This window comes from Chionomys nivalis, chromosome 8 (assembly GCF_950005125.1).
Source record: "Chionomys nivalis chromosome 8, mChiNiv1.1, whole genome shotgun sequence".
Classification (NCBI taxonomy): domain Eukaryota; kingdom Metazoa; phylum Chordata; class Mammalia; order Rodentia; family Cricetidae; genus Chionomys; species Chionomys nivalis.
The window spans coordinates 20,776,722-20,920,900 of NC_080093.1; the positions used below are offsets into that span (position 1 = coordinate 20,776,722).

At 37.8% G+C, this 144,179-nt stretch overlaps 4 protein-coding genes across 12 annotated transcripts; all 4 read right to left on the reverse strand.

Moving 5' to 3' along the window:
• Positions 1 to 4,122: 4,122 nt before the first annotated feature.
• On the reverse strand, positions 4,123 to 36,477 carry LOC130879190 (cytochrome P450 2C27-like). Of its 3 annotated transcripts, XM_057777431.1 has the most exons (9): positions 36,310 to 36,477; positions 34,619 to 34,781; positions 33,996 to 34,145; positions 29,237 to 29,397; positions 25,648 to 25,824; positions 13,473 to 13,614; positions 8,704 to 8,891; positions 5,655 to 5,796; positions 4,123 to 4,504 (listed from the first exon to the last, which is right to left on the reverse strand). In XM_057777431.1, the coding sequence occupies exons 1-9, from the start codon at positions 36,475 to 36,477 to the stop codon at positions 4,323 to 4,325; spliced, it is 1,473 nt and encodes a 490-aa protein (XP_057633414.1). In that variant the 3' UTR covers positions 4,123 to 4,322. The 3 variants fall into 3 exon arrangements, with proteins under 3 accessions (XP_057633414.1, XP_057633416.1, XP_057633417.1); XM_057777433.1 differs by lacking the exon at positions 25,648 to 25,824; XM_057777434.1 differs by lacking the exon at positions 25,648 to 25,824 and having other exon boundaries at positions 13,473 to 13,609; positions 29,232 to 29,397.
• Positions 36,478 to 48,387: 11,910 nt separating this feature from the next.
• Positions 48,388 to 77,843, reverse strand: LOC130879177 (cytochrome P450 2C25-like). 3 transcript variants are annotated; one of them, XM_057777389.1, is made up of 9 exons: positions 77,676 to 77,843; positions 76,457 to 76,619; positions 73,882 to 74,031; positions 65,671 to 65,831; positions 61,458 to 61,634; positions 59,763 to 59,904; positions 52,821 to 53,008; positions 49,770 to 49,911; positions 48,388 to 48,826 (listed from the first exon to the last, which is right to left on the reverse strand). In XM_057777389.1, the coding sequence occupies exons 1-9, from the start codon at positions 77,841 to 77,843 to the stop codon at positions 48,645 to 48,647; spliced, it is 1,473 nt and encodes a 490-aa protein (XP_057633372.1). In that variant the 3' UTR covers positions 48,388 to 48,644. The 3 variants fall into 3 exon arrangements, with proteins under 3 accessions (XP_057633372.1, XP_057633373.1, XP_057633374.1); XM_057777390.1 differs by having other exon boundaries at positions 65,671 to 65,800; positions 73,878 to 74,031; XM_057777391.1 differs by lacking the exon at positions 73,882 to 74,031.
• Positions 77,844 to 88,320: 10,477 nt separating this feature from the next.
• LOC130879195 (cytochrome P450 2C25) lies at positions 88,321 to 112,367 on the reverse strand. Its single transcript, XM_057777442.1, has 9 exons — positions 112,200 to 112,367; positions 109,537 to 109,699; positions 108,922 to 109,071; positions 103,735 to 103,895; positions 100,033 to 100,209; positions 98,077 to 98,218; positions 93,059 to 93,246; positions 89,682 to 89,823; positions 88,321 to 88,736 (listed from the first exon to the last, which is right to left on the reverse strand). Exons 1-9 carry the CDS (start codon positions 112,365 to 112,367, stop codon positions 88,555 to 88,557), a joined length of 1,473 nt encoding a protein of 490 aa, XP_057633425.1. The 3' UTR covers positions 88,321 to 88,554.
• Positions 112,368 to 126,479: 14,112 nt separating this feature from the next.
• Positions 126,480 to 143,731, reverse strand: LOC130879204 (cytochrome P450 2C26-like). 5 transcript variants are annotated; one of them, XM_057777466.1, is made up of 9 exons: positions 143,564 to 143,731; positions 137,197 to 137,347; positions 136,818 to 136,985; positions 135,161 to 135,321; positions 133,950 to 134,126; positions 132,264 to 132,405; positions 130,351 to 130,538; positions 128,419 to 128,560; positions 126,480 to 126,661 (listed from the first exon to the last, which is right to left on the reverse strand). In XM_057777466.1, the coding sequence occupies exons 1-9, from the start codon at positions 143,729 to 143,731 to the stop codon at positions 126,480 to 126,482; spliced, it is 1,479 nt and encodes a 492-aa protein (XP_057633449.1). The 5 variants fall into 5 exon arrangements, with proteins under 5 accessions (XP_057633449.1, XP_057633451.1, XP_057633450.1 ...); XM_057777468.1 differs by having other exon boundaries at positions 135,161 to 135,292; positions 136,819 to 136,967; positions 137,185 to 137,347; XM_057777467.1 differs by having other exon boundaries at positions 136,818 to 136,967; positions 137,185 to 137,347.
• Positions 143,732 to 144,179: the final 448 nt, after the last annotated feature.

Genomic DNA, 144,179 nt, shown 5'->3' on the forward strand with positions numbered 1-144,179 from the left:
CCACCCTAAAATGACAGTGTGTAAAGGTTTGCAAAGTTGTGAGGTTTGCAAGGCAGATTTGATGGAATTGTGGCAGTTCTAAGCAGTCAGTCAGCCTTCACGTTTACCTCCTCTTTCAAGGAAGTAACATCCACAAGCAAAATCCTCTAGAACAATACGTTTTTGACATGGTGGGATCTGACAACTAAAATAAAGAAAATGGTTGTATTGCCAGTATCTTAAGTATCTACCTTGTTTTAACACTTATAAAAAATTTGAATTCAACATTTTAAAAATGAAAAGAAGAGGTAAGAGTAGAAGGAATACAGAGATTTGTTCAAATATTTCATAGGTATGTTCTGAAATCAGTGTGTTTTCGAGTTTGTAATTAATATTTTTATCATTTTATGAATCTGTGCTACTCTAGTTGACTGTTCTTGTGACTTATTCAGACAACTTTTCAAAGAGTGAAGAATAAGGTTCTCCAGTGTTCATATTCCTACAGACACAATATTCAATTAGGTGTTCTTAGACCAAGTTCAAGAACTAAGAAAGCCAAGTGAGAATCTATAATGCCCAACCTAGGTAAAATAGAAAGAAAAGTTATACTGAAGAATTTAGGAACCAAGGCATATCTCTGTCGCATCTACTTCCCTAGTTTATTCAGGAGCAGTGGATACATTTGGAAGGGAAAAGTCATTGCCTTGGACTCTAAACCTGTACTGAACCAGTTGTGATAACACTTCATTGCCCCATTCCCTTTGTGTATCTGCATATTGACCTTCTGGAACAACATGAACTGTCACCACCACCCTCCTCAACTCCCTGTGACCTGAAGAGAGAGTAAATCTATACCGGGTGGGTGGAACTAACAGAGATATCTTGCACTGGTTTCAGTGTTTGCTCCTATTCAGTGAGATATGACAGGCAGAGACTGATGTCCCTGTGCTCAAATCAGAGCTTACAGATGGAGCCTCTAGACCTCCCTTAGAATCACGGGGGAACCTGTGCAGTCATGGGACAGACACACCTTACACCACTGGCTGTACTTTGTTGTTTTACTCTTTGCAACTTTTTTATCCCCCCCCATGCCTATTATAAACACAAAATATAGCATTCTTAAAACCCAATTCAGGAATATATGTGTGAGCATCCTCCACAGAGATACCAGACTTACATGGCAGAGAAGTCATATGTCCGTTGGAATATAACATAGCAACCCTGTTCCTGAAGCACTTCACTTTTTTAGCTGGGAAACGTAGACACCCTTAGCAGTACCTGGCTAATTGCCACAAGGTCAGCCAAGAGACTTACTGGGAAAAGAACAGAATGAAGGATAAACACTCTAGGCTATACATACCATGCATTGTTTCCTCCATCTGTGAGAGACAGTTTTGTTACATACTTACTCTAGATTGGCAGCTGTGCTCTTTTAAGATTTGGAATGCATTGCTCTAAGCTCTTCTGGTTTTCAACATTCCTATTGAGAAAACCTCCATTATTTTGATGGATTTTCCTTCATATATGATATGTGTTTTTCTCTGATACCTTTCAATGCTGTTTCTATGTTCTATATACTTAGTTTTCCAACCATGACATGCTGTGAGAAATGTCTTTTCTGATCTTTTCTTTTTGGTGTTGTGTGTGCTTCTTGTATTGTTGGGGAAGTTTTCTATGTTTTTATTGGAGATCTAATGTATGCCACGGATCTATGAATATTCTCCCTAATCTATTCCTATAACTCAAAAATCCAATCTCACATTCTCTACATATTCATTTTATGTTTTTTTATTTTTTCATATTCTTTTCTTATTTTGTCTTATTCTTTTTCTGTATCTTTCTGTCCTGGCATTCTGTTTTCTGATTTATTAATGATCTTGTCAGGTTTTCCCTTGAATTTTCTACTTGCTTATTGTGCTTTCCAGTTCCATATTCATTTCATCTCTATTCCTCAGTAATTCCATCTCCTGATTGAATTATATTTGAATTATATTTTCAACTCCTGTTGATCATTTTCACCAGGTTTCTGTTTAGTTTTTTGTGGAAACCACTCAGGTGTAGATTATATTTTTAACTCCTTCTCTTTAAGTTCATGAGCTTCTTCTTTATGTCTTTTTGTAAACTTTAAATTCTTGATATATATTATGCATGTAAACTTACTACCAGAAGAGGGCGTCAGATCCCATTATAAATGGTTAAAACTACGAAGTAGGCACTGAGAATTGAACGCGGGACCTCTAGACGACCAAGTATTCAATGCTCTTAACCACTGAGTCATTTACTCATTCCATCCTTGATTTTTTAAAATGAATGAGATTTCTTTTAAATCCTTTGTCCTGAGGTTCATCTTAGGTAATTCTCATAGGACAAAGTTTGCCTCAGACTGAGACTGATATTGAGAGCCGTCTCCTTCCATTTTATAATCTCTTTAGTTCTGTGATTAAGTGAGCATACCACCACCACCTGGTTTCCATGGAAATCTAGTATGGCCACTGAAATTAAATGTGTGTGTCAATGTGGTTACTAGAATTGAAGGTGTGTATCATTGCTGCCTAGTCTGTAAGTGTAGCCAGTATGGCTGTTTTATTTTTCCTGAACATCAGACAATCTTTATTTACTAAAATAAAAATGAAATGACACTACACTCAGGTCTCTTAAGAAGAAGAAGCAGAAGTTGATAGACAGACATAGAAAGGAGAGACAAAATGCATACATATATGAGAGGGGGGATGATAGAGAGACTAAAGATAATAGAGGAATGAGAATTAATTTATTAAAACAATTGTTACACACGGTCTTATAACTGATATTTCCTATGTAATCTGACTGCAACACAAATACTCAGAAAAACAGGTGGCAAGTTTGAATGCAGGTTTAAAGGCCTGAGAATAGTGGAGTAAAGGGTGCAGCACATCTTTACTAGGAAAATACATAAATGTATATAATATTAGGACTTTGACCCACTTTAACCAAAGGTCACATTTTGTACCACAACAATCTGTATTATAGATCAAATAGCATTGTGAATGTGTGTGCTTGTGTACTAATGTATGTGCAGACATAAATCTGCAGTAGAACCCAAGGTAGGAATTAGCAATTCCAGACAAAGTGACTTCCCTAAGATTAAGTTAGGGAAGGGATAATCAGTAATGTCACTTCCCATTAGATTACTTGGAATGAAGTGGGAAGGGAATAAGGCATCTGGAAGTTATAGAAATGGGACTCATCCTGGGACCATTATTCTTTTGGGATGAGAAGGGATGTACATGGAGCTTATGGATAGCAATAGGTAAACAAAATGCATGCTCAGTTCTAACCTAAGAACATCAACACAAAAGCATATTTAAAAGTTTTCCTTTTATTAACACTAAAGCAAAGCAAGGCATGACCTGACCGCGCAATTGCATTCCTCCCTGTGACTTGTCCTCTAAGAGGAGCTTCTCCTGGACACTGGTTATTTGTTTCAAATACAAATACTTCTAGTGAGTCTAAGTGATGCTCAGCTAAAAAGCCTTGATACCACCTTCCTCTTCACATTCTGTATTTCATGTATGTCTGTGAATGTGTGCATGTGTGTGCAAAATCAGGTGCCTATATGAAAGGGAATGTATGTGCATGTACATACGCATATGTGGAAGTCTGAAGTGAACCTTGGGCGTTGTTTCTTGGGAGTTGACAAGCTTGTTTTCAGATATAACACTGGGAAACAAAGCTCATTAATTAGGCTGGGTTGAATGTCTAGTAAGCTCCCAGGATCTCTTGTTCTGTTTCCCTAGTGTTGGTACAACAAGCACAGGCCACTATGCCTTGCCATTATGTCTATGCCAGAGACTGGATTTCAGTCTTCAGTGTTGAGTGGCAAGCACTTCAGTTAATAAAATATCTCTCTAGCACTCACTCTTACATTCTCTATGCTTCATGATATGTGGACCAACGTGATGTTTTGGGAACTCTATTTTATTTCACTTCTTACATAAATTGTAAGCAAGTGTAAAAACAGGTGCACAAATCAAACTTATTTATTACTGAAAACATACAGAAGAAAATGACCATGAATTCTCTCATTACATTACTTGGCAGTGAAATTCTATTTTAATTAAAGACCAGATACACATTAGCAAAAGAAATAATAACACAGTTGCAGAGAATAGAATATAGCAATATATTTCTACTGTGATTCCACAAGTTGCCAAAAGATTAACAGGTGTTTCCTGGGAAGTGACAGAATGGAATACATGAGAGAATGGAAGGACATCTTGTCTTTGATGAGGAAGGAGGTGAATGAAGGTCTAGAGGAGAATTATAGAAAACAATACAGCTTGGGCTAGGCAATCTGTTCTTCTTTAGACAGGAATGAAGCAGAGCTGGTATTGGGGTGGCACAGAGGCAAATCCATTGACCACTGGGGTCGTATCAATATCCTTAGTCTTGACTAGAGACTTCAGCTTAAAGTTCTGTAAAATGGTGGTGAGAAAGAGGAACAGCTCCATTCGTGCCAGGCCCTCTCCTGCACAAATCCGTTTTCCTAGGGGACAAAAAAAATCAAAATTTTATAATCTTATTTGTAAAATTTGAGAATCACTGCATTTGTAATTAAGACTTTGAATGAAGGGTAAGTTACTAGGTGGATGGATAGATGTGTGGCCACCTAAAAGGACAATTAATTCGGTAAATAGAAAAATCTGGAACATATTTGTTTCTCAATTAACCTATACTATTAAGAAATACATTGTTCAAAATTACTTTTTAACTAGATGTGGTTGTTCATATCTGTATTCGGACTCTCTAGAAGACTGAGGAAGAAGAATTCTGTGTTAATTATCAAAAATAACAAAACCAAGGATGGAAGCTGCATATCCAAAAGTAGAATACACACCACAGATGTGGACACAATATCCATTACTCTCATCCTAAATAAGAAGGAACAGGATTACCATTGATCTGTGTAGAATGTCCTGCAATATCTATAATATCTCCAGCATCTCATGATGGTCTTGATGTTTCTGTCATGCTGAACTGAGTGAAAACTCTCTGATCTAATCATAAACTTCAACTAATGGTAAGTAATTTTTTCTTATGATTCTTCCCTACTCATGAATGTCGAGAGAACAAAAAAATTGAAAATCAATTATTAGAATGTTGTAACATTTTTGCACTAATATATAAGTTTGGAGAGTTAAATGTACTGATATTCCCAATAACCCAGAGATCTGGGAGTCTTTCTCATTGTCCTACTTTAACTGAAATTTAAGAAGAATTATTCATTCATGTGTTTACCAAGTGCACTTGGGGCACTTCATTAGCTTTCAGTATTTTGGGAGACTTGTAATTACATAGTTTAGAATGGAGGTGAGTGATACAGCAAAGAAGACCTGATTGACATCTCCATTTTCACAGTGAGTGAATAAAGTGTAAATGACCTTTGCTTTCTTTGGTATTTCTGTGACGTAGCTAAAGGAAAAATACAAACACCCTATACTCTAACTTTCTGCATTTTTAACAGTGGATGAACAATTAAAGCCTCAATTTGATAACTTGACAGAGAAAAAGTCTCTTTATCATGACATGAATAAACACTGAAATTCATACTCCTGATCACTGGCCATTAGGGAGCCACTATGTAAGTCTCCACAGATCCTCATGTCCCTGGATCCATGGAAATGAATTTCTATTACCTGTTGAAAATGGCATGAAGTAGTCACTTTTCTTAAAGTTTCCATTCTTATCTAGAAAGTGGCCAGGGTCAAATATCTCTGGGTTGGGAAATTCCTTGCTGTCATTCAGCACTGATGCGAGTGATGTTATTATCGTTGTTCCCTACAACAAAACACAGAAACAAACAAAGTTAAAAAGAAATCATAGAGCTAAGACAAATCAGGAAAACATCCAGATTTACCTTCTGCTCCATAGTTGCGATTAAGTACAAAGAACAGCAGGGACAGTTCAACAGGCAGAGCAGTTAAGGATCAGGGAGAAGTGTGAGGTAAGGCACAGTGTTGTAGCTGATGTGACTTCAATGACATTTCACATGAGTACTTGGACTAAAACTTCTGAGCCTCTTCTCCCTTTCCTTTAGATTGAACTCATGCTTCTCTGAACACTGACTGTTCCAGTTCATCACATATATCTACATACCCCTCATGTGAATCAGGTTCCAAGTGGAAAAATTCATTGAGTGTTTTGAACAGAATAGGGGAACATTCATAAAGTAAAATAAGGAAGATGGAAAGACAAAGGCCACTATTTTTTTCTCACTTAAAGAATCTATCTTTGTATTTATAAGAAAGAAAATGTAGGGCTCTGTGCCAGAGAAGATGTGTTCAGTCTTGTATATAATCTATCTATATCAATGAACAAACACAAACATAGAAATGCACATATGTATATGTGACAGAAATACAGGCTGAGGACACTTTGGGAGAAAAAAGGAAGAAATGGAAATGGGAGGAGAGGGAAGCAATAAAATAAAACAAGTATGATGAAAGTAAGATGATCTGGTGACAGCTAAATCAATAAAACTTCTGAAGTCACATGGAAATTGCTGGGAACTGGTACAGGCCAGTTCTCTTTAACTAGTACACAAGCTAATCTCATATCATTTCAAAGTTTCTAGGAATGTGGTCTACAAATCTTTTTCAAGGCTGCCACATGTATTAGAAAGGAACTCTAAATATGTTTAAAAATTTGAAACTAAAAATATTATTTCCGATATGTGTAAATTATGTGAAAATTAAGTTCTAGTGTCAATAGGCATTGAACATAGTATATTTATAATCATTTATTACATGTTGCCCGTGACTGCTTCTCTGTTGCAATGAGAGTTTCTAAAGGGGCAGCACAATCTTCTTGACCTAGAAAGGCTGAAATCTGCCTGAACAATTATGGCAAAGATCATCAATTCCTTCTTATCCTATTTGTTTTGATGAGATCACTGGCTCTATTTTAACCTAAGAAATCACTTATCCTATTTTACAGAATGTAGAATCAGCTATGAAACAACTTGGTTGTTTCATAAAGTACAAGAATAAAATATTCTCCTAGACTAGATTCCAAAGAAACCTGTCATGTCATGAACCTGCAGGAGAGGAATGGCAAAGTATTAGTTTAGCTGATGTAACACTCTCATCAAACTAGGCTTTAAACCCTAGGAAGGTATGAGGAGATATGCTGTTATTATCTTGACCTTTGTTATATTTATTTAGTTGGCTCTACGTATAAAAACATAACCAAGTTCTGTAAATTAACCACAGACCTCAACATTCTTACCTTGAGACTGTCCCTTAGCCAAACAGATACACTAACCCATATACTAAGACTGTTATCATACAGAAAACCTACTGCCATCTGGAAAAATAAGTTCTATCTTCTACACATGATGTTAGTAACTACAAAGTTAATATCATTTGTCCCACACCTCTACCTCATCCAAAAATAGAAGAATCCCAGGAGAGAGCAATGTTATCCTTTCTGAATGAAATTATTACTATAAAAATTCTGTAGTTTGTGGTGTCTTCAAAACAGCACTAAGTGGCCACAGAAATGAAATAAGTCATAATGACATCAGGGAACAATTTAAACTCACTTTAAGGTGAAAGTTTAGTTTTAATATAAAAATTCTAACAAATTTGAGGAAGAAAAACTATGAAGAGAATTTTCTTAAACTAGAAGCTATAAGCAATGTGCAGTGGAGGAATCCATTATAAATATGTGTTTATACCATCTACAGTCGATGATCAAGAGTAAAAAATACATAGAACCATAAAATAGACATAAAGAACAATTTTGAAAATAATGTACCAACTTTTGTGAATAATATTCATCTCAAAGTGAATATCTGTGCTCCTGGACCATGTTCATTCTTAATTGGCTCCACAATAAAATATCTCATACACCATTAACTAAATCAGATCAATATTTTCATCTGATCTACACAACTATCAGTGTATCCTAGGACCTCAAAATTGATAGGGAGATATTAAAGTCACTATTCTTCATCCTAATCATAAATGAGATAAATGATGGCCATTAAAAACAGGTCTCTTCATCACTATCCTACAATTCATTACACTGAAGACAAACTAAGAACACAGGAATATGAAAAGTATATAGAAAAGTATTAGCCCACATAACACCTTCAATTTCACATACGTTTACAGATATGTTGTTAGAAATAATAAAATTAATATGTTTAGATAAAATTAAGACCAATGATTACATAAATTGATTCTATTAAGCTAATGGAAAGAACAGTAGAGGCAGCACTGGAGAAATAATAACAGAAAGATATTCACCATTTAGGAGACCTCTGAAAAGACATTTACAGACTACATCAATGAAAAGAAACAGGACAGAGACATAAACATCATAAATAAATGATTGAAAGATATAACCTTATTGATGATTGAAGAATCCAGCATATCAATTCTTTCCAATTTGGAGGTTTTTTTCTCATAATGATGCAAATTCAGAAAAGACTTTTGGAAAATTGTCAAACTATGGACTTTCAAACAGATATACCTAAACTTTGCCGAACAGTATTTGGAAGAGAGAGCAAATGTGGGAGTGCCATTACCAGTTCTATCTGTACCTGCAGTAGAGCTGCCCCTCTCATCCTGAAGCAGTATAAGCCATCAGCAGCACCAGATAACTCAGAGGACTGTAACAACACTGTGAACCCGCGAGCATCAAGAGCACGGAGGCGAAGCAGAGAAGAGACAAGCTCACCTTGGGGATGATGTAGTTCCTGAATTTAATGTCACAGGTCACTGCATGGGGCACATTGGTGGGGATGAGGTTGATGAATCTCTGGACCTCATGAATCATGGCATCTGTATAGGGCATGTGGCTTCTGTCCCGCATGCAGGGGCTGCGGTTTCTGCCAACCACACGGTGAATCTCTTCCTGGACTTTAGCTATTTGATCACAGTGACAAAAGGAAAAACAGGAGAAAAGTAACATTTTTGACACAATGTCAGGCCATAGACAGCACTATGTGGGTATTCCAAAATAAGTGTAAATGTGCATTTTTCATTCATGGATAAAATTATTTAAACATATATTTATACAGAAATGCTCTGTTGTGGATTTATATCATTATCCTCTGCAGATATTATGATAGATCAGGATATATTTATTATTTAGTAGCCAAACAAAAATAAACTATAATTAATTAAAATATCAAATAAAACAATATAATTATTTGGGGTCTTTTATGTCTGAATCTGTCCTATTGTGTATCTGAAATCCATTTTTGTCCAGGAGTGCTTCTTAGAATGTTAAGCACCATTATTGGGACTAATGTTGCTTAGCCTTTTGTCTCTGCCCAGTCCAACATGTCAGAGATCCATTCATTGCCTCTGAGAGCCATTCTTTCAACCCCAGATCTAGGGTCAGGTTTCTGTAGATCTGCGATGCCATTAAGCAAGTTGTAGCACTCTGTTCACAAGCCCCATTTAAATGCTCCATAGCCGGACCTCCTGAAAGAGTCAGAGTTTCTGCTGGCAGCATGACGCAGAAAGCCGCCATTTCAAAACTGCCTGTTTATTTTTCTTTTATAACCACTGAATCAGGAAGACTCTCTTAAAGAAGCTGTGGCATGCTGCCAGCAAGCAGAGCCAATTCGAAAAAAAAAAATGCAGGTAAACTTTGATTTTAGTGTCTAGAATTCCTTTGCATGCCCTCTCAGTTTTTATGTGGATTTAACTAGCACATATTGGAGTTTCAATTTGTTGTAGGAGGCTGCTAATTTGTTCCCTGAAATAACCGCACAGCTGCTCAACCCCAAATAATCACACAGAAACTGTATTATTAAATCACTGCTTGGCCTATTAGCTCTAACTTCTTATTGGTTAGCACTTATATATTAATTTAACCCATTTCTATTCATCTATGTATTACCACATGGCTGTGGCTTACTAGCAATTTTCTGTCCATTGTGGTGGGGCTACATGGCATGTCCTTGACTCTACCTTCTTCCTTCCAGTATTCAGTTCAGTCTTCCTGGCCTAGCTCTATTCTACCCTATCAAATGGACAAAACAGCTTCTTTATTCATTAACCAGTAAAAGTACCACATATACAGAAGGACTTCCCACACCACACAAAGACAATTATATGCATTCACTTAAACTTAGACATTGCCATTAAATCAATGATAACCAAGCTACAACCTGTAGAACCTCTAAAGTTAGGTATAAAGTAAGGGAAGATGAAGGACAGATAGAGCTTGTTAGGAAGGGGGATAGAATAGATGTTTATGGATGTACTGGATGTGGTGCTTGAATCAAGGTCTTAAGTGGGGAAGAGAGAGAGGCATGGAAGTTGGAATACAGGTAGAGACATTTAAACTTCATTTGGATGTATGGAATCTTAATACAGCAGAAATGTCATCTAATGTAATAGCCAAATAATATAATGGCGAGGCAGAGCCCCAACTAAACAACACTTTTCCCCAACTGAAACTTCTAATACCAGCTTTAGGTTACTTCTAATTGAGTTTTGATCAAAGGAGTTCCCAGAAAAATCTCCAAACAATCCAGGCTATTGTCAAAACAATAGGTTGCTTTACAAAATTGATAGCAAGGTCTCATTGTACAAAACTGTGAACATTTAGAAGTCAAGTCAATGTCCTCAAAGGGCCTTCACCCATATGTTCCAGGATCTTTGGTAGAGAAATATGTTCTGCTTACTGTCAAAAGAGAAATGTAACCACCAACCCAGCCACACATTCTTTATCAACAATGGTGTCTTGCCTCCTAGATATGCTAGGGCAATAGTGTCACAAAACTTGTGGTAAAAACCAACCAAGAACTTATCTGACTTAAGACTCACTCCATGATATCAAGTTCATTCTTGACACTGCTTGGGTGGCCATAATGGGAGAATGGATAGCCCTGAGACCTAGGGTAAAACCAAACACTTCTGTTTTAAAACAAAAATTATAACAATAAAATGACTCCTGATGACATTCTGCTATACTCATTGATCAGCGTTTTGCTCAGTCATCTCTAGAGAATATTCATCTTGCAGCAGAGAGCAACAAGTTCAGAGACCCTCAACCAGGCATTATGCACAGAATGAAAGACTGCAGAATACTTATTCCTAAATGGAATGTCTCCATCAAATTCCTCCCCTCAGTGCTCAGAGTACACTGTGGAATAGGAGGCAGAAAGAGCGCAAGAACCAGAAGGGATGGAGAGTATTAAAAATAAAAGGCTCTCTAAAATCAAAATAATCAAAGGACATATGCACTCATGGAGACCAAGGCAGCATGAATAGAGCCTGTACAGGTATTCAATAGGCCTTTGCATTACATTATGGCTTCTAGTTTACTGTTATTGTGGGATTCTTTGTGTGCAAAAGAAATGACATCTGTTTCCTATTTCTTCTCTTGAGTTCTTTCCCTTTCTTTTGTCTAATTCTAATGTGTTATTTTTTGTTGTATCATATCTATTACATTATATTACTTTATATGTTATTCTTTAGAAGACTGCTCATTTTCTAATGAGAAGCAGAAAAGAAAGGTATCTGGGTGTGAGAGAAGGTGGGAATTTCAGGAAGGAGTAGAGGAAGAAGAAACCATAATCATGATATATTATGTGAAAAAAATCCATTTTCACTAAAAGGGGAAAACAGCAGATTGAATCATAATACTTTGTGATACCAATAATTGTTAGATTAATTAAAATTACATAAATATTATTCATTAGCATAGAAATATGATTATTTTCAATTTTAGCAGCATTCTTATAGCTGATAATATTTTATTTGTAATTTTCCTTTTTTGAGTTATAATTTTATTGGAAATTTTAGTAGATACTTTGAAATGCTGGGAATATATTCTCAATTAACAGAGCATTACTCTACAGTTGTTTCTCTTTCATTCCCTTTTTGTGTTCATACCTACAGCACCCATATGGTAAATATTGAATTGGGAACTTCCCAGGGGTGGTACCCAACAACTTCTATGATACTCTTACCCTCTGACAAGTGCTATTCAGATTCCTGGATCTTATGACTTCCTGTTACTTTACTTCAGATAATAGGATAAAATATGATCTCTCAAATTTCCTGAAGAAATGGAAAATTGAGCAAAACTTATGGTTAACCTAGAGGTTTCTTCTGTCTTTTATTTTATAAACACAAAAGAAGCCAGATGATTTTGAGAATTTTGGTCTAGTCTCAATGAGAAAAGTTTATGTGTGACTCAAGTATTTCCCTGAAGGGTTCCGTGCTTCTGTTCAGTCCTGAAAACACCATGAGTCTATGTCTTGGATTGGTGTTCAATCCATTGTGGTAAATACATGAAAAATATTTTCTATTATATTGGAGAAATAAGGAGTCCTGATTTATTCCTTTTGTCTGGATGAGTGACCCCACTGCTCACATTCATGGAACAAGGCATAAAAGGGGCTCTAAGATCTAGAATTCTGGGACTCAAATGTTGCCAGCCTCTGCTTTCATCCCTATGCATTGCTCATTCCTTGTCAATCATCAAGGTATTAGGGAAAGAGCTTCTAACATTTAGTTTCTTTTAAGAATTTTATTTTCCTGGAAGGGTGTGATATGATGAATGGGAATAGGAAGGGAACCTCAGCAAGTCCAGCATCCTATATTTAACTTTGTTCTCTTCTTAAGCTGCTGTTGCTTTGGAACCAGAATCTTTACATGTCTATAGATAGAGATTCACAGCTTTTGTGTCTTACTTCATGCATGTTCAACTAACATTTATGTTTCAAGATCATCTTTCCTGTTCTATATTTTTCTAATCCCTCATAATAATGTTTTATTAATTTAGTGAAGCATTCTTAGCTGCTTGTTATTATCTCTTCCTATCCTAAAAAATATGATTCACGTTTGTGCTTTTATCTTGTATTGGGCACAGAAGGGAGGGTGTGTTTTGTATGTGCTGGACCAGTCGATCTGTTTTAAACTACAGTGCGAAAGAAAAGTGTACTATTGGTACAGTTGAAAAGATCATTATTCAACAAAAGTTTAAGGAAATGGACTTCTGAACTGATGAAATTTCTTAATCTACATTTTCTACATTGATCAAAAAACTTACTAGAGAATCTAAATATTTTGAAATCTTCTCAGAATGCACATTATCCCAACCAGACTCAGTAAAGTCTAGGCTTCAGTGAAGTGAATTTTATTTTCTCCATCCCAAAGTTTGATTCATAAGAATGAAAGAAGAAAACTAAAAGATTTTAGCTGACCTAAAAACATGACTTAAGAATAAAAGGACATGTATCCAAAGGACAATGTATGCTGGCCACGCCTATTTCAGATTACCCTCCGGAAATCTCAGACACTTACTAGAATTTGATTATTTGTTTTACAGTCTGTTTCTCTCAGTCATGCTGTTTATTACAGTCAGTGAATGGCATAGAAGATGAAGGACTGAGACTTCTATAAGAAAAACAATGCACAGGACACTAGCAGAGTCTTTCCAGCATCTTATAGGAACACTGTGGTCACCACCTGTGTCCTCACCTGTGACATCAGGGTGCTTCAGCAGGAGCAGTAAAGCATATCTCAGTGTTGTGCTTGTTGTCTCTGTCCCAGCAGCAAACAGGTCAAACACAGTCACTGCCAGATTTTCAAGTGTAAATTCCGATTGTTGATTGTGGCTTTCCTAAGAATAATTTGATGCAATAATCTGATAAATTTTTTATCAGAACATCTGATTACAATGATTCTACAGTTTCAAGCAAATTTATATATTTATTACTGAAAGTGTAAAATTTAAATAAAACTCCATAACATTCATTCCTAATGGTTATTCTAACTGTATAGAAGTACTGAGTCGTATAGATTTTGGGTCTAGTTAATTTGGCATGATGTTTTATTTATGAGCAAGTTTTTTAATAATAAGACTTCAACAAAATCTTTATTTTATTGCCAACAAAGATGCTTGAATGTAGAATAGAGAAGAAATTAACAAATAATTTCAAAGTCTGTGGCACAGATTTTCATAAATTTCGATTTCACCCTAAATTCCTGACTAGCCTAACTCTTGCAATGATTTGATTATCTGCACTTAAACATATACAGTTTTGTAATCTCATGTTTTAAAAACATAAAGGAAACATTTTATTCATTATGTATTCTGTCCTCTCAAAACTGTAAGAGGAAGAATGTGACATTGGTCTAATTTGAGGATATACAGGTAGATACATAAAATTGAAGGCCTGTGTTCTCAATTTGATAAAGAACAGTGGAAGACATTTGACTCTATCTCTGAGTATTCTTTATTAAACTAAATGGGTCTGTAATAAAATTCTTTGTCCTTGAATTAAATAAACCTATTCAATCTTAATGCATTAATTAATAAATTTTTCTCTTATTTTGAAAAGTAACATATCCTTGCATGTGTATCCCACAATTCTTATCCATCCATCCATCCATCCGTTGATGACTTCTAGATTGATTACCTCAGCTATTTTGAGAAACACAGCAGGAAACAAACACAAATGTACAGGTGCCTTTTCTTATGCTGATATTCTTTGGATATAAGCCCAGATTGGGCCTAAGACCCACCATGTTACATAAGACCCATATCTGTCACTGTTATGTGTCTATGAATTGGTGGTCAAATCTATTACTCTAATAGACTAATGTGCATAGTGTTAAAATGATTCCTAGACCCCCACCCCCAAACCTGCCTTGTCTGCAAGGTCCTTAGCTGTGGAACAGTTTCCTGCCATTTCACTAAGGCTACCAACCCAGAGCAGTGAGTCCCTGACCAGAGGGCAGGCCTCAAGGTCCCCGCCAGGGAAAGCGGGCCCCTGCTGCTGGGGCTGCAGTCTCTGCTGTGATCTGCTGGACCTGCTCTGCCTGCGCCCTACTTCCATTAGTCCCTGGCTCATTGGGGCATCCAGGAGTTCCTGTGTAGGTGCCGAGAAGTTTCATCGGGACGGGTGAGTGTGTGCTATCCTGGGGCGGACTGTCCAGGTAGAGAGCACAAACACCCCTCCCCCAGCTCCTGCTGCAGGGCTTGCTTTCCTACACACCCGCCCCCACCCCCACCCCCAAACCTGCCTTGTCTGCAAGGTCCTTAGCTGTGGAACAGTTTCCTGCCATTTCACTAAGGCTACCAACCCAGAGCAGTGAGTCCCTGACAAGAGGGCAGGCTTCAAGGTCCCCGCCAGGGAAAGCGGGCCCCTGCTGCTGGGGCTGCAGTCTCTGCTGTGATCTGCTGGACCTGCTCTGCCTGCGCCCTACTTCCCTTAGTCCCTGGCTCATTGGGGCATCCAGGAGTTCCTGTGTAGGTGCCAAGAAGTTTCATCGGGACGGGTGAGTGTGTACTATCCTGGGGCGGACGGTCCCGGTAGAGAGCACAAACGCCCCTACACTAAGGCTACCCAACCAGAGCAGCGGGCAGGCCTCAGCAACCCCCGAAAGGGAGCGCAGGCACCTCCAGCTTGTACTGCAGTGTCGCCTGTGTTCTACTGGACCCCGCCCGACCCCTTGCATTTGGCCTTCTTTACGCGGGTCATTGGAATACCACGCATCCATGTTTTGGTGTTGAGGAGTTCACCTGGAAGGGAACGGTTCCTGCCCCTACACTGAGGAGATACACCTAGAGAGTTAGTCACAGCAAAGACTGGTCCAAGACATCAGGCCTCTCCTGGCTCCATTTGAAGGAAAAGATGGGCAGGCGCCAATGCAAGAATTCCCCCAACAACTTGAAAGGCAACGTGACATCACCAGGATCCAGGAATCCCGAAATGAGAAGTCTAAACCCTAATACAGAAGAATTAGAAGAATTCGACTCAAAAGTGAATTTTATGAAAATAATAGAGGACCTTAAACAGGAGGTGAAAAACTGCCACAACCAATTAGAGATTACAAACAAAAAGGTAGAGGAAATGAATAAATATCTCAAAGATACCCAAGAAAACCAAGAGAAACAAGAAAAAGTAATCAAACAGGTAAGGGAAACGGTTCAAGACTTGAAGAACAAAGTGGAAGTAATAAAGAAAACACAAACCGAGGGAAGGATGGAGATGGAAAATTTGAATAAACGAACAGGAACTACAGAGACAAGTACCACCAACAGATTACAAGAGATAGAAGAAAGAATCTCAGACACTGAAGATACCATAGAGAAAATAAACACTCTCATCAAAGAAAACAGCATAACCAACAAATTCTCATCACAAAACATTCAGGAAATCTGGGACACAATAAAAAGACCAAACCTAAGAATAATGGGGATAGAAGAAGGAGAAGAAGTACAGCTCAATGGTCCAGAAAATATATTTAATAAAATTATAGAAGAAAACTTTCCCAACCTTAAGAAAGATATTCCTTTGAAGGTCCAAGAAGCATACAGAACACCAAATCGACTGGATCAAAAAAAAACATCTCCTCGTCATATAATAATCAAAACACAAAACATACAGAATAAAGAAAGAATATTAAGAGCTGCAAAGGAAAAAGGTCAAGTTACCTATAAAGGTAAACCTATCAGACTTACACCTGATTTCTCTATGGAAACCATGAAAGCCAGAAGGTCCTGGATAGATATACTGCAGAAACTACGAGACCATGGATGCAAGCCCAGACTACTATACCCAGCCAAGCTTTCGTTCACTATAAATGGAGAAAACAAAGTTTTCCAGGATAAAAACAAATTTAAACAATACGTAGCCACAAATCCAGCCCTTCAGAAAGTAATTGAAGGGAAATCACAAACCAAGGAGTCCAACAATGCCCACAATAACTCAGACATCTAAAGACCCTTCACCAGCACAACTTGAAGAAGGGAAACACACAAACTCTACTACCAAAGGAAAGAAAGAAAGAAAGGAAAAATGACCGGAGTTATCAACCACTGGTCATTAATATCACTTAATATCAATGGACTCAACTCACCTATAAAGAGGCACAGGCTAAGAGATTGGATACGAAAACAGGATCCAACATTCTGCTGCTTACAAGAAACACACCTCAACCACAAAGACAGACATCTACTCAGAGTAAAGGGCTGGGAAAAGGTTTATCAAGCAAACGGACCTAAGAAACAAGCAGGTGTGGCCATACTAATTTCTAAGAAAGTTGACTTCAAACTAAAATCAATCAAAAGAGATGGAGATGGACATTTTTTACTCATAACAGGAACAATTCACCAGGATGAAATCTCAATCCTGAATATATATGCCCCTAATATAAAAGCACCCACTTATGTAAAAGAAACGTTACTAAAACTCAAGGCAGTCATCAAACCACACACACTAATAGTAGGAGATTTCAACACTCCTCTCTCACCAATGGACAGGTCAATCAAACAGAAACCTAACAGAGAAATAAGAGGATTAAGGGAGGTAATGAATCAAATGGACTTAACAGACATCTATAGAACATTCCACCCAGATAGGAAAGAATATACCTTCTTCTCTGCAGCTCATGGAACCTTCTCGAAAATAGACCACATACTCGGTAACAAAGCAAACTTACACAGTTACAAAAAAATATCGGTAACCACCTGTGTCTTATCAGATCACCATGGATTAAAGTTAGAATTCAACAACAATGCTATCCCTAGAAAGCCTATGAACTCATGGAAACTGGACAGTCAACTACTGAACCTCACCTGGATCAAGGAAGAAATAAAGAAAGAAATTAAAGTCTTTCTTGAATTCAATGAAAACGAAGACTCAACATACTCAAACCTATGGGACACTATGAAAGCAGTGCTAAGAGGAAAATTCATAGCATTAAGTGCCCACTTAAAGAAAACGGAGAAAGCACACATTGGAGACTTAATAGCCCACCTGAAAGCTTTAGAAAAAAAAGAAGCAGACTCACCTAGGAGAAGTAGAAGACTGGAAATAATCAAATTGAGGGCTGAAATCAACAAAATAGAGACACAGAAAACAATCCAAAGAATCAATGAAACAAAAAGCTGGTTCATGGAGAAAATCAATAAGATTGATAAACCCCTATCCAAACTAATCAAACGGCGGAGAGAGAATACGCAAATTAACAAAATCAGAAACGAAAAGGGAGACATAACCACAGACTCAGAGGAAATTCAGAGAATCATTAGATCTTACTACAAAAATCTGTATGCCACAAAATTGGAAAATGTTATAGAAATGGACACTTTTTTAGATAAGTACCATATACCAAAGTTAAACCAGGACCAGGTGAACAATCTAAATAGACCTGTTAGTCGCGAAGAATTAGAAGTTGTTATAAAAAACCTCCCCACCAAAAAAAGCCCAGGTCCAGATGGCTTCAATGCAGAATTCTACCAGAACTTCCAAGAAGACCTAATACCTATACTCCTTAATGTATTTCACAATATTGAAACAGAGAAGTCATTGCCAAATTCCTTTTATGAAGCTGAAGTTACTCTGATACCAAAACCACACAAAGACACAACCAAGAAAGAGAACTACAGGCCAATCTCACTCATGAACATCGACGCAAAAATCCTCAATAAAATACTGGCAAACCGAATCCAAGAACACATCAGAAAAATTATCCATTATGATCAAGTAGGCTTCATCCCAGAGATGCAGGGCTGGTTCAACATACGAAAATCTATCAATGTAATCCATCATATAAATAAACTGAAAGAAAAAAACCATATGATCATTTCATTAGATGCTGAAAAAGCATTTGACAAAATTCAACATCCCTTTATGATAAAGGTCTTAGAGAGATTAGGAATACAAGGGTCGTTCCTAACTATAATAAAAGCTATTTATAGCAAGCCGTCAGCTAACATCAAATTAAATGGAGAGAAACTCAAAGCTATTCCACTAAAATCAGGAACACGACAAGGTTGTCCACTCTCTCCATACCTCTTTAATATAGTGCTTGAAATTCTAGCAATAGCAATAAGACAACATAAGGGGATCAAAGGGATTCAAATCGGAAAGGAAGAAGTTAAACTTTCATTATTTGCAGACGATATGATAGTGTACATAAGCGACCCCAAAAACTCCAGCAAAGAACTCCTTCAGCTGATAAACACCTTTAGTAGCGTTGCAGGATACAAGATCAATTCCAAAAAATCAGTTGCCCTCCTATACACAAAGGATAAGGAAGCAGAGATGGAAATCAGAGAAGCATCACCCTTCACGATAGCCACAAATAGCATAAAATATCTTGGGGTAACCCTAACCAAGGAAGTAAAGGATCTATTTGACAAGAACTTTAAGTCAATGAAGAAAGAAATTGAGGAGGATACCAGAAAATGGAAGGATCTCCCTTGCTCTTGGATAGGGAGGATCAACATAGTAAAAATGGCAATTCTACCAAGGGCAATTTATAGATTCAATGCAATCCCCATCAAAATCCCATCAAAATTCTTCACAGATCTTGAGAGGACAATAATCAACTTTATATGGAGAAACAAAAAACCCAGGATAGCCAAAACAATCTTATATAATAAAGGATCGTGTGGAGGCATTACCATCCCTGACCTCAAACTCTATTACAGAGCCTCAGTATTGAAAACAGTTTGGTATTGGCATAAAAACAGAGAAGTCGACCAATGGAACCGAGTAGAAGACCCTGATTTTAACCCACAAACTTATGAACACCTAATTTTTGATAAAGGAGCTAAAAGTATTCAATGGAAAAAAGAGAGCATCTTCAACAAATGGTGCTGGCAGAACTGGTTGTCAACGTGTAGAAGAATGAAAATAGATCCATATCTATCACCATGCACAAAACTCAAGTCCAAATGGATTAAAGACCTCAATATTAGTCTGAACACACTGAACCTGATAGAAGAAAAAGTTGGAAGTACTCTACAACATATGGGTACAGGAGATCACTTCCTACGTTTATCCCCAGCAGCACAGACATTAAGGGCAACATTGAATAAATGGGACCTCCCGAAACTGAGTAGCTTCTGTAAAGCAAAGGACACTGTCACTAAGACAAAAAGGCAACCCACTGACTGGGAGAAGATCTTCACCAACCCTGCAACAGACAAAGGTCTGATCACCAAAATATATAAAGAACTCAAGAAACTAAACTTTAAAATGCTAATGAACCCAATAAAAAAAATGGGGCACTGATCTGAACAGAGAATTCTCAACAGAAGAAATTCAAATGGCCAAAAGACACCTAAGGTCATGCTCAACCTCCTTAGCGATAAGGGAAATGCAAATTAAAACAACTTTGAGATACCATCTTACACCTGTCAGAATGGCTAAAATCAAGAACACCAATGATAGCCTTTGCTGGAGAGGTTGTGGAGAAAGAGGCACACTCATTCATTGCTGGTGGGAATGCAAACTTGTGCAACCACTTTGGAAATCAGTGTGGCGATTTCTCAGGAAATTTGGGATCAACCTACCCCAAGATCCAGTAATACCACTATTGGGAATATACCCAAGAGATGCCACATCAAATGACAAAAGTATCTGTTCAACTATGTTCATAGCAGCATTGTTTGTAATAGCCAAAACCTGGAAACAACCTAGATGCCCTTCAATGGAGGAATGGATGAAGAAAGTGTGGAATATATACATATTAGAGTACTACTCAGCAGTAAAAAACAATGACTTCTCGAATTTTGCATGCAAATGGATGGAAATAGAAAACACTATCCTGAGTGAGGTATCCCAGACTCAAAAAGAGGAACATGGGATGTACTCACTCATAATCGGTTTCTAGCCATAAAATAAAAGACATTAAGCATATAATGTGTGATCCTATAGAAGCTAAATAAGAAAGTGAACCCAAAGAAAATCATATAGTCATCCGCATGGAGAGGGGGAAGTAGACAAGATTCCAGGGCAAAAACTGGGAACTTGCGGGTGAGGTGGCATGGGGCAAAGGGGAAATGGGATGAGAAATATGAGAAGGGGAGGATGGGAGGAGCTCGGAGGATTGGGATGGTTGGGATATAGGAAGGATGGATACGGGAGCAGCGAAGTATATATCCTATCTAAGGGAGCCATCTTAGGGTTGGCAAGAGACTTGACTCTTGAGGGGTTCGCAGGTGTCCAGGAATATGTCCCCAGCTGGTACCTTGGGCAACTAAGGAGAGGGAACCTGAAATGACCCTATCCTATACTGATGAATATCTTACATATCACCTTAGAACCTTCATCTGGCGATGGATCGAGGTAGAGACAGAGTCTCAATTTGGAGCAACGGTCTGAGCTCTTAAGGTCCAAATGAGGAGCAGAAGGAGGGAGAACATGAGCAAAAAATCAGGACCACGAGGGATGCACCCACCCACTGTGACAGTGGAACTGATTTATTGGGAGCCCACCAAGGCCAGCTGGTCTGGGACTGAATAAGCATGGGTTGATTCCGGACTCTCTGAGCATGGCGGTCAATGAAGACTGATGAGAAGCCAAGGACAATGGCACTAGGTTTCGATCCTAATACATGAACTGGCTTTGTGGGAGCTTAGCCTGTTTGGACGCTCACCTTTCTGGACGTAGATAGAAGGACCTTGGTCTTCCCGCAGGGCAGGGAATTTGGACTGCTCTTCAGTATTGAGAGGGAGGGGGAATGGAGTGGGGGGAGGAGAAGAGGAGTGGGGATAGGGGGAGGGAAGTGGGGGGAGGGCAATATTTGGGAGGAGGGGAGGGAAATGGGAAATGGGGAGGAGGTGGAAATTTTAATTAAAAAAGAATAAAAATAAATAAATAAGTAAAAAAAATAAAAAAAAAATAAAATGATTCCTAATGACTTATTACTATATTCATAGAACATAAATATCTTACTTTTGATCAGAGAAACTTCTCCTTTCAGGAGATGGCAATTAATACAGAGACACCCAATGACTCAATGTACACAGAATAAAGCATTGTGTCCTGATCAACTCTAAATCATATTATGTTGACTGAGGTTTCTGTCCTGTTCCATTTCCGCAGTCATTAAGTCCCAAAGAAATCACACAGAGGTCTACTTAAGTCTCTTGCCAACCCTAAGATGGCTCCCTTAGTTAGGATATATACTTCACTGCTCCCGTATCCACCCTTGACTCTAGAGGGGTTCGCAGGTGTCCAGGGAGATGTCCCCAGCTGGTAACTTGGGCAACTGAGGAGAGGGAACCTGAAATGACCCTATCCTATACTGATGAATATCTTACATATCACCTTAGAACCTTCATCTGGCGATGGATCGAGGTAGAGACAGAGACTCAATTTGGAGCGACGGTCTGAGCTCTTAAGGTCCAAATGAGGAGCAGAAGGAGGGAGAACATGAGCAAGGAAATCAGGACCACGAGGGATGCACCCACCCACTGTGACAGTGGAACTGATTTATTGGGAGCCCACCAAGGCCAGCTGGGCTGGGACTGAATAAGCATGGGTTGAAACTGGACTCTCTGAGCATGGCGGACAATGAAGGCTGATGAGAAGCCAAGGACAATGGCACTAGGTTTCGATCCTAATACATGAACTGGCTTTGTGGGAGCTTAGCCTGTTTAGACGCTCACCTTCCTGGACGTAGATAGAAGACCTTCATCTTCCCACAGGGCAGGGAATTTGGACTGCTCTTCAGTATCGAGAGGGAGGGGGAATGGAGTGGGGGGAGGAGAAGAGGAGTGGGGATAGGGGGAGGGGAGTGGGGGAAGGGGGCAATATTTGGGAGGAGGGGAGGGAAATGGGAAACGGGGAGCAGTTGGAAATTTTAATTAAAAAAGAATAAAAAAATTAAAAAAAAAGAGGTCTACTTAATCATAAACTGATTGGCCCATTAGCTCAGACTTCTTATTAACTCTTTTAACTTACATTAGCCCATTATTCTTATCTGTGTTGTCCATATGGGTCAGTGCCTTTTTCAGCGGCATAGTCACATCTTGCTTCTTCTGTGTCTAGACAGGACTGTAGAGGGAGCTTCCCTCTTCTCAGAATTTTCTTGTTCTCATTGATCTGCCTCTACTTCCTGTCTGGTTGTCCTGCCTATACTTCCTGCATGGCTATGGGCCAATCAGCATTTTTTTAAAATATAATTGACAGAATATAGACAATGTCCCGCACCAAGAACACACTCCTCCCAAGAAGGTTTAAGGATCTTTGAAGAAGAGGGGGCAGAAATGTAAATCATCTGTGATCAGTAACATCAAGGAATCCATGTTTGCTGAACACAAAATGACAGATGAACATGAGAACTCACAGTGACTGTGACAGCCTGCCCCAAAACTGTGTAGGTTCCATCAGATAAAAACACAACATAAAGTATGGGGAGAAAATATGAAACCCCAATTCTAGATGATTAGTTCCTGTGAAGGGGTAGTGAATTTCCTACAATAATGTGCCCCCCAGTAGCTTAGTTACATGTCAGGCCTGAGGCTAGGTGAACAACAGACATTGGACTCAAGGCTGAAATGGAGAAAAAAAGAAATTACAAAGTTTGGTAAGAAGAGTTAAGAGGATTGAGAGGAAGGTAATGAAAGTTGAGGATAATGTTCAAATTACATCTCATGAAATTCTCATAGAATTAATGAAATATTGCAAAAAAATAAAAACAAATATATCAAACATAGAATGATTATTTAATAATCCTATTGCAGAGCTACAGTAATGAGTGTAATGAAGTATTGACACACAAATCAATATCAATACCAATAGAGCTTTGATAGCAAGGAGTTAACCTAAACACCTACAGCCAATGTTTTAAGACTGAGTTCCAAGACTGCTCCATCTAAAGGAAGAGTCTTTATCAGATGATGACAGAACAGCAGAATACCTACATAAAAGAAAGGATGCTAGAAGTGTAAAGAAACCTGGACAAGGATAATCCTCATTCCTTATGATTTGTACTCATAGATTACAGATCAAAACATCAAAACCTATAAACAAGACTTCACCCATAACGAATGCTAATGCATTTAGGACATAACTAAGAATGTGCAAATGACAACCTACAGGATGGAAATATGTTTCCATGTCATTTATGTGGAAAGGTTTCTACCTACATAAATACATTACTGTATGGCTCCATGCAGCAAGCAGTCCAATGGGCAAAAATATTAGAATAAAAATTCTCTGAAGACAGGATAAAGCAAAACAGCACAATAAAAGATGTCCATTCTCAATGTTTGTTAAGGAGATACAAATAGAATCAGTCATGAGGTACCACTTCATACTAACTGAATTGTTGTTAATAATTAAATTTCAAAATTACAAATTCTGCCAGCTATTTGGAAAATAGGGGATCTCATAGATATGAAATACTATATTAATGTGAATTTTTAAGCAGTTTCTCAAAAAATAAAACCATAAAGATATTATTATTTGACTCAGAAACCCCAGATCTGGAGATATAGTCAGAGGATATGATGTCAACATATGTTCATAAATATAGCTTAGAGAAGCCTCAGACAGAAATAACACAAATATCCATCAATGAGGAATAAGTGCATTGTGCTATTAATGCATAAAATGAAGTTTGCTGCAAAGAAAGGAGGAAGTAGTGAAACAAGGTAAACTTAGATGAATGTCCAAGATTTCATTCAAGTGCAAGAAAACAGAAATTGGATGCCACATATACTGAGTCTGTTTAGATGATCCATTTGTTGTAGGCAAGTCTAGACATACAGAAACCACACTACCAACTGCTAAAGATGGTCTGAAGGGAAAGGAGTGATCAGTAGTGGTGTGGTGTGCTTTATCATGGTAAGGGATTGCTTTCCAATAAAAGGAGCCAGAAGTTGCAGTGCTTTATAACCACATATGGTGCCAACATAATGTAAGTGAAACATGGCTACAGTCATGAGATATCATTTTACACTCAGTGAACTAATTCTGTGATCTATATCTTACAAACTAGCCAGGCAGTGGTGATGCATGCTTATAATCTGAGCACTTGGGAAGCAGAGACAGGCTGATCTCAGTGAGCTTGAGGTTAGTCTGGCCTACAAATCAAGTTCCAGGACAGCAGGACTGTTACACAGAGAAACCCTGTCTCTAAAAGCCAGATAAAAGGCAAAAACTAGAAAAAAATAGTATGGCCCAAAAAAACCAGCAACATCGGGTCACTCAGATGCCAGGTTACTAAGTATTACTACACATAAGACCAGTGGAGTAGAATCAATGCCCACACCAAAGCCAATAATCTAGAGTCAAGTGTTTTTCCTGAGTTCCAAGAAAATTCTATGGAAAATTATCTTTTCAATAAACTACACAATGTCAATGCAGTTCATGCTGTCAGGATACCCAGTAGATACCAATTCTCAACCCCTTTCGGTGAAAATTAACTTGAACGTGTACTCAAAGCCTCATACTTCCATACACCTTCTCTTTCCACCACATACCTTCTATACATCACTCAGTCCTTCTGAAACTAACTCCTCTATCTATCCTTTTAAAGTAAAAATTTGGCCAGATCTATTTTAACTCACTAGACATGCAGGAATTCTAGCCACACAATATGCACATTTATGGTGACAGTATTCACACTGCCATGATAGTTGGCTATTTTCACTTGATTAGAATTTTTCCCATATTACCTGCCCTTTGTATCACTGTTCTTAGCTATAATTTTTAAAGAACAAAGCCAATGTGTTCTAGTTAACAAATTCCCTTTATATTATCAGTATCCATATGGTGCATCCCAACACATAATAAATACTAAAACTGTTTTTCAAATGATACTGATTTAAACCATCTCTGACAAACATTTCAGTATTCAACAAACCACAACACACTCAGACAATAAATTTATATTAATATTTTACCTGCTTTTGTTTAATCAGGTAATAATCAATGAAGTCCCGAGGGTTTGCAGCATTCAATGATTCCTGATGCTCTTTTATTTTTTCCAAAAGGTAACTTCTAACATAATCAGCATTTTTTGATATTTTGTGATGACTTCCTGGACAATAGTCAATTAGTGAAGGGAAATTATTGCAGACCTACAAAATTAGAGAATTTTTTGTTGAGATGAATTGTTTTACTTTTATTCATGTATGTGATGTGTATATGGCATGTATGCATGCATACATGTGTGTGCCATGTATATGTGGATACAATGGAGGCCAAAAGTATCAGATCACCTGAAACTAGTGGTTTTGGACCATCTAACATGAGTGCTGAAAATTAGACTTAGGTCCTTTAAAAGATCACTCTCAACCCATCTCTCCAGTACTTGCCAAAGAACTTTTTAAATAAGGAAACACATATATGCACAATATATAGCAAGACCAACTTGGATTTATAGATTCAGAAATGAATGAACAATGGTGTTCAGCAAAAGGAAGAGATATTTTATTTCATACATACAGCAATTCTTTGTGTTAATGGAAGACCTGAGGCAGGAGGGAATCCTGCCTGAATGATGAAAGATAATGTTAAAGTTTCAATATTTATGAATCATTTTTAATATAAAGATTATTTATGAAAACTGACTGAAGGTTTATACCATTTATTCTCTACAAGTCTGAAGTATGACATGATGTAAATCATTATTGTTTACATTTTCTAGATGATGGCAGTAATGAAATGAGTTAGGCAACTTGATATAGCAAAAGAGTGGCACATGTATATTTTTTTAAATATTTATTTATTATGTATACAATATTCTGTCTGTGTGTATGCCTACAGGCCAGAAGAGGGCAATAGATCCCATTACAGATGGTTGTGAGCCACCATATGGTTGCATATTTAACTTTTATAAAGTAGCCTATGACATGGAATAAATAATTAGAAGTGGGTGGGGCTCCAAGAGACTTTGTGAGCAAAAGTGCGACATAGCCTTTAGGGATTTCTCTATGATCACAGACATTCTTTTTTTAACTTGCTTTTTATTTACTTTTGTGTCCCTCACACCATGCATTATGATCCCATCCACCTACATATCCCCACACATCTACCCTCAGTTTTTAAACTCCCCCCAAAATAAAATAGAATAAAATTTAAGAGTAAAAAGAAAAAAGAAGTTTTATCATGGAAGCTGTATTGTGACAAAGTGAGTCAGGCAGTACACCCTTTTATCCATATATCATCGCTTGGCAAGTGTTCACTACAAAGAGTCATTGACTGCCTCGGGGTCCCTGCTTTCTCCTACACTATCAATACTGGGCCCCTTACTGGGCTTCTTAGATATCCTGCCGCTGCCCTGCACTGTGAAGATCTTGTGACCTTATCGCTGCAGGACCAGCTCCTCTACATGCTCCAACAGATCACAGATGGGATGGATGTTGAGGTGCATCAACTCATAACCCTAGATCTGAGCCTAGGTAGTTGCACTGTTGACCACTTCTCCAAATCTCCCCCTGTACTCATGACCATGATGAACTCCCTGGCATTGCTCTGGCTAGTTCAGCCTTTAAAACAAGGAGCTGCTTTCATACCCTCAGAGTTGGCTCTCCCACACTTACACCATCATGGCAAGATCTACTCTGTTTCCCAGGCTAGGGGCAGGGGTCACTCTTCCAAGTGCTGTAGCTAATAAAGGGCAGGGATAACTCTCATAAAATTATGACCTTAGGGTCATCCCTGCAACCTGCCACAGGCTACCAAGGAGGGGAGGAAATCCTTCCTCCAAACATAATGTCATAAGGCAGATGAGGGGAGAGGCCAAATCTCACATACATTATCTCGGTTGGTTCACCTGCAGCCCTGCACCCCAATCAATAGGGTCAATAGAGTCAGCTCTGTTGTACTGCCTGTGGAGGTGCAGGATCAGCTTTAGAAGGTGTTGAGGTTGGTAAGGAGGCATGTCAGGTTTCTTGCACACCACAGGTGGTAGTGGCAAGGGGAAGAGGACATCTTTCCCTAGCCCTTACCACCACATGGCAGATTAGTGGGTGTGGCCAGCTATTCCACTCTCACAACTTCAGGGCCAGCTCACCTGTGCCGCTCACAACAGGGTCCACTCTACTGTGCTGCCTGGCTAGAAACGGCCTGCTTTACTGAGTGCTGCAGCTGGTAAAGGAGAGAGTGAGCTCACTCATCTGCCTCAAGCAGTGAGGGGATAATGATAAAGGAGACATCTTTCCTCCAACCATACCACCCCGTGACAGATGAGTAGTGGGGCCAGCTCTCCCACACTCAAAACTTCGGGGATGACTCGCCTATACCCCTGTAAACAGTGTCGACTCTACTGTGCTGCCCAAACAAGGTATTGGCTCCACTCTCTTGAGTTCTGCAGCTGGTGGGGGCAAGGGCAACTGTCCCGATCTTATCACTTCCTGGACAGCTCTCCCATCTGCCAAAGTCAGTGGGCAGCATCTCTCCCCTACCCATGCTACTACAGGACAGATGAGGGGCAGTCAGGGTCAGATCCGCCAAGCTCACATTCCTCGGCCGGGCTCACCCACACCCCTATCAACAGGACCAGCTCTCCTGTTCTGCTAGGAGGAGGTGCAGGACCCCTTCTCCCTAGGGTTTCAGACAGTGAGTGACAGCATCAACACTGTACAGCCCTTTCTTCTTTGCCTTAGGTGGTTTCAGGAGCTGTGGACATCAACACAGATCAAGGCTGCAGCATGTTGGTGTATCCAGACATGAACCCTGGCAGCAGCCAAGTCCCAGACATCACCATTGCCCTGGTTAGCAACCAAGTCAGCCCACTCCTCACTGTTTCCCCTCTTCAGATGTGCCTCTCTCTCCACAGCACATGAATTGTTTTACTGTCTCTCCCATACCACACCATACATTTGCTCGCCATAGTAGAGCCTGACTTTCTGGTGCCTTGATTTACTGGCAGCCTGGAACACAGCCATTCTCGTGGAGAGTCCTGGAGATGCCAGTTCAGTCTAGGATAACTCTAATAAGATGTATGTGGGCCACACAGCATTAAACCACTTCTCATTCCAACCTGTCTATTTGTCAAATAGGGTAAATGTGTCCAGCAGACACATCAAACCACTGGAACTACTCAGTGTTTCCTGGCAGATTTCATTGTCATTAATATTCTTTCTCTTTTTATGGAATGTTCTTTCTAAACTAAAATATTCCTGCCTAGTAGTATGATGAGGATATATTTAATAGTAGAAAAGATAAGATTTATGCATAAAAGAATGTCCTGTGAACAACTGGCCACACTTCCAGATGTGAATGGAATACTTTATACAAATAGTTCTCTGGATATCAAGTGGAAAATCAAGGGATACGGAACTAGCAGCCTTGAGCCAATCTGGAAACTGCCATTCAGTTTTGCTACAGTATAGCAAAGGACTTAGACCGGCCTTCCTGATATTCTTTCCATAATATGTTGTTCAAAACTGTTGTCAGGCCACCTCACTTCATGATCCATATTGTATTTGATCTTTGAGTATAAAAGACTATAAATATCTTTTCAGGAGGAAAAGATCTTGACTTCACCTGCATCCAGGGGGAGCTCAGAATCTTAATATTCTCATTTACTTTTTCCATCAAGTTAAGAAAATCCTGATCTTTATAATCAAAACGATTCTGGAAAACAGTGGAGCAGATGACATTACACGGACCACAGCTCAAGATGAACGTGGGGTCACAGGGTGAACCTGAAGAAACAATGAGAAAAAAATACCATTAAAAGGGACAAAGAGATTGTTTTGGTTTTGTGAACAGGTAAGGAGTCATTAGAAGTTATAAACCATATCCTATCTACAATTTTTTTAACAGCTAAGCATTTATTATATGTAGAATCAATGTATCACTTTAATCTTAAATTTGAGGTGGCCTAGTCCTCAGTAGCTAAAGAAGAACAGGCCATATCTGATATAACAATGTTTACACTTTAAACTATCTGGTACTTGCAAGAAAACAAAAGATTTTATAAACCTAAAATTTCTAGTGTTGAGAACAGAACTGCTTCTTACTAGAATGTCTAGTTTCCATATATCACTCAGATGAAAGTAGAAGAGTGTACACCTGGAAGATCTGCAGCCACAGTGAGTAAACCAAAGTATTGATCCTAGGAAGGAGGAACCCCACTACAGGTGAGTTCTGGTATTAGAAAAAAAAACATGGGGAGACCTCTTCCTTGTTACTTGAGAATAATATGTAATCTTAAGAATGGCAACTTCCATGTGGATTTGTTTGCATTACTAAACAAAATGAAAACTTTCATATCACAGTTAGGTTCCAAGAGGGGAGACAAGAGGGCAGTGATAGTGACTTCCCTTTTCTCATTTCATCATTTAAAACAAAAACATCTTATCCAAAAAAAGTAAACACAGTATTTGAAAAGTAGATACAAAGTATAACAAGGTCAGTGCTAGACAGAGAGCTCTGCATTCAAAGTAATTTCTGCTGTTTTAGAGGACCAAAGCTCAGTTCTGAGGAGGCTCCTAGTGGCTCATAACTTTCTGTAACCCCAGTTTCAGGGGAATAGGATACAATTTTCTTACTTCTTTGGTACCAGGTACACAAGTGGTGCACACACATGTATATGCAGGCAAACATTTATACACATAATAAACCAAACTTTCTAATTAAAACAAAGAGTCCCAGAAAAAAATGGGAATGGGGTGGCCAGAAAGGTGATGGTAGGAAGACTCGTTCGAAGCACATGTTACACTCCTATGAAATATCTATATGAAGCCCACAATATATACAATATTAGTAACAATAATGTTTATTTTTTAAAAGAAGTAAACAGTGATTGTACTCAATCAAACTCTACACAACATATTTGAGAAACAGTGCAGTTTATAGATTTATAAACATCTCTCAAAATCACCATTATTAGATTACTACACTGATATAATGCTTAAAATTTGTGTAGCGTGCAGGTGCGTGTGCACACACACACACATATATATGATATTACAGGTCAAAAATCATAGTTAAATTTCTTTTTTAGACTTATTTTCATTTGTGCATGAATTCATGTGTGTGTGTGTGTGCACGCGCACTCGCGCGCGCATGTGTGTGTGTGTGTGTGTGTGTGATATCTGTGGAGGCTAGGAGAGCATGTCAGATCTCATGGAGCTGCCTGATACGGGCACTTGGAACCCATTGCTGCTTCTTTGAAGGAACATTCTCTCTCAAGTGATAAACCATCTCTCCAGCTCTCAGGACAGTTTCTTCTGATGTCTTTTCTATAGTAAAATGACTTTGGACATATGATAAATACACTTTACATTCAAGCTGATCCAAAATTTAAATCTGTGGACCTCACATAAGGATCACATAAAAAAAACAGGGTTCTGGATAAATTATTAAACATTTGAATAGCATGAAGCTCCTTAATATTACTGTGCATATGCCAGGGTATAAAAACATGATAATATTCTATGCTATCAGGAAACAATTTATTTAAGTCAAAGACAGTGAAGGATGAAAGAACTTTTCTTATGTGTATACATGCTGTTCACAGATTAAATTTGATTTTCAGTCTTTCCTTTCATTTTATTTGGAAAAAATAACTTAAAGTCCTTAGAAATCAAATCGTTAATCTTATTTTTTTCACATCAAGAACTTTTAAGTAAGTAGAATTTATAGCAGTAGCAAAACAAAGTGATTCATTTTCTACAAACACACAAAAGAAATTTGACCTTGGGCAGAAATGACTGACAGGATTAAAGACAGAGTCAACAGGTTAGCAAAAGTAGTTCGTGTTTAGTTAAAGACATAATTTGATTAATAAATAATTTTCTTGCTTTCTCTTTGTGCTGTCATATGAGTTTTGATAGAATGTAATTCAAAACAGAAAGTGCCATGTAAGAGGAAATGATGAAGTTATTTACATTTGTTGTTTTACATATGTTTAACCATCCCTGAAGCTTGGAAATAAATCCAAATAGATCACAGTGGATAATCGTTTTGATGCAATATGAATTTGGTTATAAATACTTTATTGGAAAAAAAGTTCTTCATATTCATCAGAGAGATTAGCCTATAATTCTTTCTTTCTTCCTTGTTCCTTTCCTTTTTTCTTTATTTCTTTGTTCCTTCATTTTTTCCTTTCTTTTCTGCTTTGCCTAATTTTGATATTATGAGAATATCAACAGTGTACAAAGATTTTTAGATGTGTTTCATCATTTTCTATTTTACAAAATAATTTGAGAAGTATAGGTGATGGCTTTTTAAACAGATTATTAACAGATGAATCTGTTAGTATTAATCAACTACAAGTAATATATATATGTACATACATATATATATAATTAATGTACATATATATATTAATCAACTACAAGTAATATATATACACAAGTTTAAGCCAGACCATATCACAGTATGAAGAGGGTAGGTGGGTACAAAGTCCCATCAACAGTTAAGAACCTACTGGCACTACTTAGCTCTCAAGAAAAAGTGAATCATTTTTTTTTAAAGTGTAACCTCTCATAAATCAAACATAATCCAGAAGAAAACCACAGGATATTTCTCAATCACCATCAGAGAAGGTTCTGCTTACAGTAAATGATGACAAATACAGTAGATGAGGCTACAAAAGATAAAGGTGCTAAGACTAGGCTAAATTCAGTTCAGCTCTAAATATATGTACTTTTCCATTTCCTCATAAGACTTAGGGATGACTGAAGAAGAAGCGACAGAAAGATCTTAAGAGCCAGAGGTGGTAGATATCTATTAGGAAATGGTGTCCTCTGGGCGCAGCAGGGTAGAGCACGATTGAACTCACAGAAAATTTCACAGGATGCCAAGACCTGCACAAACTATACCAGAAAAAATCCTTTCATGGTCACAGAATTTGGGCATGTTGTCCTACCAATAATGGAGGGGTTATTGACAATTACTACCTTCTGGAAGAGGTAGTATCCAAGGGTGTAGCCCCTGATAAATTGATCACGCTTTGGTGGAAGGTCACACATAGAATAATATTTGACAAGCACATTTTTTCTTTGAAGGAAAATTACAAAATAAGTGTTTGGAAGAAAAGATGGGTATGTGTGAGAAGAATTAGAGGGAGAAGGATGAATGTGATCAAAATTGAGACAACTGTGTAGGGCTAGTGAGGTGATAGACCTTAAAAAAGGCTATACTACCTAGTCTGCTTGACTGTCAAAATTCTTAATTGTATTCAGAATCATATCCCTATATGAACAGGTAAATGTAGTTACCACCCCTTATTAAAGAGATCTCTTTTTACAGCAAATGGAGATCATCACTGAAAGCCACAATAATGCAGACACCAACAAATTTTGGTGATCCCAGCATTAAGTGAAACAAATACATCATAACTGCCACATCTATGACTAAGGGAACGTCACAGAAGAAGAGGCAGAAAGATTGTAAGAACTAGAATCAGCCCCAAAATCATATATATGATAACCAACAACAAAGACTACTCAAGAGGTTGTTTATATATGTGTGCATAAATATATATATATATATATACATATATATTCAAACAAAAAGATGCTATCAACTTGACAGTAGAGAAGGCATTAGAAGAAGACAAGAGAGGGCATCTGAAAAATGATAGAATAAGAAAATAGGAGGAATTATATAATTCTATTTCATTTAAAACTTATTTGCAACACGTACAAAATTCTGAAAGCACTAATAAAGTTTTTCTTACAAAAAATTTTATATGTCAAGCACAAATCATGTTAGGTGATTATTAAATAAAGAGACAGCACCAAGTAGAATAGATAGAAAACTAGGGTGTGTCTCAGTAGAGATGGTGGATGATCATGATAAAAACACATTGTATAAAATTCTCAATGTAGTTAATAATTTTTAAACAAATGAGAATACAATTTTAAGATCATGCTACAGTAGACAAAATAATTGATGAAAATTCTATTACACTAGGCTAAGAAATGGAAACTATAAATTATATCACTGTTACCCAGGACTATAAAGATTGGCCTAGAAGAATCCCTATACTGCTCAGTTAATTTCCTCAAACCTCTGTAATCCAAGAAAATGAAAACAAATATCCTCTGATTGGGCTCTGTCACTATTATCAATAGCAATTATTCCGTGATGGAACGATCTACAAAGACTAAGTACACTTGTGCTCCTGGAATTGCACAATTATTCAGCTCAAAAGAAAATTAGCATGAAATATATATTCATTGTTTCTGATTTAAAATCAAAGAAAATTTTAGAATGGGTGTGATCAACATCACACACACATACACACACACACCTAGACTAAGATGCAAATGCTTAAATCTGCACTTACCATTGGTTTTCCTCAGTTCCTCCACAAGGCACTGTGCTTCCTCTTGAACACGGTCCTCAAGGTTCCTTTTGCCCATGCCCAAATTCCGCAGAGTTGTGAGAGTGAAGCGCCTTATCTCTTTCCATCTGTTTCCATTGCTCAAAACAATGCCTAAGAAATGGAGAAACAGGGTCTTTCCCTACTGCTTGCACTGGATTTCTGAAATCCATTCTCTTTAGAGGGATACCGTGCTCAGCCTACATATAGTGGAGAGGGCCTTGGTCCTGCCTCAAAGCAATGTGCTAGACTTTGTTGACTCCCCATGGGAAGCCTTACCCTCTCTGAGGAGTGGATGGGGGTGTGGTGGAGGGGAAGTTGAAGGGAGTGGGAGGAAGGGAGAAGTGGGAACTGTGATTGGTATGTACAATGAGAAAAGATAGTTTTTATAAAAAAAAAATAAAATTTCAGAAATAAAGAAATGGTAAAGCACTAGAAAAATATTCTAGGAATAAAAGAGAGATCTGATGGGTGGAAACCACAGAGAGGTCCAACCTGTACCTAAGGAAGAGGTCCCTCCCCTCCTTTAAGTCTTCTCTTTCACCAGAAACACTGAAGCCTTCATATGAACATGTATAGTTACTTACCAAGGCCTTTATTAATTCTTTCGCCAATTGGAAAGCTTCCTCTTCCAGCAAACTCCTCCCCATGATCAACCAGAGCCTCCTTCACTGCTTCATACCCATGTAACACCACAGTGGGCTGCATGCCCAAGTACAGGGTGAAAACAGGGCCATAGACTTTTGAGAACTGAAAATAGGAGAGAAAAATGTAAATACTAGCAAAAAAATCATTTTAATATTCATGGAGTCAACCCCTCATTCGCACTGATAATATCACTCACTCTATTTTAATAATTTTATTCAGGAAAAGCTTAATTTTAAATAGTTGTGAAGACTATATCATATCAGGGTGAATATAAGTTATTGATCACCTTCAGAAAACCATATAATGGTTCAAGACTCAGGTAGTTCTCATACAAGGATTACAATGAATTTTCACACCAAAACATTCAGCAGGACGCTGACCACCAGAACTCCATATAGGACACACACATGCCTGCTGACTGCCCCCTCTGTCTCAGCACCTGCCCACCCTAACCACCATCAAGCCTCCCATCTTTCCCACCATGTCCCAGTTCCCCAACTCAGGCAGAAACTTCCTGTTTGAACAGAGGCCATTCCACTCTGACCTACAGATGTCCAGCCCACAGGTGTGGAGACACTTTCCTCAACCACAGGCTACTGTAGTCAGAAGATCAGAGAAGAAACAGAAACCGAGTAACATACACACACACTACTAAACTCAACTACTACATTTATAGCTTTAATGCTGTACATCAGATATATGATGCCATATTTACAGGTTTAGGAAAAAGCAGAGGACATCATATAGTACCTAAAAGGACCAAGAATAGTCAAGGCCCTCCTAAGGAGTAAAAATGCTGTTTGAGATATAATGATAACTGATAGCAAATTATATTATAGAGTTATGTGATAGAAACCATCTGGTACTCACAAAAATAGGCAAGTGGTCCAATGGAATAAACAAAATGATGCAACAATAAAGCATCAATGTAAGGCCCACTTACTTTCAAAATGCAAATTTGTCAGTCACCACAGTTGATTTTATTGAGGAACCAGATTTGGCATACTGCTACCACAAACACAGAGAGTGGTCACCATGGGAGCTGCACCATAGGCATGCAATATTTCCTGGAAAAATAGTTCCTTCTCTGGCAGGATATAAACATCACCAAATATGTTAAAATCTTGGCTTCTCTGTTGCATTTCTTGTGTTATTCCTTGTCCGTTGGTATTTAGTTAAATTAGACATCAGTTACTTTGTTAGAGTCCAACATCAAATAGATAACCTTAATAAAATGTTTTTCTAAAATTCTATTATATCATTATTATTAATGACTTATTGAATAAATCGTTACTCACTATTGATCTTCAACCATAAATAATGGAAAAGGTTTGGGGTTTTTTTGTTTTGTTTTGTTGTGATGGGAAATAGTCACAAATTTTGCAATTTTGTGCAATTTTTTTGTTTTATAAAATGTGAAGAAGTAAATGTCCTTTCACCTGAAACCTCACTCATTACTGAATTCCCGACAATGGCAAGCTATGAGAGTCATAAGATACACAATACTTTGAAAGAGTTTTGACTTTGTGACTATTTATAACTATATTGCCTCTGATACTAGATTTTCATCTAAAGCAACTGTCAGTTTATCTTCTTTATAAGGTACTGGCAGAACAAAGAGAATACTTACATTGGTCAAACATTGGGTGATGTTCTTCACATCTATTTGGAAGAAATTACCAAAAACTGGGAGAGGAGTGGGGCCAGGAGGGAGCTTCGCTCTCTCAGAGCTCTGTCTCCAGAGTGAGAGGAGAAGCAGACAGCAGAGGCTGAGCACCAGGACCACAACTGCATCCATGGAGATCCTTCTGCCTGACACAGCTGTGCTCAGCCAGCATGGAGCTTTTGTAACACTACCTGCTGAATCAACATGTCCTTCTTTGGAACATCACTCACTGGTCAATCAGATAATCTTTAATCTCTTAAGTAGACTTTGTCCTTCTGATAGAAATAAAAATAAGATGTTCATTACCCTTTCCCCTCTTTACAGGGTATCCAGTTGAATTTCTGGTTTAACAAAACAGATTGGTGTCCAAATAGTGCTAATAAATATAAACAAACATTTATAACGAGCAACTATTTCTGAGAAGCAATAGATTAATTTTGAGATGTAAGAAAAACAACTCAACATTTACATTCTCAGATTAGTGACCAAGTAGGAATTTAAGATTATGGATAGTTTATATATGATATGAAATATATTTATTTGTCAACATAGTCCTACTGTGCAGCTTAGGTTGACCTCAAATTGACATTCATTTTGCTATATTCTTTCAAATATATCTGTGCACCTCCATGGTCATGTGAATTTAAAATATTTCTTTCCTATATTAAACAGTTGGACATATGTTGTTAAGCAATGTAAGTCTTATAGCTCCTTATTTCACTCTTTGGTCACTTATAAAACTAAGATAACAAAACATAGCTATTAGTCATACATCTCGAATCAGAAAATATATATTAAGTTTATCTGAAGAAAGTTGTTTGTTTCAGTGTTGTGTAGTTCAACCATGAAAGATCTTTTTTTCCCTAAAGCTAATGGGAAATAAAGAATTGCCAGTGTCTCACAGCTCAGAGTTGGAAGAATTTAGAAATCAAACTGATTATCTAGTGGACTTACTCACCTGGCTTTACAATAGTTTCCTTAGGAAAGGTATGAGAAGTCTCTTCATACCACCAATGTAGATGTAAAACTATGTAAAAAGAATAGTCTCTAGGCAGTAAAAATATTTAATATGACTTAAAATACCCCAAACAGCACCATCAAGTGGGTGCCAAGTACTCAAGTATTCAGCTGTGAGCCTAAGGGGCATTTCTAACTTAACCCATATTTCCTGTATTTTGCTCCCTTCTATACACAAATCACTCAGTTTAATTATATTCATCATAATTTCTTGACTGTGGACTATGGCACTATACTTATCATAATCACTAGCATTCACAGTAAACATGACTCTAGTTAATTATTGTGTCATCATTGTTTTTACATAGAAGTTAGAAAAGTTTGATCAAGTTTTGTAATCTTGCTCAAAGATTAAAAATAGATTGAAATATTAAAGATTAAAAATACAAAGGGAGATATTATAAACTTCAATAACCCAAATTCGTGGTTATGCTAATTACTTTCAATGAAGTAAACAGTAATTAGTTGCCCAAATCATATTGCTCTAAAATCTCAAAAAATAGATTTGAATAAAACAGTCTTAGAAGAGATCTTTTCATGCCCAGAGTGATACTTGTTCTGGCACATTTGGAAGTCAGCAGGATGCCTTGGACCAATTTTTTCTTATTGAATATAAGAATGAAAGAACACTTAAAGATAGATGGGACTCTATGCTTAACATATCTATATTTTGATTTACTTTTTAAGTAAAGAGATATTGGTGATGCATGAAATATAACCAATTAATGTAACTCAAGCAAAGATGAACTGACTCTTGGGAAAACATTTTATTGACCCTTCATTACATTTTGTTTGTTAGCTTGTTTATGTTTTCACGCACATCATGTAGCATGATTAATAAAAACCCAGTCACATAAATTGGGGTTCAACATGAAGGTGAGAAAAACAAAACAACCAGCGATGGATCTTACCTCTTCTTCAGTCTGAAATGGTGTTCCTGCCTTCAGGAAACTCAGAATTAGACTCTGTCTGAGAGCTGTCTCCTCCCGTCTTATACTTCTTTCTAGGGCTAAGATTAATTGTGTACAAAACTACTGCCAGATTTCTATATCAAACTAGTGTGACTATTGGGATTAATGATATGAGTCACCACTTCTAGGTCTGTAAGGCTGACAATTGGAGATGTTTTACTCTCTGATCTTCAGTCAAGCTTTATCTATCAAAATACAAATGAAATATCACTACAACATCACCTAATTTTTAAAAATATTTTGGAACTTTTATGGAAAATTTCCTAGTGCATATTTATCACACAACTGAATAGATTTTATAATGTCATTTTTCTTCAAGTATGTCATGACTGTGACATTATAAACACCCGTTCTTTACCATGTTGTTTCCTTCTCATTCTGACTTCCAGTCATCTTTGTCTTCTGAAACACTCTCTAGTTCTCACTCAAAGAAATAAAAAGAAATAGTTTATTATGGAGCAAAGTATGATGGACCATGGCTAAGAAACCTGGAATAATGTTTCCCAATATCCTGTTCCACATGGGAACAATTTCAAAGAAAACCATAAATAGAGACCTTTGTCAAATTTACCAATGGAAGCATTAGGTAAAGTATTTATAAAATATGGAGAAAACTCAGGTTCAGGCCTCAGATGCCTTCTAAAGTTCTTAGTATTTTGGTTGATGGAAGACAGCAATATATATATTCAAAGCCAGGAATATGTATATGTGTGTGTGTTTTCAAAGTTTACCTCATAATCACATAAAGATTTGGGAGGAATATTGCTGTAATGGAAGCGGAGATGGCCTCCAGTCATTTAGTTCTAGACTTGTAACATTCTAGCCTCTTAACCACACGAAGTTCTTATTTTTTCTTAAAACATAAAAGCATTTATTAAACAAACCTGGACTCAATATTATTATTTTATCAATTAAACAGCAGAAAATTTTTTGCTAGGGCAAATTATGGAGATATAAAAAAATCACAGTAATTATTTTAATTATGCAACTGGATTAGAAGATAAGAAAAGAAAAACTGGCTTTTTCATTCCACATGATAATTTCAAATGAGCCAGCTGGTGCTCAGCAGTAGAACAGGGCATCTGCATAGTGTGTATGGCTCCTGTGAACACAGGAAGTCCTATAGTGAGCTCCCCCACTCTGAGAAAAATTAAGGTCACCAGAGAGCTTTGAGCCTGACCTCTGAGGACCAGGAGGACCACAAAGTCTTCATCTCAGTTCCCCTAAGCCACATAGGTAACTACGTATATTACATGACCAACCCGAGCAACCTACCTGCCACCCTAAAATGACAGTGTGTAAAGATTTGCAAAGCTGTGAGGTTTGCAAGGCAGATTTGATGGAATTGTGGCAGTTCTAAGCAGTCAGTCAGCTTTCACGTTTCCCTCCTCTTTCAAGGAAGTAACATCCACAAGCAAAATCCTCTAGAACAATACGTTTTTGACATGGTGGGATCTGACAACTAAAATAAATAAAATGGTTGTATTGCCAGTATCTTAAGTATCTACCTTGTTTTAACACTTATAGAAATTTGAATTCAACATTTTAAAAATGAAAAGAAGAGGTAAGAGTAGAGGAATGCAGAGATTTGTTCAAATATTTCATAGGTATGTTCTGAAATCAGTGTGTTTTCGAGTTTGTAATTAATATTTTTATCATTTTATGAATCTGTGCTACTCTAGTTGACTGTTCTTGTGACTTATTCAGACAACTTTTCAAAGAGTGAATAATAAGGTTCTCCAGTTCTCATAATTCCTACAGATACAATATTCAATTAGGTGTTCTTAGACAAAGTTCAAGAACTAAGAAAGCCAAGTGAGAATCTATAATGCCCAACCTAGGTAAAATAGAAAGAAAAGTTATACTGAAGAATTTAGGAATCAAGGCATGTCTCTGTCGCTTCTACTTCCCTAGTTTATTCAGGAGCAGTGGATACATTTGGAAGGGAAAAGTCATTGCCTTGGACTCTAAACCTGTACTGAACCAGTTGTGATAACACTTCATTGCCCCATTCCCTTTGTGTATCTGCAGATTGACCTTCTGGAACAACATGAACTGTCACCACCACCCTCCTCAACTCCCTGTGACCTGAAGAGAGAGTAAATCTATACCGGGTGGGTGGAGCTAGCAGAGAAATCTTACACTGGTTTCAGTGATTGTTGCAATTCAGTGAGATATGACAGGCAGAGACTTCCCTGTGCTCAAATCAGAGCTTACAGATGGAGCCTCTAGACCTGCCTTAGAATCACGTGGGAACCTGTGCAGTCATAGGACAGACACATCTTACACCACTGGCTGTAGTTTGTTGTTTTACTCTTTGGGCTCTATGGGGAGGGGGGGGGAGGCGCCACCCAGCTCCTAAATAAATCAGATGGAGCCTTATACTTAGTTATAAATGTCCAGGATTAGCTTGGCATGTTTATTACCAGCTTTTCTTAACTTATATTATCCTGTTTACCTTTTGCCTCTTGGATTTCTCTGTTTTCTTACTTCTGTAAAATCTCACTTTCACTCTTACGCTAAGGATGGTTGTGGAGCTGGGTGGCTGCCTCCTCATGTCCTTCTCCATCTCTCACTCCATCCTTTCTCCAAGATTTCTCCTTCTATATAATCTCTCTGCCTGACAGTTCTGCCTTGCCTTTCTCCTGTCTCGCTATTGGCTATATATAGGTATAGTTTCCTGAGTGCTTCAGCCAGTGAGGGGCAGGACCAGTTCTCCCTAGTGGTACAGCCAATGAGGACCGGGTCTAACTCTGTACAGCTCTATCATCTAGCCTTCTGTGGTGTCTGGAGCGACAGACATCAACACAGATCACAGCTGAAACAGGGCCATAAACCAGGACATGGGTCCAGGCCCAGACAATTAGGGCTCTGGGTGGAAATCAATCTCAATAGTATGGTGATACATTTAAATGTCTGAGCAGCTATACACTTGTGTATGCACAGATACGTGTGTACATCAGAGTCACATAACAAAGAGATTGATCTTGGGAGATGAAATCGAAAAGGTAATGAGAAAATAGTTTCTTATTGAATACATTTTATGATACATATTAAGTGCTCAATTTCATGTGTTCTCAAGAAGAAATGGGGATCATGGCCTGTGGCATCGAATTGCTATTCATATTAATTCTGAGACAATATACAAGTAGATAGGAGAACAGCATTAAGATCATATGCTTGCCAGGCGATGGTGGCGCACCCCTTTAATCCCAGCACTCGGGAGGCAGAGGCAGGCGGATCTCTGTGAGTTTGAGACCAGCCTGGTCTACAGAGCTAGTTCCAGGACAGGCTCCAAAGCCAAAGAGAAACTCTGTCTCGAAAAACCAAAAAAAAAAAAAAAAAAAAGATAAGAGAGCAGAGATTCATTCTTTCACTTACGTATGTGCAAAAATTATTTTTTCATAGCAACACAAAAATGGGGACAAGATTTAAGACAGACCTTAATGTTACTCTCTTTCTGTTATTGGTTCTTATTATATCTCTACAGGTAGCAACCACTCTGGAACTTGAAACAATGTTTCAAATCTCCATATTCATTAATTCTAGGTACGATGAGTCAATGAGACTTTTCACCTTCTCCCCTTGCTGTTCTCTATCTTCAACAGTATGAGGATTTGCATGTTCCTTTAGAGTCTTTCTTTCATGCATTAACTGTTCATGTAAAACAGAGGTCTTAGACCTGATCCAACCCTCAAGAATGCTTGTTATTAGGAGCGTTCCAAAAGGAAATTACTGAATTGGGATATAGTAATAATTTATATTTTCTGGTGATGTCAGGATAATAAATCAGTTTTAGATAAATACTAACACTTGTGATGGCCAGTACAGGTGGCAAACGTTGTGGGTAGCAGTAGCATCTGTGCAGTGACATGTGAAACACTTCACAATTGAGGCTGTGTATTCCTTAGACCTTGAGGGAATGAAAAATGGGGAGGGGCACAAGAAGGCATTCATGAGGGGCAGGAGGTAGAAGATGCCCCAGAGGAAGCTATAGGTGATAGGGCATGAGAACAAGGTACTTTCTTTCTCTTCAGGGAGCAATGGAAGAATGCTGATCTGTAGGTGGCAATGAAGAACACAGGCCCTACAATCTGTGATATCTTAACTGTCCTGATCGAGACTTGTAGGCAGAGTGTTACCCTTAGCGGGTAAGCAGCCATTCTGTAGTCTCTCTGTGCATTATCCACATCATCTTTATCTTCTGCTTTTTCTTCATCATCCTCACCTTCAATCAGTCTCCTGGAAATCTGTTCCAGCTCCTTAATGCATTCCTCCGTGGAAAATTTGGCATCAATAACCCAGAAGGCACCATCTAAAACCATCTGTAGCTCCCTTCCTTGAGGGTCTAATTTTCTTTAGTGCTATCAGGAAGAGATTTGGCACAGTGCAACATTTTTACGCCCCCATGCCTATCATAAACACAAAATATAGCTGTCTTAACACCCAATTCAGGAATATATGTGTGAGCATCCTCCACAGAGATACCAGACTTACATGGCAGAGAAGTCATATGTCCGTTGGAATATAAGATAGCAACCCTGTTCCTAAAGCACTTCACTTTTTTAGCTGGGAAACATAGACACCTTTAGCAGTACCTGGCTAATTGCCAAAAGGGCAGCCAAGAGACTTACTGGGAAAAGAACAGAATGAAGGATAAACATTTCTAGGCTATTCATACCATGCATTGTTTCCTCCATCTGTGACAGACAGTTTTGTTACATACTTACTCTAGATTGGCAGCTGTGCTCTTTTAAGATTTGGAATGCATTGCTCTAAGCTCTTCTGGTTTTCAACATTCCTATTGAGAAAACCTCCATTATTTTGATGGATTTTCCTTCATATATGATATGTGTTTTTCTCTGATACCTTTCAGTGCTGTTTCTATGTTCTATATACTTAGTTTTCCAACCATGACATGCTGTGAGAAGTTTCTTTTCTGATCTTTTCTTTTTGGTGTTGTGTGTGCTTCTTGTATTATTGGGGAAGTTTTCTATGTTTTTATTGGAGATCTAATGTATGCCACGGATCTATGAATATTCTCCCTAATCTATTCCTATAACTCAAAAATCCAATCTCACATTCTCTATATATTCATTTTATGCTATTTTTATTTTTTTCCCATATTCTTTTCCTATTTTGTCTTAATCCTTTTCTGTATCTTTCTGTCCTGGCATTCTGTTTTCTGATTTATAAATGATCTTGTCAGGTTTTCCCTTGAATTTTCTACTTGGTTGTTGTGCTTTACAGTTCCATATTCATTTCATCTCTATTCCTCTTCAGTAATTCCATCTCCTGATTGAATTATATTTGAATTATATTTTTAACTCCTGTTGATTATTTTCACCAGGTTTCTGTTTGGTTTTTTGTGGAAGCCACTCAGGTGTAGATTATATTTTTAACTCCTTCTCTTTAAGTTCATGAGCTTCTTCTTTATGTCTTTTTTTAAACTTGAAATTTTCTTGATATATATTATGCATGTAAACTTACTACCAGAAGAGGGCATCAGATCCCATTATAAATGATTAAAACTACGATGTAGGCACTGAGAATTGAACACGGGACCTCTAGACGACCAAGTATTCAATGCTCTTAACCACTGAGTCATTTATTCATTCCATCCTTGATTTTTTAAAATGAATGAGATTTCTTTTAAATCTTTTGTCCTGGGGTTCATCTTATGTAATTCTCATAGGAAAGAGTTCTATAGGACTGGTGACTTTTCTAGGGATATGCTGCCGTTATCTTTCATATCATTTCTATTTTTGCAACAATAATCTGTGCATTTTGACTTCTTTAGTTCTGTCTGAAATCGACAGATAAGATTGGGATTGAATACGGAAAATGTGGAGTAGGTTGCGTCTAAAGACTGAATATGGCTTAAATGGAATGAATGCAGATGGTGGATACATGGAGATTGGCCAATACGAAGGAAACGTGTTCTGGTTCAAGTTTGGTGGTAAGGACAATATCTAAGGCTGTGGTGGGTGTATGGAAAGGATTATCAGGCTGAATTATTCTGTTAAGGTCTGCAGGGTATGGTTGAACATTGAGGTTGAAAGGTGGCTCAAGGTACCTGTAGGCTGAAGCAGCTGAGGTATGTGTCTTGGTCAGTGCATGGAAGTTTGAATTCAGACATAAGGAGTAGCTAAATCAAGGTACTGGTTTTCAGAAATGTACAAACATGTACAACTTCATATGGAAGTTGGGAATCTGAACTCAGATCTTCATTTCTGTGGCATAAGTGCTTTAACCTACTGAACTGTCTATCTAGTTCAGTAAAAATAAATCAAAGAATTCATAAGAGTTAGGAATATAGTGTTATATGAAAGTGTATAAGTTAACCAGAGACACATAATATGTATGATGAAATTTATGATTTGACGTGTATAAATACATAAATATACGTGTGATATAAAAGGAATAAATTGTAAACAATGTGAAACCCATGGGGAAAAATAGTTGAGACCCACAAAGTATTCAGTAGGATTCTCTTCAATTAAAGGAAATATGTTATGAGCTGAAGAGTCTCACTACACCTAAGTGAAGAATTTTACAGTAAATTTTTGTTACAAAAGAGTGAGAAAAGATATTTTAGGATATCAAGGGGAATACCATAATTCAAATGAAGGGCATAGAAACAGTATGTAATCTAATTCCCCAAAAGCAACATAGTATTTTATAACACATTTAAAAATTCCTAAAGAATACCAAATATATAAATTATTTATACTCTAGAAGTGTATGCCCAGTTAACTTCAAAGAAACAATAAAAGCAGTGTCAAGAAAATGATCTCTTTAAATGCTCAGGTGACACACAATTAAAAAAAACTCAGAGACAGTTATTGTAATTAACCTGAAGACCACAAAACAAAAGCAGTCAGCCACTGACTCTTACCTTGACTTCAGTCCAGAAATGGTGAACTTGAATATAGGAAACCTCAGACTGAGACTGATACTGAGAGCAGTCTCCATCCATTTTATAATCCTCTCTAGTTCTGTGATTAAGGGAGTACCACCACCACCTGGTTTCTATGGAAATCTAGTACGGCCACTGGGATTAAATGTGTATGTCAATGTGGTTACTAGAATTGAAGGTGTGTGTCATTGCTGCCTGGTCTGTAAGGGTGGCCAGTATGGCTGTTTTATTTTTTCTGAACATCAGACAAGCTTTATTTACTAAAATAAAAATGAAATGCCACTACACTCAGGTTTCTTTTTTTTTATTGGAAAAAAAAAATCTGCATCCTCCCAGCCTCCCATTTGCCTTCCCCTCTTCCCACTCCACTCCTCTCCACCTCCCTCTCCAGTCCCAAGAGCAGTCAGGGTTCCCTGCACTGTGGAAAGTCCAAGGTCCTCCCCCTCCATCCAGGTCTAGGAAGGTGACCATCCAAAAGGGGTGGGTCCCACAAAGTCAGTACATGCAATAGGATCAAAACCCAGTGCCATTGTCCTTGGCTTCTTATCAGCCCTCATTGTCCGCCATGTTCAGAGAGTCCTGTTTTATCCCATGCTTTTTCAGTCCCAGTCCAGATGGTTTTGGTAAGCTCCCAATAGATCAGCCCCATTGTCTCAGTGGGTAGGTGCACCCCTCGTGGTCCTGACTTCCTTGCTCATGTTCTCACTCCTTCTGTTCCTCATTTGGACCTTGGGAGCTCATTCAGGTGCTCCAATGTGGGTCTCTGTCTGTATCTCCGTTCATCGCAAGATGAAGGTTCTATGGTGATATGCAAGATATTCATCAGTATGACTATAGGATAGGGCCATTTCAGGTTCCCTATCCTCAGCTACCCAAAAAACTAAATGGGAACATCTCCCTGGGCACCTGGGAGCCCCTCTAGGTTCAAGTCTCTTGCCAACCCTAAGATGACTCCCTTAATTAAGATATTACTTCCCTGCTCCCATATCCACCCTTCCTTTATCCCTACCATCCCATTCCCCCAAATACCCTCCATCCTCCCCTTCTCACTTTTCTCTCCCCATCTCCCCATACCGCCCTTGCACCCCACCCCCAAGATCCCAATTTTTTGCCCAGCAATCTTGTCTACTTCCAATATCCAGGAGGATAACTGGATATATGTTTTTCTTTGGGTTCACCTTCTTATTTAGCTTCTTTAGGATCACGAATTATAGACTCAATGTCCTTTATTTAAGGCTAGAAACCAATTATGAGTGAATACATTTCATGTTCATCTTTTTGGGTCTGGGTTACCTCACTCAGGATAGTTTTTTCTATTTCCATCCATTTGCATGCAAAATTCAAGATGTCATTGTTTTTTACTGCTGAGTAGTACTCTAATATGTATATATTCCACACTTTCTTCATCCATTCTTCCATTAAAGGACATCTAGGTTGTTTCCAGGTTCTGGCTATTACAAATAATGCTGCTATGAACATAGTTGAACAAATGCTTTTGTAATGCGATAGGGCATCTCTTGGGTATATTCCCAAGAGTGGTATCACTGAGTCCTGGGGTAGGTTGATCCTGAATTTCCTGAGAAACCGCCACACTGATTTCCAAAGTGGTTGCACAAGTTTGCATTCCCACCAGCAATGGATGAGGGTAACCCTTCCTCAACAACCTCTACAGCAAAGGCTATCATTGGTGTTTTTGATTTTAACCATTCTGACAGGTGTAAGATGATATCTCAAAACTCAGGTTTCTTAAGAAGCAGAAGCATAAGTTAATAGACAGACATAGAGAGGAGAGACAAAATGCATACATATATGAGAGGGGGAATGATAGAGAGACTAAAGATAATAGAGGAATGAGAATTAATTTATTAAAGCATTGGTACAAACGGTCTTATAACTGATAATTTCCTATGTAAGCTGACTACAACACAAATACTCAGGAAAACAGGTGGCAAGTTTGAATGCAGGTTTAAAGGCCTGAGAATAGTAGAGTAAAGGGTGCAGCACATCTTCACTAGGAAAATACATAAATGTATAAAATATCAGTACTTTGACCCACTTTAACAAAAAGTCACATTTTGTACCACAACAATCTGTATTATAGATCAAATAGCATTGTGAATATGTGCTTGTGCACTAACGTATGTGCAGACATAAATCTGCAGTAGAACCCAAGGTAGGAATTAGCAATTCCAGACAGTGACTTCTCTGAGATTAAGTTAGGGAAGGGATAATCAGTAATGTCACTTCTCATTAGATTACTTGGAATGCAGTGGGAAGGGAATAATTCGTCTCGAAATTATAGAAATTTGACTTCTCCTTGGACCGTTATTTTTTGGAAAGAGAAGCGGTACACCATGGAACTCATGGTTAGCAATAGAGAAACAAAATGCATGCTCAGTTCTAACCTAAGAACATCAAGGCAAAAGTGTGTTTAAACTTTTACCTTTTATTTACACTATCAGCAAAGCAAGGCATGACCTGACCCTGCAGTTGCACCCCTCCATGTTACTTATCCTCTCACTGGAGCTACTCATGGACACTGGTTATTTGTTTCAAATACAAATACTTCTAGTGAGTCAAAGTGATGCTCAGTCAAAGAGTCTTGGTACCATCTTCCTCTTCATACTCTGTATTTCTTGTATGTATGTGGTTATGTGGATGTGTGCATAATCAAGTCACTAAATGTAAGAGAATGTCTATACATGTACATGCACATATGTGGATGTCAAAATTGAACCTTGTGTGTTGTTTCTCGGGAGCTGACAAGTTTGTTTTCAGAGACAGGTTATAACATTGGGAGCAGGGCTCACTAATTAGGCAGGATTGAATGCCTAGCAAGGTCCCGGGATCTCTTGTTCTGTTTACACAGTATTGGTACAAGAACACACCACCATGTCTTCAGGTTTAAAGGGCAAGCACTTCAGTGAATGAAATATCTCTCTAGCATTCACTCTTACATTCTCTACGCTTCATGATATTTGGACCAACATGATGTGTTGGGAACTCTATTTTATTTCACTTCTTACCTAAACTGTAAGCAAGTAAGAACGGGTGCACAATTCAAACTTATTGATTACTGAAAATATATAGAAGAAAATGACCATGGATTCTCTTATTACATTATTTGCAGTGAAGTTTTATTTTAATTAAAGACCAGATACACGTTAGCAAAAGGAATAATAACACAGTTGCAGAGAATAGAATATAGCAATATATTTCTACTGTGATTCAACAAGTTGCCAAACGGTTAACAGGGGTTTCCTGGGAAGTGACAGAATGGGAAACATGAGAGGAGGGAAGGACATTTTGTCCCTGATGGGGAAGGAGGTGAATAAGGTCTAGAGGAAAACTGCAGAAAACAATACGGCTTGGGCTAGGCAATCTGCTCTTCTTTAGACAGGAATAAAGCAGAGCTGGTATTGGGGTGGCACAGAGGCAAATCCATTGAACACTGGGGTGGTATCAATATCCTTAGTATTAACTAGCGATTTCAGCTTAAAGTTCTGTAAAATGGTGGTGAGAAACAGAAACAGCTCCATTCGTGCCAGACCCTCTCCTGCACAAATTCGTTTTCCTAGGGGGGATGAAATCAAAGATTACTATTCTCATTTGCAAATTTGAGAATCACTGCATTTGTAACTGAGACTATGAATGAAGGGTAAGTTTTAGGTGGATGGATAGATGTTTGGCTGCATGAAAGAACAATTAATTCGGCAAATAGAAAAATGTGGAACATAATTGTTTCTCAGTTAACCTATACTATTAAGAAATACATTGTTCAAAAATACTTTTTAACTAGCTGTAGTTATTCACATCTGTAATCAGGCTGCCTAGGGGACTGAGGGGGAATTCTGTGTTAATTGTCAAAAATAACTCTCTGATCTATTCATGAAATTCTATTAATGATAAGTGATTTCTTCTTATGATTCTCCACAACCCACGAATTTTGAGGCAACTAGGGAATCATTTATTAGAATGCTGTTCCATTTTTTGCACTAATATATCAAGTTGGAGAGATAAATGTACTGATATCTCTAATAACCCAGAGATCTGGGAGTCTTTATCATTGGCCTACTTTAACTAAAATTTAAGCATTATACATTTGTGTGTTTACCAAGTGCACCTGGGATGCTTCAGTAACTTTTGGTATTTTTGGAGACTTGTAATTACATAGTTGAGCATGGAGGTGAGTAACACAGCAGAGAAGACCTGAATGTAAATTATGACGTCTCCATTTTCACAGTGAGTAAAGTGTAAAGGGCCTTTGCTTTCTTTGGTATTTCTGTGATGTAGCTAAAGGAAGAATACAAACACAGTGTACTCCAGCTTTCTGAGTTTTGAACAGTGGATTAACAATTAAAGACTTACTTTCATAACCTGACAAAGAAGAAATCTCTTTATCATGACATGCATAAACACCGAAAGTCATACTCCTAATCTTTGGCCATTAGGGAGCCACTATGTAAGTCCCGACAGATCCTCATGTCCCTGCATGCACGGAAATGAATTTCTATTACCTGTTGAAAATGGCACGAAGTAGTCACTTTTCTTAAAATTTCCATTCTTATCTAGAAAGTGGCCAGGGTCAAATATCTCTGGGTTGGGAAATTCCTTGCTGTCATTCAGCACTGATGTCAGTGATGTTATTACCGTTGTTCCCTATAACAACACATCAAAACAAATAAAGTTAAAAACAAATCATAGAGCTAAGACAAATCAGGAAAATACCCAGGTTCACCTTCTGCTCCATAGTTGGGATGAAGTACAAAGAACAGTAGGGACATTTCAACAGGCAGAGCAGGAAGCAGCAGGGAGGAAGTCAGTCACAGTGTTGTAGCTGATGTGACTTCAATGACGTTCACAGGAGTACTTGGACTAAAACTTCTGAGTCTTCTCCTTTTCCTTTAGATTGAACTCTTGCTTCTCTGAACACCGACTGCTCTACTTCATCACATATGTCTACATACCCTTCATGTGAATCCGGTTATAAGTAGAACAATTCATTGAGTGTTTTGAACAAAATAGGAGACGATTCATTAAGTACAAAAAGGAAGATTTAGAAAAACAAAGACTACTCCTTTTCTCTCACTTATAGAATCTTTGTATTTATATTATAAGAAAGAAGATGCAATGCTATGTACAAAAATAGATGAGTTCAGTCTTGTATATAATTTGTCTATTTGATATACAAACATAAATATAGAAATGCATATATATGCATAAATATATATGTGTGTTTCAGAAATGCTAAATGAAGACTATTTGGGAGAAAAAAAGAGGAATGGAATGGGGAGAAGAGGGAGACGATAAAATAAAACAAAGTATGATGAAGGTAAGATGATCTGGTGACAGCTAAATCAATAAAACTTCTGAAGACACAGAAACTACAGGGAGCTGGTGCAGCAAGTTCTCTTTAACTAGTAGAAAAACTAACCTCATATCATTTCAAAGTTTCTAGGAATGTGGACTAAAAATCTGTTTCAAGGCTGCCAACATATATTAGAAAGCAGTTTATCTAAATATGCCTAAAGTTTTAAAACTAAAAAGACCATTAATGATGTATGTAAATTATGTGAAAATTAAGTTCTAGTGTCACCAAGCATTGAACATAGTATATTCATAATCATTTGTTTACATGTTAACTGTGACTGCTACTCTGCTGCAATGAGAGTTTCTGAAGGGGCAGCACAATCTTCTTGGCCTAGAAAGGCTGAAATCTGCCAGAATATGGCAAAGATCATCAGTTCCTTCTTGTCCTATTTGCTTTGATGAGATCAGAGACTCTATTTCATCTAAGAAATCATTTATCCTATTTCTCAGAATGTACAATCAACTTGGTTGTTTCATAAAGTACAAGAATAGAATATTCTAGTTGATTACATCCCAAAGAAACCTGTCATGTCATGAACCTGAAGGAGAGTGATGATGGAGTATAAGTTTAGCTGATACAAAACTCACCTCAAACTAGGCTTTAAAGCCAAAGAAGATATGAGTAAATGTGCCATTCCTATTTTGACCTTTGTTATACTTATTATTTAGTTATCTCTAAGTATGCAAACTTAACCAAGTTCTGTATGTTAACCAAAGACCTCAGCAGTCTTACCTTGAGAATGTCCCTTATCCAAACAGATAAACTAACCTAAGTCTGTTATCATACAGAAAACCTACAACCAGTTGGAGAAGTAAGTTCTATCGTCAGCACATGATTTTAGTAACTAGAACCTTACCAGTATCATTTTGCCCCACTCTACCCTCCCCCAAAAAAGAAGATTCCCAGGAGAAACCAATGTCATGCTTTATGAATGAAATTATTACTATAAAATTCTACATTTTTCAGCTGCAATTTGTGATATCTTCAAAATAGCACTAATTTGCAACAGAAATAAGCACAAACATAATGACATCAGGAATCAATTTAAACTCCTTTTTAAGGCAAAAGCTTGGTTTTGATAAAAATAGAATAGAACAAATTGAAGAAGAAAAAACTATGAAGAGAATTTTCTTAAACTAGAAGTCATAAGCAATGTGTAGTGGAGAAATCCATTATACATATGTGTTTATACCATATACAGTCTGTGATCAAAAGTATTCAATACATAGAACCATAAATGGGCATAAAGAGCAATTTTTAAAATAATATACAGACTTTTGTGAATAAAATTCTCAAAGTGAATATCTATGTTCCTGGGTCATGCTCAAACATAATTGGCTCCACAGTAAAGTATCTCATATATAATTAAATAAATCAGATCAAAATTTTTCATCTGATCTATACAACTATCAGTGTACCCTAGGTCTTCAAATTGATAAAGAGATATTAAAGTCACTATCCTTCATCGTAATCAGAAATGAGATAAGAAATGTTCATTGCAAACAGTTTTGTTCATCACCATCTTGCAATTCATCGTACTGAAGATAAACTAAGAACACAGGAATATGAAAAGTATATAGAAAAGTATTAGCCCACATACACCTTCAATTTCACAAACATTTACAGACACATTATTAGAAATAATAAAACTCCTATGTTCAGATAAGATTACAAACAACAGAATGATTACATAAATTGATTCTATTGAGCTAATGGAAAGAAAAGCAGAATCGGCACTAGAGAGATAATAACAGAAAGATACTCACCATTTAGGAGACCTCTGAAATGTTTACAGACTCCATCAATGAAAAGAAACAGGGCAGAGAAATAAATATCACAAATAAATGATTGAATGACATAACTTTATTGATGAGTTGAATCCAGCATATCAATTCTTTCCAATTTGGAGATTTTTTTTTTCTCATATTGATAAAAAGTCAGAAAAGTCTTTTGGAAAATTGACAAAATGTTGACCTTCAAACAGAGATGCCTAAACCTTGCCAAACAGTATTTGGAAGAGAGAGCAAATGTGGGAGTGTCATTACCAGTTATATCTGTACCTGCAGTAGAGCTGCCCCTCTCATCGTGAAGCAGTATAGGCCATCAGCAGCACCAGATAACTCAGAGGACTGTAACAACACTGTGAACCCGCGAGCATCAAGAGCACAGAGGTGCAGCAGGGAAGAGACAAGCTCACCTTGGGGATGATGTAGTTCCTGAATTTAATGTCACAGGTTACTGCATGGGGCAGGTTGATGGGGATGAGGCTGATGAATCTCTGGACCTCATGAATCATGGCATCTGTATAGGGCATGTGGCTCCTGTCCTGCATGCAGGGGCTGCGGTTTCTGCCAACCACACGGTGAATCTCTTCCTGGACTTTAGCTATTTGATCACAGTGGCAAAGGGAAATAGGAGAAAAGTAACATTTTTGGCACAATCTTAGGCCATACACAGCACAATGCAGGTGTTCCAAAATAAGTGTAAATGTGCATTTTTCATTCGTGGATAAAGTGTTTATACATATATTTATACAGAAATGCTGTGTTGTGGATTTATATCATTATCCTCTACAGATATTATGATAGATCAGGATATTTTTTATTTAGTAGCTGTAACAGCAAATAAAGTATAAATAATTAAAAAGATCAAATAAAACAATATAATTCTTCAAAACACTTTAGTCTATGGTAAAGGACATTAGAAGTCAGATGCTAAATCTCTACCTAAATACAATATTCTCTTACAATCACATTCTATTGTATATATATTTATGAATATGTGTGTTGGATGTGTCCAATTTGAAAGATTCTTCATGTTTGTTCCCACACTCGAATATTTACACAGAAACTCTATTAATTACAACACTGGTCAACAGCTTAGGTGTTTTCCTAGCTATGTTTTACATCTTAATTAACCCACTTCTATTAATCTGCATATCACCATCAGGTTGTGGCCTGCCAGTAAGGTTCAAGCGTCTTTCTCCTTCAGAAGTTTATGGCATTTGCCTGACTCTGCCTTCTTTCTTTCTCTATCTTTCTTGGATTTCCTTCCTGCTATATTTTGACGTGTCATAGGCCTAGTAGTCTATTTGGTAATAAAACATATTCTCAGCATACAGAGGGGAAATCCAACATCATACTATTTCTTATATGCCCACATACACACAACTTTTATGACAATCAGATATTGAAAATGAAATTTCAGCTACATCTCATCATCTACATAAACAAATACAAGCTACACACCACACATACACTCTTCTCGTTTCCCCTCACTTCATTAACAATAGCATATTGGAACCTCATAAAACTAAAAAGTTTCTTCATGGAAAAAAATACCATCATTAGAACTAAATGGCAGGCTATAGAGTGGGAAAATATTTTTAGCAACTACACATTCAATAGAGGGCTAAGATCTAAAATATATAAAGAATTCAAAAAAATGAGATATCAAGAAAACAAACAACCTGGTTAATAAATGGGGTGCATATCTAAGCAGAGAATTCTCAAAGATGAAATTCAAATTGCTGAGAGGAGCTTAGAAAACTGTTTGAAAGCCTTAGTCATCAGGGAAATGCATATCAAAACTACTTTGAGGTTTCAGCTTACAAACATCAGAATGCTGAAAATCAATTTTTGAAAAAGTGACAGCTCATGACGGCAAAGACATGGATAAAGGGAAACCCTTTTGCATTTTTGGAGGGAGAGCAAACCCATACAGCCAAATTATATATATATATATATATATATATATATATATATATATATATATATACACACATATATATATACATATATATGTACATATACATATATAATCAGTGTGACCGTAACTGAGGAAGAAGGGAATCAATCTACCTCAAGATACAGCTACACTTCTCTTGAGCAGACACCTAAGAGTTGTGGCATCCTATCACAGACACCCTTGCTCAACCGTGTTCATTGTTCTTCTATTCATAAGAGTCAGAAAATAGAAATAATATTGTGCACAAAAACAGAGGAAGAGTTTTTTAATGGGGCACATTTATACAATAGAGTGCTACTCTGCCATTATAAATGAATAAAATTATAAAATTCTTAGGTAAATGATGGAACTGGAAAAAAAATAGCCCAGACCTACAAAAGTTGTAGGAGGCTGCTTGTTTGTTTATCAGCTGCCCAGACTCTAAACAATCACACAGAAACTGTAGTAATTAAATCATTGCTTGGCCTATAAGCTCTAGTTTCTCATTGGCTAGCTCTTACATCTTAATTTAACACATTTCTATTAATCTGTGTATTGCTACATGGCTGTGGCTTACCGACAAGGTTCTGTCTAGCATCTGTCTCTGGCTGAGCTAAATGACTTATTTTTCTTACTCTATTGCTTTTTCTACAAGTTTAATATTTGTTTTATTATGTTTACTTTTTAATGTATGATTGTCTGTTCTCTGTCTCTTTAAAGACATTGTTTTATTTCTTTATAAACCATTTACTTCCTTTTATAACTCTCTGTACTCTTTTTCCTTTCTCTCCCAAGTCTACATACATTTTTTTAAACACGCTGTGTCTTATTTAGATGTCTTTTTAAATGTCTTTTATGTATGAATCTATCCTACTGTGTATCTGATATACTTTTCTGTCAAGGAGTGCTTCTTAAAATGTTAAGCAACATTATTAGGACTAAGGCTGCTTGGCTTTTGTTTCCACCCAGTTCAACATATCAGGGGTTCCTTCATTGCCTCTGAGAGACATTCTCTCTGCCCTAGATCTAGGGTCGGGTTGCAGTAGGCCTGTGATGCCATTAAGCAAATTGCAGCTCTCTGTTCACAAACCCCATTTAAATGCTCCATAGCCAGACCTCCTGAAAGAGTCAGAGTTTCTGCTGGCAGCACAGCCCAGGAAGCTGCCATTCCAAAACTGCATGATTCTTTTTTTCTTTTGCTACTGTTGAATCAGGAAGACCTCTTTTAAAGAAGCTGTGGCATGCTGCCAGCAAGCAGAGCCCATCCCCCCAAAGAATGTACCTAAACTTTATTTTTTATGTCTAGAATTCCTTTGCAAGTCCTCACAGGATTAAGTGAATTTAGCTACAATATGTTGAAGTGAAAATTTGTTGTAGGAAGCTGCTAGTTCATTCCCCAAATAATCACATGGCTGCTCAGCCCCAAAATAATCACACAGAAATTATATTAATTAAATCACTGCTTTGCATATTAGCTTTAGCTTCTTATTGACTAGCTCTAACATCTTAATATAACCCGTTTCTGTTACTCTGCATAGCACCACATGACTGTGGCTTACCAGCAAGTGTCTGTCCAACATGTCGGGGCTATCTGGCATCTCCCTGACTCTGCCTTCTTCTTCCCAGCATTCAGTTGTGTCCTCCCCGCCTAGCTCTATTCTACCCTATTACAGGCCCAAAATGGCTTCTTTATTCATTAAGCAATAAAAGTACCACATATACAGAAGGACTTCCCATACCACACAAAGATGGACATTGCTGTTAAACATGGACATTGCTGTTAAATCAATGATAACAAAGCTACAACCTGTAGAACTACTGAGGTTAGGTGTAAAGTAAGGGAGTATGAAGTACAGATAGATCTTGTTAGGAAGGGAGATAGAATAGGTGTTTATGGTGATGTTTGAATCAAGCCTTAAGTAGGGAAGAGAGGCAGGTATTGGGGAGTGAATACAGGTAGAGACATCTAAAATTCAGCATCACTTGATGTAATATATGGAATCTTAATGCAACAGAAATTTCATATATATATATGTGTGTGTGTGTGTGTGTGTGTGTGTGTATAGGGATGAGGCTGATGAATCTCTGGACCTCATGAATCATGGCATCTGAAACATATATAAAGGTGATCTAATGATATAGCCAAGTAATGGGGAGGCAGAACCCCAACTGAACAACACTTTTTACCAAATGAAATTTTCAATACCAACATTGGGTTATTTCTAATTGAGTGGTTGGTCAAAGGAGTTCCCAGGAAATCTCCAAATAACCCAGGCTATTGTCAAGATAGTAGGTTGCTCTCCATAAACTGACAGCAAGGTCTCATTGCTGAACCAACACCTATACAACTCTGCGAACATGGAGAATTCAAGTAAATGTCCTCAGAGAGCCTTTACCCATATGTTCCAGGATCTTTGGTAGAGGAATATGCTCTGCTTACTGCCAAAAGAAAAACAAAACCACTAACCTAGCCACAAACCCTTTGATCAACAATGGTGACTTGCCTGCAAGATAAGCTGGGGGAATAGTGGCACAGGAACTTATCTGACTTAAGACTCACTCCATGATATCAAACCCATTCCTGAAATTGCTTTGGTGGCCATAATGGGAGATTAGATAGGCCTGAGACCTATAATAGAACCAAATACTTCTTTTAAAAAAACAGCATAAACAACAAAACATAAAAAAGCAATGAAATGATTCCTAATGACATTCTGCTATACTCATAGATCAGATCAGTGTCTTGCTCAGTCATCTTTAGAGAATATTCATCCTGAAACAGAGAGCAACAAGTACAGAGACCCTCAAACAGGCATTATGCAGAGAGTGAAAGATCTCAGAATACATATTCCTAAATGGAATGTCTCCATCAAATTCCTCTCCTCGGGGCTCAAGGAACGCTGTGTAATAGGAAGCAAAAGAGTGCAAGAACCAGAGGGGATGGAGGGTATTGAGAATACAAATCTCTCTAAAATAAAAATAATCAAAGGATATATGAACTCATGGAGACCAAGGCAACATTAAGAGAGTCTGCACAGGTATGCAATAGGTCCTTTGCATTACATAATGGCTTCCAGTTTACTTTATTATGGGATTCTTTGATGTGCAAAAGGGTTTATGTTTCCTATGCCTTCTCTTGTGTTCTTTCCCTTTCTTTTGTCTAATTCTAATGTATTATTTTTGTTTTGTCATATTCTATCTATTACATTCAATTATTTTATATATTATTCTCTAGAAAGCTGCTTGTTTTCGAATGAGAAGCAGAAAATAAGGATATCTCTGGATGTGAGAAAAGGTGGGAAATTTCAGGAAGGAGTAAAGGGAGAAGAAACCATAATCGTGATATATTATGTTAGAAAAATCATTTTCACTAAAAGGAAAAAACTAGCAGTTTGGATTACAATGCTTTGTGATACCAATATTCAATGTTAGCTTAATTTCAATTACATAAATATTATTAATTATCATAAAAACATGATTACTTTCCATTATTAGCAGCCTTTTTATAAATAAATTCATTTTATTTGTTTTTTAATTTTTAATTTTTGAGTTATAATTATATTAGAAATTTAAGTAGATAATTTGAAACGCTGGGAATATGTTCCCAATTAACACCATTACACTACATTTGTTTCCCTTTCATTTCCTTTCTATGTTCACACCTACAGCACCCACATGGTAAATATTCAATTGGGAGCTTCCCTGAGGTGGTACCCAACAACTTCTATGATACTCTTACCCTCCGACAATTGCTATTCAGATTCCTGGATCCTATGACTTCCTGTTACTTTACTTCACATAATAGGATAAAATGTGATCTCTATAATTTCATGAAGAAATGGAAAATTGAACCAAACTAATGGTTAACTCTTCTGCCTTTTATTTTATAAGCACATAAGAATCCAGCTGATCTTGAGAAGAATTCTGGTAGTCTCAAGAGAAAAGTTTATGTGTGACTCAAATATTTCCCTGAAGGGTGCCATGCTTCTACTCAGTACTGAAAACACCATGAATATGTGTCTTAGATGGGTGCTTTCAATCCATTGTGTAAATACAAGGAAAATAAGGGGCACTAATGTATTCCTTTTGTCTGGATGAGTGACCCCACTGTTCACATTCATGGAGCAAGGCAGAGAAGGGGCTCTGAGATCTAGAATTTTGGGACTCAAATGCTGCCAGCCTCTGCTTTCATTCCTATGCACTGTTCATTCCCTGTCAGTCATCAATGTATCAGGTAAAGAGCTTCTTATCCTTAGTTTCTTGTAAGAATTTTCTTTTCCTGGAAGGGTGTGACATGCTGAATGGGAATAGGAAAGGAACCTCAGCAAGTCCAGTGTCCTATATTCAACTTTGTTCTCTTCTTCTTAAGCTGCTATTGCTTTGGAACCAGAATCTTTACAGGTCTGTAGATACAGAGTCACAGCTTGTGTGTTGTACTACATGTATGTTCATCTAACATTAATGTTTCAACATCATCTTTCCTGTTCTATATTTTTCTTATTCCTCATAATGTTTCAGAAGTTTGGTGAAGTCTTCTTGGCTGCTTGTTGTTACCTCTTCCTATCCAAAAAATATGATTCATGTTTGTGCTTTTATCATGTATTGGGCACAAAAGGGAAGGTGTGTTTTGTATGTGCTGGACCACTGAATCTGTTTTAAAATACAATGCTAAAGAAAACACTATTGGTACAGTTGAAAAGATCATTGTTCAACAACAGTTTAAGGAAATGGACTTCTGAATTGACAAAATTTTTTAATCTACATTTTCCACATCAATCAAAAATCTTTCTAGAGAATCTACATTTTTTGGAATCTTCTCAGAATACATATTATCCAATCCAGACTCAATAAATTCTAGACTTTTTACTTAGGCTTCAGTGAGGAGAGTTTTCTTTTCTCCATTCCAAAGTTAGATTCATCAGAATGAGGGAAGGAAACGAAAAGGTTTTAGTTAACCTAAAAACATAACTTGAGAATAAAAAGACATGTATCCACAGAACAATATATACTGGTCATGCCTATTTCAGTTTACCCTCCAGAAATCTCGGACACTAACCAGAATTTGATTGTTTTTCATTTTTTTTAAGATTATTTATTACGTTTACAACATTCTGCCTCCATATGCCCGCACGCCAGAGGAGGGCGCCAGATCTCATTATAGATGGTTGTGAGCCACCATGAGGTTGCTGGGAATTGAACTCAGGACCTCTGGAAGAGCAGCCAGTGCTCTTAACCTCTGAGCCATCTCTCCAGCCTTGATTGTTTTTCTTAAAGTTTTTTTTCTAATAGTCGTGCTGTTTATTACAGCGAATGTGAAGGACTGAGACTTCAGTAATAAAAACAACACGCAGGGCACTAGCAAAGTCTTTCCAGCATCTTATAGGAACACTGTGGTCACCACCTGTGCCCTCACCTGTGACATCAGGGTGCTTCAGCAGGAGCAGTAAAGCATATCTCAGTGTTGTGCTTGTTGTCTCTGTCCCAGCACCAAACAGGTCAAACACAGTCACTGCCAGATTTTCAAGTGTAAATTCTGATTGTTGATTGTGGTTTGCCTAAGAATAATTTGATGGAATAATCTGATAAATTCTTTATCAGAACATCTGATTACAATGACTCTACAGTTTCATACAAATTTATATATTTATTACAGAAAGTGTAAAATTTAAAGTAAAACTCCATAATATTCATTCCCAATGGTTATTCTAACTGTATGGAAGTTTTTGAGTTGTATAGATTTTTCTGTCTAGTTAGTTTGGCATAATGTTTTATTTATGTGCAAGATTTTTAATAATAAGACTTCAACAAAATTTTTATTTTATTTTGTTGCCAACAAAGATTCTTGAATGTAGAGTAGAGAAAAAATTAACAAATAATTTCAAAGACTGTGGCACAGATTTTCATGAATTTCAATTTTACCCTAAATTCCCAACTAGCCTAACTCATGCAATGATGTGATTATCTGAACTTAAATGTATATAGTTTTGTACTCAAATGCCTAAAAACATAAATGAAACATTTTATTCATTATGTATTCTATCCTCTCAAAACCATAAGAATAAGAATATGAGACAGGTCTAATCTTGGGATATACAAATTCATACATAAAATTGAAGAACTATGTTCTTGATATGATAAAGAACAATGGAAGAATTTGGAGATACCCCTTTACACTCAGTGGACTAATTCTATAAGCTATATCTTACAAACTAGCCAGTCAATGATGGTGCATGCTTTTAATCTCAGCACTTGGGAAGCAGAGACAGGCTGATCTCAGTGAGTTTGAGGTTAGCCTGGACTACAAATCAAGTTCCAGGAGAGATAGGACTGTTACACAGAGAAACCCTAACTCCAAAAATCAAATAAAAGGTAAAAAAATAGGAAAAATAGTCTGGCAAAAAAAAACCAGCAACATCAGGACACTCAGATGCCAGGTTGTTAAGTATTACTACACATAAGACCAGTGGAGTATAATCAATGCCCACAATCAAACCCAATAATCTAGATTCAACTGGATTTTTCAATTTCAAGAAAATTCAATGGAAAATTATCTTCTCAATAAACTACACAATGCCAATGCAGTTCATGATGTCAGGATACCTAATAGATACCAATCCTTAACCCCTTTTGTAAAAATTAACTTGAACTTGTACTCAAAGCCTCATTCTTCCATACACCTTCTCTTCCCACCACATACCTCTCGTATATCACTCAGTTCTTCTGAAACTAACTCCTCTATCCTTTTAAAATAACAACATGGCCAAATCTATTTTAACTCACTAGACATGCAGGAATTCTAGCCACACAACATGCACATTTATGGTGCCACTGATAGTTGGTTATTTTCTACTTGATTAGAATTTTTCCCATCTTACTTGCCCTTTGTATTGCTGTTCTCAGCTACAATTTTTAAAGAACAGAGACAATGTGTTATAGTTAACAAATTCCCTTTTTATTATCAGTATCCATATGGTGCATCCCAACACATAATAAATACTAAAAGTGTTTTTCAAATGATAATGGCATAAACCATCTCTGACAAACATTTCAGTGTTCAACAAACCACAACACGCTCAGACAATAAAATAAATTTATATTAATATTTTACCTGATTTAGTTTAATCAGATAATAATCAATGAAGTCCCGAGGGTTTGCAACATTCAGTGATTCCTGGTGCTCTTTTATTCTTTCCAAAAGGTAATTTCTGATATACTCAGCATTTTTTAATGCTGTGTGATGACTTCCTGGACAATAGTCAATTAGTGAAGGAAAATTATTGCAGACCTACAAAATCAGGGAGAGAAATATTTTGTTGAGATGAATTGTTTTACTTTTAGTCATATATGTGGTGTGTATATGGTATGTATGTATACATACACGTGTGTGCCGTGTATATGTGGCTACATTGGAGGCGAAAAACATCAGATTACCTGAAGGTAGTGGTTTTGGACCATCTAACATGAGTGTTGAAAATTGGACTTAGGTCTTTTGGAAGATCAGCACATAATCTTCACCACTGACCCATTCCTCCAGGCCTTGCCAAAGAACATTTTAAATGAGGAAATACATATATCCATAATATATAGTAAGATCAACATGGATTTATAGATTCAGAAATAAAGGAAAAATAGCGATCAACAAAAGGAAGAGGTTTTTTTTTTCATACATATAGCAATTCTCTGTGGTAATAGAAAGAACTGGGGTGGGAGGGAATTCCTACCCAATTGATGAAAGATCATGATCAAGTTTCAATATTCGTGAATCCTTCTTTAATACAACAATTATTTGTGAAAACTGACTGATGACTTAAACCTTTTATTCTCTACAAGTCTGAAGTATGACATGATGCAAATCATTGTCGTTTACACTTTTTAGATGATGGCTGTAGTGAAAAGAGTTTGGAAACTTGATTTATATCGTAATGTAGTAATGCATATTTAACTCTTATAAACTAGACTATGACATGGAATAGATCATTAGAAGTGGGTGGGACTTTGAAAGCAAAAGTGTGGCATAGCCCTTAGGGGTTTCTCTATGATCACAGGTATTCTCTCTTTACTTGCTTCTTATTTACTTTTGTGTCCTTCACACCATGCATCTCCATCCCATTCACCTTCATATCACCACACATCCACCCTCAGTCCTTAAACTCCTCCCCCAAAAATAAAGTAGAATAATATTTAAGAGTAAAAAGAAAAAAGAAAAGTTTTATCATGGAAACTGTATTGTGACAAAGTGATTCAGGCAGTATGATGGAGGAAGGTCATTGGTTAAATAATAAAGAAACTGCCTAGGCCCATTTATAGGCCAGCCCTTAGGTGGGTGGAGTAGACAGAACAGAATTCTGGGAGAAAGAAGCCGAGTGAGAGTCGCCATGATTCTCCCACTCCAGACAGACGCAGGTTAAGATCCTCCCTGGTAAGCCAACTCGTTGTGCTACACAGAATATTAGAAATGGGTTAGATCAATATGTAAGAGCTAGCCAATAAGAGACTGGAACTAATGGGCCAAGCAGTGTTTAAAAAAATACAGTTTTCTGTGTAATTATTTCAGGGCATAAGCTAGCCATGCGGGCGGCTGGGTGCCGGGGACACAGCCCCACCGCTCATATTACAACAGCAGTACACCCTTTTATCCATTTATCATTGTTTGGCAAGCGTTCATTGCGAAGAGTCATTGACTGCATTGGGGTCTCTGCTTTCTGCTACACTATCAATACTGGGCCCTTACTGGGAGTCTTAGATATCCTGTCACTACTCTGCACCATGAAGACCTTGAAGTCCTGGTTCTGCAGGACCAGCTCCTCCACATGCTTCAACAGTTCACAGGTGGGGTAGATGTTGAGGTGCATCTCTCATAACCCTAGATCTGAGCCTAAGTATTTGCACTGTTGGCCAGTTCTTCAGCTCTCACCCTGTACTCACAATGATGAACTCTCTGACATAGTTCTGGCTAGTTCGCTCTGGAGAAGGAGCTGTGGGCTGTGTTCCCGCCCAGCTCCCACACGGCTAGCTTTATATCTGAAATAACAACACACAAATTGTATTCTTTTAAACACTGCCTGGCCCATTATCTCTAGCCACTTACTGGCTAACTCTCACATCTTGACTAACCCATTTCTAATATTCTGTGTAGCACCATGAGGTGGTGGCTTACCGGGAAAGATTCAGCATGTCTGACCTGGCAGCTGGCTCCATGACGGCTGGCTCACTGCCTTCTTTCTCCCAGCATCTGTTCTGTCTACTCCACCTATCTAAGCTGCTATCCTATCAAAAGCCAAGGCAGTTTTTTTATTAACTAATGAAAGTAATACATAGGCAAATGACCCTCCTCCATCATCACTCTTTATAATAAGGAGCTGCTTTCATACCCTCAGAGTTGGCTCTCACACACCTACATCACCAGGGCAAGATCGACTGTGTTACCCAGGCAGGGATAACTCTCCTAATATTATGAGATCAGGATCAGCCCTGCAACTTGCCACAGGTTACAAGGGAGGGTAAGCAATCTTCCCTACACCCATACCATCATAAGAAGATGAGGGGAGGGACCAGATCTCACATATTCACATTATCCAGGTTGGTTCACCTGCAACCCTGCATCAATGGGTTCAATAGAGTCAACTCAGCTTTATTACCTATGGAGGTGCAGGACCATCTTTCTAAGGCACTGAAGCTGGTGAGGAGGAGGATCAGCTCCCTCATACACCACAGGTAGCAGTGACAAGTGGAGGAGGACATCTTCCCCTAGACCTTACCACCACATGGCAGATTAGTGGGTGTGGCCAGCTATTCTGCTCTCACAACTTCAGGGTCAGCTCACCTGTGCCAATGTAAGCAGGGTTCACTCAACTGTGCTGCCCAGGCTAGAAGCAGAGCCTGCTTCAATGACTGCTGCAGCTGGTAATGGGGAGGGTCAGCTCACTCATGTGCCTCCGGCAGTGAGGGGATAATGATAAAGGAGACATCTCTCCTCCAACCATACCACCCCAAGACAGATGAGTAGTGATGCCAGCTCTCCCACCCTCAGAACTTCAGGGATGACTCACCTATACCCCTGTAAACAGTGTCATCTCTACTGTGTTGATCAAGCAATGTACTGGCTCCACTCTCTTGAGTTCCACAGCTGGTGGGGACAAGGAAAACTCTCCCAATCTTATGACATCCTGGACAGCTCTCCCATCTGCCAAAGTCAGTGGGCAGCATCTCTCCCCAATTTTTGCTACCACAAGGCAGATGAGGGGCAATTGGGGTCAGATCCGTCAAGCTCAACTTTGTAGTCCTGACTCGCCCATGCCCCTATCAACAGGACCTGATCCACTATGCTGGCACGAGGAAAAACAGGACCCCTTCTCCCTAGGGTTTCAGACAGTGAGTGACAGCATCAACCCTGTACAGTTCTTTCCTCTTTGCCTAAGGTGGTTTCAGGAGCTGTGGACATCAACACAGATCAAGGCTGCAGCAGGTCCATGTACCCAGACATGAACCCTGGCAGCAGCCACGCTCCAGTGAACACCAAGTTTAGTCTTGGTTAGCAACCAAGTCACCCACCTCAGGCCACTCCTCACTGTTTCACCTCTTCAGATGTGCCTCTCTCCACAGTACATGAAATATTCTTTCTGTCACTCCTATACCACACCATACATTTGCTCACCATAGTAGTGCCTGACTGCCTGGTGTCTTCATTTACTGGGCAGCCTGGATCACAGCCATTCTCGTGGAGAGTCCAGGAGAAGCCAGTTCAGTCTAAAACAACTCTGAGAAGATGTATGTGGGTTGTGGGCTACACGGCATTAAACCACTCATCTTTTCATTTCTATGTGTCTATTTGTTAACAAGGATTCCAGCAGACATATCAAACCACTGAAACTATTCAGTGTTTCTTGGCAGATTTCATTGCCATAAATATTCTTTTGCCTTTAAGGGACTATTCCTTCTAAACTAAAATATCACTGCCTAGTAATATGATAAAATGTGTTTAATAGTCAAAAAGATAAGAATTATGCATAGAAGAATGTCCTGCGAACAACTGAACACACTTCCAGATGTGAATACAATACTTTATACAAAGAATTCTCTGGATATCAAGTGGAAAACCAAGAGATACGAAACTAGCAGTCTTGAACAAATCTGGAAACTGTCATTCAGTTTTGCTATTTGTATAACAAAGAATTTAGACCTGCCTTCCAGATATTCTTTCCATAATACGTTATTCAAAACTGTGTTACCTAGTCACCTCACTTCTTGGTACATATTAAAATTGATCTTTGAGAATGAAAGACCAAAAATATGTTTGCAGGAGGAAAAGATCTTGACATTACCTGTATCCAGGGGGAGCTCAGAATCCTGACATTGTCATTTAACTTTTCCATCAAGTTAAGAAAATTCTGATCTTTATAGTCAAAACGATTCTGGAAAACAGTGGAGCAGATGACATTGCAGGGAGCACAGCTCAAGATGAACGTGGGGTCACAGGGTGAACCTGAACAAACAATAGAAAAAAATACATTAAAATGGACAAAGAGGATGTTTTGGTTTTGTGAACAGGTAAGGAGTCATAAGAAGTTGTAAACCATATCCTATCTATAATTTTTTAACAGCTAAGCAGTCATAATATGTAGAATCAATGTATCACTTAATCTTAAATTTGGTAAGATAGTTGAAGAAAAACAGACCATATCTGATATAGCAATTAAACTATCTAGTACTTGAAAGAAAACAAAAGATTTTACAAACCTGAAATTTTTAGTATTTGGAATAGAATTGTTTCTTACTGGAATACCTAATGACCCTATATCACTAAGATGCAAATAGAAGAGTGTACACCTGAAATACCTGCTGCCACAATGAGTAAACCAAAGAAGCAAGTACTGATCCAAGGAAAGAAGAACCTCACTGCAGGTGAGTTCTGGTATTAGAAGAAAAATGTGGGGAGAATTCTTCCTTGTTATTTGAGAATAATGTGTAATTTCAAGAACAGCCACTTCCATGTGGATTTGTTTGCATTATTAAATAAAATGAAAACTTTCTTACTACAGTTAAATTCTAAGAGGGAAAACAATATGAGGGCAGTAATAGAAACTTCACTTTCCTCATTTCAACATTTAAAACAATGCATTTTCTCCAGAAGTAAACGTAGTACTTGAAAAGAAGACACAAAGTATAACAAGGTCAGTGCTAGATAGAGAGCTGTGCATTCGAAGTAATTTCTGCTGTTTTAGAGGACCAAAGTTCAGTTCTGAGCAGCCTTCCAGTGGCTCATAACTTTCTATAACCCCAGTTTCAGGGGAATAGGATACAATTTTCTTACTTCTGTGTCACCAAATACACAAGTGGTACACACACGTATATGCAGGCAAACATTTATATACATAAAATAAAAATAAACAATCTTTTTAATTAAAACAGAGAGTCCCAGGGGAGAATGCAATCAAAAAAATGGGAATGGGGTGACCAGAAAGGTGATGGTAGGAAGGTGTGTTTGAAACACATGTTACATTCCTATGAAATACCTATAGGAAACATACACTATATACAGCATTAGAAACAATAATGTTTTTTTAAAGATGTAAACAATGAGTATGTTCAAACTCTATGCAGCATATTTGAGAAACAGTAGTTTCTAGATTTGTAAACATCTCACAAAATCATCATTATTAAATTGTTATGTTGATAAAATGCTTAAAATTTGAAAAACCATAATGAAATTTCTTTTTTATACTTATTTTTATTTGTGTTCATAAATTCACAGGTGTGTGTGTGTGTGTATGTTATATCTGTGGAGTCTAGGAGAACATGTCAAATATCATGGAGCTGCCTTACACTGGCACTTGGAACCCATTGCTGCTTCTTTGAAAGAGCATTTTCCCTCAAGTGATAAACCATCTCTTCAGCTCTTAGAACTGTTTCTTCTGATGTCTTTTCTATAGTGAATTGACTGAAAAATGATAAATACACTTTAGTGGTGTGGGAGAATTGTCTGTATTCTGTCAATCATGTTTTAAATAAACGCTTATTGGCCAAGCAGGAAGTATAGGCAGTAAAACCAGACAGGAAGTAGAGGTGATGCAAGGAGAACAGGAGAATTCTGGGAAAGAGGAAGTTGATTCCTCCCAGTCCTGCACAGATCATCAAGGAAGCAGGATGTGACTTGCCAGCTGAAAAGGGTACCAAGTCATATGGAAAAAATAGATCAGAATAATGGTTTAATATAAGTCATAAGAACAAATAAGAAGCCTGAGCTAATGGGCCAATAAGTTTTATAACTTATGAAGGCCTCTCCTATTTTCTTTGGGGCTAAACAGCTGTGGGAATTAGGCCGGACAGAAAACCCCAACAAGCAGGCCTCTTCATGTTACAGAATGGCCCCCATGTGGATAACTGCATCCACACATAGCCTGGAAGAGCTTGGGAAAGACTAGAGTAAAACATTTCAGTTTTCAGCCGTAGCAGGAAAAAAAGCTGTGCTGTTTTTAAATGCCAGCTTTCTGGGCCATCCTACCAGGGAAAACTCTGACTCTTTCAAGCAGGTGGTCCCAACTTTTGAGTGTTGTTTATGGACACACTGTTGCAGCTTGCTTCCTGGCAAAGACCTTAAAAACACCATAGAGTTGTGGTAAAAAATGTGGCTACAATCAGTACCTCCACCATGAGGGTATAATTTCATAAACCTAAAGAATGGGCTGGATCTAGTAATCAAAGCCATGGTTTTAATCTTCTCCATATTCCTTAGCAAATTAGAGACACACATGGTCAGAAAAAGAGAGATATACAGTAAAGAGTGATTCAAAGAGGAAGAAAACCTCTAAGTGGTTTACAGTGTGCTAAAAATATATACACACCAAAGGTTGAAGTTATCAAAGTAAAAAAAAAAAAAAGAAGGAAGAGAGAGAAACAGAGAGCGAGAGCAAGAGCGAGAGAGAGAGAGTAGCTAGTTGTGGTAGCACACACCAGTAGGATTTGTCTGGGAGGCAGAGACAGACAGATATCTGTGAGTTCAAGGATAGCATGGTTAACAGAGGGAATTCCAGGAAAAGATACACAGAGAACCTGTCTCAAAAAAACAAAAGTTAAAAGTAAAAATAAAAGAAATAGAGGTTAAAATAAAGTCAAACAAAAATGGAAAATATACAGAGAATCTTGATACTGTATACTATTATGCTCTCTTTAAACTGTATGAATGCTGAGGAAGGAACAACAGCTGCTAAAAGATATTTGCTTATAAATGCTACTGAATTAATCCAAGATAGGTATTTTGGAAATACCTTGACTTCAAAATTGAAGTCAAAAGGTATGTTACTTTGGAGAAGAGATTTTGCTTTTTGTTTCCACAGAAAATGAGAGGCTCTGGATTTATTCAGAGTTAAGGAAATCAGCTTCGATCAAGAAAGACCACGTGAGAAATCTCCGGCAGGAACAGATGGCCCAGATGTCTGAGTTCTACATCCAGAACAGATTCAAGACTACTGTCTGAGATGATCAATACTCACAGGATAGTTCCATCAGGACGTGATCATAACTCTAAATTTACTTTAGGTCCCCATAAGATTATCAGTGCCCCCCAACCAGCAGGAAGTAGCCTGGAAAACAACGTCAACATTCCCAAAAAATGGACTACGAATGTTTTCCTTTTTTTTGTTTTTAAAGAGGGAGAAGTGGTGTGGGAGAATTGTCTGTATTCTGTCAATCATGTTTTAAATAAACGCTTATTGGCCAGGCAGGAAGTATAGGCAGTAAAACCAGACAGGAAGTAGAGGTGATGCAAGGAGCACAGGAAAATTCTGGGAAGAAGGAAGTTGATTCCTCCCAGTCCTGCACAGACCACCAAGGAAGCAGGATGTGACCCGTCCTGCTGGCAAAGGTACCAAGCCATGTGGCTAACATAGATAAGAATAATGGGTTAATATAAGTTACAAGAGCTACTAAGAAGCCTGACATAATGGGCCAATCAGTTTATAATCTTATGGAGTTCTTTATGTGATTACTTTTGGGGCTTGCTGGCTGTGGGGTACCGGGTGGGACAGAAACCCCAACAAGTAGGCCACTTCATGTTACAGTTTACATTCAATTTGATCGAAAATTTAAATCTGTAGACCTCAAATAAGTATCCTATAGAAAACAGTATTCTTGGTAAATTATTATACATTTGAATAACAGGAAATTCCTTAATATTCCTGTGCATATGCCAAGGTATGATGTTGCAATGAAGGAGCAGTGACAACGGGCTGCGTTTCCATAACCTAGCTCCTGGCTGCCCCTAAAATAACCACACACAAATTATATAAATTAAAACACTGCCTGGCACATTAATTATAGCTTCTTATTGGCTGGCTCTCACATCTTGATTCAACCCATTTCTATTAAACCTGTGTATCACCATGATCTTGTGGCTTACAAGGAAAGATTTAACATGTCTGACCTGGCAGCTTCATGGCAGGTGGCTCTATGCCTGCCTCCTTCCTCCCAGCATCCAGTTCTCTTTTTCTCACCTATCCAGGTTATGGCCTATCAAAGGGCCAAGGAAGTTTTCTTTATTTAATCAATGAAAGCCAAACATAGAAAGAAGACCCTCCCACAATGTATGAAAACATGATTATATTCTATGCTATCAGGGAATGATTTATTTAAGTCAAAAACAGTGAAGGATGAAAGAACTTTACTTATGTGTATACATTTCATTCACAGATTGAATTGATTTTCAGTCTTTCCTTTGTTTTGTTTGGAAAAATAACTTTAAGTCCTTAGAAATCAAAGAGTTAATCTTATTTTTTAAGGTCAGAAACTTCTTAGGTAAGTAGCATTTATAGCAGTAGCAAAAGAAAAGTGATTCATTTTCTACAAACACACACTGAAAAGAAAAGGTGTACATGGGTAGAAATGATTGCCAGAACTAAAGACAGAATCAGCAGGTTAGCAAAAGCAGCAGTTCATGTTTAGTTTAAGACATAATTTGATTAATAAATAATTTTCTTGTTTTCTCTTTGTGCACCTTGCAGATTTGTGCTGTCATTTGTTTAGATAGAATGTAATTCAAAACAGAAAGTGCCATGTAAAAAGAAATGATAAAGTTGTTTTGTTTTGATATTATTAAATTACTGATGTAAGAAATTCTACAGCCAGTAGCCTTTAAGTTAACCACCCACTTGATCATGGTCTTTTTATACTATTTATGCTGATGTAAAGCAAGGGTCCAGCCTCTTTTCTGACTGTGGAATTCGGTTGCTCTTTTCCACTCCAGCAGATAATTTGGGACTTGTGAGTCTATCCCTTAATAAATAATCCTCTATTATTCTCAGTTCTAGCTACTGTGGGATTTCTTTTAAGCATCCATCTTTACCTGATACCTACAAATGGGCCTGCTAACGTGGTGGACTAAATCCATATAAAACCTGAGAGGGCTTGAAAAGAAATTCTAGACACAAAATAACAAAGTTTAGCAGCATTTGTCTTTCAGTTGGTGGCTTGCCACAGTCCCTTAAGAGAGGTTTTCCTGATTCAGCTGTAGAAAAAGAAAAAAATCCATGCCATCTTGAAATCCCAGCTTTCTGGGTCATGCTCCAATGTGAACTCTGACTCTCTCAGGCAGGAGATTCAGCTACAAAGCATTTGAATGGGGTTTGTGAGCCAACAGCTGCAACTTGGGAACTTAATGGCAACTTGGACCAGCTATGTGCCTGGAAGTGGGGCAGTGTGCGACTCTTGGAAGGAAAACAGTGAGCAGCTCCACCAGCTGGACTGGGTAGGGCAAGCAGTGATTACCGTATATACCCTAGTAATGGCACAGCTTAAATTATAAATACTTAGCATTTTAAAAAGTAGTCCTGGACAGAAAAAAATTACATATATGCAATAAAGACAAATCCAGATGAGTCATAGTTTTGGAGAAATGTAAGTAGGCTTGGGAGAGAGGAAAAAAAGTATAGAGTGCCATAAAATAAAGTTATTGTTTAAAAACAATGGTAAAGTCTTTAAAGAGACAGAGTACAGATAGCCATAAAAAGAAAAATAAGCCATGTAAAAATGGAAAATTCACAGAGGGTCTGCATTATGTATATTATTGTGTTATCTTTAAATTTTTTGACTGTGAATGAGCTAAGTACAGAGAGACATTTCATTGTATGGGCTGCTAAGCAAAACCAGCATGTCTATTATAAACGTATCATGACTTCCAAATTTAGGTTCAAGGATGTAGTGCTTTGGAAAAGAGGTTCCTCTTTTGTCTCCACAGAGGATGAGAACTTATGAATTCACTCTAGGCTAAAACAGTTTGATAGAGCCCTATTCCCAGAAAGGTCGCTGTGAACACCCTCAAAAAATTACTTCACCCAACTGCTGACTGAGATGAACCTAGCACACAGGATACACCATTAAAGACCTGATTAACAGTGTCCCAAATTAGCAGAAATCAGTATGGAGAAAACTATGCCCATATTCCCAAATAATTTTTATAGTTATTTGTTTACATTTAAATGGGGATATGCTATACAGATGAATAATTTGCTTTGCTATGGGTTTTAATTAATTGATACAAATTTAAGGTAAATTTTGTTATACGGTATATGTATATCCCTGCTACTGATTAAGTTATTGTGTTTGTGCAGTTCATTTAAAAATGTAATTTATAATGTAAAAATATAGGTAAAGAGAGAGTCATCTATAATGGTCAAGATTGTAATCATGTTAGTTAGATTTTCTAGATATACAGAGATGCATTTTAGATGGGCAAGTATTCTTCAAACCTTTCAAAGACTTCAGAATATGGCATTTAAAATATTTGAAGAAGTTAGTACTTCTCATGACAGAGAGACATCTGCTCCTGACAGTACAAGCTACTTCAAAAGGAAGATGGGCATCAAAGAGACTTCTTATGGAGTTTGCTAGCCATTTGGGCAAAAAACTGATCTCAACTGAACTGTTAAACTGGAAATACAGGACCAGCAGAGAAATACATGCTAAACATGCTAAAGGTGAGATGGTACTTCGGTGTTACTGCTTCATTAAATTCTCTACTAGACATTCTACAGGATACAAAAATAAAAGTGACAGGCAAACTGCCAATATAGGCACAACTGTCTTTGAAATTTCCTGCTTCATGGAAAAGTCTGCTGGGTACTATGGGCCTGTAGGCTGAAGATGGACGCCCCAATGGTACAGAAGAAGTTTGGGTGACTGTCCAGACGGCAAGATATCTTTGTTATTTCTAAAGATTTGGAAGTTGTTTACAATGCACTTTTTGTTTACTTAGGTAATATATCCTTCTGTAGTCTTTGATGGAGTTGAAGAATTTGGAGTTATAGTTATAGTTTTTCTAAGCTATGATAAAAGATAAAGTAGATATAAATATTGTAACTGTAATTCTTACTTGATACCTGTTTTGTTATATATAATTTTACTATGTTAAAAGCTTCCTTTTTATTAAACAGAAAAGGGGAAGTAGTGTTGGAGGTCCTTCTGCCTGTGTGTTGCTCTTATTGGTTAAAAAATAAAGAATTGCTTTGAGCCTATAGGAAAACCTAGGCTGTATGCTGGTTGAAAGAAGGGCAGAGTCAAAACGATGCCATGGAGCCACTGCCAGAATCAGACATGCCAAAACTTTGCTGGTATGCCACTGTCACATGATGATACACAGATTAAGAGAGATGGAAGGAATTAGGATGGAAGAGTTAGTCAATAAGAAGCTAAAGCTAATGGGCTAAGCACTGATTTAAATATTATGGTTTCTGTGGGATTATTTCAGGTGTAAGCTAGCCAGGTGGCCAGAAAGACTACTTTCCTTCTAGGAGGAGGAAGGTGGCAGAATAAGTAGCCAACCTCCCCCAACAAAGATACCAACATTGTACAAAGAGTTTTAGAAGTGTTTCATCATTTTCTATTTTACAAAATAATTTGAAGAGTATAGGTGATGGCTCCTTCTTAATAAATTTTTTCTTACAAAAAATGTTATATGTAAAGCCTGAATCATGTCAGGTGAATAGTAAGTAAAGAGACAACACCAAGTAGGGTAGATAGAAAACTGGGGTGTATCTCAGTAGAGCTGGCAGGTGAAAATGATGAAAACACATTGTATAAAATTCTCAATGTAGCAAACAATTTTTTTAAAAAAATGACAATACAATTTTAGGATCATGCTGCAGTAGAAAAAGTAATTGATGAAAATTCTATTACACTAGGCTAAGAAATGACAACTGTAAATTACATCAGTGTTACCTAGGACTGTAACATTGACCTAGAAGAATCCCTGTCCTGCTTAGTTAATTTCCTTAAACCTCTGTAATCCAAGAAAATGAAAACAAATATCCTCTGATTGGGCTCTGCCACTATTATAGATCGCAATTATTGTGCAGTGAAATGATCCACAAAGACAAAGTACACTTGTGCTGATGGAAATGCACAATTGTTCAACTCAAAACAAAATTATCATGAAACCTATATTCATAGTTTCTGATTTAAAAAGAAAATTTTAGATTGGGTGTTATCAACATCACACACACACACACCTTGACTAAGATGCAAATGCTTAAATCTGCACTTACCATTAGTTTTTCTCAGTTCCTCCACAAGGCACTGTGCTTCCTCTTGAACACGGTCCTCAAGGTTCCTTTTGCCCATGCCCAAATTACGCAGGGTTGTGAGAGTGAAGCGCCTTATCTCTTTCCATCTGTTTCCATTGCTAAAAACAATGCCTAAAGAAATGGAAAAACAGGGTCTTTCCCTACTGCTTCCACTGGCTTTCAGAAATATATTCTCTTTAGAGGGATACCACGCTCAGCCTACATATAGTGGAGAAGGCCTTGGTCTTGCCTCAAAGTAATGTGCTAGACTTGTTGACTCCCCATGGGAAACCTTCACTCTCTGAGGAGTGGATGGGGGTTGTGATGAAGGGGAAGGTGGAGGGAGCAGGAGGAAGGGAGAAGTGGGAACTGGGATTGGTATATAAAACTAGAAAAGATAGTTTGTAAAAAAAAAAAAGGTGTGATCTCCAAAATATATAAAGAACTCAAGAAACTAGACTTTAAAAGGATAATTAACCCAATTAAAAAATGGGGCACTGAACTGAGCAGAGAATTCTCAACAGAAGAAGTTAAAATGGCCAAAAGATACTTAAGGTCATGCTCAACCTCCTTAGCGATCAGAGAAATGCAAATCAAAACAACTTTGATATATCATCTTACACCTGTCAGAATGGCTAAAATCAAAAACACCAAGGATAGCCTTTGCTGGAGAGGTTGTGGAGAAAGGGGTACCCTCATCCATTGCTGGTGGGACTGCAAACTTGTGCAACCACTTTGGAAATCAGTGTAGCAGTTTCTCAGAAAAATTGGGATCAACCTACCCCTGGACCCAGCAATAGCACTCTTGGGAATATACCCAAGAGATGCCCTATCATATGACAAAAGCATTTGTCCAACTATGCTCATAGCAGCATTATTTGTAATAGCCAGAACCTGGAAGCAACCTAGATGCCCTTCAATGGAAGAATGGATGAAGAAACTGTGGAATATATACACATTAGAGTACTACTCTGCGGTAAAAAACAATGACTTCTCGAATTTTGCATGCAAATGGATGGAAATAGAAAATACGATCCTGAGTGAGGTAACCCAGACCCAAAAAGAAGATCATGGGATGTACTCACTCATAATTGGTTTCTAGCCATGGATAGGGGCCACTGAGTCTATAATTTGAGATCCTAAAGAAGCTAAACAAGAGGGTAAACCCAAGGAAAAACATATAGATATCCTCCCAGCTATGGGAAATAGACAAGATTGATGGGCAAAAAATTGGAATCTTGGGGGTGGGGTGTGATGGGGATGAGGGGTGATGGGGAGAGAAAAGTGTGAAGGAGAGGATGAGGGGAACTGGGGGAATCGGGGTGATTGGGGATAAAGGAAGGTTGGATAGGGGAGCAGGGAAACTCATACCTTAGTTGAGGGAGCCACCTAAGGGTTGGCAAGAGACTTGAACTTGGAGTGGCTACCAGATGCCCAGGGCAATGTCCCCAGTTAGTTCATTGGGGCACCTGAGGATAGGGAACCTGAAATGAACCTATCCTATAATCATACTGATGAATATCTTGCGTGTCGCCATGGAACCTTCATCTAGCGATGGATGGAGATGGAGACAGGGACCCGCACTGGAGCACCGGACTGAGCTCCCAAGGTTATAATGAGGAGCAGAGGGAGAGAGAACATGAACAGGGAGGTCAGGACCATGAGGGGTGCACCCAACCACTGAGACAGTGGGGCCGATCTATTGGGAGCTCACCAAGGCCAGCTGGACTGCTACTGAAAAAACATGGGATAAAACCGGACTCTCTGAATGTGGCGGACAGTGAGAGCTGACGAGAGGCCAAGGAGAATGGCACGGAAACTTTCATCTGGCGATCGATCGAGAGAGAGAGACGGAGACCCAATTTGGAGCAACGGTCTGAGCTCTTAAGGTCCAAATGAGGAGCAGAGGGAGGGAGAACATGAGCAGGGAAGTCAGGAACACGAGGCGTGCACCCACCCACTGTGACAGTGGAACTGATCTATTGGGAGCTCTCCAGGGCCAGCTGGACTGGGACTGAATAAGCATGGGTTGAAGCTGGACTCTCTGAACATGGCAGACAATGAAGGCTGATGGGAGGCCAAGGACAATGGCACTAGGTTTCGATCCTAATACATGAACTGGCTTTGTGGCGAGCTTAGCCTGTTTGGATGCTCACCTTCCTGGACCTGGATGGAGTTGGGAGGACCTTGGTCTTCCTGTAGGGCAGGGAATTTGGACTGCTCTTCAGTATCGAGAGGGAGGGGGAATGGACTGGGGAGAGGAGAAGAGGAGTGGGGATAGGGGGAGGGGAGCGGGGGGAGGGGGCAATACGTGGGAGGAGGGGGAGGGAAATGGGAAACGGGGAGCAGTTGGAAATTTTAATTAAAAAAGAATAAAAAAATGAGAAAAAAATGGTAAAGCACTAGAAAAATATTCTAGGAATAAAAGAGAGATCTGACGGGTGGAAACCACAGAGAGGTCCAACCTGTACCTAGGGAAGAGGTCCCTCCCCTCCTTTCAGTCTTCACTTTCAACAGAAACACTGCACCCCTCATATGAACATGCATGGTTACTTACCAAGGCCTTTACTAACTCTTTCAGCTATTGGGAAGCTTCCTCTGCCAGCAAACTCCTCCCCATGATCAATAAGAGCCTCCTTCACTGCTTCATACCCATGTAACACCACAGTGGGTTTCATGCCAATGTACAGAGTGAACACAGGGCCATAGATTTTGGAGAACTGAAAACAAGAAAGAAAAATGGAAATGCTAGCAAAAAAAAAAAGTCATTTAATCTCCAAGGAATCAACCTCATTCACACTGATAATATCACTCACTGTATTTTAATATTTTTAGTTAGGCAAAGCTCATTTTCAAATGGTTGTGAAGCCTATTTATATCATATTAGTGTGAATATCAGTTACTGATCATCTACAGTGAAACATATAACGGCTTCTTACACAATATTTACAATGAATTTTTACGCCAAACCATTCAGCAGGACGCTGACCACCAGAACTCAATATAGGAAACACACATGCCTGTTGACTGCACCCTCTTTTCAGCGCCTGCCCACCCTTCCCACCATCAAGCCTCCCATCATTCCCACCATGTCTCAGTTCCCCAGCTCAGGGAGAAACACCCTGTTTGAACAGAGGCCATTCAACTCTGACCTACAGAAGTCCAGTCCATAGGTGTGGAGACTCTTTCCTCAACCACAGGCCACTGCAGTCAGAAGACCAGAGAAGAAACAGAAACCAAGAAACAAAACACACATACTACTAAACTCAACTACTATATTTATAGATTTAATGCTATACATCAGATATCTGATGTCATATTTACAGGTTTAGAAAAAAGAACAGAGGACATTGTATGGTACCTAAAAGGATCAAGAATAGTCAAGGCCCTCCTAAGGAGTAAAAATGCTGTTTGAGATATAACAATAACTGATACCAAATTATATTATAGAGTTATGTGATAGAAACCGTCTGCTACTCACAAATTGAGGCAAGTGGACCAATGGAATAGACAAAATGATGCAGCAATAAAGCAGCAATGTAAGGCCCGCTTACTTTTGAAAGGTAAATTTATAAGTCACCATGAATGATTCTATTGAGGAACAAGGTTAGACATACTTGGCCAGCTATAAAAGTCATAAGGTGCACAATGCTTTGCAAGAATTTTGACTTTGTGATTATTTATAGCAATATGCCTCAAATATTAGATTTTCATCTAAAGCAACTTTCAGTTTATCTTCTTTGTCAAGGTGCTGGAGGAGCACAAAGAATACTTACATTGGTCAAGCATTGGCTAACGTTCTTCACATCTATTTGCAGGAAGTTGCCAAGAACTGGGAGAGGAGTGGGGCCAGGAGGGAGCTTCGCTCTCTCAGAGCTCTGTCTCCAGAGTGAGAGGAGAAGGAGACAGCAGAGGCTGAGCACCAGGGCCACAACTGCATCCATGGAGATCCTTCTGCCTGACACAGCTGTGCTCAGCCAGCATGGAGCTTTTATAACACTACAGGGCGTATCAACATGTCCTTCTTTGGAACATCACTGACTGGTCAGTCCAATAACCTTTAACCTCTCTCTCTCTCTCTCTCTCTCTCTCTCTCTCTCTCTCTCTCTCTCTCTCTCGTAGACTTTGTCCTTCTGATAGAAATAAAAGTAATATGTTTGTTACCCTTGTCCTTCTTTACAGGGTATCCATTTGAATTTCCAGTTTAACCATACAGATTGCTGTCCACATATTGCTAATAAAAATTAAAAAATATTTATAATGAGCGACTATTTTAAAAAAGCAATAAATGAATTTTGAGATGGAATTAAAAAAAAACCTCAACATTTACATTCTCAGGTTAGTGACCAGGTAGGAATTTAAGATTATAGATAGTTTGCATATTCTATGAAATATATTTGTTTGCCAACATAGTCTTTCTGTGTAGCTTAGTTTGCCCTCAAAATGACATTTCTTTTGCTATATATTTTCAATGGCTAGAAATATATTCATGTACCACCATGATCATTTATCTTTAAAATATTTCTTTCCTATATTAAACATTTGGACATATTTTATTAAGCAATATACTTTTTACTCTTTGATCATTTATAAAACTAAGATAACAAAATATAGCTATTAAACACACATCTTGAGTCAAAAGATATATATTAAGCTATTTATCTGGAGAAAGCTGCTTGGTTTTTTTTTCTAAACGTATTGGGAAATAATGAACTGCCAGTGTCACACAGCTCAGAGTTGGAAGAATTTAGAAATCCAACTATCGAGTGGACTTAGTTGCTCCTCTGGTTTTACCATATTTTCTTATGGAAAGGTATGGGAATTCTCCCCATACCACCAATGCAGATATAAAACTATATAAGCAAAATAGTTTCTAGACAGTAACAATATTTTATATGACATTAACTCCCCATCAAGTATTCAAGTATTCAACTGAGAGCCTAAGGGGAGCATTTCTAACTTAACCCACACTTCCTGTATTTTTGTCCCCTTCCCTATACAAAAGCATTTAGTTTAATTGTAGTCATCATAATTTCTTGATTGTGGACTATGTCACTAAACTGATCATAATCACTAACATTCCCAGTAAACATGAATCTAGTTAATTATTATGTCATCATTGTTTTCACACAGAAGTCAGAAAAGTCTGATCAAGTTTTGTAATCTTGCTCAAAGATTACAAAAATGGCTTCAAATGTAGCTAATATAAACTTCAATAACCCAAATTATTGGTTATGCTCATTATTTACAATGAAGTAAGCAGTAATTAGTTCCCTAAACCATATTGCTCTAAAATCCCAAAGAATAGATTTGAATAAAACAGTCTTAGAAGAGTTCTTTTCATGCCCAGCGTGATACTTGTTCTGGCACATTTGGAAGTCAGCACAATGCTTTGGAAAAACTTTTACTTGTATTGAATATAAAAATATATGAATTCTTAAAGAGAGATGGGCCTCTGTTTTCAACATATCTACATTTTTATTTGTTTTTTAAGAAAAGAGTTGTTGGTGATGCATGAAGTATAATCATTACTGTAACTCAAGCAAAGATGAACTGACTCTTGGGAAAACATTTTATTGACCTTTAATTACATTTTTGTTTCTTAGCTTGTCTATCGTTTTTGTCAACACCATGTAACATAATTAATAAATGCTCAGAGACAGATATTGGGGTTCAACCTGAAGGTGAAAAAAGCAAAACAATCAGCCATTGACTCCTACGTCTTCCTCAGTATAAAATGGTGATCCTGCCTTCAGGTTTCTCAGAATCTGAGAGATGTCTCCTCCCATCTTATACTTCTTTCTAGGGCTGAGATTAATGGTGTGCAAAACTACTGCCAGATTTCTATACCAAAATAATGTAATTACTGGGATTAATGGTATGAGTCACCACTGCTAGATCTATAAGGCTGACCATTAGTGCTGTTTTATTCTCTGATCCTCAGGCAAGCTTTATTTATCAAAAAAACAAATGAAATATCACTAAAACATCACATAATTTTTAAAAATATTTATGCATCGTTATGAAAAATTCCTAATGCATATTCATCACACAATTGAATAGATTTTAAAAAGTCATTTTTATTCAAGTATATCATGACTGTGACATTATAAACACCCGTTCTTTACCATGTTGTTTCCTCCTCATTCTGACTTGCAGTCATCTTTGTCTTCTGAAACTGTCTCTCTTTCATGTCTGAAAAAGTAGTTCTCACTCAAAAGAATAAAAAGAAATGGTTTATTCTGGAGCAAAGTATAATGGACCATGGCTAAAAAAATGGGAATAATATTCTCTTTCAATATCTTGTTCCAACATGAAACAATTTCAAATAACACCATAAATGGAGATCTTTGTCAAATTTACCAATGGAAGCATTAGGTGAGGTGATTATAAAATATGGAGAAAAATCAAGTACGGGCCTCAGATGTCTTCTAAAATTCTTAGTATTTTAGTTGGTAGAAGCCAGTAATGAATATATTCAAAAAGATTACCTGATAATCACAGAAAGATTTGGAAGGAAAATTACTACAAAGGAAGCAGAGATGGCCTCCAGTCATTAAGTTCTAGACTTGTAATATTCTAGCCTCTTCCCCACATGAAGTTCTTATTTTTTCTTAAAACATAAACACATTTATTAAATAAACCTGAACTCATTATTATTATTTTATCAATTAGACAACAGAAAGTTTTTCCTAGGGCAAATATATGGAGATATAAAGAAAAATCACAGTGATTTTTAATTATACAACTAGATTAGAAAATAAGAAGAAAAACTGGCTTTCTCATTCCAGATGACAATTTCAAATGAGCCAGCAGGTGCTCAGCAGTGGAGACAGAGCATCTGCACCGTGTATATGGCACCTGTGAACACAGGAAGTCCTATAGTGAGCTCTTCCACTCTGAGAAGAACTGAGGTCACCAGAGGGGTTTGAGCCTGACATCTGAGGACCAGGAGGACCACAAAGTCTCCATCTCACTTCCCCTAAGCCACATAGGTAACTACGTATATTACATGACCAACCCGAGCAACCTACCTGCCACCCTAAAATGACAGTGTGTAAAGATTTGCAAAGCTGTGAGGTTTACAAGGCAGATGTGACGGAAGTGTGGCAGTTCTAAGCAGTCAGTCAGCTTTCACGTTTCCCTCCTCTTTCAAGGAAGTAACATCCACAAGCAAAATCCTCTAGAACAATACGTTTTTGACATGGTGGGATCTGACAACTAAAATAAAGAAAATAGTTGTATTGCCAGTATCTTAAGTATCTACCTTGTTTTAACGCTTATAAAAGTTTGAATTCAATATTTTAAAAATGAAAAGAAGAGGTAAGAGTAGAGGAATGCAGAGATTTGTTCAAATATTTCATAGGTATGTTCTGAAATCAGTGTGTTTTCAAGTTTGTAATTAATATTTTTAGCATTTTATGAATTTGTGCTACTCTGGTTGACTATTCTTGTGACTTACTCAGACAACTTTTCAAAGAGTGAAGAATAATGTTCTCCAGTCCTCATATTCCTACAGACACAATATTCAATTAGGTGTTCTTAGACAAAGTTCAAGAACTAAGAAAGCCAGGTGAGAATCTGTAATGCCCAACCTAGGTAAAATAGAAAGAAAAGTTACACTGAAGAATTTAGGAATCAAGGCATGTCTCTGTCGCATTTACATCCCTAGTTTATTCAGGAGCAGTGGATACATTTGGAAGGGAAAAGTCATTGCCTTGGACTCTAAACCTGTACTGAACCAGTTGTGATAACACTTCATTGCCCCATTCCCTTTGTGTATCTGGAACAACATGAACTGTCACCACCACCCTCCCCAACTCCCTGTGACCTGAAGGGAGAGTAAATCTGCACCTGGTGGGTGGAGCTAGCAGAGAATCTTGCACTGGTTTCAGTGTTTGCTGCAATTCAGTGTGACATGACAGGCAGGGACTGATGTCCCTGTGCTAAGGTCAGAGCTTACAGATGGAGCCTCTAGACCTGCCTTAGAATCACGTGGGAACCTGTGCAGTCATAGGACAGACACACCTTGTTGTTTTACTCTTTGGGCTCTATGGGGGGGTGGGGGTGCCACACAGCTCCTAAAAAAATCAGATGGAGCCTTATACTTAGTTATGAACGTCCAGGTTTAGCTTGGCATGTTTCCTACCAGCTTTTCTTAACTTACATTATCCTGTTTACCTTTTGCCTATTGGATTTTCCCGTTCTCTTACTTCTGTAAATCTTACTTTCACTCTGACGCTAAGGATTGTTGTGTAGCTGGGTGGCTGCCCCCTCATGTCCTTCTCCATCTCTCACTCCATCTTTCTCCAAGATTTCTCCTTCTATATAATCTCTCTGCCTGACAGTTCTGCCTTGCCTTTCTCCTATTTTGCTATTGGCCATATATAGTTATAGTTTCCTGAGTGCTTCAGCCAGTGAGGAGCAGGACCAGTCCTCCCTAGTGGTACAGCCAATGAGGACCGGGTCTAACTCTGTACAGCTCTATCATCTAGCCTTCTGTGGTGTCTGGAGCGACAGACATCAACACAGATCACAGCTGAAACAGGGCCATAAACCAGGACATGGGCCCAGGCCCAGACAACTATGGCTCTGGGTGGAAATCAATTTCAATAGTATGGTGATACATTTAAATGTCTGACCTGCCACACACTTGTGTATGCACAGATACATGTGTACATCAGAGTCATAAAACAAAGAGATTGATCTTGGGAGATGAAATCAGAAAGGTAATGAGAAAATAGTTTCTTATTGAATACATTTTATGATACATATTAAGTGCTCAATTTCATGTGTTCTCAAGAAGAAATGGGGATCATGGCCTGTGGCATCAAATTGCTATTCATATTAATTCTGAGACAACATATAAGTAGATAGGACAGCATTAAGAGCATATGCTTGCAGATATGAGAGCAGAGATTCATTCTTTCACTTAAGTATGTGCAAAGAGTATTTTAAGTCCTTTTCTTCATAGCAACACAAAAATGGGGACAAGATTTCAAACACACCTTAATGTTACTCTTTTTCTGTTAATGGTTCTTAATATATCTCTACAGGTAGCAGCCACATTGGAAATTTCAGTGTTTCAAATCTCCATATCCATTAATTCTAGGTATGCTGAGTCAATGAGACTTTTCACCTTCTCCCCTTTCTGTCCTCTGTCTTCAACAATATGTGAATTTGCATGTTCCTTTAGAATCTTTCTTTTATGCATTAACTGTTCATGTAAAACAGAGGTCTTAGAACTGGTCCAACAATCAAGAATGCTTGTTATTAGGAGCGTGCCAAAGGGAAATTACTGAATTGGGATATAGTAATAATTTATATTTTCTGGTGATGTCATGTTAATAAATCAGTTTTAGATAAATACTAACACTTGTGATGGCCAGTACAGGTGGCAAACATTGTGGGTAGCAGTAGCATCTGTGCAGTGACATGTGAAACACTTCACGATTGAGGCTGTGTATTCCTTAGACCTTGAGGGAATGAAAAATGGGGAGGGGTACAAGAAGGCATTCATGAGGGGCAGGAGGTAGAAGATGCCCCAGAGGAAGCTATAGGTGATAGGGCAATGAGAAAAAGGTACTTTCTTTTTCTTCAGGGAGCAATGGAAGAATGCTGATCTGTAGGTGGCAATGAAGAACACAGGCCCTACAATCTGTGATTTCTTAACTGTCCTGATCAAGACTTGTAGGCAGAGTGTTACCCTTGGCGGGTAAGTAGCCGTTCTGTAGTCTCTCTGTGCATTATCCACATCATCTTTATCTTCTGCTTTTTCTTCATCATCCTCACCTTCAATCAGTCTCCTGGAAATCTGTTCCAGCTCCTTAATGTATTCCTCCGTGGAAAATTTGGCATCAATAACTCAGAAGGCAACATCTAAAACCATCTGTAGCTCCCTTCCTTGAGGGTCTAATATTCTTTGGTGCTATCAGGAAGAGATTTGGCACAGTGCAACATTTTTACGCCCCCATGCCTATCATAAACACAAAATATAGCTGTCTTAACACCCAATTCAGGAATATATATGTGAGCATCCTCTACAGAGATACCAGACTTACATGGCAGAGAAGTCATATGTCCGTTGGAATATAAGATAGCAACCCTGTTCCTAAAGCACTTCACTTTTTTAGCTGGGAAACGTAGATACCCTTAGCAGTACCTGGCTAATTGCCAAAAGGGCAGCCAAGAGACTTACTGGGAAAAGAACAGAATGAAGGATAAACACTCTAGGCTATTCATACCATGCATTGTTTCCTCCATCTGTGACAGACAGTTTTGTTACATACTTACTCTAGATTGGCAGCTGTGCTCTTTTAAGATTTGGAATGCATTGCTCTAAGCTCTTCTGGTTTTCAACATTCCTATTGAGAAAACCTCCATTATTTTGATGGATTTTCCTTCATATATGATATGTGTTTTTCTCTGATACCTTTCAATGCTGTTTCTATGTTCTATATACTTAGTTTTCCAACCATGACATGCTGTGAGAAGTTTCTTTTCTGATCTTTTCTTTTTGGTGTTGTGTGTGCTTCTTGTATTATTGGGGAAGTTTTCTATGTTTTTATTGGAGATCTAATGTATGCCACGGATCTATGAATATTCTCCTTAATCTATTCCTATAACTCAAAAATCCAATCTCACATTCTCTATATATTCATTTTATGCTTTTTTTATTTTTTCCCATATTCTTTTCCTATTTTGTCTTAATCCTTTTCTGTATCTTTCTGTCCTGCATTGTGTTTTCTAATTTATTAATGATCTTGTCAGGTTTTCCCTTGAATTTTCTACTTGGTTATTGTTTTTTCCAGTTCCATATTTATTTCATCTCTATTCCTCTTCAGTAATTCCATCTCCTGATTGAATTATATTTGAATTATATTTTCAAATCCTGTTGATCATTTTCACCAGGTTTCTGTTTGATTTTTTGTGGAAGCCACTCAGGTGTAGATTATATTTTTAACTCCTTCTCTTTAAGTTCATGAGCTTCTTCTTTATGTCTTTTTTTAAACTTGAAATTTTCTTGATATATATTATGCATGTAAACTTACTACCAGAAGAGGGCATCAGATCCCATTATAAATGGTTAAAACTACGATGTAGGCACTGAGAATTGAACGCGGGACCTCTAGACGACCAAGTATTCAATGCTCTTAACCACTGAGTCATTTACTCATTCCATCCTTGATTTTTTAAAATGAATGAGATTTCTTTTAAATCCTTTATCCTGAGGTTCATCTTAGGTAATTCTTGTAAAACAAGTTTGCCTCAGACTGAGACTGATACTGAGAGTTGTCTCCTTCCATTTAATAATCATCTCTCATTCTGTGATTGAAGGAGTACACCACCACCATCTGGTTTCCATGGAAATCTAGTATGGCCACTGGGATTAAATGTGTATGTCAATGTGGTTACTAGATTTAATGTGTGTGTCATTGCTGCCTGGTCTGTAAGGGTGGCCAGTATGGCTGTTTTATTTTTTCTGAACATCAGACAAGCTTTATTTATTAAAATAAAAATGAAATGCCACTACAATCAGGTTTCTTTTTTTTTTATTGAAAAAAAAATTTTGCCTCCTCCCAGCCTCCCATTTTCCTCCCCCTCTTCCCACTCCACTCGCCCTTCCCCCACTCCTCTCCCCCTCCCTCTCCAGTCCAAAGAGTAGTCAGGGTTCCCTGCCCTATGGGAAGTCCAAGGTCCTCTCCCCTCCATCCAGGTCTAGAAAGGTGACAATCCAAACTGGGTAGGTCCCCACAAAGCCAGAACATGAAGTAGGATCAAAACCCAGTGCCATTATCCTTGGCTTCTCATCAGCCCTCATTGTCCGCCATGTTCAGAGAGTCCGGTTTTATCCCATGCTTTTTCAGTCCCAGTCCAGATGGCCTTGGTTAGCTCCCAATAGATCACCACCACTGTCTCAGTGGGTGGGTGCACCCCTCGCGGTCCTGACTTCCTTGCTCATGTTCTCCCTCCTTCTGTTCCTCATTTGGACCTTGGGAGCTCATTCAGGTGCTCCAATGTGGGTCTCTGTCTGTATCTCCGTTCATCGCCAGACGAAGGTTCTATGATGATATGCAAGATATTCATCAGTATGACTATAGGATAGGGCCATTTCAGGTTCCCTATCCTCAGCTACCCAAAGAACTAACTGGGGATGTCGCCCTGGTACCTGGGAGCCCCTCTAGGTTCAGTCTCTTGCCAACCCTAAGATGACTCCCTTAATTAAGATTTATACTTCCCTGCTCCCATATCCACCCTTCCTTTATCCCAACCATCCCATTCACCCAAGTTCCCTCCATCCTCCCCTTCTCACTTTTCTCTCCCCATCTCCCCTTACCGCCATCCCACCCCACCCCCAAGATCCAATTATTTGCCCAGCAATCTTGTCTACTTCCAATATCCAGGAGGATAACTGTATGTTTTTCTTTGGGTTCACCTTCTTATTTAGATTCTTTAGGATCACAAACTATAGGCCCAATGTCCTTTATTTATGGCTAGAAACCAATAATGAGTAAGTATATCCCATGTTCATCTTTTTGGGTCTGGCTTACCTCACTCAGAATAGTGTTTTCTACTTCCATCCATTTGCATGCAAAATTCAAGATGTATTATTTTTTACTGCTGAGTAGTACTCTAATATGTATATATTCCACACTTTCTTCATCCATTCTTCCATTAAAGGACATCTAAGTTGTTTCCAGGTTCTGGCTATTGCAAATAATGCTGCTACGAACATAGTTGAACAAATGCTTTTGTAATGCGATAGGGCATCTCTTGGGTATACTCCCAAGAGTGGTATCGCTGAGTCCTGGGGTAGGTTGATCCCGAATTTCCTGAGCAACCGCCACACTAATTTCCAAAGTGGTTGCACAAGTTTGCATTCCCACCAGCAATGGATGAGGGTATTCCTTCCTCCACAACCTCTCCAGCAAAGGCTATCATTGGTGTTTTTGATTTTAACCATTCTGACAGGTGTAAGATGATATCTCAAAACTCAGGTTTCTTAAGAAGCAGAAGCATAAGTTGATAGACAGACATAGAAAGGAGAGACAAAATGCATACATATATGAGAGGGGGAATGATAGAGACACTAAAGATAATAGATGAATGAGAAATAATTTATTAAAGCAATTGGTACACACGGTCTTATAACTGATAATTTCTTATGTAAACTGACTGCAACACAAATACTCAGGAAAACAGGTGGCAAGTCTGAATGCAGGTGTAAAGGCCTGAGAATATGGAGTAAAGAGTGCAGCACATCTTTACTAGGAAAATACATAAATGTATGAAATATTGTACTTTGACCCACTTTAACAAAAAGTCACATTTGTACCACAACAATCTGTATTATAGATCAAATAGCATTGTGAATGTGTGTGCTTGTGCACTAATGTATGTGCAGACATAAATCTGCAGTTGAACCCAAGGTAGGAATTAGCAAATCCAGACAAAGTGACTTCTCTAAGATTAAGTTAGGGAAGGAATAATCAGTAATGTCACTTCTCATTAGATTACTTGTAATGCAGTGGGAAGGGAATAATTTGTCTCGAAATTATAAAAATTTGACTCCTCCTGCGACCATTATTTTTTTGGGAAGAGAAGCGGTACACCATGGAACTCATGGTTAGCAATAGAGAAAAAAATGCATGCTCAGTTCTAACCTAAGAACATCAAGGCAAAAGTGTGTTAAACTTTTACCTTTTATTTACACTATCAGCAAAGCAAGGCATGACCTGACCCTGCAATTGCACCCCTCCTTGTTACTTATCCTCTCACTGGAGCTACTCATGGACACTGGTTATTTGTTTCAAATACAAATACTTCTAGTGAGTCTAAGTGATGCTCAGCCAAAGAGTCTTGGTACCATCTTCCTCTTCATACTCTGTATTTCTGGTATGTATGTGGTTATGTGGATGTGTGCATAATCAAGTGCCTATATGTAAGAGAATGTCTATACATGTACATACACATACGTGGATGTCAGAATTGAACCTTGTGTGTTGTTTCTCGGGAGCTGAGAAGTTTGTTTTCAGAGACAGGTTATAACACTTGGGAACAAGGCTCACTAATGAGGCTGGATTGAATGCCTAGCAAGGTCCCAGGATCTCTTGTTCTGTTTACACAGTGTTGGTACAAGAACACACCACCATGTCTTCAGGTTTAATGGGCAAGCACTTCAGTGAATGAAATATCTCTCTAGCATTTATTCTTACATTCTCTACGCTTCATGATATTTGGACCAACATGATGTGTTGGGAACTCTATTTTATTTCACTTCTTACCTAAACTGTAAGCAAGTCTAAGAACAGGTGCACAAATCAAACTTAATTATTACTGAAAACATATAGAAGAAAAGGACCATGGATTCTCTTATTACATTATTTGCAGTGAAGTTCTATTTTAATTAAAGACCAGATACACATTAGCAAAAGGAATGATAACACAGTTGCAGAGAATAGAATATAGCAATATATTTCTACTGTGATTCAACAAGTTGCCAAACGGTTAACAGGGATTTCCTGGATCATGACAGAATGGGAATACATGAGAGGAGGGAAGGACATCTTGTCCCTGATGGGGAAGGAGGTGAATGAAGGTCTAGAGGAGAACTGCAGAAAACAGTACGGCTTGGGCTAGGCAATCTGCTCTTCTTTAGACAGGAATAAAGCAGAGCTGGTATTGGGGTGGCACAGAGGCAAATCCATTGAACACTGGGGTGGTATCAATATCCTTAGTATTAACTAGCGATTTCAGCTTAAAGTTCTGTAAAATGGTGGTGAGAAATAGAAACAGCTCCATTCGTGCTAGGCCTTCTCCTGCACAAATTCGTTTTCCTAGGGGGGATAAAATCAAAGATTACTTTCTCATTTGCAAATTTGAGAATCACTGCATTTGTAACTGATACTATGAATGAAGGGTAAGTTTTATGTGGATGGATAGATGTTTGGCTGCATGAAAGAACAATTAATTCGGCAAATAGAAAAATGTGGAACATAATTGTTTCTCAGTTAACCTATACAATTAAGAAATACATTGTTCAAAAATACTTTTTAACTAGCTGTAGTTATTCACATCTGTAATCAGGCTGCTTAGGAGACTGAGGGGGAATTCTGTGTTAATTATCACAAATAACTCTCTGATCTATTCATGAAGTTCTATTAATGATAAGTGATTTCTTCTTATGATTCTCCACAACCCATGAATTTTGAGGCAACTAGGGAATCATTTATTAGAATGGTGTTCCATTTTTTGCACTAATATATCAAGTTGGAGAGATAAATGTACTGATATCTCTAATAACCCAAAGATCTGGGAGTCTTTCTCATTGGCCTGCTTTAACTGAAATTTAAGAAGCATTATTCATTTGTGTGTTTACCAAGTGCACTTGGGATGCTTCTGTAATTTTTGGTATTTTTGGAGACTTGTAATTACATAGTTGAGCATGGAGGTGAGTGACACAGCAAAGAAGACCTGAATGTAAATTATGACGTCTCCATTTTCACAGTGAGTAAAGTATAAATGGCCTTTGCTTTCTTTGGTATTTCTGTGATGTAGCTAAAGGAAGAATACAAACACAGTGTACTCCAGCTTTCTGAGTTTTGAACAGTGGATTAACAATTAAAGCCTCACTTTCATAACCTGACAAAGAAGAAATCTCTTTATCATGACATGCATAAACACTGAAAGTCATATTCCTGATCACTGGCCATTAGGGAGCCACTATGTAAGTCCCGACAGATCCTCATGTCCCTGCATGCACGGAAATGAATTTCTATTACCTGTTGAAAATGGCACGAAGTAGTCACTTTTCTTAAAGTTTCCATTCTTATCTAGAAAGTGGCCAGGGTCAAATATCTCTGGGTTGGGGAATTCCTTGCTGTCATTCAGCACTGATGTCAGTGATGTTATTACCGTTGTTCCCTATAACAACACATCAAAACAAATAAAGTTAAAAACAAATCAGAGAGCTAAGACAAATCGGGAAAATACCCAGGTTCACCTTCTGCTCCATAGTTGGGTTGAAGTACAAAGAACAGCAGGGACATTTCAACAGGCAGAGCAGGAAGCAGCAGGGAGGAAGTCAGTCACAGTGTTGTAGCTGATGTGACTTCAATGACGTTCACAGGAGTACTTGGACTAAAACTTCTGAGTCTTCTCCTTTTCCTTTAGATTGAACTCTTGCTTCTCTGAACACTGACTGCTCTACTTCATCACATATGTCTACATACCCTTCATGTGAATCCGGTTATAAGTAGAAAAATTCACTGAGTGTTTTGAACAGAGTAGGAGACCATTCATAAAGTACAATAAGGAAGATTTGGAAAGACAAAGGGCACTCCTTTTCTCTCACTTATAGAATCTATCTTTGTATTTATATTATAAGAAAGAAAATGCAATGTTATGTGCAGAAGCAGATGTGTTCAGTCTTGTATATAATCTGTCTATGTGAATGTACAAACATAAATAAGGAAATACATATATATGCATAAATATATACATGGTGTGTGTCAGATATGCAAGATGAGGACTATTTGGGAGAAAAAAGAGGAATGGAATGGGGAGTAGAGGAAGAGAATAAAATAAAACAAAGTATGATGAAGGTAAGATGATCTGGTGACAGCTAAATCAATAAAACTTCTGAAGACACAGGAATTGCAGGGAGCTGGTGCGGGCAAGTTCTCTTTAACTAGGACAAAAACAAACCTCATATCATTTCAAACTTTCTAGGACTGTGGTCTACAAATCTTTTTCAAGGCTGCCAACGCCTATTAGAAAGCAGTTTATCTAAATATGTCTAAAATTTTAAAACTAAAAAGACCATTAATGATATAGGTAAATTCTGTGAAAATTAAGTTATAGTATCAATAGGCATTGAACATAGTATATTCATAATCATTTGTTTACATGTTGCCTGTGACTGCTTCTCTGCTACAATGAGAGTTTCTGAAGGAGCAGCACAATCTTCTTGGCCTAGAAAGGCTAAAATCTGCCATAATATGGCAAATATCATTGGTTCCCTCTTATCCTATTTGTTTTGATGAGATCAGTGGCTCTATTCTCATCTATGAAATCATTTATCCTATTTCTCAGAATGTACAATCAACTTGGTTATTTCATAAAGTACAAGAATAGAATATACTACTTGACTAGATCTTAAAGAAACCCGTCATGTCATGAACCTGAAGGAGAGGGATGATGGAGTATAAGTTTAGCTGATACAACACTCACCTCAAACTAGGCTTTAAACCCAAGGAAGATATGAGTAAATGTGCCATTCCTATTTTGACCTTTGTTATACTTATTAGTTAGTTAGCTCTAAGTACACAAACATAACTAAATTCTGTATATTAACCATAGACCTCAACAGTCTTACCTTGAGAATGTCCCTTAGCCAAACAGATAAACGAATCCATATACTGTCTGTTATCATACAGAAAACCTACTGCCAATTGGAGAAGTAAGTTCTATTATCATCACATGATGTTAGTAACTAGAACCTTACCAGTATCATTTTGCCCCACTCCACCCTCCCCGCAAAAAAGAAGAATTCCAGGAGGACCAATGTCATACTTTCTGAAAGAAATTACTACTATAAAAATTCTACATTTTTCATCTGCAATTTGTGATGTCTTCAAAATAGCATTAATTGGCCACAGAAATGAAATAAGTACAAACATAATGACATCAGGAATCAATTTAAACTCATTTTTATGGCAAAAGCTTGGTTTTAATATAAAAATTCTATCAAATTTGAGGAAGAAAAACTATGAAGAGAATGGAATATGAGCTACTTTACTGTGGAGCCAATTATGTTTGAGAATGGCCCAGGGACACTGATTTTCACTTTGAGATGAATTTTATTCACAAAAGTCTGTACATTATTTTCAAAATTGTTCTTTATGCCCATTTTATGGTTCTATGTATTGTATACTTTTAATCACCGACTGTATATGGTATAAACACATATTTATAATGGATTTCTCCACTACACATTGCTTATGACTTCTAGTTTAAGAAAATTCTCTTCATAGTTTTTCTTCCTCAAATTTGTTATTGGAAGTAGACAAGATTGCCGGGCAAAAATTGGGAACTTGGGGGTGGGGAGTGATGGGGGCAAGGGGAGATGGGGAGAGAAAAGTGAGAAGGGGAAGATGGGGAGAGCTTGGGGGAATGGGATGGTTGGGATGGAGGAAGGGTGGATATGGGCGCAGGGAAGTATATATCTTAATTAAGGGAGCCATTTAGGGTTGGCAAGAGTCTTGACTCTAGAGGGGTTCCCAGGTGTCCATAGAGATGCCCCCAGCTAGTTCCTTGGGCAGCTGAAGAGAGGGAGCCTGGAATGGCCCTATCCTATAGCCATACTGATGAATATCTTGAATATCACCATAGAACCTTCATCTGGCGATGGATCGAGATAGAGACAGAGACCCACAATGGAGCACCAGAATGAGCTCCCAAGGTCCAAATCAGGAGCAGAAGGAGGGAAAACATGAGCAAGGAAGTCAGGACCGCAAGGGGTGCGCCCACCCACTGAGACTGTGGTGCTGATCTATTGGGAGCTAACCAAGGCCATCTGGACTGGGACTGAAAAAGCATGGGATCAAACCGGACTCTCTGAACGTGGCGGACAATGAGGACTGACTAAGAAGCCAAGGACTATGGCACTGGGTTTTGATCCTACTGTATGTACTGGCTTTGTGGAAAACTAGTCTGTTTGGATGCTCATCTTCCTAGACCTGGATGGTGTGGGGGGGAGAACCTTGGACTTCCCACAGGGCAGGGAACACTGACTGCTCTTTGGACTGAAGAGGGAGAGGGAGTGGAGTAGGGGGAGGGGGCAATGGGGGGAGGGGGAGGAGGTGGAAATTTTTTAATAAAAAAAAATTTTTAAAAAGTCAGAAAAGACTTTCAGAAAATTGACAGAATGTGGACCTTCAAACAGAAATGCCTACACCTTGCCAAACAGTATTTGGAAAAGAGAGCAAATGTGGGAGTGTCATTACCAGTTATATCTGTACCTGCAGTAGAGCTGCCCGTCTCATCGTGAAGCAGTATAAGCCATCAGCAGCACCAGATAACTCAGAGGACTGTAACAACACTGTGAACCTGTGAGCATCAAGAGCACAGAGGCGAAGCAGGGAAGAGACAAGCTCACCTTGGGGATGAAGTAGTTCCTGAATTTAATGTCACAGGTCACTGCATGGGGAAGGTTGATGGGGATGAGGCTGATGAATCTCTGGACCTCATGAATCATGGCATCTGTATAGGGCATGTGGCTCCTGTCCTGCATGCAGGGGCTGCGGTTTCTGCCAACCACACGGTGAATCTCTTCCTGGACTTTAGCTATTTGATCACAGTGACAAAAGGAAAAACAGGAGAAAAGTAACATTTTTGGCACAATGTCAGGCCGTATACAGCACTATGTGGGTATTCCAAAATAAGTGTAAATGTGCATTTTTCATTCATAGATAAAAGTATTTAAACATATATTTATACAGAAATTCTGTTTTGTGGATTTATATCACTATCCTCTACAGATATTATGATAGATCAGGATATATTTATTATTTAGTAGCTGTAACAATAAATAAACTATAATTAATTAAAAATATCATAAAACAATATAATTATTTGGAGGTCTTTTATTTCTGAATATGTCTTATTGTATATCTGAAATCCTTTTTTTTGTCCAGGAGTGCTTTTTAAAGTGTTAAGAACCATTATTAGGAATAATGCTGCTTGGCCTTTTGGCTCTGCCCAGTCCAACATGTCAGAGATCCATTCATTGCCTCTGAGAGCCATTCTTTCAACCCCAGATCTAGGGTCAGGTTTCTGTAGGTCTGCGATGCCATTAAGCAAGTTGTAGCACTCTGTTCACAAGCCCCATTTAAATGCTCCATAGCCGGACCTCCTGAAAGAGTCAGAGTTTCTGCTGGCAGCACAACCCAGGAAGCCGCCATTTCAAAACTGCCTCTTTATTTTTCTTTTACAACCACTGAATCAGGAAGACTCTCTTAAAGAAGCTGTGGCATGCTGCCAGCAAGCAGAGCCAATCCGAAAAAAGAAAAATGCAGGTAAACTTTTTTTTTATTGTCTAGAATTCCTTTGCATGCCCTCTCAGTTTTTATGTGGATTTAACTAGCACATATTGGAGTTTCAATTTGTTGTAGGAGGCTGTTAGTTTGTTCCCTGAAATAATCGCACAGCTGCTCAACTCCAAAATAATCATACAGAAATTGTATTAATTAAATCACTGCTTGGCCTATTAGCTCTAGCTTTTTATTGATTAGCACTTACATCTTAACCCATTTCTATTCATCTGTGTATTACCACATGGCTATGGCTTACCGGCAATTTTCCGTCCATTGTGGTGGGGCTACATGGCATGTCCCTGACTCTACCTTCTTCCTCCCAGTATTCAGTTCAGTCTTCTCTGCCTAGCTCTATTCTACCCTGTCACAGGGACAAAACAGCTTCTTTATTCAGTAACCAATAAAGTAACACATACACAGAAGAATTTCCCACACCACACAAGGACAATTATATGTCTTCACTTAAACTTGGGCATTGCTCTTAAATCAATAATAACCAAGCTACAACCTGTAGAAGAACCAGTGAGGTTAGGTATGGAACTATGAAGGGCAGAAAGACCTTGTTAGGAAGAGAGATAGAATAAATGTTTATGGATGTACTGTGTGTGGTGCTCAAATAAAGGCCTTAAGTGGTGAAGAGACAGGGTATGTAGGTTGAAATACAGGTAGAGACATGTAAACTTCAGCATCATTTGAGGGAATGTATGGAATCTTAATACAGCAGAAACTTCATATATATATGAAACATATACAAAGGTGATCTAATGAAATAGCCAAATAATATGAAGGTGAGGCAGAGTCCCAACTAAACAACACTTTTCACCAAATGAAACTTCTAACACCAACATTAGGTTACATCTAATTGAGTTTTGGTCAAAGGAGTTCCCAGAAAATCTTCAAACAACCCAGGCTATTGTCAAAACAATAGGTTGCTCTCCAAAACTGACAGCAAGGTCTCATTGTACAAAACTCTGGGAACATTGAGAAGTCAAGTCAATGTTTACAAGGAAACTTCACCCATATGTTCCAGGATCTTTGGTAGAGGAATATGCTCTGCTTACTGTCAAAAGAGAAACAAACACCAACCTAGCCACAAAGTCTTTAATCAACAATGGTGTCTTGGCTCCTAGATATGTGAGGGCAATAGTGGCACAAAACCAACCACGAACTTATCTGACTTATGACTCACTCCATGATATCAAACCCATTCCTCAAACTGCTTGGGTGGCCATAATGGGAGACTAGATAGGCCTGAGACCTATAATAGAACCAAATACTTCTTTTAAAAAAACAGCATAAACAACAAAACATAAAAACAAAGCAATGAAATGATTCCTGATTGCATTCTGTTCTACTCATAGATCAGATCAGTGTCTTGCTCAGTCATCTTTAGAGAATATTCATCCTGAAACAGAGAGCAACAAGTACAGAGACCCTCAAACAGGCAATATGCAGAGAGTGAAAGACCGCAGAATACATATTCCTAAATGGAATGTCTCCATTAAACTCCTCCCCTCAGTGCTCAGAGTACACTGTGGAATAGGAGGCAGAAAGAGCACAAAAACCAGAGGGGATGGAGGTTATTAAGAATAAAAGGCTCTCTAAAATCAAAATAATCAAAGGACATGTGCACTCATGGAGACCAAGGCAGCATGAATAGAGCCTGTACAGGTATGCAATAGGTCCTTTGCATTAAATTATGGCTTCCAGTTTATTGTTATTGTGGAATTCTTTGCATGCAAAAGAAATGGCTTCTCTTTCCTATGCCTTCTCTTGAGTTCTTTTCCTTTCTTTTGTCTAATTCTAATGTATTATTTTTGTTGTGTCATATTATATCTATTATATTCAATTATTTTATATATTATTCTTTAGAAGGCAGCTTGTTTTCTAATGAGAAGCAGAAAAAAAGGTATATGGGTGTGAGAGAAGGTGGGAATTTCAGGAAGGAGTAGAGGGAGAAGAAACCATAATCATGATATATTATGTGAAAAAATCCATTTTCACTGAAAGGGAAAAACAGAAGATTGAATTATAATACTTTGTAATAGCAATATTCTTTGTTAGATTAATTAAAATTACATAAATATTATTTGTTAACATAGGAATATGATTATTTTTAATTTTTAGGAGCCTTCTTATATCTGATTATATTTTATTTGTTTGTAATTTTCCTTTTTTGAGTTATAATTTTATTGGAAATTTTAATAGATAATTTGAAATGCTGGGAATATATTCTCAATTAACAGAGCCCTACACTACAGTTGTTTCTCTTTCATTCCTTTTTTTTTTTTTTTTTGTTAACACCTACAGCACTCATACGGTAAATATTGAATTAGGAGCTTCCCAGAGGTGGTACCCAACAACTTCTATGATACTCTTACCCTCTGACAAGTGCTATTCAGATTCCTGGATCTTATGACTTCCTGTTACTTTACTTCAGATAATATTATCTCTAAATTTTATGTAGAAATGGAAAATTGAACAAAACTCATGGCTAACCTGGAGGTTTCTTCTGTCTTTTATTTTATAAACACAAAAGAAGCCAGATGATTTTGAGAATTCTGGTCTAGTCTCAATGAGAAAAGTTTATGTGTGACTCAAGTATTTCCCTGAAGGGGTCCATGCTTCTAGTCAGTCCTGAAAACACCATGAGTCTGTGTCTTGGATTGGTGTTTTCAATCCACAGTGGTAAATACATGGAAAATGTTGTCTATTATATTGGTGAAATAAGGAGTGCTGATTTATTCCTTTTGTCTGGATGAGTGACCCCACTGCTCACATTCATGGAGCAAGGTGGAGAAGGGGCTCTGAGATCTAGAATTTGGGGACTCAAATGCTGTCAGCTTCCACTTTCATCCCTATGCATTGCTCAGTCCTTGCCAATCATCAATATATTAGGGAAAGAGCTTCTAACATTTAGTTTCTTTTAAGAATTTAATTTTCCAGCCGGGCGGTGGTGGCGCACGCCTTTAATCCCAGCACTTGGGAGGCAGAGGCAGGCGGATCTCTGTGAGTTCGAGACCAGCCTGGTCTACAGAGCTAGTTCCAGGACAGGCTCCAAAGCCACAGAGAAACCCTGTCTCGAAAAACCAAAAAAAAAAAAAAAAAAAAAAAAAAGAATTTAATTTTCCTGGAGGGGTGTAACATGCTGAATGGGAATAGAAAGGGAACTTCAGCAAGCCCAGAATCTTATACATAATTTTGTTCTCTTCTTAAGCTGCTATTGCTTTGGAACTGGAATCTTTACATGTCTGTAGATAGGAATCCACAGCTTCTGTGTCTTACTTCATGCATGTTCATCTAACATTTATGTTTCAAGATCGTCTTTCCTGTTTTATGTTTTTCTATACCCTCATAATAATGCTTTAGTAATTTAGTGAAGCATTCTTACCTGCTTCTTGTTATCTCTTCTTATCCTAAAAAATATGTGATTCATGTTTGTGCTTTTATTGTGTATTGGGCACAGAAGGGAGAAGGGAGAGTGTGTTTTGTATGTGCTGGACCACTGGATCTGTTTTAAACTACAACGCGAAAGAAAACACTATTGGTACAGTTGAAAAGATTATTGTTCAACAAAAGTTTAAGGAAATGGATTTCTTAACTGTCAAAATTTCTTAAACTACATTTTCTTCATCAATCAAAAATCTTACTAGAATATATAAATATTTTGAAACCTTCTCAGAATGCACATTATCCCAGCCAAACTCTGTAAAGTCTAGGTTTCAGTGAGATGAATTTTATTTTCTCCATCCCAAAGTTTGATTTTTAAGAATGAAAGAAGAAAACTAAAAGATTCTAGCTGACCTAAAAACATGACTTAAGAATAAAAGGACATGTATCCAAAGGACAATGTATGCTGGTCACGCCTATTTCAGATTACCCTCCGGAAATCTCACACACTGACTAGAATTTGATTATTTGTCTTACAGTCTGTTTCTCTTAGTCATGCTGTTTATTACAGTCAGTGAATGGCATAGAAGGTGAAGGACTGAGACTTCTCTAAGAAAAACAACGCACAGGGCACTAGCAGAGTCTTTCCAGCATCTTATAGGAACACTGTGGTCACCACCTGTGTCCTCACCTGTGACATCAGGGTGCTTCAGCAGGAGCAGTAAAGCGTATCTCAGTGTTGTGCTTGTTGTCTCTGTCCCAGCACCAAACAGGTCAAACACAGTCGTTGCCAGATTTTCAAGTGTAAATTCCGATTGTTCATTGTGGCTTGCCTATGAATAATTTGATGAAATGATCTGATAAATTCTTTATCAGCACATCTAATTACAATGACTCTACAGTTTCAAGTTTACTGAAAGTGCAAAATTTAAATAAAACTCCATAACATTCATTCCAAATGGTTATTCTAACTGTATAGAAGTTTACTGAGTCGTATAGACTTTGGGTCTAGTTAATTTGGCATAATGTTTTATTTATGAGCAAGTTTTTTAGTAATAAGACTTCAACAAAATCTTTATTTTATTTTATTGCCAACAAAGATACTTAAATGTAGAGAAGAAATTAACAAATAATTTCAAAATCTGTAGCACAGATTTTCATAAATTTCTATTTCACCCTAAATTCCTGACTAGCCTAACTCTTGCAATGATGTGATTGTCTGCACTTAAACATATATGGTACATATATGGTTTTGTACTCTCATGCCTTAAAAACATAAATGAAACATTTTATTCATTATGTATTCTGTCCTCTCAAAACTGTAAAAGGAATAATGTGAGATAGGTCTAATTTGGGGGTATATACAGGTTTATACATAAAATTAAAGGCCTGTGTTCTCAATATGGTAAAGAACAGTGGAATACATTTGACTCTATCTCTGAGCATTCTCTATTAAACTTAATAGGTCTGTAATAAGCTTCTTTGTCCTTGAGGTAAATAAACCTATTCAATCTTAATGCATTAATTTATAAATTTTTCTCTTAGTTTTAAAAGTAACATATCCTTGCATGTGTATCCCACAATTCTTATCCATCCATCAATCCGTTGATGACTTCTAGATTGATTACCTCGGCTATTTTGAGAAACACAGCAGGAAATACAGGTGTCTTTTCTTATGCTGATATTCTTTGGATATAAGCCCAGATTGGGCCTAAGAGCCACCATGTTACATAAGACCCATATCTGTCACTGTTATGTATCTAAGAATTGGTGATCAAATCTATTACTCTAATAGACTAATGGGCATAGTGGTAAAATGATTCCTAATGACTTACTACTATATTCATAGAACATAAATATCTTACTTTTGATCAGAGAACTTCTCCTTTCAGGAGACGGCAATTAATACTGAGACACCCAATGGTTCAATGTACACAGAATAAAGCATTATGTCTTGATTACCCCTAAATCATGATTACCACTAAGTCCTGCCCCATTTGCCCAGTTGTTAAGCCCACACCAAAGCCAATAATCTAGAGTCAACTGTTTTTTTCTGAGTTCCATGGAAAATTATCTTTTCAATAAACTACACAATGTCAATGCGGTTCATGCTGTCAGGATACCCAGTAGATACTAATTCTCAACCCCTTTCAGTGAAAATTAACTTGAACTTCTACTCAAAGTCTCATTCTTCCATACACCTCTTTCCACCACATACCTCTCTATACATCACTCAGTCCTTCTGAAACTAACTCCTCTATCTATCCTTTTAAAGTAAAAATTTGGCCAGATCTATTTTAATTCGCTAGACATGCAGGAATTCTTGCCACACAACATACACATTTATGGTGACACTATTCACACCACCATGGTAGTTGGCTATTTTCACTCGATTAGAATTTTTCCCATATTACCTGCCCTTTGTATCGCTGTTCTCAGCTACAATTTTTAAAGAACAGAGCCACTGTGTTCTAGTTAACAAATTCCCTTTATATTATCAGTATCCATATGGTTGCATCCCAACACATAATAAATACTAAAACTGTTTTTCAAATGATACTGACTTAAACATGTTAAAGAAACATTTCAGGGTTCAAAAAGACCACAACACACTCAGACAATAAATAAATTTATATTAATATTTTACCTGCTTTAGTTTAATCAGGTAATAATCAATGAAGTCCCGAGGGTTTGCAACATTCAATGATTCCTGATGCTCTTTTATTTTTTCCAAAAGGTAACTTCTAATATATTCAGAATTTTTTGATATTGTATGATGACTTCCTGGACAATAGTCAATTAGTGAAGGGAAATTATTGCAGACCTAAAAATCAGAGAAATTTTTTGTTGAGATATATTGTTTTACTTTTAGTCATGTATGTGATGTTTATATGGTATGTATGCATGCATACATGTGTGTGCTGTGTATGTGTGGGTACACTGGAGGCCAAAAATATCAGATCACCTGAAGCTAGTGGTTTTGGATCATCTAAAATGGATGCTCAAAATTGGACTTAGGTCCTTTAGAAGATAAACACACACTCTTAACCACTAAACCATCTCTCCAGTCCTTGACAAAGAACTTTTTAAATAAGGAAACATATCCACAATATGTGACCAACATGGACTCAGAAATGAAGGAAAATAGTGTTCAGCAAAAGTTCAGCAAAAGGAAGAGGTGTTTTATTTCACACATATAGCAATTCTTTGTGCTAACAGAGAGACCTGGGGTGGGAGGGTATTTCTGTCTGAATGATGAAAGATAATGATCAAGATTCAACATTTATGAATCCTTTTTTAATATAAAGACTATTTGTGAAAACTGACTGATGGCTTATACCATTTATTCTCTACAAGTCTGAAGTATGAAATTATGTAAATAATTGTCGTTTACACTTTTTAGATGATGGCTGTAGTGAAAAGAGTTAGGCAACTTGATTTATAGAAAAAAAGTAGCACATGCATATTTAACTCTTTTTTAAAAATATTTATTTATTTACTTATTATGTATACAACATTCTGTCTGTGTGTATGCCTGCAGGCCAGAAGAGGACACCAGACCCCATTACAGATGGTTGTGAGCCACCATGTGGTTGCTGGGAATTGAACTCAGGACCTTTGGAAGAGCAGGCAATGCTCTTAACCTTTGAGCCATCTCTCCAGCCCCCCATATTTAACTCTTATAAACTAGACTATGACATCGAATAAATAATCAGAAGTGGGTGGGGCTCCAAGAGACTTTGAAAGCAAAAGTGTGACATAGCCTTTAGGGGTTTCTCTATGCTCACAGGTATTCTTTTTTAAACTTGCTATTTCTTTATTTTATGTGTCCCTCACACCATACATCTCAAACTCATCTACTTCAATAACCCCACATATCCACCCTCAGTCCTTAAACTCCCCCCAAAATAGAATAGAATAAAATTTAAGAGCAAAAAGAAAAATTTTTAGCATGGAAACTGTATTGTGACAAAGTGAGTCAGGCAGTATACCCTTTTATCCATATAGCATTGCTTGGCAAGTGTTCACTGCACAGAGTCATTGACTACCTCGGGGTCTCTGCTTTCTCCTACACTATCAATACTGGGCCCTTACCGGGCATCGTAGATATCCTGCCACTGCCCTGCACTGTGAAGATCTTGCAGCCTTAATCTGCAGGACCAGCTCCTCCACATTCTCCAACAGATCACAGTTGGGATGGATGTTGAGGTGCATCAACTCATGACCCTAGATCTGAGCCTAGGTAGTTGCACTGTTGACCAGTTCCCCAACTCTCTCCCTATCCTCATGACCAGGATGAACTCTCTGGCATTGCTCTGGTTAGTTCAGCCTTTAGAAAGGAAGAGCTGCTTTCATACCTTCAGAGTTGGCTCTCCCACACTTACACTATCACAGCAGGATCCACTCTGTTACCCAGGCTAGCTGCAGGGGCAACTCTCCCAAGTGCTGCAGCTAATAAAGGGCAGAGGCAACTCTCCTAATATTATGACCTCAGGATCAGCGCTGCACCTGCCACAGGCTACAAAGGCGGGGAGGCAATCCTTCCTCCACACATACTGTCATAAGACAGGTGAGGCGGGAGCCAGATCTCACATACTCACATTATCTCGGTTGATTCACCTGCAGCCCTGCACCCCAATCAATAGGGTCAATAGAGTCAGCTCTGTTGTACTACCTGTGGAGGTGCAGGATCAGCTTTTGAAGGTGTTGAGGTTGGTAAGGAGGCATGTCAGGTTTCTTGCACACCACAGGTGGCAGTGGCAAGGGGAGGAGGACATCTTTCCCTAGCCCTTACCACCACATGGCAGATTAGTGGGTGTGGCCAGCTATTCCACTCTCACAACCTCAGGGCCAGCTCACCTGTGCCGCTCATAACAAGGTCCACCCAACAGTGCTGCACAGGCTAGAAGCAGGGCCTGCTTCAATGAGTGCTGCAGGTGGTAACAGGGAGGGTCAGCTCACTCATCTGCCTCCGGCAGTGAGGGGATAATGACGAAAGAGACATCTCTCCTCCAACCATACCACCCCGTGACAGATGAGTGGTGAAGGCAGCTCCCTCACACTCAGACCTTCGGGGATGATTCGCCCACACCCCTGTGAACAATGTCGACTCCACTGTGCTGCCCAAACAAGGTACTGGCTCCACTCTGTTGAGCTCTGCAGGTAGTGGGGGCAAAGGCAACTCTCCCAATATTATGACCTCCTAGACAGCTCTCGCCTCTGCCAGAGGCAGATGGCAGCGTATCTCCCCTACCCATTGTACCATAGGGAAGATGAGGCGCAGTCAGGGTAAAATTCGCCAAGCTCAGCTTCTTAGACCTGGCTCACCCACACTCTTATCAACAGGACCTGATCCACTGTGCTGCCAGGAGGAGGTGCAGGACCCCTTCTCCCTAGGGTTTCAGACAGTGAGTGACAGCATCAACCCTGTACAGACCTTTCCTCTTTGCCTTAGGTGGTTTCAGGAGCTGTGGATATCAACACAGATCAAGGATGGAGCAGGTCCATGTGCCCAGACATGAACACTGACAGCAGCCAAGTCCCAGACACACCATTGCCCTGGTTAGCAACCAAGTCACCCACTTCAGCCCACTCCTCACTGTTTCCCCTCTTCAGATGTGCCTCTCTCTCCAGAAGACATGAACCGTTTTTCTGTCTTTCCCATACCACACCATACATTTGCTCACCGTAGTAGTGCCTGACTGCCTGGTGTCTTGATTTACTGGGCAGCCTGCATCACAGCCATTCTTGTGGAGAGTTCAGGAGATGCCAGTTCAGTCAAGGACAACTCTGAGAAGATGTATGTGGGCCACACGGCATTAAACCACTCCTCTTCTCGTTCCAACCTGTCTATTTGTCAACTAGGGCAAATGTGTCCAGCAGACACATCAAACCACTGGAAATACTCAGTGTTTCCTGGCAGATTTCATTGCCATTAATATATTTCTCCTTTTATGGAATGTTCTTTCTAAACTAAAATATTCCTGCCTAGTAATATGATAAGGATGTGTTTAATAGTCAAAAAGATAAGAATTATGCATAGAAGAATGTCCTGTGAACAACTGGCCACACTTCCAGATATGAATGCAATATACAAAGAGTTCTCTGGATATCAAGTGGAAAATCAAGGGATACGAAACTAGCAGCCTTGAACCAATCTGGAAACTGCCGTTTAGTTTTGCTATTTGTATAGCAAAGTATTTAGACCAGCCTTCCTGATATTCTTTCCATAATATGTTATTCAAAACTGTGTTGTCAGGCCACCTCAATTCTCGGTACATATTGAATTTGATTTTTGATAATGAAAGACCAAAAATATGATTTTAGGAGGAAAAGATCTTGACTTCACCTGCATCCAGGGGGAGCTCAGAATCCTGACATTCTCGTTTACTTTTTCCATCAAGTTAAGAAAATTCTGATCTTTATAATCAAAACGATTCTGGAAAACAGTGGAGCAGATGACGTTGCAGGGAGCACAGCTCAAGATGAATGTGGGGTCACAGGGTGAACCTGAACAAACAATAGAAAAAATATAAATTAAAATGGACAAAGAGATTGTTTTGGTTTTGTTATATGTAGAATCAATGTATCACTTTAATCTTAAATTTGAGGTGGCCTCATCCTCAGTAGCTAAAGAAGAACAGACCATATCTGATATAACAATGTTTACACTTTAAACTATCTGGTACTTGCAAGAAAACAGAAGATTTTGTAAACCTAAAATTTCTAGTGTTCAGAACAGAACTGCTTCTTACTAGAATGTCTAGTTTCCATATATCACTCAGATGAATGTAGAAGAGTGTACACCTGGAAGATCTGCAGCCACAGTGAGTAAACCTAAGAAGCAAGTATTGATCCAAGGAAGAAGGAACCCACTGCAGGTGAGTTCTGGTATTAGAAGAAAAAATGTGGGGAGACCTCTTCCTTGTTACTTGAGAATAATGTGTAAATTCAAAAACAGCCACTTCCATGTGGATTTGCTTGCATTATTAAATAAAATGAAAACTTTCATATCACAATTAAATTCCAAGAGGGGAGACAATAAGAGGGCAGTGATAGTGACTTCCCTTTTCTCGTTTCATCATTTTAAAGCAATGCATCTTATCCAGAAAAAGTAAACACAGCATTTGAAAAGTAGACACAAAGTATAATAAGGTCAGTGCAAGACAGAGAGCTCTGTTTTCAAAGTACTTTCTGTTGTTTTAGAGGACCAAAGTTCAGTTCCAAGGAGCCTCCCAGTGGCTCATAACTTTCTGTAACCCCAGTTTCAGGGAAATAGGATACAATTTTCTTACTTCTTTGGCACCAGGTACACAAGTGGTGCACACATGTATATGCAGGCAAACATTTATACACATAATAAACCAATCTTTTTAATTAAAACAAAGAGACCCAAGGAAGGATGAAATAGAAAAAAATGGGAATGGGTTGGCCAGAAAGATGATGGTAGGAAGACAGGTTCAAAGCACATGGTATTCTCCTATGAAATATCTATATGAAGCCCACAATATACACAGTATTAGTAACAATAATGTTTATTTTTTAAAAGAAGTAAATGATGATTATGCTCAATCAAACTCTACACAACATATTTGAGAAACTGTAGTTTGTAGATTTATAAACAACTCTCAAAATCACCATTATTAGATTACTATGCTGATATAATGCTTAAAATTTGTGTAACACACACATATGATATTACAGGTCAAAAATCACAATAAAATTTCTTTTTTAGACTTATTTTCATTTGTGTGCATGAATTCATGTGTGTGTGTGTGTGTGTGTGTGTGTGTGTGTGTGTGTGTGTGTGTGTGTGTGTGTGTAATATCTGTGGCAGCTAGGAGAGCATGTCAGATCTCATGGAGCTGCTTCTTTGAAGGAGCATTCTCTCTCAAGTGATAAAGCATCTCTCCAGCTCTCAGGACTGTTTCTTCTGATGTCTTTTCTATAGTAAAATGACTTTTAACATATCATAAATAGACTTTACATCCAAGCAGATCCAAAATTTAAATCTGTAGACCTTACATAAGGATCACATAAAAAAAAGACAGTGTTCTGGATAAATTATTAAACATTTGAATAACATGAAACTCCTTAATATTACTGTACATATGCCAGGGTATAAAAACATGATTATATTCTATGCTATCAGGAAATTATTTATTTAAGTCAAAAACAGTGAAGGATGAAAGAACTTTTATCATGTGTACACATGCTGTTCACAGATTAAATCTGATTTTCAGTCTTTTCTTTCTTTCTTTCTTTCTTTCTTTCTTTCTTTCTTTTTTTTTTCGAGACAGGGTTTTTCTGTAGCTTTGGTGCCTCTCCCGGAACTAGCTCTTGTAGACCAGGCTGGCCTCGAACTCCCAGAGATCCGCCTGCCTCTGCCTCCCGAGTGCTGGGATTAAAGGCGTGCGCCACCACCGCCCGGCTTTTTCTTTCATTTTATTTGGGGAAAAAATTTGAAATCCTTAGAAATGAAATAATTTCTAATTTTTGCACATCAAGAACTTCTTAGGTCTTCCTAGACCTGGATAGAGCCTTGGATTTCCCACAGGATAGGGCACCCTGACTTCTCTTAGGACTAGAGAGGGTTTGAGAGAGGGATCGTGGGAGGGAAATGGGAGGAGGGAAGGAGATGGAAATTTTTAATAAATAAATAATAAAACAAAAATAGAACTTCCTAGGTAAGTAGCATTTATAGCAGTAGCAAAAGAAAGTGATTTCATTTTCTACAAACACACAAAAGAAATTTGACCTTGGGCAGAAATGACTGACAGGATTAAAGACAGAGTCAACAGGTTAGCAAAAGTAGTTCATGTTTAGTTAAAAACATAATATAATTAATAAATAATTTTCTTGTTTTCTCTTTGTGCATCTTGCATATTTGTGCTGTCATATGTGTTTCGATAGAATGTAATTCAAAACAGATGTGTCATGTAAGAAGAAATAATGAAGTTCTTTACATTTATTGATTTACATATGTTTAACCATCCCTAAAGCTTGGGAATAAATCCAATTAGATTCCAGTGGATAATTGTTTTGATACAATATGAATTTGGTTATAAATACTTTATTGAAAAAATTGCTCTTCATGTTCATCAGAGATGTTAGCCTATAATCTTTCTTTCTTTCTTTACTTTTTTCTTCCTTGTTCCTTTACTTTTTTCTTTCTTTCTTTGTTCCTTCATTTTTTCCTTTCTTTCATGCTTTGTCTAGTTTTGATATCATGAAAATACCAACATTGTAAAAGATTTTTGGAAGTGTTTCATCATTTTCTATTTTACAAAATAATTTGAGAAATACAGGTGATGGCTTTTAAACAGATTATTAACAGATGAATCTGTTAGTATTAATCAACTACAACTAACATATATACACAAGACTCATGTAATAGTATAAAGAGAGGAGATGGCCAGACAGTGGTGGCGCACGCCTTTAATCCCAGCACTCGGGAGGCAGAGGCAGGCGGATCTCTGGGAGTTCGAGGCCAGCCTGGTCTACAAGAACTAGTTCCGGGACAGGCACCAAAGCTACAGAGAAACCCTGTCTCGAAAAAAAATTAAATTAAATTAAATAAATAAAGAGAGGAGATGGGTACAAAGTCCCATCAATAGTTAAGAACCTACTGGCACTTCTTAGCTCTCAAGAGAAGGTAAGTCATTTTTCTTTAAATGTGTAACTTTTCATAAGTCAAACATAATTCAGAAGAAAGCCACACATACAGGATATTTCTCGTACACCATCATAGAAGTTTCTGTTTACAGTAGATGATGACAAATACAGAGGCTACAAAAGATAAAGGTGCTGAGAATAGGCTAAATTGAGTTCAACCCTAAATATAAATTATGTACTTTACCAATTCCTCATAAGACTTAGGGATGACTGAAAAAGAAGAGACACAAAGATCTTAAGAGCCAGAGGTGGTAGATATCTATTAGGAAATGGTGTCCTCTGGGTGCAGCAGGGCAGAGCACGATTGAACTCACAGAAAATGTGACAGGATGCACAAGACCTGTGCAAACTAATGCCAGAAAAAATCCTTTCATGGACACAGAATTTGGGCATGTTGTCCTACCAATAATGGAGGAGTTATTGACAATTACTACCTTCTGGAAGAGGAAGGGCCAATTACCTCCAAGAGTGTAGCCCCTAATAAATCAATCATGTTTTGGTGGAAGGTCACACATAGAAGAATATTTGACAAGCACAATTGGTTTTGAAGGAAAATTACAAAAAGAGTGTTTGGAAGAAAAGATGGGTATGTGTGAGAAGAATTAGAGGGAGAAGGATGAATGTGATCAAAATTGAGACAACTGTGTAGGGCTAGTGAGGTGATAAACCTTAGAAAAGACTATACTACCTTGTCTACTTGACTGCCATAATTCTTAATTGTATTCAGAATCATACCCCTATATGAATAGGTAAACGTAGCTACCGCCCCTTATTAAAGAGATATCTTTTTACAGTAAATGGAGATCATCACCGAAAGCCACAATTGGACATAATGCAGACACCAACAGATTTTGATGCTCCCAGCATTAACTGAAACAAACATCATAACTGCCACATTTATGACTAAGGGAACGTCACAGCAGAAAAGGCAGAAAGATTTTAAGAACTAGAATCAGCCCCAAAACCATATATATGATAACCAACAACAAAGATTACTTAAGAGGTTGTTTATATATGTGTGTATACAGAAACAAAAAAACCACACAGAGAGACATATGTGTGTGTGTGTGTGTGTGTATAACAATAATCAAACAAAAAGAGGCTATTTACTTGACAGTGGAGAATTAGAAGAAGGCAAGGGAGGGCATCTGAAAAATGATAGAATAAAAAAGCAGGAGGAAATATGTAATTCTATTTTATTTAAAACATATTTTCAAACACGTACAAAATTCTGAAAGCACTAATAAAGATTTTCTTACAAAAATCTTATAGGTCAAGCACAAATCATGTTAAATGATTATTAAATAGACAGCACCAAGTAGCATAGATAGAAAACTGGGGGTGTCTCAGTAGAGATGGTGGATGATCATGAAAAAAGCACATTGTATAAAATTCTCAATGTAGTTAATAATTTTTAAACAAATGACAACAATTTTAAGATCACGCTACAACAGACAAAATAATTGGTGAAAATTCTATTATACCAGGCTAAGAAAAGGAAAGTATAAATTGCATGTTACCCAGGACTATAAAGATTGGCCTAGAAGAATCCCTGTACTGCTCAGTTAATTTCCTCAAACCTCTGTAATCCAAGAAAATGAAAACAAATATCCTCCGATTGGGCTCTGTCGCTATTATCAATAGCAATTATTCCGTGATGGAATGATCTACAAAGACTAAGTACACTGGTGCTCCTGGAATTGCACAATTATTCAGCTCAAAAGAAAATTAGCATGAAATATATATTCATTGTTTCTGATTTAAAAACAAAGAAAATTTTAGAATGGGTGTGATCAACATCACACACACATACACACACACACACCTTGACTAAAATGCAAATGCTTAAATCTGCACTTACCATTGGTTTTCCTCAGTTCCTCCACAAGGCACTGTGCTTCCTCTTGAACACGGTCCTCAAGATTCCTTTTGCCCATGCCCAAATTCCGCAGGGTTGTGAGAGTGAAGCGCCTTATCTCTTTCCATCTGTTTCCATTGCTAAAAATAATGCCTAAAGAAATGGAGAAACAGGGTCTCTCCCTACTACTTGCACTGGCTTTCAGAAATACATTCTCTTTAGAGGGATACCGTGCTCAGCCTACATATGGTGGAGAGGGCCTTGGTCCTGCCTCAAAGCAATGTGCTAGACTTTGTTGACTCCCCATGGGAAACCTTACCCTCTCTGAGGAGTGGATGAGGGTGTGGTGGAGGGGAAGTTGAAGGGGGGAAGGGAGAAGTGGGAACTGGGGTTGGTTTTTACAATGAGAAAAGATGGATTTTTTAAAAAAAAATTAAAATTTCTGAAAAAATAAATGGTAAAGCACTAGAAAAATATTCTAGGAACAATATGAAAGATTTGATGTGTGGAAACCGCAGAGAGGTACAACCTGCACGTAGGGGAAGAAGTCCCTCCCCTCCTTTCAGTATTCACTTTCAACAGAAACACTGCACCCCTCATATGAACATAGTTACTTACCAAGGCCTTTATTAATTCTTTCAGCCATTGGGAAGCTTCCTCTGCCAGCAAACTCCTCCCCATGATCAATCAGAGCTTCCTTCACTGCTTCATACCCATGCAACACCACAGTGGGCTGCATGCCAAAGTACAGGGTGAACACTGGGCCATAGACTTTTGAGAACTGAAAATAGAAAAGAAAAATGTAAATACTAGCAAAGAAAAGCCAGTTTAATCTCCATGGAGTCAACCTCATTCACATTGATAATATCACTCACTGTATTTTAATATTTTTAGTCAGGCAAAGTTCAATTTCAAATGGTTGTAAAGCCTATTTATATCATATTAGGGTGTTATTGATCACCTACAGTAAACCATATAATGGATCAAGAATCAGGTAGTTGTTACAGAAAAAGTAGAATGAATTTTCACACCAAAACATTCAGCAGGGTGCTGACCACCAGAACTCCATATAGGACACACACATGCCTGTTGACTGCACCCTCTGTCTCAGCGCCTGCCCACCCTAACCACCATTAAGCCTCCCATCTTTCCCACCATGTCCCAGTCCCCCAACTCAGGCAGAAACTCCCTGTTTGAACAGAGGCCATTCTGCTCTGACCTACAGATGTCCAGCCCACAGGTGTGGAGACACTTTGCTCAACCACAGGCCACTGCAGTCAGAAGATCAGAGAAGAAACAGAAACCGAGTAACAAACACACATACTACTAAACTCATACTACTATATTTATGAATTTAATGCTATACATCAGATATCTGGTGCCGTATTTACAGGTTTAGAAAAAGAGCAGAAGACAGCATATGGTACCTAAAAGGACCAAGAATAGTCAAGTCACTCCTAAGGAGTAAAAATGCTGTTTGAGATATAACGATAACTGAAAGCAAATTATATTACAGAGTTATGTGATAGAAACCATCTGGTACTCACAAATATAGGCAAGTGGTCCAGTAGTATAAACAAAATGATGCAGCAATAAAGCAGCATTGTAAGGTCCACTTACTTTCAAAATGCAAATTTGTAAGTCACCACAGTTGATTCTTTTTTATTTTATTCTTATTTATTTATTTATTTATTAAAGATTTCTGCCTCCTCCCCACCACCACCTCCCATTTCCCTCCCCCTCCCCCAAACAACTCCCCCTCCCTCATCAGCTCTAAGAGCAGTCAGGGTTCCCTGCCCTGTGGGAAGTACAAGAACCTCCCACCTCCTTCCAGGTCTAGTAAGGTGAGCATCCAAACTGCCTAGGCTCCCACAAAGCCAGTACGTGCAGTAGGATCAAAAACCCAGTGCCATTGTTCTTGACTTCTCAGTAGTCCTCATTGTCCGCTATGTTCAGTGAGTCTGGTTTTATCCCATGCTTTTTCAGACCCAGGCCAGCTGGCCTTGGTGAGTTCCCGATAGAACATCCCCATTGTCTCAGTGTGTGGGTGCACCCCTCGCAGTCCTGAGTTTCTTGCTCGTGCTCTCTCTCCTTCTGCTCCTGATTTGGATCTTGGGATTTCAGTCTGGTGCTCCAATGTGGGTCTCTGTCTCTTTTCATCGCCTGATGAAAGTTAATATCCACTTTGGAAAGCAGTGTGGTGGTTTCTCAGGAAATTTAGGATCCACCTACCCCTGGACCCAGCAATACCACTCTTGGGAATATACCCAAGAGATGCCCTATCATACAACAAAAGTACATGCTCAACTATGTTCATAGCAGCATTGTTTGTAATAGCCAGAACCTGGAAACAACCTAGATGCCCTTCAACGGAAGAATGGATGAAGAACGTATGGAATATATACATATTAGAGTACTACTCAGCAGTAAAAAACAATGACTTCTTGAATTTTGCATGCAAATGGACGGAAATAGAAAACACTATCCTGAGTGAGGTAAGCCAGACCCAAAAAGAGGAACATGGGATGTACTCACTCATAATTGGTTTCTAGCCATAAATAAAGGACATTGAGCCTATAATTCGCCATCCTAGAGAAGCAAAAATAAGAAGGTGAACCCAAAGAAAAACATATAGTTATCCTCCTGAATATCAACCACAGTTGATTCTATTGAGGAAGCAGATTTGGCACAGAGAGTGGGCACCACAGGAGCTGCACTATTTCCTGGAAAAAAAATAGTTCCTTCTCTGGCTGGATATAAACATCACCAAATATGTTGAAATCTTGGCTTCTCTTTTGCATTTCTTGTGTTATTCCTTGTCCGTTGGTATTTAGTTAAATTAGGAATCAGTTACTTTGTTAGAGTGCAGCATCAAATAGATAACCTTAATAAAATGTTTTTCTAAAATTCTATTATTTCGTTATTATTAATGACTTATTGAATAAATATTACTCACTATTGTTCTTCATCCAAAAATAATGAAAAAGATGTGGTTTTTTGTTTTATTAAGATAGGAAATATTCACAAATTTTGCAATTTTGTGCAATTTTTTTTGTTTTATAAAATGTGAAGAAGTAAATGTCCTTTCACCTGAAACCTCACTCATTACTGAATTCCCGACAATAGCCAGCTATAAGAGTCATAAAATACACAATACTTTGAAAGAGTTTTGACTTTGTGACTATTCATTATTATATTGCCTCTGATACTAGATTTTCATCTAAAGCAACTGTCAGTTTATCTTCTTTATAAGGTACTGGCGGAGCAAAGAGAATACTTACATTGGTCAAGCATTGGGTGATGTTCTTCACATCTATTTGGAAGAAATTACCAAAAACTGGGAGAGGAGTGGGGCCAGGAGGGAGCTTCGCTCTCTCAGAGCTCTGTCTCCAGAGTGAGAGGAGAAGCAGACAGCAGAGGCTGAGCACCAGGGCCACAACAGCATCCATGGAGATCCTTCTGCCTGACACAGCTGTGCTCAGCCAGCATGGAGCTTTTATAACACTACCTGCTGAATCAACATGTCCTTCTTTGGAACATCACTGGCTGGTCAATCCGATAACCTTTAACCTCTCTCTTTCTCAAGTAGACTTTGTCCTTCTGATAGAAATAAAAATAAGATGTTCATTACCCTTTCCCCTCTTTACAGGGTATCCAGTTGAATTTCTGGTTTAACAGAACAGATTGGTGTCCAAATAGTGCTAATAAAAATAGAGTCATGTGGGGACCTGTGCAGCCATGGGACAGACACACCTTACACCATTGACTATAGTTTGATGTTTCACACTTTTGGCTCTTTGCGGGGAGTCTGCCTACCAGCTCCTAAATAAATCATATGGTTGCTTATAGTTAGTTATAAAATGTCCAGCCTTAGCTTGGCATGTTTCCTACCAGCTTTTCTTAACTTATATTATCCTGTTTACCTTTTGCCTCTGGACTTTCCCTGTTCTCTTACTTCTGTAAATCTTACTTTCACTCTTACCCCAAGGTAAGTGTTTGCAGCTGGACGGTTGCCCCCCATGTCCTCCTCCATCTCTCACTCCTTCCTTTCTCCAAGATTTCTTCTTCTATATAGTCTCTCTGCCTGACAACCCTGTCTATCCTTTTTTCTGTCTCAGATCTTTATTAAACTCTCAGGTTTTCTAAACAGGTAAAGTATCACAGCTTCACAGAGTTAAACAAATGAAACATAAGCAAAAGTAACATATTATAACATCATATTACTAAACAACAGGTAGCTATTTATATATAATATGCCTGAACATTGTTTTGGTGGAAAACAGACTCTCCTTAGGACTTCAGGATCCAAAGCCAGGAAGCAAAATTTAACACAAATATCCTTGGTGGGGAAAGAAACAGTAGGTGGTAACAGGCCTTATTGAAAATTCTGGAGAGTTATACCTTCATGGCTTTTCTCCCTAAAGTCAGGCACAATCTTCAAGTCCTGATCACAGACTGGTGGCTGTAGAAAAGGTATGGGACTACCACAACCCCAAAAGACAGACCAACCTTCTTTGTTCACCTGGCTTATATGTAAATATTTAACCACAAAATTCTTTTAATAAAAATATTACAGCCGGGCGATGGTGGCGCACGCCTTAATCCCAGCACTCGGGAGGCAGAGGCAGGCGGATCTCTGTGAGTTCAAGACCAGCCTGGTCTACAGAGCTAGTTCCAGGACATGCTCCAAAGCCACAGAGAAACCCTGTCTCGAAAAACCAAAAAAAAATAAAAAATAAAAATAAAAATATTACAGACATTTCCTCTCTGGCTCACAATGCGTTCTTTGAGTAAACAACAAATAGTGGAGCCATTTACCATGGCAATGCAGAGGCAGGGACATGGTGTTTGGCATTTTCCCGGGCAGTGGCATTGAAAGCATCCCAAATATGAATATTTTTTCTTACACTGCATGCAGCCCCATGGAGCACATGAAAAGAAGTTTGTGGTTTTTTTAATCAGTGCTATGAATGTAGGCCATCATCTGTAGCCTTTGACAGTTATGCTGTGAGGCCAGACCATCTTTTATAGCGCTAACAATCTGTAAAACTTTTCCCATGTAAAGCTGTTTCTCTCTGGACTTAGCTGATTAGTTAATTGTTACTTTTATTCACCATATAAATTTTAAGACTTAAACATAAACATTGGTTGTTAGTTTTCTCCACCATATAAATTTTAGGACTTAAACATAAACAGTTAGGTAGCTGAGCCTTGAATTTTGAATCATCAACTGAGGTTATACATTACTGCAGTGTTAATTGTTAAGGAATTTAGTAGGGAGTGGATACTGATCTCTGTTATCAATCAGGCCTCGTTAAAGAAACCAACATAGCAGTTTTAGGCCATGCTGTGTCTAAAAAACTTTGGTTCAACATACCAGACACCTACACATTTGTCTTTGAGTTTAATCTTTGATAAAGTCTATCTTGCAATACATTCACAGAGACATTCAGTCTAGTTTGAAATTGTTCTGAAGTTGTAAATCAGCTAAATATATGTAACTTGTCTTAGACTAGGGAGAAATTATTTTCTTATGTTAGTCTGAGTAAAGAAACACAACAGTCTTTGAAGTGTCTTACAGTCCTCATGGAACAAAAGATCTAGTTATGAAGCATAGCCTAGTATATTTCTGTTCATCAGAATTATACAGTTTCATGAGATGTCATCTTCCTTACTATCCACAGATATATGTGTGTGTGCATAATGTTGAGATATAATCATGAGATTACATATACAAATTACATAAAAATTCATGGAAATGGGGAGATTTCACAGATGTTTTTTGCACAAATGGATCTACTTGTGCAAAAGTAGCAATTTTATAGAAGTAGCCAATTTTCCAGAGACTATGGTCTTAAAATGCTTTCTTAGTTGGGGTTCTCTCCATTAGAGAATAATTTATCTGGTGAATTGATAACTGAATCACCAATTGGCATCTGTTGTATTTGCATCAGGGACACAAGAGCCCATGAGAGCAAAGCCCCCACCCTGTTTGTGTTTTCATCCCTGTGACTTGTCCTTACTCTGTTTATCTACAGGGTGCTCCTGCTTCTGACCACTACTTATCTGTTTCAAATACAAATCCAACCAGATACTCCAGTTTAAACTCAGTTAAATATCTTTCTTACTACCTTCCACTTCACATTCTCTTTGGTATTGGAGAAGAGGAAGGTAGGGTGTATATGATTAGGTGAATATATGAAAGAAAAAAATCATATCCATGTAGAAGTAAACCTTGGATGCTATTTCTGAGTAATTGCTCATCTTGTTTGGTGTGACAGTGTCAAAGATGCTAGAACCTGAATCTTGACTACTAAGTTCATATGGATAACCAGTAAGTCCAAGGGATCCTCCTGTCTCTGCCTTCTAGTTACTGATATAGCAAGTCTATGCCACCATGCCTGGACTTTGATTGAATTTTCTCCACTCCCTCCTAACATGCTCATTAATCTCATTCTATGCATCAGCATGAACTGTTGAGAATCAATGTTCTTCCGTTTCTAGTCTGAATTATAATGAAAGTGTGAGCAAAAGCATATCAACCAGAAGACCTTATTATTGAGAAAATTCAAAAGATAAATTGCTGTGAATTATCATAAGATAATAATTTCTTGGTTACAGTTAAACAAAAAGTAACTCAAGTTTAGATACACATGGGCACAAGAAATAAGAACAGTATTACAGAGACTAGGGACTTGCAGATATATGTGTTCAGTGTTTCCAGAATCTGCAATAGAATCTGTGTGTTTCCTGAACCTTGAAGGATTTGGAAGATATGAGAAGGTAGAAAGGATACAGGGTCCTCATTGTGGAAAGAGATGTATAATGGCCTGGAGGGGTTGCAGAAGATAACACATCAGGAGTCAGGCAATCTGATCTCTTTAGGGAGAAATGAAGCAGAACTGGTAAGGGGATGGTAGAGAAGAAAATCCATTTGTCAATTGGGTCATACTGATATCCTTTGGGTTAACCAGAGATTTCACCTTAAGGCTCTGCAAAACAGTGGTCAGGAATAGAAATGGCTCTTTGTGGGACAGGCCTTCCCCTACACGCATCTGTTTTCCTGGCATAATACAGAGAAACATCAAGGAAAGTGACTATTCCTTGTACATAACAAGTATTAGTCTGAGATGCAATGTACTGATATGGATACAAGAGAATAATAGTAAATACTGAGTTATTGGATGGGTGGTTAAATAAATGGGTGGGAGAGGGGAAGCCTAGTTAGGAAAACAGATAAAGGAGACATTTTCCAGTTAATATATGGTTTCAAGGAATATGTCACTCAAAAATACTTCTCATCGAGATGTGTATGCTCCCACCTGTACTTAAAATACCAGGGAGGATGTGGAATAGGGATTATGAATCTTATAAATATCACAAAATCAAGAAAGGGAACTCAGTATGCAGATAACACACATACTGCACGTATGCACGTATTGCTCATACCCTGAATCTGGGGGAGGGGGGACCGTGAGAACTGCTGAACATCATAGTATATCTACAATGTCTCTATCATCCCAGGATGATCTGGAAATGAAAGATTCTGAACTTAGAAAGATCCTGTTCCAGTGTTTCATGCTCTTTTATAAAATGAGCTGAATTTTCTTTCGAAAATATTCTATGACCCTTTGAGGCAGCATAAAAAGTCTTATATAAGAATATTGTGCTATTTTGTGCTCAAAATGTCACATATGAAAGAGTAAGATATGAAATTCTCAACAACCCTCTGGCCCTGGAATATGCAGTGATCTCACATTGCATTGATCCAAGTACATTAACATGAATTACTCACTTATCTCTTTCCCAAGTATTCTTTAGGCCCTTTGTTGTTCTCTTGTGGTTTTGGATACACGGATACGTAGTTCAGCCTGGAGGTGAATAACACGGCAAAAAGTCATGAATGTAAATCATGAAGAAATCTCCATTTTTATGGTATATGAGTAAAGTGTAAATGAACTTTGCTTTCTAGGATGGTATCTTTGGTATCTCTGTGATGTATCTAAAGGAAGAAAATAAATGTCCTACAGTCTAGATTTTTTAATTTTGAATAATGATAGAACAACCAAATGCCCACTTTCATGGTCAGACAAGGAGGGTGCTCCTTATCAAGGACAGTTCATGGGCACCAGAAATCATGCTCTTGTTTATGCATAAACTGCAAATCTACCAACCCCTGTAGAGTCACTGTGTAGGTCACCACAGATCCTAAGGGCACTGGAATTATAATAACAAGTTTCTATTCTCTGTTGAGAAAGAAGGAGGCCTTTCACTTGCTTCTGGCTGCTTAGCCCTAAATTAATCACAGAGAAACTGTATTAATTAAAGCACTGCTTGCCCCATTAAATCTAGCTTCTTAGTGACTAGCCCTAATATATTAATTTAACCCATCTCTTTAATATGTACAGCACCATGAGGTTGTGACCTACCAGCAAAGTTTCAGGGCATCTGTCTCTGCAGGTGGCTCCACGACTTCTCTCTGATTCTGCCTCCTTTCTCACAGCATTTAGCTTAGTTTTCCCTGCCCAATTCTGTTCCCCTATAGCTCTGCTATAGGCCCAAAGCAGTTTCTTTATTCATAATGGTAATTAATCGTAATCAGAGCATACAAAGGAAATCTCACATCACCTCCCTTTTTCTGTTGAAATAAAAAAGGAACTCTTCTACTTTAACATAGTAAAGTTACATACAACAAAACAGATATCAAGCAAGAATTACAGTTATAACATTTATATGTACTTCATCTTTTATCATAACTAAGGAAAACTATAACTATAAAGTCTTCAAGTCCATCAAGACTCCAGAAGGAGTCAATATTACCTAAGTTAACAGGAAGTGCGCTGTAAGCAACTTCTAAAAGTAGAATTGACCGAGACATCTCATTGACTGGACAGTCACCCAAAGTTCTTCTGTATCATTGGGGCATCCATCTTCAGTCTACAGGCCCATAGTATCCAGCAGACTTTTCCATGAGGAAGGAAATTTACTGACAGTTTGTCAGTCATTTTCTTCTTTGCTCTGCAGAATATCCTACAGACAAGTTCATGAAGCAGGAACCCCAAAGGATCATCTCACCTCTAGGCAAGTTCAGCAGTCATTTCTCTGTGGGTTCTGCATGTCCAGTTTATCGAGTGGTCCAGGCAAGAGCAGTTCTTGTCTGCCAATATCTAACCAATTCCATAAGGAGCCTCTTCAATGCCCATCTTCCTCTTGAAGTAACTGGTTCTGTGCTTCTAGGAGCAGATGTGTCTCATTGTCATGAAAAGTCCTAATTCTTAAACATTTTAAATGCCATATTCTGTAGTTTTTGAAAGGTTTGAAGAATGTCTATCCATCTGAAATACATCTCTGTACATCTCGAAAACCTAACTAACACAAGTTTCACTATTATAGATGACTACCTATTAACCTATATTTCTTAATTATACATTACATTTTTAAATGAGCTGCACAATCACAATACCTTAATCAAGAGCAGAAATACATATACACAGTATAACAAAATTGGTCTTAAATTTCTATCAATAAACCACGTTCCATACCTCTCTATAGCATATCCCCCCCCTTAAATGTAAACAAACATTTATAAACAATCATTTAGGGAATTTTGGTGTGGTTCTTCTCCAAATTGCTTCTTGCTTTTTATTGGGTGAAGTAATTTTTTGAGGGGTGTTCAAGACAACCTTTCAGGGGTCTTGGTCCATTAAACCTTATTAGCCTAGAATGAATCCATAGGTTCTCATCCTCTGTGGAAACAAAAGAAGAACCTCTTTTCCAAAGCAACACATCCTTAAACTCAAATTCTGAAGTCAAGATAACTTTAAAGTATATATGTTGGCTTAGCTTAACAGTTCCCAGAATCAAATGTCTCTCTGAGAGACAGAGACCCAATTTGGATCAACCATCTGAGCTCTTAAGGTCCAAATGAGGAGCAGAAGGAGGGAGAACATGAGCAAGGAAATCAGGACCACGAGGCGTGCATCCACCCACAGTGACAGTGGAACTGATCTATTGAGAGCTCTCCAAGGCCAGCTGGACTGGGACTGAATAAGCATGGGTTGAAACTGGACTCTCTGAACAAGGCGGACAATGAAGGCTGATGAGAAGCCAAGGACAATGGCACTAGGTTTCGATCCTAATACATGAACTGGCTTTGTGGGAGCGTAGCCTGTTTGGATGCTCACCTTCCTGGACCTAGATAGAAGTGGGAGGACCTTGGTCTTCCTGTAGAGCAGGGAATTTGGACTGCTCTTCAGTATCGAGAGGGAGGGGGAGTGGACTAGGGGGAGGAGAAGAGGAGTGGGGATAGGGGGAGGGGAGCGGGGGGAGGGGGCAATATGTGGGAGGAGGGGGAGGGAAATGGGAAACGGGGAGCAGTTGGAAATTTTAATTAAAAAAGAATAAAAAAAAAAGTCTCTCTGAGGTCAAAAAAAATCCAAAGAAAACACAATAGTATACATAATCCAGACTTTTTGTGTATATTTCATCTTTACATGGCTTATTCTTTCTTTACTCCTTTTAATCTATGGACTGTCTGTATTCTGTCTCTTTAAAGACTTTACTCTATTTATAACTGTCTATATTCTTTTTCTTCTCTCTCAAAAAAATACTTGGCACAATTCTCAAATTATTATACATTGAGGAAGTTTGAATACAAATCAACTTCTGTGACTTGGTTAAATTGTGGAAGCTTAGGGATGTTTGAAATCATGCTATAAAATAACTAGGTTGTACAGAATGAAATGTAAGGACACAGTTATCCTAAAGATATTTGTATTTGTGGAAGGATGTATATTATTCTAATTAAAACATCAAACTACAAGCAAAAAGGTTGATATGCAGAAACATCTTTATATTTGTTCTAAACTGACTAAGCCAATATTCCTAAGCTTTCATAGCATGGGAAATTGTCTTGTAAGACCACTTTATATAATCATATATATCATTTATATATGTAATTTATATATCATAAGTCACATTACACGGATTATATGAATGTTCTTGAAATGCTCACACTCATATTTCTTCTGATTCTTTTTCCTTTTCTCTTTCTAAGCCAATATTATTCCCTCTAGGGATTTAAAACTGAGCCTTAGAGATTCAGTGCTTTGGCCAGACAGAAACCACTGATAGTAAAACCAGGGTTTGAGCTTTCATACTGCACTGTTCCCTTAACAAAGACATTCAGTTCTATTCCGTCCACCAACCTCAACTGTGTACTATGACTCAATATCAACCTTAGTCATTGACATTCAAAGCAAACATGACTTTAGTTAATAAGTACTGCAATAATTAAATTAAAAATAATTTTTAAAAACAAGTTTTGACATGCAGGTCAGAAAAGTTTGATTTTAATGGTCTTTAGAATCTAGCTAATAATTAGATGATCTTTTTTGAAATGGAGGTCAGAAAAGTCTGATTTTAATGATCCTTAAAATCTAGTTAATAATTAGATGGTCTTTCTTTTGACATGGAGGTCAGAAAAGTTTGATATCATTAGTCTTTTGACCTTTAGTGACACAAAGTCTTATTACCCTGTCACCTTTAGCAAAGTAAGCAGAATTTGTTTTCTAATTCATATTGACATAAATCCCCAAATAAACAAGAAAGAAACAATTACTGGACATAGGCTTAACTAGAAAGCACAGGATTGTATGTTAAAACCTATGTTGAAAGTTGATAAGTCTTTTTTTTTCCACTGATACCAAAAAGCCCTTCTTTATTAGCACCATGTAGGCTTAAATACACTGCAATCAATGGCCAACAGGTGAAAATCTCATCCTCTGATCCTCTAAGCTAGGCACAGCTTCTAGTAACTTTAATTAGAAGGTTCTACATGTCCAACATTGATGTGATAGCTTTTGTTTCATCTTATTATATTTTTTATCTCTTAAAAACATAATATACTGTTGTTATTTGATATAAATATCACATTTTTTAAAGCTTAGTTTAATTCTTTAGATATTAAATTACAAGGAAAAATTTTAACATGTGACTGTCCAGACTATGAGATGTCTCTGTCAATTCCAGAGTTTTGGAAGTTGCTTGTTGTTGGGACTAATGAGTCCTGGCCTTCAGCTGAAAGTTGATAAGTCTTAACTGGGTGAGATGCTAATGGCTTCTATGTCCTGAGTACTAGCTGAGGACAGAGCCTATGAAATAGAGACATATTTCCAAACTTATTGTATTTCCCACTAGAATTATTGGGCTTACTGTTCAAATCTTGAGCTAGATATCAAAGTTAGAGATAACCGGTACACAAGAAGCATGGCCTTGGTCCTTCCCCAGTGCTGAGCTGGTCTCACAGGTGTTCTGAGCATTGGGTTCACAATAGGGTAGAACATCAGCACTGGTTTCCAACGTGCTACCCACATTATCCCTCCCCCAACTGTAGGAAGCACAATACATAGTAATTGTCTTTAGAGGAGAAAATGGGAAGTGTGTGCCAGGCTGTAACATAAAAGATTACTGTTGCAGGCTATCAACCAGAGATGACTGCTTAGACATATGTTTGAGCTTATAGAAAGTCTTTATTAGCCAATTAATGACTATACTGGTTGTTTGGGATCCCAGGGTAGCCCCAAGACTTTCTCAAGGAATGGTTTTAAAGCACAAAGCCATATTCTGGGTTGGCATACTTCAGTTAACAAAAGCAGAAAGAAACATAACTACAGAAGCCAAAAAACAAAGTTAATACATATACGAACTTACCCAGAACTGGGCTTTTTGGTGGATTAGGTCTTTGTTTGCATTTTTGGAGGTGGTACTATCTATGCGCTGAGTTTTATGACCTGAATGATACTTCCATTATAAATTCAGCTGTGTTAAGATCTGGGACCTATTATAGTTACTGCTGGTACCATCATATTTAGTGTCTATCACCATGCAACATCACACACTGTCTGACCATAGTTTGGTGACTACTCCAACCCAGAGAACAGACTAACCTATTTTCAAAAAAATATTTTAAATTGGATGATGTTCATCCTTTTTGCTCATATTCTCCTATATCTGTTTTTTATTTCAAACACATCCAACTTTGTGTGTTCCTTCATGTTGTTTGATTTTTATAACCCTTACTCTTTTTTTTTTATAACCCTTACTCTTGCATTATTGTTGTCTCTATATGCTTGGGTGTGTGACAATCAACTGTAGTGTGTTACGCCTACCAGGGACCACACACTTCTAGAAAGCTATCGCTCATCAAGAAGATATCAATTACCAATAGCTTCTCGGCTAGGAATGTGGTTTCCTGCCAATTGCCCACACCATGTTGAGATTTTGAATGGCTTGAACTTGTACAGGTCTAATTATGTTATGACTTGTAGTTGGTTTTTTTCACTCTAACCCCATGTTAGACACCAATATGTTGTTGCTGTTGTTTTACTCTTTGCTCTTTACCCTTGTGGTGGGAGGCGACAACCCAGTTCCCAAATCATGACATAGAATTATTCATTCTTATTAATGGCTAACCTTAGTTTGGCTTATTTTTAGCCAGTTTTTCTTAGCTTAAATTAGGCCATTTACCTTATATCTCTGGGCTTTTCCCTCTTCTTACTTTCACTCTTACTCTGTGGCTGCCTGGGGAGCTGGGTGGCTTGGTGACCAACTCCCAGCATCCTCATTCCTTGTTCTCTCTTGCTCCTTCTCCTCCTCCCATATTTCTCCATCTACTTATTCTCTCTGCCTGTCAGTCCTTGCTATTGGCCATTCAACTCTTTATTAGACCTTCAGGTATTTTAGGCAGGGAAAGAATAATGTCTTCATGGAGTTAAATGAAACCTAAAGGAATGTAACACATCTTTGCAATATTAAAACAAATATTCTACAGTGTAAGCACACATCTCAAATTAATATTCCAAAATAACTACTCCTCCTCTGAGTTTCTGTGTGAGTCAGGACAACACTGCTTCACTGTGATAGTCTACTATTCCTGGCTCTTACACTATTTCTGCTCTGTCTTGCTCAATGATCTATGAGTCTTGGCACAGGTTGTGTGTGTGTGTGTGTGTATGTGAGAGAGAGAGAGAGAGAGAGAGAGAGAGAGAGAAGTGTGAGATAAGTGTGTGTGTGAGAGAGAGAGAGATAAGTGTCTAATTTATAAATTAACAACCCACAGTCACTTTCTCTATTTTTAACAGTTATGGTTCTCTGTATTTACTGAAATCAACTGTTAAAAAGGTGTTATCTATAATGAGGGTTGAGAGATTCACTTAACTGTGGTATAATGATTATTTGTTAAGAATTAACTTAATTCTATTTCCCATTACCAGAGTAATAGTAGTTGCTGTCTATTAGGGCCCATGAATATGTCACAGTTTCTTGGTAATAATAGCTGTACTGGGTATTAGTTCAATCCTGTGAAAGAGGCCTAAAATCCAATCACTAAGCAGATATTTACATGATGTCTGTACCACTGTTGAACCACTAGGCATAACTTGCCAAGTAGTCTTTATTACAGCTCACAGCATACACAGGTGAAAAAGTCTAGTGATTATCTTCTCTTCTTGTAGCATGGATACCACCGTCAGCAGTGGAGATGACGTTTCTAAATCAATATTAGGTTGATTTCTCCATGTTTGATAGCTCATATATGTGATGTCTTTAGATCTTCAATGTTAATCATACCTTACAGTATTCCTATCTTGCTGTACCATTTCCACCGTAGCAATAATCTTTTCTCTCCTGTTCCTCTACCTCTTTAAGTATCTCAGTTCATTCTGAAAAATACTTGACCTGTGTATAAGATAAAACAGCTTTAGGTCCCCCTCTAGTGGTGGTATAGAAACACTCCATTGCACAGTTTGTCTTGTGGCAAACTTAAACACAAAGTGTTGGTAGAGGTAAAAGAACTCCAGTGGCTGGCATCTCTGCTTCACTGTTCTTCCTCATGAACCCCTATACCTAACTTTGGGTTTTTATTTTTAAGATCAACTAGAACTGGTGCTACATCTGATGCCCAACTTTTGGGGTATAAAGTCACAAAAAAAGCCATTTGCCTGTGGCCTTGCAACCACTGACAAAGCTGGAGCTACACGTGATCAAAGGCAGCACCCTACCAGCTAGGTTTTCCTTTCTTCTCTCCCTTCTCAGGCTGCTGCCAAACTAGGAAGCTGCTTTAAAACATAGTCAAGCTTTAACGGCTGACACAGCAATCATCAGCCTCACATCTTCATCATCATCATCATTGGCCCATTTGGAGAGAACATTGGGAATTCTAAAGAGGAATTACTTAAAACAGAGAGCTGTTTTTTAAAAAATAAAAAAATGGGAAACACAATTATGATAAAGAAAATTAGGTCTCTATATAATTATGTAATGGATTATTTAAAAATGGAATGATTAAATGAGGGGATAATCAACTTAACCAAAATTGGCATACTGTTAATTATCATTTTTGATAATCCTTCTCATTTGGATAGTTCTTGGTTTATCTCTTAAAAAGTTGTTTGGTATGAATGCAATGATATAGGCCTTAGAAAAACTTAATAAAACAGGGCATTGGGGCTCAGAGGTTAAGAGCATTGCCTGCTCTTCCAAAGGTCCTGAGTTCAATTCCCAGCAACCACATGGTGGCTCACAACCATCTGTAATGGGGTCTGGTGCCCTCTTCTGGCCTGCAGGCATACACACAGACGGAATATTGTAAACATAATAAATAAATAAATAAATAAATAAATAAATAAATGTTTTTTTTAAAAAAAAAACAGGGCATATAGATATACAAATCCCAGTGGGAATTTAATGGAGATCCAATTTTAACATTGCATTATAAGGTTATTATAACTGTAATTCTTGCTTGATACCTGTTTTGTTTTATGTAATTTTACTATGCTAAAGTTAAAACCTTCCTTTTTATTTAAACAGAAAAAGGGAGATGATGTGGAAGTCCTCCTGTGTGCCGAGATTACCATTAGTGAATAAGGAAACTGCCTTGGCCTGTTGATAGGGCAGAACTTAGGCAGGCAGGGAGGACTGGACTGAATGCTGGGAGAAAGAAAGGCGGAGTCATAGAGATGCTATGGAGCTGCAGCGAGAGTCAGACATGCCAAATCTTTGCCGGTAAACCACTGCCATGTTGCAGTTACAGATTAATAAAAATGAGCTAAATTTTTTCTTTTTTTTCTTTTTTTTTTTTTTTTTTTGAGACAAGGTTTCTCTGTAGCTTTGGTGCCTGTCCCAGATCTAGCTCTTGTAGACCAGGCTGGCCTCGAACTCACAGAAATCTGTCTGACTCTGCCTCCCGAATGCTCGAATTAAAGGCATGCACCACCACCACTCAGTGAAATGGGTTAAATTAATATAAGAGTTAGCCAATAAGAAGCTAGAGCTAATGGGTCAAGCAGTGATTTAAATAATATGGTTTCTGTATGATTAAGTTGGTTCTGGGCATCTGGGACATAAAAGCTGACCCTCCTCCTACAAATGGGTATAATTAAATTCTTATGTTTGACTCCAACAAGCACTGTGTGTACAGCTATAATAAAGAGAATGGCAAGTAGTTACCTCTTAGAAATAAACTTTAAAATCTGATGTCAGATTGAAAGAAAGGAAAATGTTGACAAGAATTTAGTGATAACTAGATATGCATTTTTGTATTTTCCAGTGATCTAATAAGGTCAATGATTTCACAATTATAACATCAAATTGACATCATACAATGTGTAAAAATTAAGAAAATAAACTGATGAGACTTTTTAAGAACTTTGGTGTTGTTTGGGAGAGAAGGATAATACATAGAGCACAGGATTTCCTGTGTAAAAGCATGAATTCATATTTGGTTCTAGGTAAGAATCATAAACTGGAATGACAGGAGTTTATGTTCAGAGTAACATCAATTCAGGGACAGAAATTACAACACTTAATGTGGAATATTCCCTATGTCTAGTCCTTACTGTAATTCCTCTTGCAGCAATATTTTTCTCATTCAGATCCAAAGTTGAAGTCATCATTAGTGAGGCTCAGCTAAAGAGCCTTTCTAACACTCACTCTTACTTTCTTTGCAAATATTATGAGGAAGAAACAATAGCATCTTAGGACATTAATTTACTACTTCTTGCATTATAAACAAAAAAATGACAATGGATCAGGTTATGTAGACATATACATGGAATCCCAGAACTTAGGAAGTGGGACAGAAAGATTTTAAGTTATGTTCAGCTGTACAGTGAGTTTAGAGTGAGCCTGGACTATATTAGATCATATCAAAAAAAGAAATAAATAAAGGAAACTTTGAAAATAGACTAGAATTATAATGATTTTATTTAAAACACACAGAGCTAGGTGATACTGAGGTACCACATTTCTCAGTTTTACAGTAATAATATTTACTAATTCATCATTAGATAAAAATCAGCAATTTTGAAGTCAGTAAAAAATTGAACAGCACAGGGAAATGTAGATGGGTTTGTGCAGTGACCCTGAAAATTGCCCCAAGTAAAAGATGGGCATTCGCTGAACCTTGAGGAGATGAGCCAATGTGAGGTGGGAGGTCAGAGAGCCATGCCTAACAGAAAAGGTCAACTGTGCCCGGGAGGAAGGGGCTTCAGGGAGAAATACATTTAGATGGGAATGAAGCAGATCTGGAACTCGGGTGGCAAAGAAACAAGTCCAGTGTTGACTGGAGTGATATCAAGGTCTTTTGGATCAATTGGAGACCTCAGGTTAAAGCTTTGTAAAATGGTGGTCAGGAATAAAAATAACTCCATTCTGGCTAGGCCTTCTCCCACACAAATCCGTTTTCCTAGAAATAAAAAAGATGTAAAAAGAGAATATAATTAACTCCTTGTGATTGGCTGAGACATGCACTATGTTTGCAACTATAATGAAAGAGAATTTGTGTCATAGACTGGATGAATGAATGGATAGTAGATGAATAAATGGAGAAAAGATGGACACATTTTTCTACATGTCTAATATTTAAAAAATACAGTTTTAAAATACTTGGATACAAAGTTTCAGAGGGTGAAATAGCAATATTGAGTACTAGACTTCCCATCCACAGTATGAAAACAAAGGAACAGTTATTTAACCGCACATGGAGGTGAGAGGCCAAGGTGTGCTCTGGGATTTAATAGAGCACAAAGTTGCGCTAGTGTACTCCAGAGAATATGGAGATACAGCAGAAGAGACAGAATAACACTGCTTTGGAAACAAACACCAGGATAAAGGAAGAAGTGCCTACTGAAAGAGAAAAATGAAAAAGTGTTACAGCACAGACAGAAGGCTCCATCCTATAGAAAAAGAAATAGCTTTAAAAAAGCAGATAATAAAGATCCTTCCTAGCTGAGAAGATTTAAAGAAAACTTTTATATATTTCTCAGCAAATACCCAGAGTACTAAAGCCAGCAACCATCATAAATTGTAGAGATTAAACTACTCTTGGGGTTGGAAAACCTGACATCATTGCAGAGTCCCCATGGGCAGTCCACAGCTATAACTGGATATGCAGTGGCCACCAGAAACAGTTGTTTAGAAGAATCTTTGATGTATGCTGAGTATGATAAGTCCTTCATTGGCCATATATTTAAATACATGGTCCCCAGTTGACAATGATTTTTTGCAATGTTGTAAAAATTTTAGTGGGTGGGGTTGCAGAAGAGAAAGTCAGTCACTGAAGGTGGATCGTGTAGGTTTATAGTCTCCCCCACTTCCAACCTAATGTCTGCTTCATGTTCAACCAAGATGTGAGGATGTGTAGGGTCTCAGCTGCTCTCTCTAGCCAACACCAAGGCACCTACTTCCATGTCTCCTCCTCCATAATAGACCATACTCTGTCAAACTGTAACCCCAAATAAACCCTTAAGTTGCTTCTTGCCAAGTATTTGTTCACAAGAACAAGAAAAGTAAAGTGTACAAAAAAACCTGGAATCAAGGAGTGAGTTTTCATGAATCTAGCTGCCTTACTCATAGAGGTCTAGGTATTTATTGTCTAGAAAGACTTAAATAGGAGCATAGTGATTTATCTAGACACACAATACAACCACATTGTGATCCAGCTCTGTGAATTTGAGTAGGATGGGTCAACACTCTAAAAGTATCACTAAAACAGCTCAGGAGATATAATGTTTTATCTCAGAGAAAGTGTGTGGACATCAGGAATGGTAATAGTGCACATAATACTACACATAATGCAACAGTAGCACACAAATCATGTTGCTAAACAATGGCTGTCTAATTGGTCTTAAAGCCCACTAAACAAGAAGGAAATATTGCCTATTACCAGAAAACCTCCCCTAACTTTCCTAGACATCATCAACTTACTTATCTTTATATTCACAGACAATTGTAGCTCTCATATTCATCAGGGAAACTCTTTGCAACAAAGAAAAAACATTATAGAAAACCACAACTGATCAAAATGTAGAGAACAATCTATCATTGGGTGCCTAGCTCCAGAGGATACATCTAAAGCACAACCATTGCAGCTAAGGCTCGGGGACATTGAGGAAGAGTGGGGTGGGCTGTAAGATCCAAAAGACCAGGAAATGATTTGATTACCTGTTGAGAAAGGAACAAAGTAGTCACTTTTTTTAAACTTGCCATTCTCATCCAAAAAGTGACCAGGATCAAACCTCTCTGGGTTGGGGAATTCTTTGTCATCATGTAGCACAGATGTCAGTGATGCTATGACAGTGGTTCCCTGTAAATAAGAGGCATAGACAAGTCAAGTTATATAAATGTTACAGAGGTAAGAGTAACAATAGACATGGCATAGTCAAAGCTTCAGAGGAAATCATGTCTAAACAAGGGCAGAAGCCTATCTAAACAGACAGATCGTGCAACAAACAGGAATGTGTTGGATCCAATGACAGTAATCTTGATACAGTGTCCTTCAATAACTTTCGAAATACTAAGTACTGAAATATACATTTTTTAACAAGATTAGCACTGGTGTCTATCACCACCTTCTGCTTTACTTTACCACTGCTGCCACTGCGACATGCATATGTGGAATGTGGTTTCAAACGTAAGTTTTTATGTATAACACCAGATATATCTGCTCATCGGAATGTTTCATGTACATGTCTCATAAAATTAACAATGTCTTCTGGAATAACATGGTCAAAAACAAATAAAATATTATTCAGTATTTTCATGACTCAGTTCATTTACCTTAATTTTAAAATATGAGTGAGGCATTTGTTACACTTAGGACTACTTAAAAAATTAAATTGACAAAATTAGAAATTTCCTGATTTTGTAAGAAAGGGTCATCAGTTTGCTTGAGGATAAATATTGAAACTGAGAAATGAATCAGATGACTATCAAGCAGGATATTCATAATATGTCAATGGCCACGCCATATATTTTATTGATTGCAAAAAAGCAGAATTTCTTTTTTTTTCTTTTTTTTAATTGAAAAAAATTTCTGCCTCCTCCCCGCCTCCCATTTCCCTCCCCCTCCCTCCACTCCTCTCCCGCTCCCCCCACTCCTCTCCCCTGCCCCCACTCCTCTCCCCCTCCATCTCCAGTCCAAAGAGCAGTCAGGGTTCCCTGCCCTGTGGGAAGTCCAAGGTCCTCCCCCCTCCATCCAGTTCTAGGAAGGTGAGCATCCTAACAGGCTAGGCTCTCACAAAGCCAGTACATGCAGTAAGATCAAATCCCAGTGCCATTGTCCTTGGCTTCTCATCAGCCCTCACTGTCCACCATGTTCAGAGAGTCCGATTTTATCCCATAAAAAGCAGAATTTTACAATGTAGAGATCTGAATATCATCTTAAGCAGAAGTGGACATATCCACATTTCCACTAACAACATAGTTAATGGATGCCAACCTGCCTTACAATATATGAGTCCCATAGGATATTCTTTGTCAATTTTTTTCTTCCAAAGTTATAACTAAAAACAAAGTACTAGAGAACAATGACACACAAACCAATCCAGAAATTGAGTACATAATTACATAAACTGAAAGATTTAATGAATCAATATATAAATTATCTAAATGTGACTATATACTTCTTAGCATCCTGATAAAATCTTAGGAGAGTCTTTTTAAAGACCAACAATCTGAACGTTAAATTTTATTTGAAAGAATAAACAGTCAAGAGTGGCTTTAAATAGAGAGTAAATTTGAAAGACTTATAGTTCCACAAACCAAGACTTGTTCTACAATTTTATTACCTCTTAATGGAAATAGCTTAAAACCCATCCAGCTTCCAGATTTAAATTGTTTCTATTTCTCTTATCTTGTAGGGGCAGCAAATTGGAGTCAATTACACTACAAATTATTAAGAATTTGAGTGTAGTCTACTTGTGATTATATCATTGTGGCTTGATTTATTTAATCTCCCTGAAGGATTTCATAACTTTCTCTTCAACATTGATAATCTTTAATTTCAAGACACAATATCTTGGGCTTATGATTTAATTTCACTCACTCAATTAAGAACAAGAGCATTAAGAGACAGAGTAGACAAAGGAAACTTACCTTGGGAATGAAATAGTTTCTGAACTTAATGTCACAGGTCACTGCATGGGGCAGGCTGTTGGGAAGGAGATCAACGAATCTCTGAACCTCATGCAACACAGCATCAGTATAGGGCATGTGACTCCTGTCCTCCGTGCAGGGGCTTCTGTGTCTACCAATCACATGGTCAATCTCTTTCTGGACTTTGGCTAGTTCAACACAGTGAAAAATAACAGAAAAGAAATTGGCAAATTGAACACAAGTCAGGTTACTTGTAGAAAGATGAATATGCCTGGCAACATTAGGAAAGCATAATATATGCTGATATAGTGATGGTTGCTATGATATAGATACTACTATCATATATACTACAATACATAGCCCTTATGTATCAATTAGCATACTTAAAAATCAACATTAATTATTGCTTTCAAATAATAAACAGAATAACAGCAAGTCAAGAAAATTAGCTCTTATAGAAGAAAACTTTTTATCAAGCATTATTTGTACCAAAACAATGCAGTACATTTAAGAATAAATTATAATGTTTTTGTGTGCATGTTTGTATGTAGTTTTTAAAGATATGTAATACCATCTTACTTCCCCAATATGGCCACATATTAACAATTTCTCTTGAAATTTATGTTTATATCTATATGTAATTATGGATATTCTTATCCATCATTGGATAAATTAAATTCTTCTTCATGTGGAAAAAAAGTTTCATATTTTCTAGATGTATTAAATATAAACATCTTTCTCAATCCAATCCTCACAGTAAAACTTTGGTTGTATCCATTGGTTAAATCTTTGTGACTACATAAAATCTCTGCCCTAGTAAGAAAACAATGACTATTGTCATTGCTGATGCTATCTTGGACTTAACTCTATTTCTCTTTATCAATTTATATTTTTTTCATTTTTGGAATTATTTTGAAATATTCAGGTAGTTGTTTCAAAGTCCTACCAATACATGTCCAGATATGGAGAAGCCTCAGACTATCAACCACTTATTTCCCTTTTGTTCTTGGTTCTCTCCTCATACCATCACCATCCATCGGTCCTTTCTGAACTGAATATTTTCTAGGTTTTGTGCTAAGCAGCCTCCCTAATTGTCTCATCCTTCACGTTTTCTTCAGATTTCTATAGCCCAATACTTCTATGTCTGGAGGACTTGGGTTCATTCCCAGTATTGATTGGGTTGTTACTAACCACCTTAAATCTCAATTCTAGGATTTGATGCCCTCTTCTGATCTCTGTGATCTCTGTGAGCACTGGGCATGTACATGGTACACAAACATAAATGCAGTCAAAACATTCACATACATAGAATATTTTTTAATTTAAAATACAATTGTAGGATACTCCCCCAATAATCTGTGCTATGCTGTATATTATTTTATGAAAACTTACTTCTAGAGTAATAAATGAAATCCCTTTAGAAATTCTGGAAAAATGACAAAGTCTTTTTAATGGACCTAAACTGTAGAATAATTTCTAGAATTATGTCTCATTAAAATCTAGAATTGGTATATCTTCTTCTGTAAGGAGAGTTTCTATTCCAACAAAAGAATTGTCAGAATAAGAAAAAAAAAATGTCCTCGGGAATATATCTTCTATTCAATATGGCTTTCTCCAATTTAAACTAGTTGCATTTTAAAACAATTAGTGTGGACACAATCACTTCCCATAAAATCCAGGCTTTGGAGCAATATTTTATTGGTCTTTCTTCCTGCCTTCCAACTTCACTTCTATCAAATATGAGGTCTGCTATGCTGAGACACCCAACTTCAGTCCTCTTGATATATGTAGCAGATTGTAGTGGTACACATAGTTAAATTCTGAGGCTTCCCTGAGATGAACAAAACACAGGACTCCATGGATCTCTTTTAATTCCTTTCTGAAATTTACTTGGTTCCCACCTGTGTTCTTACCTGTGACTTCTGGGTGCTTGAGCAGGAGCAGGAGGGAGTACCTCAGTGTTGTGCTTGTTGTTTCGGTCCCAGCAGAAAACAGATCAGCTGCTGAGAAGAACAAGTTTTCATGGGTAAACTCTGTCTTTGGGTTGTTCTTTTCCTAGGAATAATTTTACTGTGTTATCCAGCAAAATATTATCAATGTACTTATTAGAGCGAATAAAATGACTTACATGTGCCGAGTTTAACATGACAGACCTTAAAGCGTGTCATAGAAGAAGAAACTGACATGTGTTCAAGAAATATGTAAACCCACTAACTCATCTTTACCTCCTACACCCAGTGTCTTGTCTGGAAAATTTTTTTCATGAGACTCTTCAATCATGTGAACCATACAGTATACCATCTTCCCAAAGAGACAAAAATGAAAGACTTGAAGCCTCATTTTATTTTTTTAATATTTTACTCAAAATACATGTTGAATGGAGCAGCTTCTTCATCCCAGCTGCCCAGAACCCAAAATACCACACAGAATCTATATTAACTAAATCACTGCTTGGCCCATTAGCTATAAATTCTTATAGGCTAACTCTTACATATTAATTTAACACATTTCTAGTAATCTCTGTATCACCACATGACAGTGGCTTATCAGCTAAAGTTTCTGCATGTCTGACTCTGGGGGCGGCTCCATGGCATCTATCTGACTCCACCCTTCTTTCTTTTAGCATTCAGTCCAGGCCTCCCCACCTACCTAAGTTCTGCCCTATCAATAGGCCAAGGCACTTTCCTTATTCATTAGTGGTAATCACAGAACACAGAGGGGACTCTCACATCAAATACACATTTTAAAAAAAGAGGAGAAAAGTCAGAGAATACATTGTGTTAGGGATATCCACAAAGATAAACCTCCCGATTGTAAATGTAATAAAGATGGAAAGTCCCTGAGTCTCATGGGAGAAGTATACTGCTTGAATAAGAATACCAAATCCAAGACACAACTAGCATAAGGGTAGAGTTCAGTGGAGCAGAATAGAAAGATCACAAAGCAAACAAACAAACACCTTATTTTTAAGGTAAGTTCCAATAGTATTCAATTAAAATAGTGGCTTTACAACAAACGGAGCCATGACAGAAGGAGCATTTATTCATATAGGTGCCTGATAGATATCAGTCTTTAATTCCATGTCCACGTCAATCCACTTGAAGTTACACTCAGTTAAGGCACCTTTAATCTTCTGTACTAATCATTCCCTTCTCACACCCCAAGCTACAACTTACAATTCATCTGAAATTCAGCTGTCCATAGCTAATATTTTAAACTTTAGTTCAATATACAGAAAGTCTGGCTAGCTTGAACTGCTTTTTTAAGTTTTCATACATTGTCTACAAAGACAACTTTCATCTTTCTATTATGTCATGACGTTTTTTGAGAGTTTTAGAAATGTTTTGATTCCATGGGCCCATTGCATTATAAGATTATTTTGGTCTAAAACTTGGGCTCAATATATTCAAATTACTTAACTTTATGCTATCTGGCATATGTACAGCTAATTCATTTATATGTTATGAACACAAAGTGCTTGTCAAATATTACTGGCCTGTACCATTTGAATATCACTGTAAAAGAGGGATATTTTATTCATGGAACAAAATATACTCAAGCAAACAAATAACTAAATTGAAGTTCTGTTATCATTTTACCTGCTCCATTTTGATCAGGAAACAATCAATAAAGTCCCGAGGATTGTTAATATCCAGTGATTCTTGGTGCTCTGTTATTTTTGATGAAAAATAATGTTTTGTAAAAGTGAAATTTTTAAATAGTTGTCTGTGTCTTCCTGGTAGATAATCAATTACAGCAGGAAAATTATTGCAAATCTACAAAAGAAAATGATGAAAGTTGAAAACATGATTGTGTATAAGTGTGCCTCATAATAGACCTTGGCCAGAAAGTATAAATATAAAATAAATAAAATATATTATCCATTTTGATGAGGTATTTTTATGGTGCATGCAAAAATTCTCTTTGCTTGTGAAGATGTCGATAGACAAGCATAATGAACCAGCTCACACATAAGCACTGCACAAAATCTCACACAATCTTTATTCCATACATAAATGTTACATCAGCTCCTTCATTTTCTCCACAGCTTCTTCACTACAACCTTGAATACAAAACACCATGAATTGCTGTGATTTATATTTTATAGACTGCAACAGAGATAATGGAACTTAGGATATCCTGAATAGATGCATTGACGTCATACTTGCTACTTAATTTCCATCAGTCACTCTCAGACACAGAATAAAAATTTTAGCAGTGAGAGTCTTAAGAACTTTTTAAGTACAACTGTGAACCTGTGCAGATCAGCTGGATGATTTCTTCAAAATTGTTTAGACAAATTATTAACGCAGTTCAACACAGGAATAAATTTGATGGGATCCAAACACCATTTAAACATTTTATCACTCCTATGCAGACATATTGCTACTTAGGATGTCAACTGCTTACTATTAAATAAACACTGCCATACTTCAGGGGTACTGGCAGTTTCAATGATTCCTTACACTGTCCCAACTTGAAGAAAATATTCTCATTATGAAATTCCTCCTAAGTGTTTTTTGACAAGATCTCTAAAGTGTTAAATGAAACATAAGCCTTATTACTAACAGATTTCAAAAATAAAATAGATGTCCAATGAGTTATGTAGGTATCTTCTGAGCATTGATTTTTACAGAAAGTGATTAGAGATTTAATGAAATGTCAATGATCATAGTTCTAACAACCTACAGTTAGGCTTTCATTTCTCTAAAGAATTTTGGAATTTCAGAAAACATGTATCTCGAAGTGGTTTGGGGGTTTTATTGGTTTTTGTTTTGTTTTATTTTTAAAGAAAGAAGCTTGAGCTCACCTGCATCCAAGGGGAACTTAGAATCTCTACATTTTCATTTAGGACATTCATGAAGTTGAGAAATTCCTGATCATTATAATCAAAACGATTCTGGAAAATAATGGAACAGATGACATTGCAGGGAGCACAGCCCAGGATGAAGGTGGGGTCACAGGGTGAACCTGAAGAGTTAGGAAAAATTGCAAAATGTCATGTAAGCAGGAATTAACTTTTGTTTCCCAGTTACCCAAGCCCAAATAATCACACTGTAACAATATTAATTACAACACTGCTTAGCCAATGACTCAGGCATATTTTTATGTAGCTCTTATGTCTTAAATTAAGCCATGTTTGTGCTAATCTATGAATCACCATGAGGCTATGACCTACCAGTAATATATATATATTTGGATTTCCCACCCAGTTTTATTCTGCCCTGCCATAGGCTGAGGCAGTTTCTTTATTAAGTAATGTTAATAAAACATATTCACAGCATACAGAAGGAAATCAAACATTAATGCCACTGAAATAAATGTGTGTAAAACACTCTATCACCTAACAGGTAAAAGAATTTATGACATTTCAAGCAAGTCTTACCCACAGATGGCTGGTAGACATAACAATATGCATTACATCTGTACATCATTTTTATATTTTATATGGTTTCATTGATCTGACCATCTATCCAAATCATGAAATTGAGTATACTGTTTTTATCTGACCCCTTTATTGACTAGCCTATCTCCGCAGAGGTTTGGAAAAGAGACTTTTCAAACTCTCATCAATTCAAGACTTTTGAGGAGATCCAAGTCTCTTTGTGATGCCTATGAATAACATGATAAAAAGATGCATGGGAATGAAAGGCAGGGGGATCTGGAAAGAGGTGGGGTGTGAATATGATCAAAATGCACTGTACAAACTTCTTAAAGAACAAACAAAAGTAAAGGGGAAAAACATCTGCGCACGAAAAAGAAGAAAGGGAAAGAATGATAAGAACTTAGGAAAATTTATATATGGGATTAAAAGCTCGTGTCCTTAGCCAGTTAATTTTACAGATTCATGCGATGATAAATTTATTCAAAACCATAAATCAATATCATAAAATATTAGAAATAGTACATTCTGTCTTGTACAAATTATGCTATGGCTTTAGAAAAGAATGAATCAATAGGCCTTTATTAAAATAGTGTCAAATAAAAAAATGTGTTACAAAGCAATATCCATGCATGGGCATGACATGTCAGTGGTACAACACAGCCCAGTTAAAAATAATTTTACCATTAGGTTTCTGTTCTATACAACTGTGATGCTTTGATTCCCACCATATTCACATACCAAGCATTTGCTACTGAAATTAATATTTATGCTGAGGAAAATTATTCTTCCTTAAAACATCAGAAAGTAAGTTCAAAACCAAAAATTTATATAGTCATTTTGGTTTTTGAAAACAAAACCGGTGAAAACTATCTAGAGTAAATGATGACTTAGATTCTCTACAACAGACAGAATCCCTTCATAAAACAAAAATCACAGATATAAAAGCTCTCCTAAATTTTTTACTGCAAGTCACACTTTCCATATGAAAACAGAGCTATAACACAGAATGAAAACTCTAGCCACCCTCAAAACTTCTCAAAGACATAAAACAAGACAGAAGTCTATGATGAGTAACCCTCACCATTGGATTTCCTCAATTCCTCCACAAGACAGCGAGCTTCCTCTTGAACACGGTCCTCAATGCTCCTCTTCCCCATTCCAAAGTTCCGTAGAGTCATGAGTGAGAAGCGCCTCATCTCCTTCCAGGTTTTTCCACTACTAAAAACTATGCCTAAACGAAAAATCAAAACTAAGTAGAAAGATTCCCAAATAAGGAAGTGGGGCTGATGGGTGGCTGCTGCACAGAAAGCCAAGTGGGGTCTGAACAAGTTTTCAAGATTACATTCCACCCTCATTATGACACTATGACCACAGCCCAACATACATACATGAACACATAGGTGCATGGAGAGGTACATGCATGAACTTGTAGGCACATAGCCACTTACCATGACCTTTACCAATCTTTTCAGCCATTGGAAAGTTTCCTCTTCCAGCAAACTCATCCCCATTATCAATAAAGGCTTCTTTTAAAGCTTTATACCCATGCAATACCACAGTAGGCTTCCTGCCCAAGTATAGAGTGAACACGGAACCATAGACTTTTGAAAACTGGAAAATAAAAAAGTACTTAAAAATAGAGCAAAAAGATGTCAGTGTTTGACTACCAAAAGGATACCTGGAGGCTGCGCACAGACCTTTCTCACTCTTTCTGCTATTCCAGAAACAATTCTTTTTTTTTCTTTTTTTTTTAATTGAAAAAAAAAAATTGTCCGCTTCCTCCCCGCCTCCCATTTCCCTCCCCCTCCTCCCGTCCCTCTCCCCCTCCCCCCACTCCTCTTCTCCTCCCTCTCCAGTCCCAAGAGCAGTCAGGGTTCCCAGCCCTGTGGAAAGTCCAAGGTCCTCCCCCCTCCATCCAGGTCTAGGAAAATGAACATCCAAACTGTCTAGGCTCCCACAAAGCCAGAACATGAAGTAGGATCAAAACCCCATGCCATTGTCCTTGGCCTCTCGTCAGCTCTCATTGTCCGCCATGTTCAGAGAGTCCGGTTTTATCCCATGCTTTTTCAGTCACAGTCCAACTGGCCTTGGTGAGCTCCCAATAGATCGGCCCCACTGTCTCAGTGGGTGGGTGCACCCCTCGTGGTCCTGACTTCCTTGTTCATGTTCTCCCTCCTTCTGCTCCTCATTATAACCTTGGGAGCTCAGTCCGGTTCTCCAGTGTGGGTCTCTGTCTCTATCTCCATCCATCGCTAGATAAAGGTTCTATGGTGATATGCAAGATATTCATCAGTATGGCTATAGGATAGGTTCATTTCAGGTTCCCTATCCTCAGGTGCCCAAGGAACTAACTGGGGACATTGCCCTGGGCATCTGGTAGCCACTCCAAGTTCAAGTCTCTTGCCAACCCTTAGGTGGCTCCCTTAACTAAGATATGAGTTTCCCTGCTCCCCTATCCAACCTTCCTTTATCCCCAATCATCCCGTTTCCCCCAGATACCCTCATCCTCTCCTTCACACTTTTCTCTCCCCATCTCCCCTCACCCCCATCCCACCCCACCCCCAAGATTCCAATTTTTTGCCCGGCAATCTTGTCTATTTCCCATAGCCAGGAGGATAACTATATGTTTTTCCTTGGGTTTACCCTCTTGTTTAGCTTCTTTAGGATCACAAATTATAGACTCAGTGGCCCCTATCCATGGCTAGAAACCAATTATGAGTGAGTACATCCCATGATCTTCTTTTTGGGTCTGATAGTTGCCCTTAGCACTGAAACAGCATACCAGCTGCTGTTCCTTTTCCCTCATCCATTCCTCCTGCGGATCCCACAGACCATCCCACCTTGTCCTTCTCTCCCTCCCTCTTTGCTGTAGCCCACAGCCCAACTTATCCACAGACAACACCTGGTTTCAGTGCAGAATTCTACCAGACTTTCATATAAGAGTTAACATGAACATTCCTCAAATTATTTATTCTACAAAGTAGAAACAAAAGGCACATTGCCAAATTCATTTTATGAGGTCACAGTTACCCTGGTGCCCAAAACAAATAAACATTCAACAAAAAAGAGAGAATTACAAACCAATTTCCCTTATCAACACAAATGAAAAATACTCAATAAATTACTGGTAAACTGAATCCAAGAACACATCAAAAAGATCATTCACCATGACCAAGTAGGTTTCATCCCACAGATGCAAGGATGGTTCAACATACAAAAACCTGTCAATGTAATCTCTCCCATATAAATAAAACTGAAAGAAAAAACACATGATTATCTCAATAGATTCCAATTAAAAAAAAGCCTTTACTAAATCCAACACTCCCTCAAGATAAAAAAAAAAGAAAAAAAGAAAAAAAAAAAAAACACTGGAGAGGTTATGGATATTAAGAACATACTTTAGCATAATAAAGACAATTTACAGCAAGCCTGTATCCAACAGCAAATTAAATAGAGAGAATATCAAAGCAATTTTACCAATATCAGGAATAAGATAAGACCGCACACTTTCTCCATATCTATTCAGTAAAGTATTTGGGTTCTAGCTAGAGCAAAAAGACAACTAAAGGACATCAAGGGGATATAAATTGGAAAGGAAGATGTCAAAATGTCATTATTTACAGATGATATAATAGCATACATACATGACTTTAAGAATTCCACTAGGCCTTTAATCCCAGCACTTGGGAGGCAGAGGCAGGTGGATCTCTGTGAGTTCGAGACCAGCCTGGTCTACAGAGCTAGTTCCAGGACAGGCTCCAAAACCACAGAGAAACCCTGTCTCGAAAAACCAAAAAAAAAAAAAAATTCCACTAGGGAACACCTAGAGCTAATAAACACCTTCAGCAAAGTGACTGGATACAATATTAACTCAAAAGTATCAGTAACCCGCCTATATACAAATGATGAGGAAAAAAAGCTGAGAAAAATTCAGGGAAACAACACCTTTCACAATAACCTCAAATAATATAAAATATCTTGCTGAACCTTCAACCAAGCAACTGGAGAATTTATATGATAAAACTACCATGTCTTTGAAGAAAGAAATTGAAGAAGATATCAGAAGATAAAAGATGTCCCATGCTTACGGATCAGTAAGATTAACAGTAAAAACTACCCTCCTAACAAAAGCAATCTACAGATACAATGTAATCCCCATCAAAATCCCAATACAATTCTATACAGACCTTGACAATACAATTCTTCATTTCATAAGGGAAAAAAAAAACAAGAAAGACTACATGGTCAATAGCTAGTCAGGAGGTATGGGTGGGACTTCAAGACAGAGAGAGCTCCGGGAAGAAGAAAGAAGGAGTCACCAGGAAGACATAGAGGAAATAAAACATACAGGAGTAGAGGTAAAAGCTACAAGCCATGTAGTAACATGTAGATTAATAGAAATGGGTTAATTCAAGTTATAAGAGCAAGGTAGAAAAAAGCCTAAGCTACAGTTGAGTTATTGTAATTAATAAGTCTCTGTTTCATGATTTGGGGTAGGGCAATACAGAGTTTGGGGTTTTGGGGAAGCATGCTGCATGTCACTTGGTGGGAGCATGGGCCAACTGGTTATCAGAGTTGAGGTGGTGAGTGTAGCTCCCACCCGGCAGTCTCAGAGGCAAATAACAGACTTCCATCATGACCGACTGGGTGGAGCAAACAAGCACTTCCATTTTTGCCCTAGCAATGCTGCAGCTTAGGTTTTTAACAAGTGCTTAGCATTTTAAGAAGAGCTCCTGACCAGAAAATAATTACAGATACACAATAAAAACAGATTCATATTTAAAAAAAAATCTCAAAATGGCCCACAGTGTTGGATAAATGTATATAGGCTTGGAAGAGAAAAGAAAAAGAATATAGATAGTTATAAAAAGAAGAAAATGGTTTTTTAAAAAACGTAGTCTTTAAAGAGCAAGAGTACAGACAGCCATAGATTAAAAGTGTAAAGAAAAATAAGCCACATAAAGATAGAAAATACACAGAGAATCTGGATTATGTATATTATTGTGTTTTCTTTTAATTTTTTGACTGTGAGGGGATTAAGTGACCAACATATATACCTTAAAGGTATCTTATCTTTAAAATTTGGGTCAAAGGATATGTTGCTTTAGAAAACAGGTTCTTCTTTAGTTTCCACAGAAGATGAGAACCTATGGATTTCTGTTGACTGAGTTTCTGTCCTGCCCAGTTTCCACAATCATTAATTCCCAAAGAAATCACACAGAGGTCTACATTAGTTATTAACCGATTGGCCCATTAGCTCAGGCTTCTTATTAGCTCTTATAACTTATATTTGCTCATTATTCTTGTCTATGCTAGTCACGTGGCTCAGTACCTTATTCAGCGAGGAAGTCACATCTTGCTTCTTCTGTGGCTGGGTGAGGATTGCAGAGAGATAGGCTTCCTTCTTCCCAGAATTCTTTTGTTCTCAATGACCAGGCTCTACTTCCTGTCTAGTTGTCCCACCTATACTTCCTGCCTGGCTACTGGCCAATCAGTGTTCAGAATACAGACCATTTTCCCACACCAAATTTCTTCCAGACTAATGTGGTTTGACCAAGAGCCCCTGAAAAGTTGCCTTGAATACCCCTAAAAAATTACTTTGTTCAATAAGCAGCAGGAAGCAATTTGGAGAAGAACTATGTCCATATTCCCAAATATTGTTATAAGTGTTTCATTACATTTAAAGGGGGATATGCTATGGAGATTTTCATTGGTATGGATCTTGAATTATTGATACAAATTTAAGGTCAATATCATATGTATTCCTGCTCTTGATTAAGGTATTATGTTTGTACACCTCATTTAAAAATGTAATGTATATAATAGTCAAACTTGTAGTCATGTTACTTAGGTTTTCCAAATATATAGATATGTATTTCAGTTAGATAAGTATTCTTCAAATCTTTCAGAGACCTTCAAAATATGGCACTAAACTGTTTTAAGAACTTTTCATGACAATGAGACAAATATACTTCTGACAGCACAAATCTATTTCAAGAGAGATATGGGCTCAGAGGCTCCTTATGGAGTTTGATAGACATTTGGGCAAGAAACTCTTCTTGCCTATACTGCTTGATGCTATGTTGTATAAACTGGATATGTAGAACCAACAGAAAAATAATTGATGAACTTGCATAAAAGTGAGACAATCCTTCAGGGTTCCTGCTTCATGAAAGAGTCTGCCAGACATTCTGCAAGACATAGAAGAAAGTGACTGAAAACTGCCAATATAGGCAGAAATGTCTGAAATTTCCTGCTTTGTAGAAAAGTCTGCTAGATACTATGGGCTGGTAGCTGAATATGGGTGTCCCAACAATACAAAAGAATTTTGGGTGACTGTCCAGGCAATGAGATGTCCCTGTCAATTCTAGAGTTTTGAAAGTTGCTTACAATGCACTTCATGTTAACTTAGGTAATACTATATCCTTCTGGAGTCTTTGATGAAATTGAAGAATGTATAATTATAGTTTTCCTTAGTTATGATAAAAAATGAAGTAGATATAAATATTGTAACTATAATTTTTACTTGATACCTGTTTTTTATATGTAATTTTACTATGCTAAATTTAAGACCTTTCTTTTTTATTTAAAAAGAAAAAGGAAAGTGATGCAGAATTCACTGCTGTATATTGTGAGTACCACTAATGAATAAAGAAAACTGACTTGGCCTGATTGGGTGGAACAGAGATAGGTGGGGAAAACTAAACTGGAATGCTGGGAGGAAGAAAGTGGAGTTAGAGAAAAGCCATGTAGCCCTGCCAGAGACAGATGCTGGAACTTTACCTGGTAAGCCACAACCTTGCAGCCATACACCGATTAATGGAGATGGTTAGTTTAGGATATAAGAGTTAGCAAGAAATGCGCTTAATCTATTGGCCAAACAGTATTGCAAATAATATATTTTCTGTGTTATTATATTGGTATTGAGCTGCTAGGCAGCTGGGAAACAAACAAGCAGCCTTTCTTACAACAATGTCCCAAATATCAAATTGTAGAAATCACAAATCCCAATGCTTGTCTATTTTGTAGTTCATATTTGAGCATTAAAAAATTAATTAATTAAACACTTAATTTATTATCTGCTTTTGTTCACCTTGAAACTAATGCCCAGGTGACTGCTTCAACATAATCTAAAAGTTCTCTTTATAGAGATTCTAAATCAGGACCTCCAGCATTAGCCATAATATTCTGTATTTTAAAGTGAGGTTAATATGTATTTATCACCCAGGTTACATTGCTATCTACGTGCATTACAAGGAAGAGATCTCTAGAAGGTGTAGGATTTTCCAGAAACAAGTTCTGACATCATGCCACATTCTTGTCTTCAAAAAACCAGTGTTTTCAGACTCTGAAGAATTCTAATAGCAAATACCTGGCCCTGGCTGACTATCAGTTCCTATCACTTTTTTAATGTTGTTCAGACCCATAATTTCCTGGAGACTAAACAGAAGTTAAATTCTTTGCAGAAGTTCTATTTGTTTTCCAGTACTACATACAATACATGGCTAAGAAATCTCTAATTGCTTCCTTAGTTTTATCTTCAGTCACTAGCCAAAAGTTTTAAGGAGGAAAAAAATTATTTACAACTTTTGCCACCCTGTGATTTCTATTCTACTAGGCACCCACTAATGTTTGCCCTGCCAGATCACATTTCCTCATTCTATGATTCTGACAATGATGTGATGAAAACACAGCTGGGACATCAAGCTTAGGTGACAAATTTACAATTGTGTATCACATAGAACATGCATGGTCATATATTTCACTTAAACAATGGTCCATTTACTTCCCTTTGAATGCTACTCAGAAAACAAAACATGTACTTACATTCTTCAGTGATTTGCTGATGTCCTTAAGGTCCATCTGAAGAATATTTCCTATGATCGGGAGAGGAGTGGGGCCAGGAGGAAGCTTTCTTCTCTCAGAGTTCTGCCTCCATAGTGAAAGGAGAAACAGACATGAGAGAACAAGCCCCAGAAGCACACCTAGAGTCATTGCTGCTTTCTCTGCTTACTGACATGAATGTGTGCTTACAGCACAAAGCTTATATAATAAAGCCTGCTATTCCACCTTTGAGTCTTTGACACAAAACAGACCAACCAGGGACAAGAATTAACCTCTCTTCCAAGTGGACCTTGTTCCAACATAGTGATTAAAGTAAAATATTGACTGTTGCTATCATTTATACCAAAGCAGATCTTGTAGATTGTGGCTTAATTGTCATGGGCTGGGCTCCAAGAACTTGGGTGGAAAGCTTTTCTTATATGTAGCTGCAACTGGAAAAAATGAAACTATTTCATGATTCAAAAAATTGGAAAGTTGTACAAAATTACCGATTCTTAAGTTAATGTCCCCTTGAGAACTTATATTTTAGAAATTTAATATTTATATAACCTGCAAATAAATAGAAATGTTATATTATATAAAACACTGAATCCTCTCC

Coding starts and splice junctions, on each gene's coding strand:
- LOC130879195 (XM_057777442.1), bottom strand. CDS start 112,367: ATGGATGCTGTTGTGGCCCTGGTGCTCAGCCTCTGCTGTCTGCTTCTC. Junction 109,700..112,199: donor TCACCCAATGCTTGACCAAT/GTAAGTATTCTC, acceptor TTCTATTTTCAG/TTCTCAAAAGTCTATGGCCC. Junction 103,896..108,921: donor GGAACTGAGGAAAACCAATG/GTAAGTGCAGAT, acceptor TTGTTTGTTCAG/GTTCACCCTGTGACCCCACA.
- LOC130879177 (XM_057777389.1), bottom strand. CDS start 77,843: ATGGATGCAGTTGTGGCCCTGGTGCTCAGCCTCTGCTGTCTCCTTCTC. Junction 76,620..77,675: donor TTAGCCAATGCTTGACCAAT/GTAAGTATTCTT, acceptor TCTTGTTTTCAG/TTCTCCAAAATCTATGGCCC. Junction 53,009..59,762: donor GAAGCACCCTGATGTCACAG/GTGAGGGCACAG, acceptor GTGATCAAATAG/CTAAAGTCCAGGAAGAGATT.
- LOC130879190 (XM_057777431.1), bottom strand. CDS start 36,477: ATGGATGCAGTTGTGGTCCTGGTGCTCAGCCTCTGCTGTCTGCTTCTC. Junction 34,146..34,618: donor AAGAATTAATAAAGGCCTTG/GTAAGTAACTAT, acceptor TCCATTTCTTAG/GCATTGTTTTGAGCAATGGA. Junction 4,505..5,654: donor CTTCATGCCATTTTCAACAG/GTAATAGAAATT, acceptor TTTGTCCCCTAG/GAAAACGGATTTGTGCAGGA.
- LOC130879204 (XM_057777466.1), bottom strand. CDS start 143,731: ATGACTCTAGGTGTGCTTCTGGGGCTTGTTCTCTCATGTCTGTTTCTC. Junction 137,348..143,563: donor TCAGCAAATCACTGAAGAAT/GTAAGTACATGT, acceptor TTTATTTTCCAG/TTTTCAAAAGTCTATGGTTC. Junction 135,322..136,817: donor GGAATTGAGGAAATCCAATG/GTGAGGGTTACT, acceptor CTAACTCTTCAG/GTTCACCCTGTGACCCCACC.